At 46.8% G+C, this 142,714-nt stretch overlaps 2 protein-coding genes, 1 long non-coding RNA gene and 4 pseudogenes across 3 annotated transcripts; 3 read left to right on the forward strand and 4 right to left on the reverse strand.

Annotated features, from left to right (window-relative positions):
- Nucleotides 1-4,876: 4,876 nt before the first annotated feature.
- Nucleotides 4,877-7,356, forward strand: LOC115897544 (annotated as a pseudogene).
- Nucleotides 7,357-10,267: 2,911 nt separating this feature from the next.
- On the reverse strand, nt 10,268-17,182 carry LOC115897501 (golgin subfamily A member 6-like protein 1). The gene is made up of 9 exons (XM_030930486.1): nt 17,132-17,182; nt 15,336-15,464; nt 14,190-14,240; nt 14,030-14,123; nt 13,828-13,934; nt 12,353-12,411; nt 11,882-12,023; nt 11,384-11,556; nt 10,268-11,341 (listed from the first exon to the last, which is right to left on the reverse strand). The coding sequence occupies exons 1-9, from the start codon at nt 17,180-17,182 to the stop codon at nt 10,459-10,461; spliced, it is 1,689 nt and encodes a 562-aa protein (XP_030786346.1). The 3' UTR covers nt 10,268-10,458.
- An 8,834-nt stretch (nt 17,183-26,016) lies between these two features.
- On the forward strand, nt 26,017-29,790 carry LOC115897474. The gene is made up of 3 exons (XR_004057250.1): nt 26,017-26,180; nt 26,811-26,913; nt 29,742-29,790. It is a non-coding gene; the product is annotated as an uncharacterized LOC115897474 (long non-coding RNA).
- Nucleotides 29,791-31,362: 1,572 nt separating this feature from the next.
- On the forward strand, nt 31,363-114,217 carry LOC115897545 (E3 ubiquitin-protein ligase HERC2-like). The gene is given in 58 exon segments (XM_030930799.1): nt 31,363-31,474; nt 33,357-33,442; nt 33,444-33,581; nt 33,855-33,878; nt 33,881-33,989; nt 34,097-34,149; nt 34,151-34,225; nt 34,318-34,513; nt 37,165-37,298; nt 37,846-38,019; nt 38,097-38,143; nt 38,145-38,225; nt 38,343-38,494; nt 39,100-39,295; nt 44,235-44,346; nt 49,386-49,467; nt 49,579-49,722; nt 51,433-51,523; nt 51,808-51,985; nt 52,167-52,248; nt 52,337-52,424; nt 52,426-52,505; nt 53,279-53,424; nt 54,312-54,537; nt 59,217-59,388; nt 60,277-60,460; nt 61,120-61,260; nt 65,881-66,072; nt 68,386-68,554; nt 69,081-69,135; nt 70,276-70,388; nt 70,527-70,714; nt 72,882-72,927; nt 73,091-73,198; nt 74,916-75,047; nt 75,485-75,643; nt 75,729-75,847; nt 76,761-76,886; nt 77,319-77,474; nt 77,863-77,978; nt 78,079-78,277; nt 84,659-84,873; nt 91,738-91,915; nt 92,488-92,649; nt 94,105-94,126; nt 94,129-94,192; nt 94,391-94,530; nt 99,924-100,108; nt 100,481-100,678; nt 103,064-103,147; nt 107,197-107,338; nt 107,456-107,625; nt 107,628-107,652; nt 108,785-108,897; nt 109,520-109,710; nt 110,636-110,741; nt 111,032-111,244; nt 112,592-114,217. Coding segments are annotated over 58 exon segments (7,647 nt in total). The 3' UTR covers nt 112,850-114,217.
- Nucleotides 114,218-123,177: 8,960 nt separating this feature from the next.
- Nucleotides 123,178-125,490, reverse strand: LOC104673985 (annotated as a pseudogene).
- Nucleotides 125,491-126,736: 1,246 nt separating this feature from the next.
- On the reverse strand, nt 126,737-129,864 carry LOC115897546 (annotated as a pseudogene).
- Nucleotides 129,865-133,044: 3,180 nt separating this feature from the next.
- LOC104674902 lies at nt 133,045-133,688 on the reverse strand (annotated as a pseudogene).
- Between the last annotated feature and the right edge of the window lie 9,026 nt (nt 133,689-142,714).

A 142,714-nucleotide genomic window follows, 5' to 3' on the forward strand; every position in this document is an offset into this window, starting at 1 on the left:
GTATTGGCCAGGCTGGTCTGGAACTCCTGACCTCAAGTGATCTGCCCACCTCAGCCTCTCAGAGTTACAGGCGTGAGCCACCATACTCAGCTGGTTGTTAGCATTTTGTATGTCATTAACAAAAAGAATGGCCTGAATTTATTGTGCACCTATTGTCTGGCAGTGTATTTATTTTTTTACACCAACTGTCTAATCTTCACAACAAATCTGCAAGTTAGGTGCTTAGTGAGTAGTACCAGTATTTTTTAAAAACTGAAATAAAATAGAAAATATCAGAGCAGGCCGGGCGCGGTGGCTCAAGCCTGTAATCCCAGCACTTTGGGAGGCCGAGACGGGCGGATCACGAGGTCAGGAGATCGAGACCATCCTGGCTAATACGGTGAAACTCTGTCTCTACTTAAAAATACAAAAAACTAGCCGGGCGACGAGGCGGGCTCCTGTAGTCCCAGCTACTCGGGAGGCTGAGGCAGGAGAATGGCGTAAACCCGGGAGGCGGAGCTTGCAGTGAGCTGAGATCCGGCCACTGCACTCCAGCCTGGGCGACAGAGCTAGACTCCGTCTCAAAAAAAAAAAAAAAAGAAAAAGAAAAAGAAAATATCAGAGCACATTACATCTAGAAAGCATTAGGTATTCTTTTTTTACAATTTAGTTTCAATTGTACATTTACGTATTTGTGTACCGGGTTGTAATCCACTTGGATTACATGGTAACAGTGAGTCCACAGAACTGGAGTATATATATTCATCTACTGGGAATGAGAGTCTTTGGACACTTCAGTGACATAGACTGCAGCGTAGCAGAAGACCATCTTAGGCTGAATTTTGCCCTCTACTGACTTATGATGTGTCAAATTTATGATCTTAAATAAGATGAAATAGTGTCACCTTAATTTTCTTGCTATCAAAGATTTCAGGTAAGGAGCATTTTTTTTGTTAGCTGATGCTCTGTGATACTAGATACTGTTTAAAGTGTTTTTCATTAAGATCTAACAACTTGTTTAAATATGTATTCATTTTGCTATTTCACATCTTTTATTAAATGATATATTTTTACAGGATTATGTTTAAACCTCATACATGTGTATAATTTTCCTTCCGAGAGGAATCTGGCTCTTAAATTCCTGTGTTTTGGGAAATCGGAAAGCAGTGTTATACATGAGAAAAAGGCCTTGCAGCCTTCTTCAGTTACTGAGTGAAAGGAGGTTTCTTCACATTTAGAGGCAGTTCTGCCTCCAATCCTTCAAAATTATACAACTGTCTTAAAAATCTGGTCTCAGAGGAAATCCTCATAATTTAAATACCCTCTTGATCTTTACTTGTTTTTCCCCAACATGTAGATATTTTCCTCAGGTGATAATCATTCAAGTAAAATACACATTAAAAGAGTACCGTGTGGTTATACGTTTAGTGAACTTATTACAAAATATAAGACAAAAATTGGGTACAGGTAGAGAAAAGTGCCTGCTTTAAGAAGTATGTGTTGTTTCCTTGTCACATTCAAACTGACCCCCTGTGAAATGCAGAGAATAGCATGTGATTCGGAATATGCCGCTTCCTTTAACTGTTACCAGTGAATACGAATCATTGTTTCTGTCAACCTGGGAAATCCCAAGATGGAACTGCTTCATTCATTGGGAAGGGACAGTCCAGTTGCAGGTTTTCTGCAGAAAAATGAGGCTGGAGGAATGCATCACGTCTGCATTGAGGTCTTTTAATTATTTTCATGCTTCGTATTTTAAATCTGTCTGTTACAAATGTCTTTTACTTTTTTTTTTTTTTGGAGATGGAGTCTCGCTCGCCAAGGCTGGAGTGCAGTGGCCCGATCTCAGCTCCCTGCAACCTCTGCCTCCTGAGTTCATGCCATTCTCCTGCCTCAGCCTCCCAAGTAGCTGGGATTACAGGTGTGCACCTCTATGCCCAGCTAATTTTTATATTTTTAGTAGAGACGGAGTGTCGCAGTATTGGCCAGGCTGGTCTCGAACTCCTGGCCTCAAGTGATCCTCCTACCTCGGCCTCCCAAAGTACTGGGAATACAGGCATGACCACCACGCCCGGCCTTTATTTACTTTATATATCTCACCTACTACTGCTGCAGTCTGCCAAAGAGAGGATGCGCTCAACCCTAACTTCTCCAAACCATCCCAAAGGGGAAGTTGGCTCCATGTCAACAGTGTTGTTTCTTTTAAAGACCATATGTCAACACACCAGATTATAGCAAAAGGATGTCGAGGGAGCAATATGAAAGCGAGCCTGAGAGTCCTGGAGAGAAGGTGGCAGAGCTGCCTTTTGAAGGTAGTCACTCCCTTAGACCCTGCTCTTCCTGCCTTGTTCCTCCAGTTGTCAGATTTGCTTTTGGGGCCCTCATGGGGCAGGAGGTGAGGCTGGACTGGGAGGGAGATGGAGAAGCTGCCAGAGGTTCTTTTGGATCTAGAATTGAGGCAGCAGTTCCAGCCAGGTCTGGAGGTGGGGGCTGCCCCCCAGTCCCCAAGGGAATGGTACTGATTCCAAAACGTGGCGAGAACTCCCTGGTCGGGAAAAGGAGGTGTTTGCTCCCTTGAATCACCTGAGGCTCAAAGGCCCAAGGGGGAGAATGAGGCCAGCCCACTCCCGCTCCATCCCCTCCCTTTAACCCTGAGCTGGTCAGCCTCCCAGACTCCAGTCCCTTTTCCTAAGTGCCCTCCCTACAAAGTCTGCACAGAGCCACGCTCCCTCGCACCAGCTCACCCTGTACTGTCTCATCTTTTAGCAACCCCATGGGTTTGAACTTGAGGTGATTCATTTTCCTAAAAGCCTCTTCGGGCTGAGGGAAGGCATGGGTGGCTCTGCGAGTTTTGAAGTGAGGGCTGCCTCTTCTCAGAGCTGCTGTGAGGGCTGGGGCCACCCTCCCAGGCGGTGTCTGTGGGCTGGGCAGCAGCTTTGCTGGCAGCCTGGGTCATCCCCACTGGTCTGGGAGGCTGGGGGGCACCAGCTCCTACTCCCGATAGGGCCAAGTCACCTTCCTTACCTAAGAGCTGTCTTGAAGAGTGGGCACAGAGGAGCCAGCAACCTGGGAGGTGTAGGCACCTGGGAGAACATCTGCACCTCAGTCGCAGAGAGAAGTCTCCAACACAGCTATTGTAGAGATGGGGAAACCAGGCTGAGAGGGAAGGGGCCTTGCCCAAATCACCAGGCCTGGAATGTTTTGAGCTTTGGGGGTGGATCTCCCAGGAAACGTGTTTTATGGCACCGCCGCCTCTGGTCAGCAACCCAGAGGTGTGGCGGGCCTGGACAGACAGCTTGACTGAGGGCCAGGATGGTGAAGTCAAACCTACCACTCAGGAAGGAGACCCAGACCTTCTCCAGAGTTGAAATGTGAGGACTGCCTTCTTTGGGCCTCAATTTCCCCACTTGAATTCCAAGGACCCTTCTAGCTCCTACACTCTGGGCCAAGCTTTTCCTCTGAGCCCCAGTCAGTCTAGAGGACCAGGGCTACATCTTCCTTGGACAGAGACCCACCATAGGGGCAGCAGGAGGTAGGGGTGCGGGTAGGCAAGGTTCCTGTAGGGAGGTGGAGCTGTCATCAGAGATGGTGTCCGCAGGCAGTGGGAGTATCGTGGCTCTACTACTACTTGCTGGGTGACCCTGTGTCATTTCTTTCCCCACTCTGGACCTCAGTTTCCCTATCTGTTCTATGGAGATGAGATGCCTGCCTACGTATTTGGGGACTTGGAAGTGTGTGGGGCAGTTGCAGTGTTTCTTAGGTGTGGTCCTGGGGCAGCCTACACCACCCCATAGAGATTTCCGGGCCCCACCCTAGGCTCACAGGACCAGAATCTCCGGGAATGAAGCCTGGGAACTTGCATTTACACGGGCATCCGGGTGATTCTGACATGATTGAAAACACACTAATAGTATGTGGCAAGTTCTTTATAAAAGGTAAATTCATAGCTGCCTTTTACTAAACATAAATCTCACCTTCCCTTCCTCAGTGAAGGACACACACCCCAGTTGAAAGTCACTGTGCCTTTCCAGATGCAGAATCTGACCTTTCCAGTAAGATTCTGTTAACTGTTGCTTTCTGTAGTTTGTATTCCAAAACAAGGGGAATAGCTTTCCATTTTTTCAATATAAATGTTGAAGTCAGATATGCTTTTTCAAACTGGACACACACTCACACAGTTTAGAATTTCAGCTATGGCTTCCTCTCAAATTATCAGCCCATTTCTGCCAGGCAGCAGTTTTTCCAGACAAGAGGTTGGTGGGGCCCCCTTCTCATCAGAATCACTAGATCATGACTGACCCCTAGAGGCAGCTTCTCTGCTTAACTGTCAGCCCATGGGCTGGGATGTGACCCCCAAAGCTGCAGCAGAAGCTTCCGCCCATCCTGGGCCCCCCTGTCATCTGTGGGGAAAGGCCTGTTCCTTGTCTTCTGAGCCCAGCCGGCCTCACAGGCATTCCGCAGATTGGAAAGTGGAAGCATGTGCTGTGCTTGGCCGGGCTCTCCTGCACCCCTTTTTGAGGTGAGGCGGAGTGCATTCCAGCCCCAGCATCCCTGTCATTTATTCCACCCCTCATCCCCACCCCCATACACACTCACAAGTACAAACACAGGCACAGTCACGGGCACACACCGCCCTGGACAGCACCATTTCCAGCCTCGGCAGGGCAGTCTCCTTACAGGGAAGTTAATGAGGCACTAAAAAAGGCTCAGGGGACAGGGAGAACCTCTGTCGAGAAGAGCCTCCTAGACTCGGTTCTGCCTCTGACTTGATGGGGATCCTTGAGAAAGTTGCTTTCCCTCTCTGGTCTCAGTTTCCTCAGCTGAGAAATGGGGGAGGGGGCCAAATGGTCTAAGGTTCTGGGAACCTCCAAGTCAGAGCCCTTAGCTGGTGGTCAAGATGAGGGAGAGGCCCTCAGGGTCAGCCGAATGCCTGAGAGGCAGGACAGGCTCAAGGGTGAGCAACCTGAGCACATCAGGTGGGCTCAAAACTGGCACATGAGCCCCACAGCCTGCAGAGCAGCCCTGGACTCACGAGCCCGCTCACAGCTGCCCGGTGGGATTTCAGAGATGTGGGGTCCAGCCTCTCCTACTATTGCAGGGCTGGGGTCTGGGAGCTGCAGATTCTGACCCCACAACTGCCTTAGACATGCCAGACACACCTATGAAATGAGCGGTCCGTTCAAATGGACACACTAAAGAAGGGCTGTGGGATGGACCCAGCTGTAGCCACGGCTACAGACAGGCTTCCAGGGTCCTCAAGCAGCTGGCCTCTGGGGTAGCAGCTCTGGGTATGGGAGGCAGGGCTCAGAATCTAGTCCAAGCCTCCACAGGAATCCCCTCTGGAGAGCCCGGGCACTCTGCAGGAGGGGCAGCAGGCAGCAGGTGCACCAGGAGCACGTTTCATAAGGTGCCCAATATTGCAACTGCTCAGATAGGCAGCGAGTTGGAACGTGGATGCAGTAGGCAGGGTGGCGGCTGCTCCCCACAGCCAGGAGTCCAGCCCAGCACCACCTGAGTCCACCTCAGTCCTGCTCAATTGGGTCATCCATGTTCTGGGCCCTCTGGCCCCACCCACAGAGGGAGGGCTTTGGGGCGACCAGGTGAGCTGGCCCTTGTGGGAGGATGTAACTGACTCCTGAGCCTGGCAAGCCAGGCAGCCCCTCGCCAGCATCCCCAACCCCACCTCTCCAGCCCCCTCATTCCCTGATCCTCCCATCCACTCCCCTGCCCCAGCAGTTTCCTCTGCTCACTCTCATCTCTTTTCCTGCTCCCAGGCTCGCCTGGTCACATGTTCTTCACTGTCCTCTGAGTCCCCCTCTTTCCAAGCAGCCTCCACTCTACTTGACACATTCTCCGTTAAGACACCACGGTACACAAGCTCAAGCCCCTGCACCTCACTTTTACTCCCAGACATGGGAGGGAGATGACATGAAGAACCAAACGCCACTTGGCAAAAGACATCTGGGGTATGCAGGGGGGCAGATCGGAGGCTGTGGAAGCTCCAGGAGCTCCCTGCAGGAGGCTGCATTTCAGCTGGTTATTGAATGTGGCTCTGAGCCGAGACCTCGACTTGAAGCTCCAGACCAGGAGCCAGCTGCCAGCAGGACCCTCCATTTGGTGTCTCGGAGAAACCTTGCACTCTGTAGGCCTGTTTCATAGGCAAATCACCATGTCAGACCCAGTTGTGCACCAAACCCACATTTGAGTCAGGGGCTCCTGCCCTGCACTGTGAGCACTCGGGATGAGCCAGTGTCAAGGGGGAAAGAGCTCTGAATGCCAAACCATGAGTTTCAACTCCACCTCCAACTCTGAGAGCTGTGGGCAGGGAAGAGCGCTAGTCCAGTGTGCTGTAGAAAGACCAGTCTGCCACTGTATGGCACATGGATGGCAGGGATAGAGTGCAGGTGGAGAGACCAGAAGGTGGACAGGGCGGGGGAGGCAGGGACATGGCTGTAGCCGTGGAGATGGGAGGACAGACAGGACTTGTTGGCCACTTGAATGAACCAAGGGAGGAGTCTGGAAGAGACACCCAGTTTTGTATCAGATGTGTGGAGCATGGAATGCTGTTCATTGATCGAGGGAGGAGGAGGAGGAAGAGGTGTGGCATGGGAGGAGGTAGCTGAGCTCTGTCATGAATGTCATTTGAAGTCCCCAGGGAGAGCCAGGCCTGCCAGCGCCTTCACTGCTTCAGCCGGCCCTCGGGGTGACTGTGCTCCCTGGCCCTCTCGGCTCCCACTTTGTAGCTGTCAGTTGCAGTGGGGGACAGCTGCTCAAGGATCCAGCATGTCTCTGTGTTTACCCAGGGGACTGCCACGTGGCCCATGCCAAGCATAAGCAGATGGACCACCTTCTGAACAAAACCCGTTACAACAACCTGATCTGCCCAGCCACCAGCTCTTCACAGCTCATCTCCATCGAGACGGAGCTCCCCCTGGCCCAGTGCATCAGTTGGTAGCTACAGAGGACACCTGTGGCTCAGGCTCAGGTGAAGAGGCAGCTCATGCCCAAGCCCCAGGCAATCAGTGTCCAGAGGAATGAAATGACTAGAGTTGACTTAGACTCACCAATGCATAGTGGGGAGGCTGGAGGAGGGTCCATGAGGTTTATAGGTGTCCAATATTTAATGAGGTCATGATTTTGTTAAAGAAGAAATGAGGGTGGGAGCGGGATCGCCAATGTCTAGGCAGCCAATGGCCCTGCATAGACTCTGCTCCGCGGAGTCTCCAGCACGACCATAAGCTTCTCCTCCTCATCCTCCCAGCCCCGCCCTACTCTCTCCCCCAGCTTGCTCAGCAGGTGACCTTACAGGCTTCCTACTTGTTGGAGGAAATAAGAACCCGACTGGGGGAACGGACGGGTACAGCGGCCCAGGTGTAGGGGCAGGACCCAGGGCAGTGCAGCCTCTACTGAGCCAGGAGGGTGAGGGTCTGGAGAGTGGGCATGGCTGCTGCAGGCATGGAAAGGAGGCACAGATGGCGGCACTCCCAGGGACCACCGTCAGGGTCTCCGTATGTGGATGTGTGCAGAGGTGGGTGCTGAGGGAGGAGGTGCAGGGAATTTCTCATCTTCTCTCCACTGCCTCTGAGTTGGAGATGTCAGAGGGAGCCGTGGCCCACTGTAAACTAACACAATGTCCCCACCCATAGGGTTAGAACCCCTCCCCTGGAGGCAGCTCTGAGGGGAGCAGTCACATATGGAGAATGCAGGGCGCTGTGTCCAGCCAGGGGAAGGAGGTCACCAAGAGCATTGACCCTTCTCTGGCCAGGTGGCTGCCTTCTGATACACCAGCCTCTCTCTCTAGCACAGTGGCCCCCACACACCCAGCCTGTCAAACCTACAGCCCTCAAGAAGGTTTTGGCCAAATTAATGAACAGCTCCCTCTCCCAGGAGGAAGCACAGTTGGAGGATGAGGAGGGCAGTAGAGTTGTGTATGCTCCACCCCCTCTCTCCACAGTGGGACCTGAAAGAAGGGGGCTTTCAGCCAGGCTCACCCAGGCTGGGGTCTGAGTGTCACTGTCCAGCTATTGGCTTCTTGTTTAATGGTGAGCCCAGCTGCTTCTGTGCAGCTGCCACCCTAGTGAGGGTGAACCAGCAGGCGAGTGACATTTCTGAAAGCTGGGGTATAAATATTAGGCTGTGGGCTGCTGGGCCAGGAAGGGGCATTTATTTTCAGAGTTTGTTTGTCCTTAGTGCTGGGTAAGGCAAGCAGGTTTGTCAAAGCAGTTCTTTTGGGGAGGCCAGAATCCTGTACCAATGTCCTCAGCACGTTCATCAGCTGCTGGGGGAGTGCCGGACAGGGTTAAAGCACAGGAGAACTTTCTGGATGATAGGAATGTTCTATATCTTCAAAGGAGGTGGGATACATGGGTAATGCATTTGTTAAAATTGATCAAAATATATACCAGATCTGTGCATTTCACTGAAGATAAATTATACCTCAAATTAAAAACATTTTTTAAAAGACAGACGGGCTGGATGCAGTGGCTCACGCCTGTAATCCCAGCACTTTGGGAGGCCGAGGTAGGTAGATCACCTGAGTCAGTAGCTCCAGACCAGCCTGGAAAACATGGTTAAATCCTGTCTCTATTAAAAATACAAAAATTAGCCAGGCATGGGGGCACAGGCCTGTAGTCCCAGCTACTTGGGAGGCTGAGGCAGGAGAATTGCTTGAACCCAGGAGGCAGAGGTTACAGTGAGCAGAGATCACGCCACTGCACTGGAGCCTGGGCAACAGAGCGAGACTCCATCTCAAAAGAAAAAAAAAAAAGAAGACAGATGAAGGTTTTCAACTTTCACTGAAGGCAGAGTAGCTTGTTATAGGTTAGCCTCCCCACAAAAGCAGTTACAGAAACTGGACAAAAATGTGCCCCCCACCAAAAACAACTGTTTGAAGGTAATTGGAGACCTCAGTCAGGACTTGAGTGACCAGGCCAAGGAGGTGACCTTGACAGTCTGTAGTGCTTTTCCGACATTTGGTGATTGGTTAACAGTAGAGGGCTAAGAGGCTAAGAAACTGAGTCTGAAGTGGTAGTTAAGAGGCTGGAGAGCCCAGCTGAATGTTTGGCACTCACAGGGCTGAAATGACCTAATGAGAATTTGGGTCCCAGTAAGGAGATGGGACCTTGGTGGGGACCCTAGAAGGGTCACCCCTAGGAGTCTAAATGAATAAAAAATAGACCAGCCGTCACAAAAACTAAAACCTGCTTTGAACCAGCTTAGTCCCAAACTAGATGAAGGTGATCTGCGCTTACTCCAATTGTGTGCCATGAGGTCAAAGTCAATACTCTCTGGAAGCAGATAAAAGTTTACTAGGAATGCCATAAAAGACAAGACTAAATGAGAACGAACAAGAAAAAAACCAATAGAAACATACATGTAAGGAAGATAAGGAAGAAACTTTTTTTTTTTTTTTTTTTTTTTTTTTTTTTGGAGAAGGAGTCTCGCTCTATCACCCAGGCTTGAGTGCAGTGGCACGATCTCAGCTCACTGCAACCTCTGCCTCCCAGGTTCGAGCGATTCTCCTGCCTCAGCCTCCCAAGTAGCTGGGATTACAGGCATGCGCCACCATGCCCGGCTAATTTTTGTATTGGCCAGGCTGGTCTGGAACTCCTGACCTCAGGTGGTCCATTCACCTCAGTCTCCCAAATTGCTGGGATTACTGGCATGAGCCACCGCGCCTGACCAGTATTTTGCCACAATTTAAAATAAATAATTTTTTTTTTTTCAGGTTTGTGCTCAGACTATATTCTAAATGGCGGCTGACTCTTCTCCTGGCCTTGCTGCTGGCTTTTAGATTGTTTTTGCCTTCTTGTCATCTGCTCGGTAGATGGCAGCTTTCAGATGCTCCTAAGGGGCCAGGAAAGAGAGTGAGAAGCCATAAAGGCTGCCAGGTCGTCCCCCTGAGGGCCCCACCCTCATCAACTCCCGCAACTGGGTCTCCTGCAACTATTGGTGGGCCATCTCGACCACCACTTTGCCCTGAGCTTCCTGCTGCTGCAGCTGGGCAGAGCCTCCTTCTCAGAGGCCAGCTGCTGATAGGCGGCCACGTACTGCTGCAGGTGACCCAGGTAACGGTCTCACTGCTGCTGCAGACTCTGAGGCTATTGGCTCTTCAACTCCACCTGCAGGATAGGCACCAGGGTAGGTAGTGTCTGGCTTCCAGATTCTGGGCCCATAAACAGGGTGGCAAGGGCACAGTGGGGCTCTGTTATCTGCCCAGGCCCCTGGCACCCGGCCCCTTCCTCCAGGCCTAAGTGACTGCCTCCCTTGCCTAGAGGCCCATGCCTCCCTCCCCAGCCTCAAATCTCACACCCTTCTTCCCACCATTTAAACTGTAGGCCACAGACTGGTGGAAAAGCAGAGGGAACCATCTGCTAAGTTATGGTGAGGTCGCTCTGTATGATCTCCAGGGTTTTGCAACCACCTCCGCCTGCTCCCCCAGAGCTCAGCCTTCCGCCCCAGCTCCCCCAGCCTCTCCTCCTATTCCTGCAGCCTCACCTCCTGCTCCTGCATCTTCTCCTGCTGCCACAGCCTCATTTCCTGCTCCCGCATCTTCTCCTCCTGCCTCTGCATCTTCTCCTCCTGCTCACACATCTTCTCCTCCTGCTCCCACATCTTCTCCTCCTGCTCCTGCATCATCTCCTCCTTCTCCCAGATCTTCTTCTCCTGCTCCCGTATCTTCTCCTCCTGCCTCCACATCTTCTCTTCCTGCTCCCGTAGCTTCTTCTCCTGCCTCCACATCTTCTCCTCCTGCTCCCGCATCTTCTTCTCCTTCTCCCACATCTTCTTCTCCTGCTCACACATCTCCTCCTCCTGCTCCCGCATCCTCTCCTCCTTCTCCCACAGCTTCTCCTCCTGCTCACACATCTTCTCCTCCTGCTCCCGTATCTTCTCCTCCTGGCTCCACATTTTCTCCTTCTGCCTCCGCATCTTCTCCTCCTGCTCCTGCCTCTTCTTCTCCTGCTCTCGTATATTCTCCTCCTGCTCGTGTATCTTCTCCTCCTGCTCCCGTATCTTCTCCTCCTGATTGTGCATATTCTCCTCCTGCTCCTGTATCTTCTCCTCCTGCTCCCGTATCTTCTGCTCCTGCTCCTGTATCTTCTCCTCCTGCCTCCACATCTTCTCCTCCTGCTCCCGCCTCTTCCCCTCCTTCTCCTGTATCTTCTCCTCCTGCTCATGCATCTTCTCCTCCTGCCTCCACATCTTCTCTTCCTGCTCCCGTATCTTCTGCTCCTGCTCCTGTATCTTCTCCTCCTGCCTCCACATCTTCTCCTCCTGCTCCTGCCTCTTCTTTTCCTGCTCCCGTATCTTCTCTTCCTGCTCATGTATCTTCTCCTCCTGCTCCCGTATCTTCTCCTCCTGCCTCCAAATCTTCTCCTCCTGCTCCTGCCTCTTCTTCTCCTGCTCCCGTATCTTCTCCTCCTGCTTCTGTATCTTCTCCTCCTGCCTCCACATCTTCTCTTCCTGTTGCTGGTACAGGCGGTTCCACAACTTGTTCTCTTCCACCTGGGCTTGGAGCTTTGCTGACACACTCTGAAGCTCCTTACCCAGGTGGTTAGCCTCCGCCTGCAGGTGCTGCTGGAATAGTGAAAGTGTTGGTTTGAACCTCAGAAGGAACAGACTCATGAGCTACCCATATAAATGTAATCTATAAAACAATGGTTTTCACCCATGATCCTTTAAAATATATATTTTTAAGCCCTAACTCTTGAGATTCTGATTCTCCAGGCAGGGCCCCACTTTGTAGATTTTTAGCACACTCTGGAGGATTCTATGGTGGGACCAGAACAAGGACCCCAATTTTCTAGCTCTTGACTGGAGCCTCCCCATACCCTGCATGATCCGTAGACCATGGTCCCAGCCGGACGGGGATCCTGCAACCCCCGGGGCTGCAGCCACTTGCCTGTGGCAGCAGGAGCTTGGCCCTCTCCAGCTTCCTTTCTAGCTCCTTTACGTTGAGCTGGATGTCAGACTTTTGAGTCTCTTGAAGTCGAAGTTTTTCTTCTAATTTGATATTTTTCTGCTTCAGCTCCTCATCGATTATGCTATGGCCAGAGACAGTAGAGAAAGGAATGAACGAAGAACAGAAAGGAACGCTTTGGTGATCAACCCTCTGCTTTCACCCCACAACCACAGAACCGTGGCATTGGAAGGGACCCCAGGAATTAAAAGTCCCAGGTGGCAGGCCAGAGAGAAGACATGAGTTGCCTGAGGCTACCCCGTGAGTCAGTGGCACAGCCGGCACTAGAGCTTCCCTGTGCACACGTGAAAACCTGTATGAGCCTCTCACCATGCCCACCTGTACCCCCACCTCCCAGCACACCCCCTACGCTAAGAGCCCCCAGACCTCCCATCCCACTTTCCCCCAACCTACGTGTTCCTGTACAGTTCCAGACTCAGGGCGTCCCTCTCCTTCGTTAACTCCTCGATGTACTGCAAATACAGAAGGGTGAAGTCAGGATAGAGCAGGCAGAGGAGCGGCTGGCCGACCAGGAACAGCAGCCACAGTGACTCCTCCACACACCACTCCCCACTCCCAGTCACACCTGACATGCTCTCAAGGCACTTCCAAGCCCACAGTGTCATTTGTTTTTCTTTTTTTGTTTTGTTTTGTTTCTTTCTTTCTTTCTTTTTTTTTTTTTCTTCAGGCAGAGTTTCACTCTTGTTGCCCTGACTGGAGCGCAGTGGCGCAATCTCAGCTCACCACAACCTCCGCCTCCCGGGTTCAAGCGATTCCTGCCTCAGCCTCCCAATTAGCTGGGATTACGGGCATGTGCCACCACAGCCGGCTAACTTTGTATTTTTAGTAGAGATGGGGTTTCTCCAGGTCAGCCAGTCTAGTCTTGAACTCCCGACCTCAGGTGATCCGCCCGCCTTGGCCTCCCAAAGTGCTGGCATTACAGGCATGAGCCAGAGCACCCGGCCCTCATTTGTTTTTCAAAGAACTCAGTAAAGGTGGAAGGGACAGGGAAAGAGACTGAATTCATGGCTGGCTAACAGGGGTCCAGAGACATCAGATAATATTGCTGTTGTTATTACTGTTATTACTACCACTGTTGGAACCTTTACTGAGTGCTTCACCAGGCACTGCGCTAACAATCCTATTTAATCCTCACAACCTCCACAGGAGACGGTTACCATTATTACCTCTATCGTGTAGATGAAAAACATGGGGTATTAAGGGTTAAGTGCTTGCCTAAGATCACTTAGAGCTGGGGTTTCAACACCCAGGTATATCTGATTCTCTAAGCCCATTCTTTCACTGGGGGTAGGGGCACAGGTAAGAAGGAGGACATTAATCCTTTGTTGACATTTTGAAAGGATGATACGTTCGAATAGTCCAAAACTCAGAAAGTACAGAAGGGAAATATCTCCCCCCAACACTGTTCCTCTCTCCTGAGATGTTTATGAATCCTTACAAACATGTTTATTGTATATTACCATAATACATACACACACACACACACACACACACACACACACACACACACACAGGCTCCCTCTCTCAACACAAATAATAACATACTCAAGCTACTCTTCTGTACCTTTATGGTACAAGTACCCTAACCGCCACTTAGGACTTGGCCAAGGCCACAGCCAAGTATGGGCAGGGTGGGCACTTGGCCTGCGAGCTCTATGTCCAGTGCTCGCTCCCCACAGCACCCCCCAACTCACCCACAGCAGCCGACTCAGCCCCTGTCAGCCTCTAACCACCACACACAAAAGCAGCAAGAAATGGCCATGCTGTCTTCTGAGCAGGACACTCCATCCGACAGGAGGGACTTTTAGGCTCACCCCTCCATCTGTGAAGCCGCGCTCCCAGGGGACGGGGCAGGTGGTTGGACTCACCCTGTCTGCCTTCCTCTTCTGTGTAGTGATAGCAGAGAGGGCCCGCTCTAATTCTCCGGCAAAGTTCCATGAATCATGGAGACGGCACACCAGATCCCTGGTCTCTCCTGGAATGAGAGACATTCAGATGCGGCCCAAAGGACTCCCCGTAAAGGCCTGTCAAAGTGCCAGGTTTTAAGGTGACAGGGTGCCGGATTCCCACCTTGCAACTGCTGGACAGCATGCTGGCTGTAATAGAGTGCCGTCTGAAGCTCCGTTTTCTGAAATGTAAGGATTTGTGTGATATGAACCTGGGCCTTTGGGAGAAAAGACAAGCAAGTGCTGAAAGAGAAGCAAAGAAACCTTCTCCACCCTCCACTCACCTCTAGCTCCCTCCTTAGGGCATCCTGATGTTGGTGGCTTGCCTTCTTTTCCTACAGAAAGAGGAAGACAGAGCTCTTACCAGGGGGAGGCAGAGATGGCACAGCAAGAGACATGCCCCCAGAATGGCACCACTGCCCCAGGACAGGCCCACCCATGGGACCAGGTTATCAGGAACCCTGTGGGGATGGGGTGGAATCTGAAGGGTGAGCCTTCTTCCCCAGGCTGGGTGTGGGCAAGATGAGACTGGGGCCTCTACATCTGAGTGCCCTCCAAACCCAGCAGTCATGTCGTGAGTAAACAAAGAAATCACGTTACTTCTTCCAGCTGAGCTCGGTTCTGTTGTTTCTGTGGGGAAGAGTGAAAGGAAGGTGACTGAGGGTGGCCCCCTCGACTCTATTCCCCAGGCCAGGAAGCGGGTAGGCAGGGGCCAGGGATGGATTTTAAAGGTAAAGTTCTTAGACCCAATGGGAACACCAGCTGGTAAACTCTCCTCAGCTCCCAAAGAAAAAGGATTTGGGTCTTGGTTGGTTTTTGCCCAGAGCCACAGAACTGAAAGTCCGAAACTAGATTCTCTCGAACAGACGGTCACAGAAACCTTCAGAGACGGAGTGTGAGAAAAGCCCACCCTTCTGCCAGCTTGTGATTTAGAAAGGTGCATTCATTCAACAAACATTGACTGAGCACATACGGGCCAGGGACGGTTCTTCACAGTGCGGATATAGGACTGAAAAGGCAGACAGGAGCCCTTGGCCCCGAGGTTTCCATTCTAGTGGGCCTTTAACTCTCAGACTCTCAGAGCTAACAGAAACCTCTGATACTCTCTAACTCTACCTCAGGAAACGCAAGCCCGAGAAGGAAACTTTACAGCAGGCCGTGGACTAGGGATTAACATAAAAACAGCAATGACAAATCTCATTTAAACTTCACCAATGTAGGTCAAACCACACCACTCCTATTTTGTAGATGTGAAAAGAGAGGCCCAAAGAGCTCAAGGAATTTGCCCTAAATCATATCCCCAGCAGATGGAGAGGATTCAAACCCAGAATTCTTAACTAGTGCCTGGGAGATCTTCCACAATCTTAACAATTACCCTCCACCACCCCTTGGGCCCTCTGTCCCCAGGAGCCTGGCCAGCCAAGACTCACATCCTCAGGTGAGTGGCAACCACCAGAAGTGGTTGTCTCAGGGTTAGCGCCATTATTTATGTTCTTCTTTTTGGTGTCGCTTGCTCCTGTACCAACACGAGGGTTGGCCTGGGGATGAGCGTCTCTCAACTGTGGAAAGGAAGAGCAGTGATACTCATGAGAACTACAAGCTCCTACAGTCACATTCTGCTTTACGGTTTATACAAAATACTCTTATACACCATCTGATTTAATGCCACCAACAACTGTAGGAAGTGTTGTCACAATCACTTAGTGACTGAGAGGGATTGATAGCATGGCTAAACAAAAGGCAATAATGGAACTTAAACTCAAGTCTTCTGGCTCTGAGCTCTGGGATTTTGCCACAACTCAGCAGCTGCCAGGGACCAAAACCAGAGGCAGAGGTAGAAAAGCAAATATTAAGTAGGCAGGAACTGTACTCTAAACACTGTGTGGTTTAGAGTCATACATCCTCACATGTCTGTTAGTGTGAAGAACTGCACCACTACCTCTCAAAATTTGTATTAATGTATCCTAATGGCAGAAGGCAGCCTTTCTGTGAAATCTGGGAATTTAACAGAAAGAGGACAACCCAACCCTCATATCAGAGAGAAGTCTTATATATTCTTATAAATTTATCTGACTATCACCCCTAAGGACATTAATGTTTTGTCTCTCAGTAGACTCAAAGGAAACTGATGCTTCAGAAAGATACCCCATATTTATCCTGTGGCACTCAAAGTACCCCAGGTGGAGATGAGATGAGGAAGATTCAAGCTGTCAAGCTCAGTTTCCCAAGATCTGTTCCACAGAAGATAGGCAGATCTTACTCCAGAAACCACTGACTGAGGGGCACTCTTGTCCCAGAACAATTCAAATCTGAGGTGAAGAATTCAGAAACAATGTTTGAGTCTCTCTGGAGAGTAGAAGCCTGGGAGAAAACCAAACCAAACCCGTTCTCCTATTGCCACCCAGAGACACTGTCAATGTGTTGAGCTCATGGGGGAGGTGTCGGCTTTTCACACTGTCAGTGTCTGTATTAAGGAAGTAAGGCAGCCTGAAACCTCTCTCTCCTAGGTCCCACAGTCCCCAATCCCCTTCCAGCTGGAAACCTGTGCTACAACCAGAGGAACCAGAAATGGGCAAGAACACTTAGGGGACTGGGTCCTAAGACCAAAGACCGGTCTCGTGGCAGTAATGACAGTTCCTAGAGGGACTGTGACATCACTACATTCCACTCCTCAGTGGACTGGTGGGGAGGACACGTGAGTGCAGTGCCCAAGTTGCTGCTTTGAGATTGGGGGGCGGGGGTCACAGGATTGGGACCCAGGTCCTTGGAGATGCAAGCCCAAAGAGCCCAGGGAGGTCAGGCTTTGGGTGGTGGGAGGTGAGGGCCGAGTATGGAGCAAGGAGCCCCAGGAGTCAACTGTCCAAAGTGACCATGGGGCAACTAGTGAGGGCAGGTTCTGGGGCACCCAGGTCCTTGGAGACCTGAGCCCAAAGAGCCCGAGGAGGTCAGGTTTGGGGTAGCAGGAGGTAAGGGCAGAGTATGGAGTGGAAAGCCCTGGGAGTCACCAGCTCAAAGTCACCCTGGGGTGACTGGTGAGGGCAGGGGCAGGACTCACGAGGGGGTTGGGCTGGCTCACAAGATTTGGGTGTGGGGAGCCCAGAGGCACTGTGAGGGGGGGGGGGTCCCAGCCTGGTGTGCCTCAGCAGTGGCACAGACTCTGGCAGCAGCTTGACTGTCAGAGGGCGCCTCGGGGTGGGTTGGGGTGCCGCAACCTGGTGCGTTTTACCTTTTCCTTGGCCTTGGCCAATTTGATCTGTGGGGTTTCTTCGGACATCATGGGATGGGTAGGGCGGTGGGGTTGGGGCCACATCAGCACAATCCAGGCGAGGACAACTATACACCTCCAGTCACCTACCAGGTAGCTGTGTGACTGAGCCAGAGGAGGCGTAACCAGGGCCACACTAGAATGCAGAATAGGGGCGTGGCCTTAATGCTTCAAGCCTATTGGTCAATGAGAAAGATGCAAGGGAAAGGAGGCGTGGCCAGACAGCAGCCTGTCATGAAGGACCTGTGATGTCACAAGGAAAGCCACCCATGTAACTGCTGTCCCCGCCCACTCCAGGAGAGGGGTGGGGCTGGCTTTCACTTTAAAAACTTTAAAACTGTAATACCTCAATTGAGGTACAAATCCTATTAAAATGGAAATTTTATAGTGTGCTTGATGATTGATAAAGCAGACTATATTATCCAACATTCCACTAAGATAAATAATCACAATGATTTCTCCTTTTTGGAAAAAATTTTTCTTATTATCCTATATTATTGTTAAGGGTTTTTTGGTTTTTTTCAAACAAAAAACAAAAAACAAAATAAACAAAAACAAGAAACATGTCTAACATCTTTAAAAACACAAAGCTTTTGAGCCAGGCCTGGTGCCTCATGCCTGTAATCCCAGCACTTTGGGATGCTGGGGTGGGTGGATAACCTGAGTTCAGGAGTTCAAGACCAGCTTGGCCAACATGATGAAACCCTGTCTCTATTAAAAATACAAAACTAGCTGGGCATGGTGGCAGGTACCTGTAATCCCAGCTACTTGGGAGGCTGAGGCAGGAGAATCCCTTGAACCTGTGAGGTGGAGGTTGCAGTGAGCCAAAATTGTGCCACTACACTTCAGCCTGGGCTACAGAACAAGACTCTGTCTCTAAATACATACCTACATACACACATACACACACACACACACACACACACACACACACACACACGGAAAGCTTTCCATTTAATAAGCACTCAAAGTTCTTTACAAGTTTAAAACACATACAGGACCCTCTAAAGTAAGGCTAAATGCTAAGTGATGGGGGAGAGAAAAAGGACATAACTAACTCCCACTCTCATGAGATTAATCACTAAATCCTATTTTTCTAGAATCACCTGGCCTCTCTAAGCCCTGCAAATGAAACTGCATTTCTCACTCGATACTTGGCTATGACTTGCAATCATGAAAACCAAGAATTGTGTTCTGTCACTGTGTAGTGCTTGCTACCTGACTTTTTCATGATTTGCTCCATTACCTGTGTGCTTCTTATCCCAGACCAAACTAAGCTTTTTTCTAAAGTTCTACAATTTACAGTTAGTAGATAAGAGTGGTTCTCAAAAATATAGTCTCTGAACCAGGAGCACCTCAGAATGTCATAGATGTAAATTCTCAGGCCCCTCCCTAGACCTGATGAATCGGAAACTCTGGAGTAGGGACCAGCAATCCATGCTGCAATAAGCCCTCCAGGTGTTCGGGAACTGCTGGCACACAGCAGGTAGAAAAATGTGTTTCCTTCTGTAGGTCCAAAGCCAGGGATACTATATGTTCTGTCTCGATATGAAACAATGACATGCAATTAAAAGACATAAATCTCCTTCCTACTTCCACCCTCTAGCCAAAATGTTTTATTTTTATGAGTTCAAATGGAAAGCGAATGGCAATCAGAGATTTCGTCTAAAAAGTATGTTTACAAGTATCAGGTCTCATCCAGCCTGATCTCATCCAGTATCATTTATATCATCCTACATCTAATATTGTAGAAAAGGATCTTCACAATGTAAGACTCAGGCACACTAGGAGTTCTATGATAAAAGACCAACTAGATCTGAATGTCCAAACTTCCTAGAGAAGAAAAGTGGAATCACTTGATCTCCTGACCTCGTGATCTGCCCACCTTGGCCTCCCAAAGTGCTGGCATTCCAGGCATGAGCCACCGCGCCTGGCCTTATTTTGTTTCGAGGAGTGCCTTTTGGTAAGGGTGCCCAGGAGGACGATGGCTGTGGAGACGGGCAGGTGCCCTCCCTGCTGTGCAAGTGGCTGACGTCCTGGCCCTGGGCTCTGCCCAGGACTGCCATGTGCCCTTTTTGCAGTTGCCTTGGCAGTGGGTGAGCCCAGTTCTCTCCACCAGCTGAGGCCCAGGCTGCAGTGGCGCTGGCCAGAGAGAAAACAGAGTTAGCGGCCCGGGACCTGCGGCAATCCACAGCAGGAGTCAGAGCCTGACTTTCCTGTCTGGGGAGTGAAATGGTGGATCTCGTGGTGTTCAAGGATTCATCCAGCTCTGTTTTCCTGGGCCAAGGGTTTGTCCCAAGACCTGTGGCTGATGCCCTGGGCTCCAGCCTCTCTATCCAAGGGAGCAGGGCTGAGCAGAAGTCGGCCTCCGCATTCCTGGCTTTTCATCCCCATCCTGAGCTGCCTGTCTCTGGCTTCCCCATCAGTGCTGGTGCCCCTTGAGGAGAAGCCTCCCAGAGGAAGAGTTGGCCAAAAGGGGTGTTTATGTGTGACTTGGAAGGCAGAAGGAAAGAGACAGCAGTTGCTGTCTGGGGGTGGCCGTGGCTGTCCAGCGTTACTGGCCAGGTCAAGGTCCATTCTGCCTGTGCACAGCAAGTCCATCACTGTGACACGGGTTTTGCAAAAGATAAAAGATAGATTCACAAGACCGCTAAGTGAGGATGTGGGAGAACAGCGCTCAAATCTTGATCTCCCTGGAGATAAGGCTGAGGGCTATTTCTAGGTTAGGGAAGCGTGATGGTCTAAGATGTTGGGGGAGGTGATTGGCAGTGGGGAAAAATGAAGTAACAGGTTCATTTTGTGCAAGTGTCATCAGGCAGCTGGCTGAACTTGGTGGCTCATGCCTGTAATCCCAACACTTTGGGAGGCAAAGGCGGGCAGATCACCTGAGGTCAGGAGTGTGAGACCAGCCTAGCCAACATGGTGAAACCCTGTCTCTATTAAAAATACAAAAATTAGGCTGGACACGATGGCTCATGCCTGTAATCCCAGCACTTTGGGAGGCCGAGGCAGGTGGATCACGAGGTCAGGAGATTGAGACCATCCTGGCTAAAACGGTGAAACCCCGTCTCTACTAAAAAAAAAAAAAAATACAAAAAATTAGCCGGGCATGGTGGTGGGCACCTATAGTCCCAGCTACTCGGGAGGCTGAGGCAGGACAATGGTGCGAACCCACGAGACGGAGCTTGCAGTGAGCTGAGATCGCACCACTGCACTCCAGCCTGGGCAACAGAGCGAGACTCTGTCTCAGGAAAAAAAAAAAAAAAAAAATTAGCTGGGCGTGGTGGTGTGTACCTGTAATCCCAGCTACTCGGGAGGCTGAGGTGGGAGAAGTGCTTGAACTCAGGCAGCAGAGGTTGCAGTGAGCTGAGATCACGCCACTGCACTGGCAGCCTGGGCCACAGAGCAAGACCTTGTTGCAAAAAAAAAAAAAAAAAGTGTCATCAGGCTTCTTGGCATTTCATTGGACATAAGTACAGAAAATGGTGGCATTAGCATGATCTGAAGGTGGAGTGTTGGGCTCTGAAGGTGGAGTTTTGGACCCTCTGACGTCAAAATGGACCTTTTCTCAGGCACGTGCACAGGTCCAGTTAAAGGGTCAGTGGTCTCAACCGGTTTGAATTGGACAGGAGTTGGCCCAAGGTCCTGAAAGACAATGGAAGCACCATGGCCATGGTGACCTATGAATGTTATCTATAATGGAGCCAGTGAAGGTTGAGTTTCAGCGGTCAGTGTACCGTGGCCTTCGGGTTCATGGAAAAAGGAAAAAAACAATCATACGAAGCAAGCGGCCGAAAGCAAGCAGGGCAGGCTGCCCTGCACTGTGACCCGCTGTGGCCCCAAGTCCAGCACCAGTCACTTCATCGCAGACCCACAGATGGGGGCTCCACAAGGCACAGTGGCCCAGAGACCTCTCCAGGGCCTCGCCTTTGGAGGTCCTCCTTAGGTGGCTGGGCATGCTTCCGCTTCTCAGAGTGACTGATTGGTGACCTCCTCGCTGACGCTCCAGCAGCCTCCCCACACTTCCAGTTCCCAGCCCCTCCACAATCCTGTAAGGTCTAATTCCACAACAAATCCCTTAGCCTGTACTCACATGGTTCTGCTTCTTCCCTGACTGAATCCTGACACTTCCTTCAAGGTAGGCGTAAGCGGTGAGCGCTTTCTGGGCCCTGGGAATGCACCTGAACCAGGATGCCTCTCCCCAGGGGCCTTCCCTTCTTCAGCAGCTCTAGAGGGAGGCTTGCTTCCCTCAGCCCTTAGCAGAATGATTTGTTAAAAGGGTCACATCAGCCCCACACTAGCCCGAAAGGCCTCAGGGACGGGGCAGGGTCTTTGATCCCCATCTCTTAGGGTGGTGAGGAGGAAGCCACAATATGCTGGGTACCTGCTTGGTGCTAGATACTTCATCATTTTATCCTCACAAGAAGCTACTGCCCCAGCTTGCCGTGAAAAGCTGATAGGGAGGGAGGCTGCTGGAGCTGGAGTTTGACCCCACACTTGAACCCACGCTTACCAAGTACCAAAGCCCACAGGTCCCGTGACCTGCCCACCTGCCCACAGCTGCGGCAGGAGGTGGAGCAGGGATTTCTGCCCATGTCTGGCCTCTGCTGGGTCCTGAGGTCCTGGCTCCTGGGCCTTGCTGCTCTCTGCATCCCATGGCTCCCCCTAGGAGGAAGGAAGTCTTGGAAAGGATGCATTCAACTGTCCAGTCTCTATAATAATTATTATTTTATAGATATACATATATATATTATTGTTATATATATTCTCTGAGCACCATTCTGAATCTTTGTGTCCCACACACATTGTTTTCTCTCCCAATACCTTTCACTCCATTTTTCTGCCCAGAAATCCTAAGTGTCCTTTAAGTATCAGCTCGAATTGTATCTCTTGATGAAGCCTGTCCTGAGCACTCATAGAATTCATTCATCCTTCCAATGCACTCAAGACTTACCTCTGTAACAAGTGCATTTGGAATACACTGCTTATTGCTTCACCAAGTCTTATTAGGTGCTTCACTGATAGGCAATTAGGCGCGTACCTGTAATCCTAGCTACTCAGGAGGTTGAGGCAGGAGAATCGTTTGAACCTGGGAGGCAGAGGATGCAGTGAACCAAGATTGCACCACTGCACTCCAGCCTGGGCGACCAAGCCAGACTGTCCCAAAAAAAAAAAAAGCCTGGGTGCGGTGGCTCATGCCCATAATCTCAGCACTTTGGGAGGCCAAGGCGGGCTGATCACCTGAGGTCGGGAGTTCGAGACCAGCCTGTCCAACATGGAGAAACCCCATCCCTACTAAAAATACAAAATTAGCCAGGCGTGGTGGTGCATGACTGTAATCCCAGCTAGTTGGGAGGCTGAGGCAGGAGAATCGCTTGAACCCAGGAGGTGGAGGTTGCGGTGAGCTGAGTCACACCATTGCACTCCAGCCTGGGCAACAAGAGCGAAACTCCGTGTCAAACAACCAACCAACCGAACGAAAAACAAAACAAAAGAAAAAACACAGTGTAACAAGTTATTATAAAGTCACTGCCCAGGGACCAGCTTGCCTGTCCTGTGCCTCTCGAGGGAAGCTCCCGCCCACTGTTCTTCAGAGTTTTATATCTTAAGTACAGGAGTCAACAAACTAGGCCTATGCACCACATCTGGCACCCAGCCTTTATTTATTTATTTTTTGAGATGGAGTCTCTCTCTGTCCCCCAGGTTGCAGTGGAGTGGCACGATCTCTGCTCACTGCAACCTCCGCCTCCTGGGTTCAAGCAATTCTCCTGACTCAGCCTCCCGAGTAGCTGGGATTACAGGTGCATGCCACCACGCCTAGCTAATTTTTGTATTTTTGGTAGAGACGGGCGTTGGCCTCTCAAAGTGCTGGGATTACAGGCATGAGCCATGATGCCTGACCCAGCCTTTTTTAAAATGAAGGTTTTGGCCAGCACGGTGGCTCACGTCTGTAATCCCAGCACTTTGGGAGGCCAAGGCAGGCGGATAACCTAAGGTCAGGCGTTCGAACCCAGCCTGGCCAACAAGGTGAAACTCTGTCTCTACCAAAAACACAAAAATTAGCCAGGAGTGATGGCATGCACATGTAATGCCAGCTACTTGGGAGCCTGAGGCAGGAGAATCACTTGAACCCAGGAGGCGGAGGTTGCAGTGAGCCGAGATCACACGATTGCACTCCATCCAGCGTTGGCAAGAAGAGCGAAACTCCATCTCAAAATATAAAAAATAAAAAATGATGCCCTTTTTTGTCTCTCAACCCTTTTTTGTTTTTTTTTGTTTTTATTTTGAGACAGGGTCTCACTCTGTTAGCCAGGTTGGGGTGCAGGAGCCTGATCTTAGCTCACTGCAGCCTCGACCTCCCCAGCTCACATGATCCTCCCCCCTCAGCCTTCCAAATAGCTGGGACCACAGGTGGGCACCACCATGCCCGCCTAATTTTTGTATTTTTTGTAGAAATGGGATTATGCCATGTTGCCCAGGCTGATCTTGAACTTCAGGGCTCAAGTAGTCTCTCTGCCTCCACCTCCCGAAGTGTTGGGATTACAGGTGTGAGCCACCATGCCCAGCCCTGCTTTAAATTAAAGTGTATTTCACTTGGTATTAGTACAGCCACTTCGGCGGGTTTTTGCTTACTATTTAAATGTTGTATCTTTGTATCCTTTTTTTTTTTTTTTTGAGACGGGCTGGAGTGCAGTGGCCGGATCTCAGCTCACTGCAAGCTCCGCCTCCCGGGTTTTTACGCCATTCTCCTGCCTCAGCCTCCGGAGTAGCTGGGACTACAGGCGCCCGCCACCTCGCCCAGCTAGTTTTTTTTTTTTTTTTGGAATTTTTAGTAGAGACGGGGTTTCATCGTGTTAGCCAGGATGGTCTCGATCTCCTGACCTCGTGATCCGCCCGTCTCGGCCTCCCAAAGTGCTGGGATTACAGGCTTGAGCCACCGCGCCTGGCCCTATCTTTGTATCCTTTTACTTTCAATCTGTTCATTTTAATTTAAAATGTTCATCTTGTAGATAGTACATTGATGGATCATATTTTCTTTTTTAATCCTTTCAGCCAGTCGGCTTTTCTTTTTTTGTGAGACAGAGTTTTGCTCGTCACCCAGGCTGGAGTGCAATGGTGTGATCTCAGCTCACTGCAACCTCTGCCTCCTGGGTTCAAGCGATTCTACGGCCTCAGCCTCCTGAGTAGTTGGGATTATAGGCGCCTGAAACCATGCCTGGCTAATTTTCGTATTTTTAATAGAGACGGGGGTTTCTTCATGTTGGTCAGGCTGGTCTTGAACTCCTGACCTCAGGTGATCCACCACCTCAGCCTCCCAAAGTGCTGGGATTACAGGCATAAGCCACCGCACCCGGCCAAAGTGGTGGATTTTTTTTCTCAGAAAATCTATTCCATTCTTTTTCCAGAAACCAAGTTTATACAACTAAAATAAATATTTATACTCTAATTTTTTTGTTCAGAGGTCTTATTGAGTTTTAATAGAATTTCATCTTTACATGTTTAGAAAAATTAGAAAATATAGATAAAACATAACTAAGTAAATAACATCTTTTCCTTCTGTTCAAAGTTCATTACTATTAGCCAAGTGCAGTGGCTCACACTTATAATCCCAGCATTTTGGGAGATAGAGACGGATGGATCACTTGAGCCTAGGAGTTCGACACCAGCCTGGGCAACATGGCAAAACCCGGTCTCTACAAAAAATACAAAAATTAGCTAGGCGTGGTTGCTTGTGCCTGCAGTCCTAGCTACTGGCAAGGCTGAGGTTGAGAACCACCTGAACCCGGTAAGTCAAGGCTGCAGTGGTGCAGCCTCTGTCCCCCAGGCTGGAGTGCAGAGGTGCAATCTCGGCTCACTGCAATCTCCGCCTCCTAGGTTCAAGCAAACCTCCTGCCTCAGCCTCCCAAGTAGCCGGGATTACAGGCGCGCACCACCACACCAGGCTAATTTTTGTATTTTTAGTAGAAAAGGGGTCTCACCATGTTGGCCAGGCTGATCTTGAACTCCTGACCTCAAATAATCCACCTGCCTCGGCCTCCCAAAGTGCTGGGATTACAGGCGTGACCACCATGCCCTTTTTCCTTCTTAGAGGCAGGATCTCACTCTGTCGCCCAGGCTGGAGTGCAGTGGCATGATCTCAGCTCACTGTAGCATTGACCTCCCAGGCTGAGGCGATTCTCCTGCCTCAGCCTAGCGAGCAGCTGGGATCACAGGTGTGCACCACCACACCTGGCTAATTGTTAATTTTTTGTTTTTTTAGAGATGGGGTCTTGCTATGTTGCCCAGTCTGGCAACATGGGATCCTCCAACTCCTGGCTTTGAGGGATCCTCCCACTTCGGCCTCCCAAAGCCCTGAAAATTACAGACGTGAGCCACCCTGCCCAGCCTATATTGTTTCATAGTTCTTCAATTTCGTTTTGTGGTCGCTGGAGGTCTGTTTCCTTCTTGGATTCCCTGCACAGTGCTTTCACAGCTGCTCCACGTAACCTGCCCAAGACTTCTGCATTCAGTTGAACACACAGGAGAAAACTCTTCACTCCCCAGCCAACCACACAAAGATCCGTTCTCATCCCCAGGGCAGCTGGTCGCGCCACTCGACCCGCGCCCTGCATTGCTCCAGTTGGTGTGAGCGCGACCACCCGCCGCGTGATTAAGAGCGCTCGGGGCCGGGCAGTCTCCCGTGGGAGTGGGGGCGTGGGTGAGTGCGACGGAAATCCCGCCTTCCGGCGCCCGCGCTTGACCCTGGCCTCAGTGAGCTCCAAGTAGGAAGATAACCGGGATTGCAGGGAGCGGGAGAGTCGGGAGGACGGCGAAGCGCTCCTCTTCACCATTGGCTGCGCCCGCGGAGCAGCCTCATTGCGATTGGCCGTACGCGGGGGGTGCGCGGTAGTCCCGCATCCGCCCGCCCCTAGGGCAGTTAGAGGCGGCGGGGTGGTGGGCTGAGCCAGCGGCTGCCTGGAGGTCATGTCTGCACGCCGGCGGGGCTACGCGGCCCGGCCCTGCTTGTCAGGTCCTGGCCTGGGGCACGGGGGGGGGGGGGGGGGGGGGGGGGGGGGACGGCGGCGGAGGCGGTGCGGGCGCGGGGCTGGTGGGCGGCCGAGCCTGGGAGGCAGGCGTGGGCGCGGCGGCGGCACCGGGGCCTACGCGGATATCCTGCGGGGCGGTCTCGGGCCTCTCTCCATCTCTTAAGTGGTGGTGTCTGTGGGTTTTTCTGCAGGCGGATCCTTTTGAGTAATTTGTTTCACGGACACGCCGTGCTGTGGGGTAAAGCAGCAGTATGCTGCTTTCATTTGTCCGTTAAAACGGTGGGTTTCCTGTCGTGTGTGTGTACCTTTTGCATTTGAGGGCAGATGACATTGTGACTTGGCCTCCCGTGACCGTCCATTCTCAAGGTCTCGCCAGCGTGGTGCAGAAACCCGGCACACCGTGCTTACCTTGGAAGGAGGCTTTCCCTTCCCCACCTCCCTTTCCCCTCCATCTCTTCCCTGTTTCCCTCTCTCCCCCTCACTCCCGTCCCCCAGCTGTTCTCTCCCCTCTTGCTGTTCTCTCTCGCTCTCTTTTTTCTGCATTAAACATTTCGGGAGTGTCTTTGTAAATTATTAACAAGTGTTAGGTCTTAAACATGTGTGTTTACTTGCAGGCCTGAGAACTGGGAGGAGGCTGGAGAAAAGATGCCCTCTGAATCTTTCTGTTTGGCTGCCCAGGCTCGCCTTGACTCCAAATGGTTGAAAACAGATACACAGGTGGGATTTGACATGTCTTTTTCTTGGCGTGTTTCTGCTTCCATGTTTAAATTTCTCGTGTAAGGCTTTTCTATTTTAGGGTATGTAAGGGGAAGTTAGTTGTATCTTGCTATGTTAGAGGAGCAGGTTTATTTCCTATAATTTAAAATGTAGCAGTCTTGGCCGGGCGCGGTGGCTCACGCCTGTAATCCCAGCACTTCGGGAGGCGAGGCGGGTGGATCACGAGGTGAGGACATAGAGACCATCCTGGCTAACACGGTGAAACCCCGTCTCTACTAAAAATACAAAAAAATTAGCCGGGCGTAGTAGTGGGCGCCTGCAGTCCCAGCTACTCCGGAGGCAGAGGCAGGAGAATGGCGTGAACACGGGAGGCGGTGGAGCTTGCAGTGAGCCGAGATCTCACCACTGCACTGCAGCCTGGGCGACAGAGCGAGACTCCGTCTAAAAAAAAAAAAAGTAGCAGTCTTTATGGCTGTTTTTGTAGATTGTGCACGGCTGCCTTTTAATTAGTTTCTTGCAAGTGCACTACACTTGAGATCTATTAATAGGCAAAATTTTTTTCCTATTTATTATTACTGGATAAGAAATCTGCCACACTCCTAAGCCTACCATGGTGACTGTTATTTGTTACTGATAGTATTTGAGCTGTTTAGTTAACTGTGGAGGGGAAAATTGGAAAAGTCAGTTGCAGTAATTATGGCTGATAGAAACTCACTCATTTTATGAGGTCTTGTGTTTGTGTTTCTGGAGAGACAAGAGTTAGTTCAGTTGAGCTGTTTGTTTTGTATTTGTAACCAATACAAGGACTAAGGACAATTGTGTTGAAACTGAGGTCATGATGTTAGGATCTTGAGGGCTGAAGGTTCCAAATGAATGGTATATATAGAATTGTATCTGACTTGAAAGTTTCCCTTTCTGGACCTCTGAATGTTGAGGCTGACAGTGTCCATGTGACAGTGCCTTCCCTGACAGGACTCAGCAACCTTTTTTTTTTTTGCACGTGTCAATAATTCATTATACTTTTAAAACTTTTAACCTCTTCCTCCTAGTCCCCAAATACTGATTTGTTAATAAATTAAAACTTTCCCGAAGTGTTTTCTGTGAAAGAATAATTGCAAAAGATACTCAAAGAAAAGTTAAGTACATGGAAAAATCCAAAGTATATGTTTTATTCATTACATTTGATGAATTTTTTTGTTGTAGTTTTTTCCTCTCGAGACAGAGTCTTGCTCTGTCGCTCAGGCTGGAGTGCAGTGGCTTGATCCTGGCTCACTGCAACCTCTGCCTCAGCCTCCTGAGTAGCTGGGATTACAGGCGCCCTCCGCCTCGCCCAGCTAATTTTTTTTTTTTTTTTTTGAGGTGGAGTCTCGCTCTGTCGCCCAGGCTGGAGTGCAGTGGCACAATCTCAGCTCACTGCAAGCTCCGCCTCCCGGGTCCACGCCATTCTCCTGCCTCGGCCCCCCAAGTAGCTGGGACTATAGGCGCCTGCCACCACACATGGCTAATTTTTTGTATTTTTAGTAGAGACGGGGTTTCACCATGTTAGCCAGGATGGTCTCGATCTCCTGACCTCGTGATCCACCTGCCTCGGCCTCCCAAAGTGCTGGGAGCGTGAGCCACCGCGCCCGTCCCTAATTTTTGTATTTTTAGTAGAGACGGACTTTCACCATATTGGCCAGGGTGGTCTTGAACTCCTGACCTCGTGATCCGCCCACCTCGGCCTCCCAAAGTGCTAGGATTACAGACATGAGCTTCCACGCCTGGCCCATGTTTCATGATTTTTTTTGTCCTTTGTTCTTGTAAAAATCATGGTTAGAAAGCAGAGCATAATTGTTCTTTACATAGATCCCGACTGATTAAGGTTTTTAGGGAGATTTTTTTTGGCATTCAGTAAATGTTTTTATTTTTAGTGTGGAATGTGTGTTTTTTATTATTAGAAAATATTTGTAGATTTATACATATCAAATTCCATTCTCTTTTGTTTGAGACAGAATCTCACTGTGTTGTGCAGGATGGAATGCAGTGGTGCCATCTCGGCTCACTGCAGCCTCCGCCTCCCGAGTACAAATGATTCTCCTGCCTCAGCCTCCCAAGTAGCTGGGACTATAGGCGCTTGCCACCATGCCCGGCTAATTTTTGTATTTTTAGTGGAGATGGGATTTCACTATGTCGTCCAGGCTGGTCTTGAACTCTTGACCTGGTGATCCACCCACCTTGGCCTCCCAAAGTGCTGGGATGACAGGTGTGAACCGCCGTGCCTGGCCCCAAATTCTATTTTTCAGACTATGAATATTTTATTCTATTTTCTGAGACAGGGTCTTGCTCTGTTGGCCAAGCTGGAGTGCAGTGGTGCTATCTTGGTTCACTGCAACCTCTGCCTCCCAAGTTCAAGGGATTCTGCCTCAACCTCCCGAGTAGCTGGGATTACAGGTGTCCGCCACCACACCTGGCTAATTTTTTTTTTTTTTTGAGATGGAGTCTCGCTCTGTCGCCCAGGCTGAAGTGCAGTGGTGTGATCTTGGCTCACTGCAACTTCTGCCTCCCAGGTTCAAGCAATTCTCCTGCCTCAGCCTCCCAACATGCTGGGATTACAGGTGTGAGCCACCACGCCCAGCCCCTGGACCTAGATATTTTCTCATGACCCTTTCCAAAGCCTGATTTGCATCGATTAGTTATATGTGTGTGATAGGTTTTTCTAAAGTTTTTTTAGAAGTTACCTTTTTACTTTAGTATAAAAGTGCTTTGAATATGCTGAATGTTAAATACATGTTTGTTGAATTTCTTTGAAACTTTAATATTAATGAGAACTATTAACTTTTTTTTTTCAGATGCAGTCTCACCTTATCGCCTAGGCTGGAGTATAGTGGTGTGATCTCAGCTCACTGCAACCTCCGCCTTCCAGGTTCAAGCAATTCTCCTTCCTCAGCCTCCTGAGTAGCTGGCATTACAGGTACCTGCCATCACTAACCTCCACCTCCCAGGTTCAAGCGATTCTCTGCCTCAGCCTTCTGAGTAGCTGAGATTACAGGCGCACACCAGCACTCCCGGCTAATTTTTGACTTTGTAGTATAGACAGGGTTTCACCATGTTGGTCAGGCTGGTCTTGAACTCCTGACCTCGTGATCCGCCCACCTCGGCCTCCCAAAGTGCTGGGATTACAGGCGTGAGCCACATTTTTAGTAGAGATGCGGTATCACCATGTTGGCCAGGCTGGTCTCAAACTCCTGACCTCAAGTGATCCTCTCACCTCGGCCTCCCAAAGTGCTAGGATTACAGATAGGAGGTACTGCACCCAGCCTAATTTTGTATTTTTAGTAGAGACGGGGTTTTGCTGTGTTGGCCAGGCTAGTCTAGAACTCCTAGGTTCAAGTGATCCTCCTGCATTGACCTCTCAAAGTGCTGGGATTACAGGCGTGAGCCACCACACCTGGCCAATGGGAGGTCTTGCTTCCCTTCTCTCCAGCATTCTATAAGCAGTGTTTTTGGGCAATGTGTGTTCAGTTTTCTCTATATATACTTTGAACCCTACAGCAGTGAAAGGAAGAGTACACAAATATTGAAGCTGATGTGGTGTGGTCTTTGAGCTGGTGGTGCTAATTATTCTTGTTTTCATGGCCTTCAGTGACTTCATCCTGCTTTAGCTGTTGTAAAGTGTTCTAATTTATGCTCCTGAGAATAACACTTGAGGTGTACTTAGGGTTCTTGTCTGCTTCCTGGTGACTGTCGAAGCTTTTCATCTTCCAGAAGGGAGATGACCAGTGTTCCAGTGTACTGAGTTTAAAGAATTTTGCATTTTTTTATTTGTAAAATTGATAGCCAGATGTAGGGTAGGGGTGGCATGCTTTCTCTAAAGGGCCAGATAGTAAATATTTTAAGCTCTCAGTGGACCATATGGTCTCTGTCATAGCCAGGGGCCCTTGCAGCTGTAATGCCAAAGCAGCCACAGATAATACTACGTCTGTGGGCAGGGGAAGTTCATTCTGTAAACTTTATTTATGGACACCAAAAGATGAAGTTCACAGAATGTTTGCAAGTCACAAAATACTGTTTTTCTTTTGATTATTTTTGAATCATTAAAACATAAAATACGGTGGCCGGGCGTGGTAGCTCACACCTATAATCCCATCACTTTGGGAGGCCGAGGCAGGTGGATCACCTGAGGTCAGGAGTTTGAGACCAGCCTGGTCAACGCGGTGAAACCCCATGTCTACTAAAAATGCAAAAATTAGCTGGGCATGGTAACGGGCGCCTGTAATCCCAGTTACTTGGAAGGCTGAGGTAGGAGAATTGCTTGAACCCAGGAGATGGAGGTTATAATGAGCTGAGATCACGCCACTGCACTCCATCCTGGGTGACAAGAGCGAGACTCTGTCTCAAGAAAAAAAAGAAAAAAAGTGGGAGAGGAGGATTCAACACAGTTGATGATGATAAAAAAAAAAAATAGGGATAATGAGACTCAATCCGGTAGAAACAGCTGTGAGTGGCTGTCATTTGCCCCCATGGTCTGTTGCTGCAGAGGAAGCTAAAAAGTGTGCAGGAATGTCGACTCGTCTACCCTGTGGTAGTCTCACATATTGCAGCCTCTGCCTGATGGGCGCAGCATGGCTTTTGTCTCCCTACATACCCAGAAATTGCACAGAATGTGGATCAGCTGTCCTCTCACGGGACAGCATTCTATTTGAGGACTGCGTTTTTACCAGACCAGGCTTAAGTCACTTATATTTCAGGATGGCAACCTTTGTAACCACCTAAAATAGTAAGTGTCTTCCTGTCTCCTAAGATGGGTTTACATTTTTCTTCATGTAGTTGTGCATTTCCCATCTGTCTGTCTATCCGTCCGTGTGAGCAGCTTTTGTTGAGCAGTCGCCTGGTGCAGTTACCACGCTAGGTGTTCAGGGTGCAGGGATGGATAGGACACGCCTCCACTTTCAGCTGCTGCTTGTTGATGAGCCAGCATTCTAAGCAGGTCACGTTACAGGGTGGTGAGGGGTGAAATGGAGACATTCATACATGGTTCTGGGGGAAGAAAGGCTTCACATTGGCAGCAGTCCTGAAATTGCGTGAGGGGGCATTCTGGACAGAAAACAGGGGTGTCAAGGGCACTGCTGAGAGGAGCAGGGCTTTCCTGCTGCTTGTGAGAGTGGGTGTGGCAGAAGGCTGGTGGGGAAGGAGGATCTTGGTGCCCACACAGCCCCCTGTTTGGTGGACCTTTGTGCAGTGCTGGGTGCTGGGCTGCCTGTGGTGCCCTCTGAGGTGGCAGCTTCCCTCCTTCCTCCTCGAGGCTCGTTGCTTGCCAGAAGATGGGCTTTGCTTAAATTGGCAAGGAGGGCAGGGCTGGCGAGCTCCAGGGCAAAGGGTGCCATGGGCCCTGGCAGGTGGGTCCGATCCACAGGAGGGTCAGAGGCTTATCTTGGAGCAGTAAGGAGGGGCTGTCCTGTGCTTAAAGAGGGGGCCAGGGAGAGTCGGCACTGGATTTGTGTTTCAGAAGAACGCATGTGGTGGGTTGGGGAATGATCCTGAGTGCTCTAAAATCTAAGTGTCCAGTAAAAGAACACTAAGTGCATCCCCACTTTGATGGCTTGGATTTGGAGCAGTATTTGAGAACACAGATCGTTAATAGAGATCTGTAGTGGTGCACATACTAATTTTGTGTGTTTGTGCTGCTCCCTCAAGTTACCGTAGGCAGTTGTAATTAACATTCGCACTGGCTGATCCCATGCCTTGCACTACGCACAGGTCTCCTTTCCAGTCCATTAGCCCTCCCATCTCTAAGGATCTATCCTTCATTAAAGATTGTGTGTGTTAAATATTTTCTTCTTTTCATTCCTTTATAAGTGGTCTAGGAATACATAGCCTACCCTGAGGATGTAATTCTTTGTAGAAACCCTTCAGATGTGCGGTTCCCTGCCTGGATACTCAGCGTCTTGGTCTTATTCCCCATCTTAGCTCAGTTATTGCTTCCACAAGTCCCTTACTGACCCTCAGAACAGCAGTGGTCTGTCTTCCAGTCTCCCTGGTACCCCCACAGTCATCCATTGCACACAGTTTCGGACTTGAAATCCTGTGATTAGTTGTGTCAGCGGTGCCCTTTGCTGCCCTCCCTGTTACAATGTGCAACTCAGTCTTCACACGGTATCTGTGGAACCCGGCAGCTGCAGACTAAGCACAGTATCCAGTGAATGTTGGGCTGGGACTACGATCCTGAGTTCCAGTGCCATGCCTGAGGCGTGTGGAATCACCAGGAAGTGTGTTCACATAGATAGAGGAATTATAAGTCAACCTGTGTAAACATGTTAGGTGGAGCTCTTTCATATGAATGATGCTGAATTTCACCTTCTAAATTGAGTGATCAGTTGAGCATCTTTTCTTTTTTCTTTTTTTTAGTATTTATTTTGAGTTGTGCACTTGAGTTTCTCTTTCATGTTTGCGTGTGCATTTTCTAGAGTGGCTTCAGTCATCTATTTTCTCTGGAGGCTTGCAGACTAGCCAGATCCACTACAGCTCCAACGAGGAGAAAGATGACCACTGCAGAGAAAGATGAGGACTGTGCAGGGGGCACACCTGCCAGCAAATCTCGACTCTGCTCCCACAGACAGGCCCTGGGGGACCATTCCCAGGCATTTCTGCAAGCCATTGCAGACAATAACATTCAGGATCACAATGTGAAGGTGAGCTAGGCCTCCCCCGACTGCCACCTCAGTGCTCTGTTTATCTGAGGACTTTGACACAGGAATACTTATGTGCTCTTTGGTTAACATAGCACAGGCGTTGTTTCATGTATTATTTGGAGGGTTTTGAGGTGAGAACCTGATTCTGTTAACATGCTAGTGAGGCTTCAGAAGCATTACTGATTGCAAGTGCGTCAGAAGCTGTGGCATGTTTAAGATTTGTGAAGACTCTCTGGGCGGCCCTGAGGTTACCTCCAGCTGTTTCTGTTGCAGGACTTTTTGTGTCAAATAGAAAGGTGTACTGTAGGCAGTGCCATTTGACCACACCGATCACGTTTCCGCCTGAGCATCCCGTGGAAGAGGTCGGTCGCTTGCTGTTATGTTGCCTCTTAAAACATGAAGATTTAGGTATGGAGCTCAATATCTGTGTGCTTTAGCTACACTGCAGATTCCTCGACTAACCTGCAGTATATATTCATTCCTTCCCTGCCCTTCTTTTAAATGTCTTTTTACAGGTCATGTGGCATTATCTTTAGTTCATGCAGGTGCACTTGGTATTGAGCAAGTAAAAGCACAGAACGTTGCCTAAGTCAGTGGTGGATGTTTGTAGAGTTGTCTACCAAGCAAAATGTTCGCTCATTAAGGTGACAGATTTTAATTCTTCTTATTCTGTGCCTCGCAGACAGTGGCTGAAATATTTGTAGTTAAAGTTGTCTTTTCCTGGTTAACTTTGCAGACTCATCAAGAACAGGGCCGTTCTTACAAGGAGGTCTGCGCCCCTGTCATCGAGCGTTTGAGATTCCTCTTTAATGAATTGAGACCTGCTGTTTGTAATGACCTCTCTATAATGTCTAAGTTTAAATTGTTAAGTTCTTTGCCCCGTTGGAGGAGGATAGCTCAGAAGATAATTCCAGAACGAAGGAAAAAGAGAGGTAAGAATGCAAAAGGACAGAAGATACTGTTAAAGCGTGTGCTTCACCCTGCCTCGTTGGATCTGTGATTTCAGAGTGAAGTTTCTCTACTGTTGATTCCATGTGACGTTTCTACCTGCTGCCATCATTTTTATGTATAGTTATGATTAAATGCAGAAATCTCGCTTATTTTTCCAAGAGATCAATGAGGCAATTTAGGAATTGAGTGTGGTATGATTTGGTTACTAGTAAATTGATGTTGAAAACCTAAATAATCTTTACTAGATTGATGGGGACAAGGAAGTATTTTTATTTTATTAGTTGTCCTGGTAATGAGATATAATGGGAACATTTAAACTTACTGCCATTCTTCTAAAGAAATGTTTTTTGTTGGGAAATATTGAGTATTCTGATACATGGAGAATTAGAAAGGGAAGCTAAAAGAGTTACATTTTCCTGGAAGTGGCTATGTAAGGGTACAGAAAGGTCTTGTTGCATTAAATCCAAATTTGAGTAAAAATGCTTAGAAATTATAAAATAGTTTAGAATTTAGTCACTTGTGATTATAAATAAATGACAGAAATTTCTGATTATATTCTTTTTTTTTTCTTTTGAGACGCAGTCTTGCTCTGTCGCCAGGCTGGAGTGCAGTGGCACGATCTCAGCTCACTGCAACCTCCGCCTCCCAGGTTCAAGCGATTCCCCTGCCTTAGCCTTCCAAGTAGCTGGGATTATAGGCAAGTGCCACCACGCCCAGCTAATTTTTGTGTTTTAGTAGAGACAGGGTTTCACCATGTTGGCCGAGACGGTCTTGATCTCCTGACCTCATGATGTGCCTTCTTCGGCCTCCCAAAGTGTTGGCATTACAGGCGTGAGCCATCGCGCCCGGCCTCTGATCATATTCTTATGACTTATACTGATTTACTCTCAAACCTGCTTATTGAACAGTATTAATTACTGAGTTTCTGATGGGCATTTTGAACAATAAGCTTATGAAAGACTGAAGTGTTTTAGAAGCCATCTAAGTTAATTGTTCCTGAACAAACCCTACACCATAACAGCCTGTCTGCATCCAGTGAGTGCTCCGGATCAGGCAGTCACAGCAGTCACGCTGCTGCGGTTCCTTTAACCCAGGCACGCAGGAACTCGGCGCAGGCCCAGAGACAGGCCTGTCTCAGCATGAGGGAGAGAGACTCCACCATTTGCCATCTCGTATCCGTGGGTTCTGAGCCCACACTGTCACTTTTAGAGTTTCTTGTGGGTTTATAGATTTATTATGTGTTGTTTCAAGCTGTTTTCTTTCTTTTTTTTTTTTTGGAAATTAAGTAGCTTATAAAGATTAAGTGATTAATATTCCTGTTGCTGTGTCAGGGATCCCCGAGCCCTGTCTCAGGCTTGATGATTCACTAAAAGGACTCAGAAGAGCTGTTATACTCACAGCTGTGGTTTTTTACTGCAAAAAGGATACAGATTGAGATTAGCAAAGGGAAGGGTACATGGAGGGAAGTCCAGAGAAAACTAGGCACAAGCTTCTGGTGTTTCTCCCCACTGGCGTCGTTTGGCTGTGCTTCGCTCTCCCAGCAACAGTGTGTCACATCATGTGTGAAGAGTTGTTAACCAGGCCAGCGCACCTGAGCCTTGAGTCTAGAGTTTTTATTGGGGGCCAGTCACAAGCGCAGGCAGTGCACATGTGACTGAACTCAATTACTTAGACTCTGGTGCCTCAGCACAAAAACAGGTGGTCCCTCCAGAGTCACATCATTAGCATAATCTACCTGCCTGACTACTGCCACAAGGTCCTGGGTGTCAGGTATACCAAAAAACTTACCAGGCAGGATGTTCCAAGCACTCAGAGCTCAGCTCCTAGAAGAAGGACCAATCCCGAAGGGACAGACCTTCCTTGGGAATTTGCAGGGCTTGAGCAACCCCAGCCTGCTATGTTAGCTCTTTACTGCCCAGGTGTATTATCATGTTGCTTATTTTTTATATTATATGCTGAGGAGATTTAGACCAAAAATTTTAAAAGAGATAAAATATAGGGAGGAAATTCCACATATCACAATGAATTCAATTGATTTAGTTACACACTAACAACCACTGAACTGGACCAGGGTGGACAAGCCAGGAACTGTGGGCCAAATTCCACCTCTTGTTTGCTTTGTGTTGGCCAGGTACTAAGACCTTTTTTTTTTTTTTTTTTTTTTCAGTTTGAAATTGTTTTTTAAAAATTAGAAGAAGTATATTATTTTTGACACATGAAAATTACATGAAGTTAAAATTGTACCACCATAAATAAAGTGTTACGGGAGCACAGCCACACCTATGTTTTATTTGTGGTTACTTTTTGTGCTACAGCAGTAGAGTTGAGTATTTGCAATAGACTGCATGGCCTGAAAGACTCAAATGTTCACTCTCTGGCACTTGAGGAAGAGCTCACTGGCCGCTGGGCTTCCCCGGCTTCGGGGCTTCTCCCCTTGTCGCACTCTCAGTTTGTCTTTTTGTTCTGCCGTGGTGATCATTTCACTTTTGTGGTTTGAGCATTGCAATTTATAGTGTTGTTCACATGTTTATTTGAATGAAATATTTGTCCTTCATGCAAATCTAAATATTTCTTAATTTAAAATTATATTTAAGTGTATGATTTTTATAGAAAATGATGTTTTAAAATACAGTTCCTAAGAAGCCAGAATCTACGGATGATGAAAAAAATATTGGAAACGAAGAGAGTGATTTAGAAGAAGCTTGCATTTTGCCTCATAGTCCAATAAATGTGGACAAGAGACCCATTGCAATTAAATCACCCAAGGTGCAGTATTTTCTGTGATTCTGAGGTTAGCTGAATAGAGTCATAGCACGTAGCAAAGGAATCCCCAAGTCTTGTACCTCTGTACCTGAGCATCTGGAGGGAGGGACGGGTGGTTGTTAGAAATACAGCCCCAGGGATGCTTCATGAACTTGACTTATGATGTCCTGGTCAGAGCTGTAGCTGGAGAAGGGTTTCCTTTTATTTTTGGTACTAGATTGTGTCATTAATTATTCACCATTCATTCCTTAGCTATATTCTTTGTTCCAGAAACAGTGCTGGGCACTATGGTTATTAATATGAACCGTAACTTAATTTTGTATGCCAAGCTAGCCTGTTCCAACATATATTAGTATAGAGATTATAAATTCACTTATAAGTATATTTATGGCATAGTTTTAAAACCATGTATTAGTTACTAAATTTAACATATTTTAACCAATTTAAACCTGTGAGCATTATTTATTTATATTTTACTTGAATAACTTTTAGAGCACAGTTTAATATTAAATAGGATAGACTAATGATGAAAACTGTTTTCCTTTGTTAGGACAAATGGCAGCCGCTGTTGAATACTGTTACAGGTGTTCACAAATACAAGTGGTTGAAGCAGAATGTTCAGGGTCTTTATCCGCAGTCTCCCCTCCTCAGTACAATTGCTGAATTTGCCCTTAAAGAAGAGCCAGTGGATGTGGAAAAAATGAGAAAGTGCCTACTAAAACAGGTAAAATTTGAAGAGAAATGCTCCTGTGCATTGGGTAGTGTATATAACACTTAACTGTATGCATTGATATTTTGCAGTTGGAGAGAGCAGAGGTTCGCCTGGAAGGGATAGATACAATTTTAAAGCAAGAATTTCTTACTTCCATCTGTGCAGTACGTCATGTTTTGTGGATGGCAAAGACTTATTCCTGAGGGAATCGATATAGGGTAAAACGTTATCCTATTTTTTTCATAATTAAGGAAGCTGTGGCAACAAAATGTTGTTCTGTAGTAGTTAGAAGTCTGGCAGTGTCCCGAGTCAAATTCTTTATCTTTATTTGAAAGGGAACCTCTTACTGATTGTTTAAAGGATGTTGATTTGATCCCCCCTTTTAATCGGATGCTGCTGGAAGTCACCTTTGGCAAGCTGTATGCTTGGGCTGTTCAGAACATTCGAAATGTTTTGATGGATGCCAATGCCAAATTTAAAGAGCTTGGTGAGTCAACAATTGCATCAATGTTATTTTATATTTTGGCTTTACTTATGTGTTGTGGAAACTTGCAAATGCCAATTTTTGCTTTTGAGAAGACTTTAATAACTTTGTACTTTGTACTTATATTTCAGCTTTCTCAGATTTTAAACAAAACTTTAAAATTTAGCAGGAGACACAATGTTGAAGTACTCTAGTATAACATTTTTACATTTTGACATTTTTATGTGTATCACCACATACCCTAAAGTGTCTGTGTCCTATATTAATATTATTTCCTAGATAGTTTGAGCATCTACAGAGAGTTGATTGGATTGGTTTTGTGGATGAAAAGCGAGACATAACTTTCATATTTGAAATGGAAGGAATGGAATAGGGCACTGGGGTATTCGGAGAGCAACATGCCAAGTCCTGTAGACAGATGGAACGACCTGTGCTTGGAGTGCAGGGGATAGGCTCATCGTGCAGCATGACAGAGCTGCCCACTCTGTGGAAATCCACTGAAAAATAGTCAGATGTTTAAAGTAATCGCCAACGTTTTCTGCATTACGTTTATTCTTGTATCTCGTATCCATGCACAAGAAATGTAAGTAGGTGCCAATGCTTATTAGGTATCCAGCCGGTTCCCCTGCAAACCATTACCAATGAGAACCCGTCAGGACCGAGCCTGGGGACCATCCCACAAGCCTGCTTCCTCCTGGTGATGCTCAGCATGCTCACCCTGCAGCACGGCGCAAACAACCTCGACCTCCTGCTCAATTCCAGCACACTGGCCCTCACGCAGACGGCACTGCGCCTGATTGGTAGGTCTGCACCGGCTTGAGAGCCTTTGGGAAAACATCAAGATTTTGCTTTGATTCCTTTTTTTTTTTTTTTTTTAACTTTTTGTAAATTATGGTAAGATACAAATAGCAGAAAGTGTACCATTTTAACGTCGCAATTCAGCGGTATTAAATACATTCACACTTTTCTAGAGTCATCACCACCGTCTAGTTGTAGAATTTTTTCAGCACTATAAATGCACCCCATTTAGCAATCAGTCCTGATTCCCCTGCCCTCCAGCCTCTGGGAGTCACAAATCTGCTTTCTCTGTCTATGGATTTGCATATCCTGGATATTTTATATAAATGGAATCATACCAGTTGTGGCCTTTGTGTCTGGGTTATTTCATATCAGTACTTTATTTTTATTGCTGAAAAAGATTTCCTTGTATGAATATATAACATTTTGTTTATTCATTTATCTGTTGATGGACATTTGGGTTGGTTTTGCCTTTTGACTTTTGTGAATAGTGCTGCTAAGAACATTTATATACAAATACTTGTTTGAACACTTGTTTCTAGTTCTTTTGATTATACGCCTAGGACTGGAATTACAGGGTCATATGGTACAACTATGTATAACTTACTAAGAAACTACCAAACTTTTCCACAGTGTGATATCATTTTACATTCCCACCACCAGTGGACAGGATTCCGGGGTTCCAGGGTTCCAGTTTCTCTACTTCCCTGCCAACACCAACACTATTTTTTTGGGATTTCTTTTTTTTTTTTTTTTTTTTTTTTTGGATTAAGACCATCCTAGTGGGTGTGAAGTGGCATCTCATTGTGATTTTGATCTGCATTTCACTGATGATGAATGATATTGAGCTTCTTTACATGTTTGCGCTTGTTGGCCTTTGTATATCTTCTTTGGAGAAGTGTCTATTCAAGTCCCTTTCTCCTTATTTTTTATTTTATTTTTTTGAGACAGAGTCTCACTGTGTCGCCCAGGCTGGAGTGTAGTGGCACAATCTTGGCTCACTGCAACCTCTACCTCCCGGGTTCAAGTGATTCTCATGCCTCAGCCTCCCAAGTAGCTGGGATTATAGTCACACACCACCACACCTGGCTAATTTTTGTATTTTTAGTAGAGATGGGGTTTCGCCATGTTGGCCAGGCTGGTCTCGAACTCATGACCTCAGGTGATCTGCCCGCCTCGGCCTCCCAAAGTGCTGGGATTACAGGCCTGAGCCACTGCACCCAGCCCCTTTGTCCTTTTTAAATAGGGTTGTTTGTCATCTTTTGTTGTACCAATAAATGCACTATATAAGTGTACCAAACATTTAAAGAAGAATTAACACCGGTCCTCAGACTCTTTAAAAATTTTGTGTATCCTAGACCTTCACAGATCTGTAGACCTTTATCAGATATATAATTTGAGGATATTTTCTCCTGTTCTCTGGATTGTATTTCCTTTGATACAGAAGTTTTTTATTTTGATGAAGTTCAGTTTATCTGTTTTTCTTTTGTCATCTGTGCTTTTGATATCATATCCAAAAAGCCATTTCCAAATGCAAGATTGATGAAGATTATCCTCATGTTTTCTTCTGTAAGTTTTATAGTTTTAGCTCTTATATTTAGATCGTTGGTCCATTTTTAGGTAATTTTTTTTACACCGTGTGAGGTAAGAGTCTAACCTTTTTCTTTTGATTATCTGATTGTTTCCATACCACTTGTTGAGGACTGTTCTTCCCTGAAGTTCTCGGTACCCTTGGCAAAAATCAGTTGGCTGTAGGTATTTAGATTTACTTCTGGACTCTCAATTACATGATCACATTCTATATGTCGATAATTATGTGGGTACCACACTGTTTTGAACATCGTAGTTTTGTACTGTTTTAGCATTGAGAAGTGTGTTTTCTTTCTCAAGATTATTTTGGCTTCTTTGGGTCCCTTGCATTTTCATATGAACATCAAGGCTGGCTTTTCCATATCTGCAAAAAAGACCATTGGGATTTTTGCTAGGGACTGAATCTGTAGATTGTTTTGGGGAATAGTGCCATCTTAGCAATGTTAACATCCATTCTCTGAACGTGGAATGTCTTTCCATTTATTTCTGTCCTCTTTAATTTCTTTCAGCAATATTTTATTGTTTTACAGTTATCAGGGTAGTAATGGCCTCATAGAATGAACTAGGTAGTGTTCCCATGTATTCTGTTTTTAGAAGAGTTTGAGGTGTCAATTTTGCTTTAAATGTTTGGTAGAGTTGACCAGCTAAGCTTTTCTTTGTTGAAAGATATTTGATTACCGATTCAATATCTTCACTGGTTATGGGTCTTCTCAGGTTTTCTATTTCTTCTGGAGTCATTTCGGGTAATTTATGTTTCTAGGAATTTGTTCATTTTATCTAGGCTATTTTATTTGTTGGCATACAGTTGTTCACAGTGTTCTTTTACAATCTTTTTTATTTTTATGTTGGTAGTGCTGTCTCCACTTACATTTCTGATGTTAGTTATTTGAGGACAGAAATAAATGGAAAGTTAGAAAATTGGCTTTGGATTCTGTCCTGTTTTATTTCAGAAACTTTGTGTAGAAGTTGAAAAGAAAATAGTATCTATAACATTACCTTATCTAGAATATGTGTTATACTATATGCTATAGTTCAAACTGATTGCGTCTATAGATACTAATAGGGACAGTACCAGTTCACTTAAATAAGGAAGTCAGTGGGATTTTTAATAAAAGGATTATAGATTAGCATTTTCTTACTCAGTAGCTACTAAAATGAATTGGGCAAAATTTTTTGTATTTTTAGTAGAGACGGTTTCACCGTATTAGCCAGGATGGTCTTGATCTCCTGACCTTGTGATGCACCCACCTTGGCCTCCCAAAGTGCTGGGATTCCAGGCGTGAGCCACCGCACCTGGCCGTAAAATTATTAGTACATATATTGTATATGTGCAATAACCAAAAATGTTTTGAGCGTTACTTATTCATCAAATTTTTATGTAATTGAATATATTGTCAAAAGAAAAGCTAGGTATTTGATTGTAATGGTTTTTTTTTTTCTGGTAAGATCGTATTAATTAGCCAATAACTTCAGAATGAGTCAGTGGCCCAGGCAGTCTCCTACAGGCTGGCACCCAACTGGGATGTTCCCACATTGACCATGTACAGCTGGCCTCCACCCTGGCTGATTGATACTTACATGGTGCCAGACATTAAGTATCTTGAATATCAGTTCTGGTTTCCCATACATACATACATGTGTGTATGGGAAATATATATCTATTTTGAGATAGGATCTCACTCTGTCACCAGGCTGGAGTGCAGTGATATGATCTCAGTTCACTGCAATCTCTGCCTCCCAGGTTCAAGTGATTCTCCCACCTCAGTCTCCCAAGTAGCTGGGATTACAGGTGTGTGCTACCACACCTGGCTAATTTTTTGCTTTTTTTTTTTTTGTAGAGATGGGGTTTTACCATGTTGCCCAGGCTGGTCTCCCAATTCCTGGGCTCAAGGGATCTGTCCACCTCGGCCTCCCAAAATGCTAGGATTACAGGTGTGAGCTACCATGCCTGGCCCTCATACATATTTTTAAGTAAAAATGTGTCACAAGACATTTCAATATTTTGTGCATATGCTTGCTCACCTGTGCCTGGTATTAGATGAAAGAGTTTTTCACTTTTATTCCAAAATGTGAAATTTGGAACCCTGAAAGTAAATATTTATTAGTATATAATGTGTGAAAAAAGTGATACCTGTCTAGAAGCCAGTCTCTGGTGCCTTTGGGCATCTATCCTAGCTTATAGAAATAGAGCAAAAGCAAACAAAAAGGTGAAAACCCCAAATGCAGAAGAAGCAATTTCTCGGCACCAGGCATCAGACTATCAGCCAAGAAAATCTAACACTGGCCTGTATACTTTTTTGAAGTTGCAAGAATTGGAGCGTTTTGGATGCTGTAGATTAAACTTCTAACCTGCTGGGTGTGGTGGCTCCTACCTATAATCCCAGCACTTTAGGAGGCTGAGCAGGGAGGATCACTGGAGCCCAGGAGTTCAAGAGGAGCCTTGACGATATAGTCTCTACAAAAAATGCAAAAATTAGTTGGGCATGGTGGTGCATACCTATAGTCCCAGCTATTCGGGAGGCTGAGGTGGAAGGATTGCTTGAGCCTGGGAGGTTGAAGCTACAGTGAACTGGGATTATGCCACTGCATTCCAGCCTGAGTGACAGAGCATGACCCTGTCTCAAAAAAAACAAAAAATAAATAAACTCCTAACCTGTCGAGGGCAAGTCATTAAATAGATGAGCAAGGTGGAAGGAGCAAGTCCTCTAGGAAGGAAAGGAGACGAGAACTTTCAGCCCAGCTGGCCGATGATCGGGTGCTTCTGGCTGGTGTCCTGGGCAGAGGGTATAAAGGAAGAGAGAAGCATTAGGACATGTGTTTGTATTAAAGTACCTCCATGGTCATGTGGCCACATACTGTTTTATTTTCTGTGGGAAAATAATTGGCCAAACAGATGTCTAGATTTAGGGACACTGCTGCAAGGCCAGGCCCAGCGTTGCTCCTGGGGAGGTTTCTTGTGTCTCTGCAGTGCCATTTGTGGTAGCTGCGCATCTGTTTCCATGGCTTGGAATGATTCCCACATGTTCAAGTTGGTATTTAAGATGAAAGAGAATGTAGTGTATCATCGTTTTCCATCAAAAATAAGAGCTGAAATTAAGTGCTGGTATTAACAGGTAGCATGGTGGTATCTAGAAAATTTGACCCTCCAGAGCACTTACTCCTGTACATGCTTGAGGTTGTATTCTATTAAAGCAAAATTTTAAGAGTTTCTGAAAGTAACCATAAAATTTTGAATGCTTGAGGTTGCTTTTCTTTTTATTTTTTAAATGTTTTATGCTGAATAACCTCTATTTTCTTTCTTTTCTTTTCTTTTTTTTTTTTTTTTTTTTTTTTTTTTTTTTTTTTGTTTGGTTAGCCTCATTAGAAAGAAGTCTGCTGGGCTGGAATCGGCAGCTGCGATAAGAACCAAAGTGTTTGTGTGGGGTCTGAATGACAAGGACCAGCTGGGCGGGCTGAAAGGCTCCAAGGTACAGCCTGCTCCCTGGGACCCAGCAGGGCGGAGCACTGGGCAGCAGCCACACCTCGTGAAGTTTTTATAATAACTTTACGCTCTATATGTTGTACTGTTTCTTTACACGAACTAAAAGACATTACCAAATTACCCCTCAGAAGCGTCTCTCCTTGGAAAATTTCACTTTAGATATAATTGTCTTATTGCAGTCTTGTAAACTAGAAAATAAACTTTTGAAAAGATTTCACAAGTGCATAGACGAAAATTACAGACTATCAATAGATGTATCTTGCCTTCCCTACAATAAACATTTTTGACTATCATGAACAAAATAATGTGTAAAAAAGCCGTAGTGGCACACAGATGAGCAAGCTGTGGTCTCTGTCCTCCAGGTGCTTCGTGCCTGAGATTCTTCAGGGTAAAGTAGCTTGCACAGAGAGAGAAGGCTTTGTGAGCACAGAGAAACAAGCAGAATGCACATGTGTGTGCATACACACTTGCCTTATTCTTTGCAGGGTTTGTTGTGGGTGGAGAGCACCATGATTTCATTTACCTTGTCAGTAAACCATGAAGCATGTACGGGAAGCCGTGCTACAGCCTCTGTGTTCGCAACATCCTTCATCCCCTAGGTACTGGGATGAAAGGTTAATTTGTATTTTGAATTGCTTAGAAGAAAAAGACCATATTTTGAAAAAGAATAGGCGTAAGAAATGATGCATTTAAACTGGAGTTGAATTCGGCGTTCCTTATATTACTTAGTGTCTCCTGGCTGAGGAGCCACAAAGCAAATTCCTCTAAATTTTATTGCCCAGAGGCACTCTCTGTGTTCACATGAACTTAGGCTTCCTGTTACTTTCTGTGAGACATCGCATCATACATTTTCCTTATTGCCTGCCCTGTTGAGAAGCTGAGAAATAAAGTTAGAACTCATTCATTTGAACTCTTTCCTTTCAAGGTGCAATAATTTTTATCTGTATTGGAGCAGCCTTGAATTGGATTTGTGTTTCAATGCCCCTGAGCTTGGTTTGGGAAGCGGACAGTGGACAGTGAGCTGTGGGTGTCTCAGCTGTGGGAGTGCAGGGCTGTCCAGGGCTCCCTGAGGTGCAGGCCATTGGTGGGAGCCTATGACCTTGCTCACTGCCCTACATGGAGTTTTCACTTCAAGGACGGAGTCATCTTTCCACGGTTGTGATGAAAATCCTTTCTTCCACTGCAGTAGTGACTGTTTCACCCATGGAATCATAAAGGGTTTTTTAGACAAAGGGCCTTAGGAATTTTAAATTAAATTACATCCATCTTGGGCTGAGACGATGGGGTTTTCTAAGTCTCAGGATACAAAATTAATGTGCAAAAAAATCACAAGCATTCTTATATACCAGTAACAGACAAGCAGAGAGCCAAGTCAGGAATGAACTTCCATTCACAATTGCTTCAAAGAGAATAAAATACCTAGGAATCCAACTTACAAGGGATGTAAAGGACCTCTTCAAGGAGAACTACAAACCACTGCTCAGTGAAATAAAAGAGGACACAAACAAATGGAAGAACATACCATGCTCATGGATAGGAAGAATCAATATCGTGAAAATGGCCATACTGCCCAAGGTTATTTATAGATTCAATGCCATCCCCATCAAGCTACCAATGAGTTTCTTCACAGAATTGGAAAAAACTGCTTTAAAGTTCATATGGAACCAAAAAAGAGCCCGCATTGCCGAGACAATCCTAAGTCAAAAGGACAAAGCTGGAGGCGTCACGCTACCTGACTTCAAACTATACTACAAGGCTACAGTAACCAAAACAGCATGGTACTGGTACCAAAACAGAGCTATAGACCAATGGAACAGAACAGAGTCCTCAGAAATAATACCACACATCTACAGCCATCTGATCTTTGACAAACCTGAGAGAAACAAGAAATGGGGAAAGGATTCCCTATTTAATAAATGGTGCTGGGAAAATTGGCTAGCCATAAGTAGAAAGCTGAAACTGGATCCTTTCCTTACTCCTTATATGAAGATTAATTCAAGATGGATTAGAGACTTAAATGTTAGACCTAATACCATAAAAACCCTAGAAGAAAATCTAGGTAGTACCATTCAGGACATAGGCATGGGCAAGGACTTCATGTCTAAAACACCAAAAGCAACGGCAGCAAAAGCCAAAATTGACAAATGAGATCTAATTAAACTAAAGAGCTTCTGCACAGCAAAAGAAACTACCATCAGAGTGAACAGGCAACCTACAGAATGGGAGAAAATTTTTGCAATCTACTCATCTGACAAAGGGCTAATATCCAGAATCTACAAAGAACTCAAACAAATATACAAGAAAAAAACAACCCCATCCAAAAGTGGGGAAAGGATATGAACAGACATTTCTCAAAAGAAGACATTCATACAGCCAACAGACACATGAAAAAATGCTCATCATCACTCGCCATCAGAGGAATGCAAATCAAAACCACAATGAGATACCATCTCACACCAGCTAGAATGGCAATCATTAAAAAATCAGGAAACAACAGTTGTTGGAGAGGATGTGGAGAAATAGGAACACTTTTACACTGTTGGTGGGATTGTAAACTAGTTCAACCATTATGGAAAACAGTATGGCAATTCCTCAAGGATCTAGAACTAGATGTACCATATGACCCAGCCATCCCACTACTGGGTATATACCCAAAGGATTATAAATCATTCTACTACAAAGACACATGCACACGTGTGTTTATTGCGGCACTATTCACAATAGCAAAGACTTGGAATCAACCCAAATGTCCATCTGTGACAGACTGGATTAAGAAAATGTGGCACATATACACCATGGAATACTATGCAGCCATAAAAAAGGATGAGTTTGCGTCCTTTGTAGGGACATGGATGCAGCTGGAAACCATCATTCTTAGCAAACTATCACAAGAAGAGAAAACCAAACACCGCATGTTCTCACTCATAGGTGGGAACTGAACAATGAAATCACTTGGACTCGGGAAGGGGAACATCACACACCGGGGCCTATCATGGGCAGGGGGGAGGGGGGAGGGATTGCATTGGGGAGTTATACATGATATAAATGATGAATTGATGGGTGCTGACGAGTTGATGGGTGCAGCACACCAACATGGCACAAATATACATATGTAACAAGCCTGCACGTTATGCACATGTACCCTAGAACTTAAAAGTATAATAAAAAAAATATATCCATGTAAAAAAAAAATTACATCCATCTACAATGGGAAATTTAAGTATATAATTTCTTAGAGATGTCAGAGTCAGAATCAGAGAATGAGCAGGACATGACTTGAAATAAGGTATAGTCTACAGGTGTGTGTTTTTATCTTTATATTATATGCATAGTCATCCCTCAGTATCCATGGGGGATTTGTTCCGGGACTTCCTGTGGATACCAAGATCTGTGGATGCTCAAGTCCCTGATAGAAAACAGTGTAGTGTTTGCATATAACCTATGCACACCCTCCCAAATACTGTATATCATCTTCAGGTTACCCAGAATACCTAATACAATGTAAATGGTATGTCAATAGTTGTTATATTACATTGTTAAGGGAATAATGGCAACAAAAATATCTGTACATATTCAGTATAGGTACAATAAAAAATCTTTTCAGTCCATGGGTGGTTGAATTCATGGATATGGAACCTATGGATACAGAGGACCAACCGTATTTTATTTTTTACCTTCTATTATGGAAATGTTCAGATGTACCCAAATAGAGTGAATAACACGAACCCTTATGTCCCTGGTACCAGCTTCCGTAGTTACCAGCAGCTGCCTACGTTTTTCTGTCTCTGTCCTCTCATTCCCCCAACTGTGGTTTAAAGTAAATCACAGTGTATCATTTCATTTTTAAAACACTCTAGTGTGAATCTCCAAGGGATAAGCAACGCCTTTGGTTAATGTAACCATACATAGTAGTAGTACAGTCATGCGTTACTTAATGATGAGGATACATTCTGAGAAAGTTTTGGTAGGGTGATTTTGTCATTGTTGGAAAATGATAGAGTGTACTTAACACAAACGTAGATGGTGTAGCTTACTATGCACTCAAGCTATATGGTATAGCCTGTTGCTCCTCCTAGTACAGTTACAACATGTAACTGTACTGAATATGGTAGGCAGTTGTAACTCAATGGCATTTGTGTATTTAAACATAGAAAAGGTACAGTAAAAATACAGTGTAAAAGATTAAACATGGAACACCTGCATAGGGTACTTAACCATGAATAATGGAGTTTGCAGGACTGGAAGTTGCTCTGGGTGAGTCAGTGCACATTACTATAGACTTTAGAAGCACTATATGCTTTAGGCTACTCTATAAAAAATATTTTTCCTTCTTTAATAATAAATTATTTGTAACTTGTGAACTTTTCACTTTTTAAAAAACTTTTTGACTCTTATGATAATACTTAGCTTAAAACACAAACACAGCTCTGTGCAAAATGTTTTCTTTACATTCTTCTTTTTAAACTTTTTCGTTAAAAACTGAGACTTAAACACATACATTAGCTTACCTAGGATCATAGTGTTACTTCTCTTTCACCGCCACAAAGGAGCTAGCTGTCCTTTCCTGTGACGGCAGTGCTTTCTGGAATCCCTCCTGAAGTACCAGCTATAGGCTGTTTTACAGTTAGCTTAAAAAAAAAAAAAGTAGAAGGAATACACTCTAAAAGAATGATAGAAAGTATTGCATAGTGAATATATAGGCCAGTAGCAGTTGTCTGTTATCATTATGAGGTATTAGGAATTGTTGATATGTAGCTGGCAGCACAGAGGCTTGTTGACACAGCATCACCACAGACACATGAGGAACTGGTTGGACTGTGATGTTGTTATGGCCAGGACGCCACTAGGCAGTAAGGATTTTTCAGCTCTATTATGATCTACTGGGACTGTCATCGTATATGTAGCCTGTGGTTGAGTGAAATGTTATGCAGTGCATGACTGTAATTCCTTGTATCATATAATAAGGTAACATAATTTTAAACATGCAAGTAAAATTTTTTTTTCCTTAAAAATATTCTGTTCTAGATAAAGGTTCCTTCGTTCTCTGAGACACTGTCTGCTTTGAATGTGGTACAGGTGGCTGGTGGTTCTAAAAGTTTGTTTGCAGGTATGATTATTCTAATATTAAAAAATTTTTAAATTATGCTTGGCACCAAAAAACAGAAAAGTTTTTAATGTTGTGAAAAGTGAGTCCTCTCCTGGCTGTCGTTCCTTGCAGTGACTGTGGAAGGGAAGGTGTACGCCTGTGGAGAAGCCACGAATGGCCTGCTGGGGCTGGGCATTTCCAGCGGGACGGTGCCCATCCCACGGCAGACCACAGCTCTCAGCAGCTACGTGGTGAAGAAGGTGGCTGTTCACTCAGGTACAAACCAAGCACCAGCAGGCCTCTGTGGATCACCCTGTTGCTCCTGCTCCATTGTTAACCAAAGCCCTAATTGGTGTCCTTACATTCTTTCTTAAGTTTTTACTTAGTAGGAATAAAAATTGGATAATGTAAATCTCTAGGTGGTCTAGAATTTAGTTATTGCTGCCAAATCAAGTTCTTTGCCTAAAAGCAGGCTGTTTTTCTGAAAAAGAGTCTATAACTTACTTCAGATTCCCAAAAGTATCTATGAACCCAAGTAATGAGAAAGATCCTTTAAAAAAAAAACAGACCACTCTTTCAGTGTAGGGAGTGTTTATTTTGGAAACACTGTGCTAGGCCTCTGAGGAACGGAACTGAATTAGACACTAAGTTCTAATTCAGTTCATACCTTTGCTGAACAGGGCTCAGTGTCACCCGCGTAACAGGAAATCCAAATGATAGTGGCTTAAGCAATGCAGAGTTTTACTTTTCTCGTTTGTAAAAGTCCAGAGGTGGGGTCAGAGTCCATCCAGCAGGGCTGTGTCTATGAGGAGTGCTGGTCCTTTGTGTCCCCCTTTGTGGGAAGATAGTCTTAGACTAGCTCTGGCCTGCAGAGTCCAGGGCCAGGCCTGGCAGAAGAGGCAAGCGCCACACAGTGTGCCCTCCTACCCATGCAGCCGTCTCTCCAGAGCCCCTCCGAAGCCCCACTCATTTCACTCACCATCTCCTGGGGGTAGAGGAGGCTGGGAAGTGGTGCTTAGCTGAGCACATTAACATGGGGGTTCTGGGCCGGGCGCGGTGGCTCAAGCCTGTAATCCCAGCACTTTGGGAGGCCGAGACGGGTGGATCACGAGGTCAGGAGTTCGAGACCATCCTGGCTAACATGGTGAAACCCCGTCTCTACTAAAAATACAAAAAACTAGCCGGGCGAGGTGGCGGGCGCCTGTAGTCCCAGCTCCTCCGGAGGCTGAGGCAGGAGAATGGCGTAAACTCAGGAGGCGGAGCTTGCAGTGAGCTGAGATCCGGCCACTGCACTCCAGCCTGGGCGACAGAGCGAGACTCCGTCTCAAAAAAAAAAAAAAAAAAAAAAAAAAAAAAAAAAAAAAACATGGGGGTTCTGTTGGTAAGGAAGGGAGAATGAGCGCTGGGGGATTACAAACACGGTCTGCTGTGATGTTCTCAAAGCCCAGGAGGTGGCAGGAACTCACTGTGTAGGAGTGGTCATGCCTTTAATCCTGAGGCAGGTTGTATGGACTTTGAGAACATTCCATGCTGGGGAAAAAGCATCAGTTGGCGTGTTTTGGGAAGAGTGAGTATAATGCTAATGCAAATGATTGAATAATTTCACTGTTGAGGTACAGTTCTCAAAAGCTTAAATTGACACTATTTTTACGTTTTGTCTAATCACAAATTATTTTTACTTTTTTCATCTAAATTTTGATTTTTCATATATTTAACATAATAGGAACCCTATTAATAATCAGTATTATTTTGCCTCTTTGCAAATTCTTTCTAGAGTTAAATTTGTAGTTTAGTAAAAATTCACTTATTTGACACATATGTCCCAGAAAGCTTTCCTGCTAACTCCGCTGTTGATCCTGTTGAGTTACTCATTTATTCAGCTCACACTCATTGAGTGTGTGCTACATGCCAGGCAAAATAGGGAGCTATGCTGTGGGCTCTCAGTACCTCGCCCTTCGGCAATCCGCACATCTGTGCATGTTGCAGGTGACCGGCACGCCACGGCTTTAACTGTCGATGGAGAAGTGTTTTCGTGGGGCGAAGGTGACGACGGAAAACTTGGACACTTCAGCAGAATGTAAGGGTACTTTCTTTAGTCTCATTTGCTAATAAGAAACTGTTATGGATACTCTTGAAAGGTATTTTGCAGAAAATTAGACTAGATTATGGAAATGGATCTTAAACAATTTTTTTTTTTAACACGGTTGTTTGTGTTTTGGTCTCATCGGTTCTGCTTTAAGGTTTGATAGTTGATCTGTGTATCTTGTGTTGACTACATATGGATCAGTATAGATGTCTTTTTTCCTTCGTCTCTAAGAAGGGACGGATTGACTGTAGGGAGCTGATTTCTTCTTGTTGTAGGAACTGTGACAAGCCAAGGCTGATCGAGGCCCTGAAAACCAAGCCAATCCAGGATATCGCCTGTGGGAGCTCCCACAGCGTGGCCCTCACATCCAGTGGAGAACTGTACACCTGGGGCCTCGGCGAGTATGGCCGGCTGGGACATGGGGATAATACGACCCAGCTAAAGCCCAAAATGGTGATTATACGCATTTTTGTTGCTTACAGAAAGCTTACCATCTGAAGATTTCAAGAGAAACTAAGCTTCGAATCTAGGAAAGTTCATAAAGATGTGTGCATGGTTGGCTTTGTCTTTGGGAAATTCACTTGCTTTCTCCGTGCCTGTGCTTGATTCTGTTTTTAAATTTGTAATTGAGTAGGTGAAAGTCGTTCTCGGTCACAGAGTAATCCAGGTTGCATGTGGGAGTAGAGACGCACAGACCCTGGCTCTGACCGATGAAGGTGAGTGCCTGGCATGATTCTGTGCTCCTGGGTGGGTAAGAATGATATGAAACGTTGGCCTGAAGTATATGTATATTCTTAAACCTAGGTTTGGTATTTTCCTGGGGTGATGGTGACTTTGGAAAATTGGGCCGAGGCGGAAGTGAAGGCTGTAACATTCCCCAGAACATTGAGAGACAATGGACAGGGGGTGTGCCAGATTGAGTGTGGAGCTCAGTTCTCCCTGGCGCTCACCAAGTCTGGAGTGGTGTGGACATGGTACGTAAACATCCTCCCTGTCATAGTGTGCGCGCTTGTGCAGGTGCATGCAGGGAACCTGGGCCTCACCCCAGGCCAACCCCGGCGTGATTGTGACCTGTCAGATTGTTGTTACTTATGCATGCATCTTTGTCCTTTAAAGGATATTGAGTTGGGATTAGTGACAATAGTACAAGAAGAAATTTCCCATTGTAACTGGGTCATTTTGAAAATACTAGAAAAATTTTAGGCCACTTACCTTTCCTGTTTGGGTGAGATTTATAGGAAAGATTTCTTCTGCTGAAGCCTAAGGATAAAATGAGAGCAAAATAACCTTCTGAATCCTTTGATCCTGAAAAAGTTAACATGTATTTCTTGTAAAAGCTTATTTTATTAATGTGCAAAAGAGCAGGTGCCCAGACTGGCCTTGAATGGTGTGTCAGGCCTTAGTGCCAGTGTCATGACCAGAGGCAGCTTGAGAAAGGTGTATACCAGATAGGACTTTGGATAGGTGTTTGCAGTAGTGTGTCTTATTTTCAGTCTCTTTATATGAAAACTTACAACAGTAACTTAAATATCGTAAAACATGTGTTAAAGTATTAAGGTTTTTCCCAGCTGACTTAATAAGTTAATTTGAATTAATGGTGTATGATTTTGAATGTAAGTTCAGAGACCCTGAGTACCGTGTGTGCTGTCATTGAGCTGGCTGCGAAAGATGTGAGACTGAGTGTTTTCTTGTGTAGCATTGTCAGACCATAACGTATTGTAACACTCCACCATTGGCCTTCTCCCCGGGGAAAGGGGGATTACTTCAGGTTGGGCCATGGCTCTGACGTGCACGTGCGGAAACCGCAAGTGGTGGAAGGGCTGAGAGGGAAGAAGATCGTGCATGTGGCTGTCGGGGCCCTGCACTGCCTGGCGGTCACGGACTCGGGGCAGGTAAGGCTGCAGGTGGCCTGGGGGTGGCGTGCCATCCTGACTTGGGGGACTTGGGGGTCACGACATGGTGCTCGTCCTGTTGAAGTCGCAGCTGTTGATGAAATCAGCCGAGTCTTAACTGCTTGAAGAACCATGAGGGCAGGACGCGTCCCTTTTGCCCACTGGTGTATCTGCCTGCTCGGGGTTGGGGGGCGGGGTCCTCAGAAAAGGCACGTTCCCATTCTGAAGTCTGTGTGAAAAGTGTGTGGAAAGATTGTTATTCTTGAAGATGCTCCTACAGCAAGGTATTAGCAAGACTTTCCTTTAGAGAATTGCTAACTGGCGAGGAGGGATCCATGCCTCATTTTAGAGACAGAGCTACTGCCTGACAAGTGTTACTGTATCTTCTGCTTGTAGGAGCATATGCTATGACTGGCTTGTGGATATTCACTTTTAAATTTTATTTATGAAAGCAAAATTACCATTACTGTTTTTGAGTCAAAATGAATTATACTTTATAGTTCTACAAGGCCAAGAAGAACTTACTTGAAAAATGAGCATATTGTTTTTGGTCATTTTTCTTTGCAAAATACAAGGGAAAAAAATTATTGCACTTAGTTGAAGAGAGGAGCTTCTGTGTGTCTTGCAACAAAACAGAATTGGATTAATATTAAGAAAATACTCCTTTTATAGGTATTATCCAGCGTTTTCATGGTTAGATTTTCTTCAGAGTTGTCGTACACTGATGCCATTTTGTAAGATCGTGAAATGGTTTGTTTTCACCTTTAAGAACTCAATTCTTTCAATTACCGTGGCATACACGTTAAGCATTTTGAAGTAAAAATTACATTAAAGAAAATGTCCTGAAATGTTGAAAAATTATAAGTATTTTCCCCCCTCGTAAACAGGTGTATGCTTGGGGTGACAATGACCATGGCCAGCAGGGCAATGGCACGACCACGGTTAACAGGAAGCCCACACTCGTGCAAGGCTTAGAAGGCCAGAAGATCACACGCGTGGCTTGTGGGTCGTCCCACAGTGTGGCGTGGACAACCGTGGATGTGGCCACGCCCTCTGTCCACGAGCCCGTCCTCTTCCAGACTGCAAGAGACGCTTTAGGTGCTTCCTATTTAGGTAACACAGATTTGTGTCTTCTCTGAGATTTTTCTGTAGATTACAGCAACCTTACAGATTTATTTAATTGTGCCAACGCATTAGAGGTTGTAGTGCTGTGTTAACTGCATTATGAATCTAAAGACACAGAAGAATTGTGGTGTGCTCTCATGCGATTTATCCATGCTGGAATGAAAATTGTAGAAGAAAGTATGTTGCTGATTCTTGTATTTATGATCAGGTAAACTCACAGTGCTGTACTTGTGTGTAAACAGGACTCCAAATAACTGCCTGAGAGATACAGGCACTGTAGTGGGCTCTTTCGTATTTTTTAACAGCTTTATTCAGTTATTATTGACATATAATAAACTGCATCTATTTTAAGTATACATTTTGATCAACTTTGAAATATGTGTGATCCATGAAAGCATCACCACAATCAAAGATAATGAACTCATACACTACTCTAGCGTTTCTCTCTGGCCCTTTGTACCCATCTCCCTTTTGCTTTTAACTCCCCTTCTCCTTCCTGCCATATGCAGCAACTTAATTTCTGTCACTATAGATCAGTTTGCATGTTTTCTTTTTGTTGTTGTTGTTTGGTTGGGTTTTTGTTTGTTTGTAGACGGGGTCTCACTCTGTCGCCTAGGCTGGAGTGCAGTGGCATGATCTTGGCTCACTGCAGCTCCCACCTCAGCCTCCTGAATAGCTGGGACTACAGGCACATGTCACCATGCCAGGCTAATTTTTGTTTGTTTGTTTGGTGGAGACAGGGTTTTGCCATGTTGCTCAGGTTGGTCTTGAACCCCTGAGCTCAAGTGATCCTCCCACCTCGGCCTCCCAAAGTGCTGGGATTATAGGCAGGAGCCACCGTGGCAGGCCAGTTTGCATGTTTTACAGCTTACTATAAATGGAATCATACAGCATATAATCTTTTTAAAATTCTTGCTTTTTCCACTCAGCATAATAATTTTGAGATTCACTTATGTTGCATGTATCAGTAGTTTATTCTTTTTAAATTGTTGAATAGCATCTTAAGATAAATAAATGCAATTTGCTGTTGATGAATGTTTGGGCTATTTCCAGTTTTTGACTATATAAGTGAAATTGCTAATGGACATTTCCATACAAGTTTGTGTGTGGACATCCACTTGAAATTCTCTTGGGTAAACTGCTAGGAGAAGAGTGGTTGGATCATATAGTAGGTGTATGTCTAGCTTCTTAAGATCGCTACATACTGTTTTGCAAAGTGGATGTTCCAGAGGTCCACATCCTCCACATTTTTGTCAACCCTTGATATGTTCAGTCTTTTAGTTATACTGATAGATGTATGGTGGTATCTCATTGTGGTTTTAATTTGTATTTCCCTAGTAACTAATGATCTCAAGCATCTTGCTTATTTACGAACCAGATACCTTTTTTGGTCAGTGTCGGTTCAAGTCTTTTCCCATATTTCAATAGGTCGATCGTTTTCTTACTGAGTTTGAGAGTTCCTTATATATTCTGGGTTACAAGTCCTTTGCCTAATACATAATTTGCTAATATTTTCTGTCAATGTGACTTGTCATTTTATTCTCTTCATAGGTGAATCTTAAAGGTTAGAAGTTTTTAATTTTGATGAAGCCTAGTTTATTCATTTTATTCTTTTGTAGAGCGTACTTTTGATGTTGTGTCTACAAAACCTTTGCCTCGCTCAAGATTATAAAGATTCTCTTTCTGTGTTCTGTTATAGAAGTTTTACAGTTTTAGATATGTGTATCTATGACCAGTTGATTAAATTTTATATATGGTGGGAGGTTCAGATTGAAAGGCTTTTTTTGGCTTGATTGTCCAGTAGTTTCAGTTGTATTTATTTAAAAACTTTGCTTTTCCTACTGAATTGCCTTTTGCCTTTGTCAGAAATCAGTTGTCTATGGATGTATGGATCTATTTCTGAACTCTCAGTACTGTTTTTATTTGTGGATTTTGGTGGCAATGCCACATTGTCTTGATTACTACAGCTTTATAAAAGACCTGAACTCAATTTGCAACAGTTCTTTAGCTTTGTTCTTTTTCAAATATATTTTGGCTGTTGTAGTCCCTTTGCATTTCCATATAACTTAAAATGAGCTTGTCTTTTTTTTTTTTTTTTTTTTTTTTGAGACAGAGTCTCACTCTGTCGCCCAGGCTAGAGTGCAGTGGCGCAATCTCGGCTCACTGCAGGCTCCGCCTCCCAGGTTCACGCCATTCTCCTGCCTCAGCCTCCAGAGTAGCTGGGACTACAGGCGCCCGCCACCACGCCCGGCTAATTTTTTGTATTTTTAGTAGAGATGGGGTTTCACAGTGTTAGCCAGGATGGTCTCGATCTCCTGACCTTGTGAGCCACCGCGCCCAGCCGAGCTTGTCAGTTTTTATAAAACTGCTTGCTTGGGGTTTTGCTGTGAATCGCATTCATTCTGTAAGTCAATGTGGAAAGGATGGATTCACAGTATTCAGTCTTCTAACCCATGAACACAGTGTTTCTCTTTGTTAGGTGTTTAGTTTCCCTCAGCAATGTTTTCTAGTCCCAATGTTGTATAGGTCTTGCATATCTTTTGTTAGATTATCTCTAAGAATTTCAGATTATTAAATGGTCTTTTAAAAATATCATTTTTTTCTGCTGTATGGGAATATTCACATTGCTCCTTGCTAGCATGTAGAAATAAATACAATTGCTTTTTTTTTTTTTTAAGTGAACCTCATCTTGTCATACAAATATTTTGTTTTTTTTCCCTTATCTCTCAGGAGGGGACATTTAGGCTCTAGCAGCATCTGCTTTTATGAATAACTGGAATGTGATCTTCTGGCTGTGTTAGTTACTGACTCTGGCTGTGTTAGTTACTGACTGTATGAACTGGGGCAAGTGACTTCGCCTTCCTGTGCTGTCTTGTTTTCTGGGGCAGATGAAGATAAGGCTTGACTCTTGTCTTCTCCTTTCTGGTTCATATTAGTATTTTCTTAATGTATAGCTCTTTTCATGTCACATTATTTGTATAACTTTTGAGTTTGGCTTTTTCCACTCAGCCTAATCCTCTGGAGATTGATCCAAGTTGTTACATATTACATAGTTTGTTCAGTATTCCATCAAATACTCAACCATTGAAGGACGTTTGGATTATTTCTAGGTTTTGGCTAATACAAATAAAACTGCCATGTCATTAATATACAGGTGAATGTGAAAATTCACTTTATGTGAAAATAAGTTCTTATTTCTTTGACATAAATGCCCAAGAGTGTGATTGCTGGTCATATGGTAATTGTTTAGTTTGATAAGAAACTGCCAAGCTGTTTTCTGGAATGGCTGTACCATTTTATAATCTCATAAGCAGTGGAGGATGATCCAGTTTTCCCCATATCCTCACTATCTTTTTAAAATGTAGCCATACTGGTAGATAGGTCATTGTATCTCATTGTGATTTGAATTTATATTTTCCTCATGGCTAATTATGTTAACCATGTTTTCATGTGCTTGTTTCCTGTCCGTATCTCCTCTGTGGTAAAATACGTCTTCATGCCCTTTTCTAATTGGCTGTTTTTTCTGTTGAGTGTAGAGAGTTCATTATGTATTCTAGATATTTCTAGTCCTTTGGCAGATGTGTGTTATGCAAATGTTTTCTCCTGGTCTCTAGCTTGTTTTTTCAGTTCCTTTCATAAAACAAAAGTGTTTAATTTTGATGAAGTCTAATTCATCAGTTTTTTCTTTTGTAGGTCATACTTTTGGTGTCGTCTATTTTGGCCTAGTGCTAGATCCTAAAGACCGTCTCCTATTTTTTTCTAAAAGATTTATAGTTTTATATTTTCTACTTAAGTCATGATCCATTTGGATTTAATTTTGCATAAGGTGTAGACTTAGGCTGAAGTTTGGGTTTTTTGCCCACAGACGTCCAGTTGCTCCACCACCACGTGCTGAAAGGCTGTCCTGCCTCTGCTGAGTTGCTTTTGCACATTTGTCAACAGTCAGTGAGGCATATTTGTGTGGTTCTGTTTCTGGGTTCGCTGTTTATTGCCTAGATTCTTATGCCAGTACCACACAGTTTTAGTTATGGTATTAAAACAACTTTTGAGGTTGGGTAGACTCGTTCCTCCTCCTTATTTTTCTATTTCTATTCTTGTTCCTTTGCCTTTCCATATACATTTTAGAATAATCTTGACAAAAACTCTTGCGGGAATTCTGGTAGGAATTGCATTAAATCTGTGTATCAATTTGGATGAGTTGACATAGACGCATGTCCCAGCTCCACCTGGCTCCCTCCCCTTGCGGAGACCTGGGAGTTTGCAGGGAAGTGAACCTGATGAGACTTTATTGGTGAACATCTTCTCTCTTTGTTGTTTTGTATTCTTTTTTGTCTTGCCTTACCAGGCTAAGAAAACACAGGTAGTTATTGTAGCATTTTCATAGCTTATATGTATATAACATAAACGTTTGTAAGTGCATTTTATACAAGCATCTACATCTTTTTGCAGTTACAGTGAAATTTTGCTGAAAATAGCTTCTTTATCAAAGTATGGATAAGTGGTGTTCTTATTCTGAAGGCCTGTGAATGAGCCTAATAGGTGCTCTGTGAAATAGCAAAATGTAGATTGCAGTGTGTTTTGGAACTAACCTGTAAGATCAGATTTTATAGAAATAGAGGAAACTGTGATCTTAAAAACAAAATGCACATTTTATTTTTCCCTTATAGGCGTGCCTTCAGATGCCGATTCTTCTGCTGCCAGTAATAAAATAAGTGGTGCAAGTAATTCTAAGCCGAATCGCCCTTCTCTTGCCAAGATTCTCTTGTCACTGGATGGAAATCTGGCCAAACAGCAGGCCTTATCGCATATTCTTACAGCATTGCAAATCATGTATGCCAGGTAGGCTTCTGTGCTAATTTTTGAAATTCTGCAATTATGTGAGCTTTGGGTTTTTGTGATATTTTTTCTTTTCGTTGATCAGATGTCTCCAAGAATGTCGTATTATTGTCTTTAAATGCTGTGTGTTGTAAGTCACATGTTCTTTGATGGTGATTGATCATATCTTTGTGTGTGTTTTAATGGGCATTGAAATATGAATTAGAAAACTAACTTGAACATTTTCACTATTCTTTTTGACCAGTAGACTCTAACAATTAATATTTGGGGGAAGAAAAGAAGAATTAGGTGATACTAATTTATAGTGATGTCTGAGACAACTTAGCATCCCCTTGGCTCACTTAAGAAGGCTGAGTTTTGCCAATGCAGCATTTTGCAGTATTTTTCTGCTGCTTTCCCACAGCCTAGATAAGTTGCCCATCTACTAATGTATCACACCTATGGACCTGATGGGTGTATTGACATAGGAAAATTAGTTTCAGAACAAAAACAGTCATTCAGTAGAGGCCATTGAGTCCTAGCTGCCCAGTATGTGGCTTTCAGTAAACACAAAATTGCCTGCTGGTCAATTATCCAGCCCTCTCAGCCTCTCACAGCATCCCAAGAGGATTTCTCAGGGAGAGCCAGAATCTCATTCTGGTCTGGTTTTTATGTTTGGCATTTTTTCACCTGCCATTACTCTGGTTTTTCAAATAAATAAAATCCAAAGTAAACATTTTAGCTATTAGCCCAAGGATACAGGTAATAATGTTTGGTTTCCAAAACTCTTTTACATGTATTCAATAAAAATGAGGAAATGCCTCAGTGTGCGTGCTAGTCCTGCCTCGCCACTTCCTGTGGTGCTGTGAAGAAGGGGCAGCTCACCACAGGCCGGGCTTTGTGTCCTGACAGAGATGCCGTTGTCGGAGCCCTGATGCCGGCTGCCATGATTGTCCCGGAGGAATGCCCCTCGTTCTCCTCCGCGGCCCCTTCCGACACGTCTGCCATGGCTAGTCCCATGAATGGAGAAGAATGCATGCTGGCTGTTGATATGGAAGACAGACTGAGTCCAAATCCATGGCAAGAAAAGAGAGAGGTAAAAGCAACCTTAGATCAGAAGGTAAAAGCGAATCGTAAAGCAACGTTAGATCAGAAGGTAAAAGGTGGCTACTTTGTGTCTAGGAAAGTCTCATTCTGTCATTTAGTTTAGGCTGTTTCTGTGCCTCCCGCTTTGATTTTTGGCGTTCCTTAGAAGAATATTCTCTGTAAAGGAGCTTTTAAAGTGCTTAAGTGGAATTAGATTTCTTTTTTAAAAAAATCTAATTCAAAAAATCTTTAAAAATTTTTTTTTTTTTAAATCTAATTCAAAAAATCATTGAGTACAAGTTCACAGTCCTTTATCTGCAATTCTGAAACCTTAAAGTTCTGATAGTCAAGAATTTTAGTGACTTATTTTGGGGGAAAAAACCAACTTGAAGATAACGTGAACTCATTTTAGTCTGGTTCATGGATCTGCTGTGAATATTAATAGTTTTCTTGAAACTATGAGTGTACTTGACTTTGCACAACTGTCCTAGGCCCAACTGGGGGTGGTAGTGGCTATGTCAGGTAGGCAGCATGTTACCTCTGTAAACTCTGGAACATTCTAAACAGCCCAAGTAGTTTTAGGTAAAGCATTTGGGACTTGCGTAGGAAATACGTTATGTTGTTGAGTTTTTCCCCTTAAACATCCCCTACTGTGCACTCTTCGACTAGATTGCTTCCTCTGAGGACGCGGTGACCCCCTCTGCAGTGACTCCATCGGCCCCCTCAGCCTCCGCTCGGCCATTTATCCCAGTGACGGATGACCTGGGAGCCGCAAGCATCATTGCAGAAACCATGACCAAAACCAAAGAGGTGAAGAGGCATTCTTCTTTAACTTTGTATTGTGAAATAATCTTAAATGTACACAGAAGTAGAAATAGTACTTAGGAGCGGAACACAGTTGATTCCTATCCCATTCACCTGGGCTTTCCACTTGTTAGCATCTTTGAAGCATTTGTGGGAATGTTGCAGGACACAGTCCCTGTCACTGCTTACTGCTTCCACGTATATTCCTTGAGTATCAGGACTACAGCTTGATCCAGGATTACTTTCAAACCCACAGACATATTTGGATTTTGCTCATCATCCCAATAGTATCCTTATAGGTCTAGCACCCAACCTAGGAGTGCACACTGCCTCTTTAGTCTTCAGTGTGGAACAGTCCTTCGTTTTGACAGACACCACAGGACTGGTGCAGAATTCTTCTCAGTGCCTCCGCTGGGACTCAGGTGTTGTTGATTTGCTGCATCATTGGTTAGATAGCGCAGGAGTGGTGCAGAATTCTTCTCAGTGCCGCCACTGGGACTCAGGTGTTGATTTGCTGCATCATTGGTGAGATAGCGCAGGAGTGGTGCAAAATTCTTCTCAGTGCCTCCACTGGGACTCGGGCATTTCTGATTTTGCTGCATTATTGGTGAGATCGCTTATCACTTGGTTAAGGGTCTCTGCCAAGTTTCTCCACTGGAAATCAGTAAGTGTGTTTAGTACTCATGGGGAGACACTTTTGAGATTATGCCAATGTCTTGTTCCTCATTATACTTTTACCTCCCAGTTTTTAGCATCTTAAAGATTCTAGCTGAATCCATTAGTACCGTGGTGGTTGTCACATTTTCATGTTTCACATTTATTTTTACTTCTGGTTGTAATTGTTGCCATTTTTTTGCAAGAGAAGGCTTTCCCTTCTCATCCGTCTGTCTTCTACGTACCTACCTACCTGCCTACCTTTCTATCTGTCTGTTTATATTGTGTAGATTCAGGAGTTCCTGTTTTAGTTAAATAGTGACATTCATTACTGTCATTATTTGACACCCAAATTGTCCCAGACTTGGTCATTGGGACTCAGTCAATGGGACTCCTGTGGACTGGTCATTGGGACTCCTGTGGACTGGTCATTGGGACCTGGTTATTGGGACTCACGTGGACTGGTCATTGGAACCGGATTGGTCATTGGGACTCCCTTGGACTGATCACTGGGACTCGGTCACTGGGACTCCCATGGACTGGTCATTGGGACTCAGTCACTGGGACTCCTGTGGACTGGTCATTGGGACCTGGTTATTGGGACTCGCGTGGACTGGTCATTGGGAACCCTGTGGACTGGTTCCATTGTCTGATGTGTCCCCGTAATTCTTAGGGGTCTTGCTTCATTTCTGGCACAACAGTGTGCTCGAGACTCATCTTTCACCTACCCTGCCCCTGCCTGGAATCAGCCATTTCTCCAGGAAGCCATGGTTCCTGCTAGTGGCTTGTAGGAGTTGGAAACCAAGATCTGGGTGCTTGCTAAGCCGACTGTTACTGAGTGTCTTTGGTTAGGCCCTCTCAGCAAATAAATCTATACACACGAGCATTGATTTATCCTTCTGCATTTATCTATATAATAAAAACTATTAACAGCCCACATCAATACTTTTAATTCCAGTCCAGTACCGCAGGGCTTATTCCTACTCTCCCTCTTTCCATATTTTTTTGGTGTATAATGCTTTTATATGTTGCTAGATTTGGTTTGCTGCTATTTTGTTGAAGATTTTTACATCTGTATTCATAAGGGATACGGCTCTGTAGTTTTCTTGTGATGTCTTTGCTTTGGGTATTATGGCAATATTGGCTTCATAGATTGGAGGGTGTTCCTTTCTCTTCTGTTTTTTGGAAGAGTTGGTGAAGGACTGGGGTTAATTCTTGAAATGGTAGAATTGTATCTGCTCTTCTGGCATATTCCCATCATTCTTTGAGTATTTCCTTTTTGGCACAACACAAAATTCCAGGTTCAACAAGATGTTTTAGGCTCCAACATAGGAATCAGTTGTTTCTCTGACAAGTCCTAATTCTTTCTGGTGGAGAAGGGCATTTAGAGGTCAAGATCTGGGCCTTTCGTGTGCTTGTTGCTGTTTGGGTGACAGAGCTAGAGAATGAATATGTGTGCGTGTAACATAATAGATACATACATCAGTTTTTTGTTTTGTTTTGTTTTAGACAGGGTCTTGTTCTGTTGGCCAGGCTGGAGTACAGTGGCGCAATCTTGGCTCACTGCAGCCTCAACCTTCTGGTCTTAAGCCATCCTCAGCCTCCCAGGTAGCTGGAACTATAAGCATGCACCACCACACCTGGCTAATTTTTGTATTTTTTTCTTTTTTTTTTTTTTAGAGATAGGGTTTCGCCATGTTGCCCAGGGTGGTCTTGGGCTGGGCTCGAGTGATCTGCTTGCCTCATCCTCTCAAAGTGCTGGGATTATAGGCATGAGCTACCGTGTTTGGCCCACATCAGTATTTATGTTGTTATAAATTTACGTATATGGAAAACCACCGGTTCACACCAATATGATTGATTCTAATCCAACTGGGATTCATTCTAGTTTTCACCCTTTCTGTATTTATAACTTTCTTCTCTGACAGTGGGAAACCTGGCTTCTGTCATCAGCAGGCTGTTTACTTACAGTTCAGTCCCCTTAGATAATCAACCTCCGATCTTGGCTGTCCCCCACTCCGTGGTGGGCACCCTTTTTCCTCTGTACAGCCTCTGGCACTCCACGGTCACCCTACGTGACCTCTGACCCCCCCCACCTCCATGTTGACCCAGAGTGTGGCACCTTCCTCACTTGGCCTGGCCCTCCCTCTCCAACCCCCCATGTGTGGATGCCCTCCCCAGCCTGCCAGCCCCTGCTCATGTGTGCTCCCTTGCCAGCCTTCTCACCTTGGGAATAAACACTTTATTTTTAATTACATTTGGAACCCTTGATTTATTATGCTGTTACTGCTGGCAGAAAATATGTCCTACGGAAATTATTGATAACCATCCATGGTAAAAAGAAAGACTCTATTTATGAATTAGGTGCTTGGAATCAACTTCTCATTTTTGGCAGTCTCCTGGTTTGAGGGTTTAATGCAGCACTTATTCGAGGAAGGCAACATTTTTGTTTTTAGGTAAAAGGATAATATGATTTCTTTCCCCCCAATTTGTTTATGAGACATAGGCATTATCCACGTTGTAACCCTGTATTTCTATTATTTCAGTTTTGGCTTGACTCATGAATTTAAGGCAAAGCAATTTTAATATTAGTATTAAGCTATAATTCAGATTTTAGGATATGCCGCTCGTGATTTTCTTCCTTGGCAATTCTTCTAGACATATTTTCTTTGTGTGTGTGCGTGTTTTTAAGACACCCTCATTAAAAAAAATGGTAGGTACATTTCAATCTCAAGACTAAAGATATTCTTGTTGATATGTTTCACTGAACGCTTTGGCTGTCCTTCAGTGAGTTATGTTCTGGAATGTCATCATTTATAATGAATTTCACTTACTCCTTGGGTCTCCATGCAGAGGCAGGAGCAAGGTCTTGTTTCCCTAAAGGGAGAAGAACCTTGTTCCTAAATCAGAGTGGTGTGATTTCCAGGGACCCTGGTTGGGTCATGTTCCCCTAAGGGGAACATGTGGGGCTGTCCTTCCCCCAGCTTGTTTATGTTTGTGGAAAGAGTCACACTGGATTTGCTGAGGTCCAGAAAGCAGGAGAGAAAAGAGGCACGTCCCTGGCTCTTGTTCTTCCTCTGGGGAGCCAGACTGTGCCTGGGGGATGAGAAGGGGTTGACATACTCCTGCTCGGCACAGCGGTTCCCATGCTGGGTCAGAAGCGGTGGGAGTCCCTGGCTCTGACAAGGGCCTTTCCACTTTCCACAAGTTCTGTCCCGATGCTGCCCTCCAGGAGGCTCCTGTGTGCCGACAAGCCGGGGTGGGGGTGGGGGGGCGCGGCCATCCTGGGCAAGGCACCTCCGTGGGGTGGGAGCTGGGGGTGCAGTGATGCTGCGAATTGGCTCATAGCAAACAAGGAGAGGAGGTGAAGGATCAAGATGCAGTATGTTTAGGGTAACAGGGCAGGAATGGGAAGTACACGAGTGTTAATGAGAAGACTTTTATGTGTGATGTTTTCAGTGAACCCAAGGAGAGAGAGACTATGGAGAGCATGTTACATTTACATGCCAGTGAGTCATTTGAAATAAGATTCCAGGAAAGAATTATGGAGAGGATCTAGACAAAATATATACAATTATAGAATACAAATGTAGTTTATAAACAATTCCAAGCATACCTTATGGGTAGATTATACAGGATGCAGCTTCATTCCAAAACTCCCCCTGTAGTATCTGCCTGTGCTCCAAACTTGGACCCCGTAATAAATTGTCATTTCTTTGTAGCTTAAGTCATCCCTTTTTGATAAATGCTATTGGTAATACAACAGTTCATTGGTCTTGAAAACATAGTACATGGCTTGGTGGAGATTTTAGGGGCCGTCATTTCTTAATCTGTTTTCTTAAGGTTGTAAACACCTTCAAGTTTCTTACTCGTTGGTATTCATGTGTTCTCTGAGTTTGTGGGTAAACTGGTGACTCTTTATCTCTTAACATATCATTCCTCATGTTAATTGTTGGATGTCATTTGACTTAGGATGTTGAAGGCCAAAATAAAGCAGCAGGTCTGGAGCCTCAGGCCTTGGATGAGTTCACCAGTCTGCTGATTGCGGATGACACCCGTGTGGTGGTGGACCTGCTCAAGCTGTCGGTGTGCAGCCGGGCCGGGGACAGGGGCAGGGACGTGCTGTCTGCGGTGCTTTCCAGTATGGGGACTGCCTACCTGCAGGTGAGTCTCAGGGAGGGCGGGGCCGTCTGACCCTACCTCCTCCACATGGGGCCAACCTCCTCTCCAAGGGAGAGCAGCTGTAGATCGCCTGTGATCTTGTGCTGGATTTCATCCTAGTAGACAGCAGGTTAGGAGCACTCCTTTAGAACAAAACGTTTTAGCATTTACCCCAGTGACATCCTTTACCTGTTTTTTGTTGTTTATTTTTTTGAGACGGAGTCTTGCTCTGTTGCCCAGGCTGGAGTGCAGTGGCGCCATCTCGGCTCACTGCAAGCTCCACCTCCCAGGTTCACGCCATTCTCCTGCCTCAGCCTCCCGAGTAGCTGAGACTACAGGCGCCCGCCACCACGCCCCGCTAATTTTTTTTGTATTTTTAGTAGAGACGGGGTTTCACCGTGTTAGCCAGGATGGTCTGGATCTCCTGACCTCTTGATCCACCTGCCTCGGCCTCCCAAAGTGCTGGGATTACAGGCATGAGCAATCGCGCCTGCCCCTTTACTTGTTTTACAACTGATTTGTGCATCTTTTTTTTTTTTTTTTTTTTTGAGACGGGGTCTTACTCTGTCACCCAGGCTGGAGTGCAGTGGCGCGATCTCAGCTCACTGCAACCTCCGCCTCCCAGGTTCACGCCATTCTCCTGCCTCAGCCTCCTGAGTAGCTGGGACTACAGGCGCCCACCACCACACATGGCTAGCTTTTTTGTATTTTTTGTATTTTTAGTAGAGACAGGGTTTCACGGTGTTAGCCAGGATGGTCTCAATCTCCTGACCTTGTGTTCTGCCTGCCTCGGCCTCCCAAAGTGCTGGGATTACGGGTGTGAGTCACCGCGCCCGGCCTGATTTGTGCATCTTTTTAAAAATGATTTGTCAGAGTTCTTTAAGTCCCTTTTCTATCGTATGTCTTACAGTTTCCACCCCAGTTTATCTTTTGTTATTGGTTTGATATTTTTTTGCCATGTAGAAATTTTTAATTATTACATGATCAGATCTGTCAGTTTTTTTCATTTATGCCTTCTGAGTTTTGTATTATGCTGAAAAAAAAAAATGCTTGCTTATGTGACATTGTTTTAAATAAATTCTTCCAAATTTTCTTCTAAGTTTTTTGAAACAGTCTCCTTCACCAGGGCTGGAGTGAGGTGGTGTGATCTTGGCCTCCCGGGATCACCTCTGCCTCCCGGGATCAAGTGATTCTTGTGCCTCAGTTCCCCGAGTAACTGGGATTACAGGCGTGCTTCGACGCCTGGCTAATTTTTGTATTTTTAGTTGAGACAGGGTTTCACCATGTTGGCCCAGCTGGTCTCCAACTGCTAACCTCAAGTGGTCCACCCACCTCAGCCTTCCAAAGTGTTGGGATTACAGGCATGAGCCACCACACCCGGCCTTCTTCTAAGTTTTTTATGATTTCATGTATTGAATGATGTAAGAATAAAATAGGGATCCAACTTTATTTTTTTCCTAGATGGTAATTCCGGTGGTCTTTGGTAGCGTCCAGGCAGTCTAAACACGGTGACCTTGGTTTTTTGTAGGTTGCCATTCTTCACTTGGGATCTGCCCTGGATTCTTTTGAGTTCATACTGATACTTAAAAATGTTTTTCTTTTATTTATTTTGTATATTTTATTTATGTATTTATTTGTTTAGAGACAGAATCTTGCTCTGTCACCCAGGCTGGAGTGCAGTAGTGCAGTTATAGCTCACTGTAGCCTCGAATTCCCAGGCTCAAGTGATCCTCCTGCCTTAGCCTCCTGAGTAGCTAGGAGTACAGTCGCATGCCACCTCGCCTGGCTAATTAATGTGCTGATTCCTTCTACTCAAATTCAAAAGTACAAGGTCTGTACTTCTTCTGTTGCATCTGCCTCTCTTTTCTTCCATATCAAATCCTGGTTCCAAGATAGTGTTTGATGAAATATCTCCTGATTTTTCATTTGCTTTACGTAACCACATTGCATATATGACAGACTTAGGATATAATTTCAATACTGCCAACATCAGTATAATTACTGAAATTCTTAAAAATCTTAGAATATGCCCTAATTTCCTCAAATTTATTAAAATAATTATACTGCATCTACAAGAGCATAATAGCTGTTACATACCATACTTTCTTTCAGTCTTCAAGTCTTAGTTTTACTGACTGGTCCTTGTGGGGTCTGAAGTGCACTCTACTGAATTCCTCATTAGCCCCTGAGATCAGACTTGTCCACGAGAGTTTTTGTCCTTTGAATTTGAAAGGTAGTTTTTCTGGGTATTAAAACCTTGGGTCACATCTTTTTCCTCTGTGAAAATGTGAAAATGATAACGTCTTTTCCCCTTAGAAGTCACGTGTGTTTTCAGTAATTTTACTAGAATGTACGTTCATGTGGCTATTCTCGGTGATGTTCCTGGTTAGAAGCCGCGTGTTTTTCTCGGTAATTCTACTAGAACATACGTTCGTGTGGCCGTTCTCGGCAGTGTTCTTGGTTGGAAGCTGCACGTGTTTTCTTGGTAATTCTACTAGAATGTATGTTCATGTGGCCATTCTTGGCAATGTTCTCAGTTAGAAGCCACATGTGTTTTCTCGGTAATTCTACTAGAACGTACATTCATGTGACTGTTCTTGGCGATGTTCCTGGTTAGAAGCCACGTGTGTTTTCTCGGTAATTCTACTAGAATGTGCGTTCATGTGGCCGTTCTTGGCGATGTTCTCAGAAGTTGCGTGTGTTTTCTCAGTAATTTTACTAGAATGTGCGTTCGTGTGGCCGTTTTGGTGAAAAGCCGCTTGTGTTTTCTTGTTAATTTTACTAGAATGTGCATTCGTGTGGCCATTGTCAGCGATGTTCTTGGTTAGCAGCCGCATGTGCTTTCTTGGTAATTTTACTAGAGTGTGTGTTTGTGTGGCCATTCTCAGCGATGTTCTCGGTTAGAAGCCGCGTGTGTTTTCTTGGTAATTTTACTAGAATGTGCATTCTTGTGGCCGTTCTGTACTAGAATGGGTGTTGGTGTGACCATTCTTGGTGATGTTCTTGGTTAGAAGTCGCAGTGGCTGTTCTCAGCGATGTTCTTGAGAAATCGCGTGTGCTTTTTCGGTAATTTTACTAGAATGCGTTCATGTGGCCGTTCTCGGCAATGTTCCCGGTTAGAAGTTGCATGTGCTTTTTCGGTAATTTTACTAGAATGCGTTCATGTGGCCGTTCTCGGCAACGTTCCCGGTTAGAAGTTGCATGTGGTTTTTTGGTAATTTTACTAGAATGTGTGTTCATGTGGCCGTTCTCAGCAACGTTCCCGGTTAGAAGTTGCATGTGCTTTTTCGGTAATTTTACTAGAATGCGTTCATGTGGCCGTTCTCAGCAACGTTCCCGGTTAGAAGTTGCATGTGGTTTTTTGGTAATTTTACTAGAATGTGCGTTCATGTGGCCGTTCTCGGCAACGTTCCCGGTTAGAAGTTGCATGTGGTTTTTTGGTAATTTTACTAGAATGTGCGTTCATGTGGCCGTTCTCGGCAACGTTCCCGGTTAGAAGTTGCATGTGGTTTTTTGGTAATTTTACTAGAATGTGCGTTCATGTGGCCGTTCTCGGCAACGTTCCCGGTTAGAAGTTGCATGTGCTTTTTCGGTAATTTTACTAGAATGCGTTCATGTGGCCGTTCTCGGCAACGTTCCCGGTTAGAAGTTGCATGTGGTTTTTTGGTAATTTTACTAGAATGTGTGTTCATGTGGCCGTTCTCGGCAACGTTCCCGGTTAGAAGTTGCATGTGGTTTTTTGGTAATTTTACTAGAATGTGTGTTCATGTGGCCGTTCTCGGCAACGTTCCCAGTTAGAAGTTGCATGTGGTTTTTTGGTAATTTTACTAGAATGTGTGTTCATGTGGCCGTTCTCGGCAACGTTCCCGGTTAGAAGTTGCCTGTGTTTTTTTGGTAATTTTACTAGAATGTGCATTTGTGTGACCATTCTCGGCAATGTTCCCAGTTAGAAGTTGTGTGTGTTTTTTCAGTAATTTTAGGAGAATGTGCATTCGTGTGGCTGTTCTCGGTGACGTTCCCAGTTGGCCGTTCTCGGTGATGTTCCCGGTTAGAAGTTGCGTGTGTTTTTTTGGTAATTTTACTAGAATGTGTGTTCGTGTGGCTGTGTGTTTTTTCAGTAATTTTACTAGAATATGCATTTGTGTGGCCATTCTCGGTGATGTTCCCAGTTAGAAGTCACGTGAGTTTTTTCGATAATTTTACTAGAATGTGCGTTTGTCGCATGTTCTCGGTGATGTTCCGGGTGAGAAGCCGCATGTGTTTTCTCGGTGACCTTCCCGGAGTGTGCGCCCGCGGGGCCGTTCTTGGTGATGTTCCCGGTGAGAAGCCGCGTGTGTTTTCTTGGTGATTTTTCCAGAGTGCGCACCTGCAGGGCCGTTCTCAGTGATGTTCTCCGTGAGAAGCCCGGTGATGTTCTCGGTGAGAAGCTGAGTGTGTTTTCTCAGTGTTTTTACTAGAATGTGTGTCCGCGCGGCTGTTCTCAGGGATGTTCTCGGTGAGAAGCCGCGTGTGTTTTCTTGGTGATTTTACTAGAATGTGCATCCGTGCAGCCGTTCTCGGTGATGTTCTCGGTAAGAAGCCGCGTGTTTTCTCGGTGATTTTACTAGAATGTGCATCCGTGCAGCCGTTCTCGGTGATGTTCTCGGTGAGAAGCCGCTTGTGTTTTCTAGGTGATTTTTCTAGAATGTGTGTCCATGCAGCCGTTCTTGGTGTTCTCTGTGAGAAGCCGCGTGCGTTTTTTCAGTGATTTTACTAGAACGTGCCTTTGCGAGGCCGTTCTCAGTGATGTTCTCGGGTGAGTGGTGCTCCTTTAGTCTGTCATCCCAAGTCTGTTTTGTAGGACATTCTCTTGAATTGCAATCTGCAGTGTTTGTTCTGTAACACTGCAGATTGTTCTGTTTGTTCTGCAGTGTTTGTTCTTGGTCCCTAGAAAACTATCCATGCATTGGATGGTTCATGCCTTTTAGAGTTAATGTTGGTTACTTTCTCTTTCAAGTACCTTTTACCTCTGTTTCTTTTTAAACAATTTTCTCCTTTTTTCCTATTTGTCTTAAGGTAACATCTGCTGTATTTATTTGATTTTACACTCTGTTTTAGTCTCCATTGGAATGTAGTTTTGTATTCATTGTAATTCTGTCTTCAGCTTTATTTAATTTTTTGGTTTTCCTGTCTGATTTATGTGGTTCTTTCATGTCTTGTATCATTTTTCTAATTTCACTCCATTTGTTTTGAAATGATCAGGATTGATGTGTTTAGTGGGCATATCTTTCTGGCCTGCTTTTATTGCCTATAGGGATGTTATTTTGTTCCTTATTCTCACTTTTTTTTTTTCTGGAGACAGAGTCTTGCTCTGACACCCAGGCTGCAGTGCAGTGGCATGATTCTGACTCATTGCAGCCTTGACCTCCCAGGCCCAAGCCATCCTTCCCCATCAGCCTTCTGAAAAGCTGGGACTACAGGCTTGTGCCACCACGCATGGTTAACTTATTGTTATTTTTTGTGGAGACGAGTCTCTCTGTGTTGCCCAGTCTTGTCTCAAACTCCTGGGCTCAAACGATTCTCCCAGCTGGGCCTCCCAAAGTGTTGAGAATTACAGATGTGAGCCATCGTGCCCAGACTATTCCCTTTTTCTTACAATAACTTTTTATTGTATTTGGTCTTATACTTTTATCTTGCTCATTTTTATGTGAAATCATTTTTCTTGAACTTTTAGAATGAGGTGAGATTCAGAAAAGCTTTGTCACTTTGTCTCCCAGGTTGGGGTACAGTGGTACGATCTTGGCTCACTATAGCCCCAACCTCTGGACTCAGGTGATCCCCCTTCCTTAGCCTCCTGAGTAACTGGGACTATAGGCCGTGTCCAGCTAATTTTAAAAATTTTATGTAGAGAAAGGATTTCACCATGTTGTCTAGGCCTGTCTTGAACTCCTGAGCTCAAGCAAGCTGGCTGCCTTGGTCTCCCAAAGTGCTGGGATTACAGGCATGTACCACTACATCTGGCCCAGAAAAGCGTTTTTAAACTTTCAGTATTAGTTCATGATAGAAACTTAAAGAACAAAGGATATTCCTGGTCAACATTTGTCTAGACGAAAAGACGAAAATCTTGTGACCCTTTTTCTCTTCTGTTTCTCTCTCGCTTTATATCCAGTCCACCAACAAATCCTGTTTTCTCTGCTTTTTAAAATATATTCCAAATTCAACCATTTCTCCCTAACTGTAGACATTCTGGGCTAGAGCACCGTGAGGTCTCACCCGGTTTATCATCCCAGCAATCACATCCTAGCTGCCTCCCCGTATTCCTGCTTCCACTCCCCACCTCCTGTGGTCTCCCCAGAATCAGCCCCCAACAGAGCATCCAGAGATAGTATCTTAAAACCAGTCCGAGCCTCTCAACCCTGTAACCGTGGGAGAGGACCTGAGCCCCTGCCCCACATCCTTCCTTCTTCCTTCCTTCCCCGCCTACCTCTTGCCTGGCCCCTCACTGCCATCCTCTGCTAGACCTTAAAGATCTTCCAGCCTGAAGGAAAACTCTTGTGCCTCTGCTCACACACCTCTCACACCAGACGTGCAGGTTCTCCACACCAAGCGATTCTCCAGATCTCTGGACACGCCAGGAGTTGAGGTGCTCCTCACTCGCCAGGTGACCCACAACTGCCGTCTGACTGGGCTGCACTTTGGGCATTCCCGCAGCCCCTGGTCAGTGTGAGCTTCGCTGTAAAGCGAAGTGGGGAGTGGTCGGGGAGTGAAAAGTCTGCCCAGGAGTGACAGCACAAAACAGATTGGCCAAGTGGAAGTGTTTTCTGGCCCTCCAGCCCAAGGACATGATCTTCAGTGGGGATGAGCTGGGGAAAGGGGCGGGTAGTCTGAGATGCTTGTCTTTGAGGCCAGTTCTTTCTGACTTTCTGCTATTCATTCACTGTTAAACGTGGTTTTAGTTTCACTGTTTCTCCTTGGTGCACTGTTTCTACTTTGGGTGCTGATCTGAAGTGGTTGCTATGTTTTGTGTTCTCCTGTCCTCCAGGTGCAGAAGGACTCAGGGTGGAATTTGACCAGCAGTGCTCCACGGAGAGGCGCCATGACCCTCTCACAATCATGGACGGCGTCAACAGGATCGTCTCCGTGCGGTCAGGTAAGGACAGGAGGTTGAGCCAGGATTGTCTCCGTGCGGTCAGGTAAGGACAGGAGGTTGAGCCAGGATTGTCTCCGTGCGGTCAGGTAAGGACAGGAGGTTGAGCCAGGATTGTCTCCGTGCGGTCAGGTAAGGACAGGAGGTTGAGCCAGGATTGTCTCCGTGCGGTCAGGTAAGGACAGGAGGTTGAGCCAGGATTGTCTCTGTGCGGTCAGGTAAGGACAGGAGGTTGAGCCAGGATTGTCTCTGTGCGGTCAGGTAAGGACAGGAGGTTGAGCCAGGATTGTCTCTGTGCAGTCAGGTAAGGATAGGAGGTTGAGCAGGGCATCATCTGCCCACCTGTGTCTCCGTAGACACAAACCTTCACATTTGTAGGACAGAATGCTGCTACTGTATCCTCATGGAAGTCTTGAGGGAGGGACAAAACGCTATTCAGCTGTGAAACACAGTAGGTTTGCTTGCCTCTTCCCCATACTTTTAAATACAGTAATTATCTGTGATATGTGCACCATATCCCTGTCGGATGGGCTCTACCTCACCAGACAGTTGCAGAAGGTGCTGGAGATGTATGGGGTGCCAGGGCTTGTGCGAGGTCGTGGTTGGCATACTACGGAGCTTCTTCAAGGGGTTTGTTTCTTACTAGCTACAGTGAGGGCATGGCCATGTGTGGAGTGACTTCTGTATGTAGATGGAGGCAGCCACGTGTCTGGCTTGTCTCTGCTACTAGGCTCCATGAGGCCAGCGGGCACAGATGAGGACATCTGGGGGGGTTTGTGAAATGTTCTTTTACCGAGTATTTTAGAATTGGCAGTGCAGGGGTGTGTTTGCACCTTTTAAGACCTCTTTATCCTTCATCTCAAGTGTTTCCTGTAAAGGGCCAGGTAATGCAGCCTCTGTCATAACAACATGCAGACTGGATGCCAGTGAATGGGCATGGCTGTGTCCCAGGAAAGCTTTATTCACACGGCATTACTTACTTAGGTAAAGCTTTGCATGAAGTGGTCTGGTCCCGGTGGGCGTGGGTTTTTCTGGTGCTTTGACAGATGTCTGCCAGTGTAGTTCTCAGTAGTGTTGTTGGATATGACAGTTTTTCTGCGTCCAGCAGAAAGTCCTTATGGGCCATCCCTGAGCTGCTGCCAGATGGTCCTTCTGAAGCAGAAATCTAGCGGGGTTCTCTTGGCCTTCTGAGATGCTGTAATGCACCACCGCTCCTGTCCACAGCAGCCAGACCCTATGCTCCCTCGAGGGCGGCCTCCTCTGGGCCATGCTGAACCACACACGTGGGCCCTTTGTTGGGACAGCTAGGGTTCTTCCTTCTGCTGCCTGGCCACCTGGTTGTATCAGAGCTTTCCCGGGGAACATCCCCATGGCCCCTGGCCTGGTGTGTGCTGGAGACCCGGAGGCCACTCACTGTATCCTGGCTGTGTGGGGTCATTTCCCCACTGGGTGGTGGCTTCTGCCAGGGCAGTGCCTTCCGCCTGCCCTCAGTTTGCTGGGTACCTGGTACAGGGGCTGAATGAGTGTTTGCTGAAGAATGGTATGTATTAAAATGTGAATCCCAAGAGTAATGTGTCCCTGTGCACTTCAGCTTGGGAGAGCGTGGACTGGAGGAACTAGCTCTTCGCACGTGGCGGAAATCCTTCTGCTTTGTGTCTAAGGTTTGTGTTGATTGGATGGTGGGGTGAAGCTAACTCCGGGGTGCGCTTTCCTCCTCCAGGCCGAGAGTGGTCTGACTGGTCCAGCGAGCTGCGCATCCCGGGGGATGAGTTAAAGTGGAAGTTCATCAGCGATGGTCTGTGAAATGGCTGGGGCTGGCGCTTCACCGTCTATCCCATCATGCCAGCTGCTGGTAAGGGAGGGGCTTCTGGCGATCAAGGTTAGATGACTGGCTGTGGATTGTTTATGGAGCAACACGGACACGTGCACATTTCCACGTAGTGCCTGACGGCCTGCCTTCTGCTGTGTTGGAGTGAGTGCTCCCACAGGCCCCACTGAGGCGTGGAACAGAACACAGAGAACTATCCCAGCTGTCCAGCTGTTAGGCTCACACTCCTCCTCACCTGGTGTGGAAGGAGTTGTTGCTGGTGCAGTTCTCAAGGCTTTTGGTTTATAGTGGAAGAGTGAGTGTGAAGAGCGAGGCTCACCGACTCGCGGCGGCATGCGTGGGCACACCAGCTGTTGCCTTCTGGTGGGTGGGGCTGAGTGGAGCCGCCCTTGTTCGTTGGCTTCTTATGGGGTGGCCCCTAGCTTGTGAAACACGGGGATGTTCACAGTGCTCATTCACAGGCCCTAAGGAACTCCTCTCGGACCACTGCGTCCTCTCCTGCCCATCCATGGACTTGGTGACGTGTCTGTTAGACTTCCGACTCAACCTTGCCTCCAACAGAAGCATCGTCCCTCGCCTTGCGGCCTCGCTGGCGGCGTGTGCACAGCTGAGTGCCCTAGGTAAATGGCACTGTTACAGTTACACCTGTCTTCCTACTTGGAAGAAACCGTCAGACTTCTGATACTTTCTCTCTGCTCATTTCAGCTGCCAGTCACAGAATGTGGGCCCTTCAGAGGTTGGGGAAGCTGCTTACAACTGAATTTGGGCAGTCAATTAACATAAATAGGCTGCTTGGAGAAAATGATGGGGAAACAAGAGCTTTGGTATGGAGCATTCTAGTACAATTTCTAGATTTGTGACCCTTGGGGAATAAAATGTTGCTTTCGTAGTCTAAACCTCTAAATCATTGAGAAGAGTTGGGGAATTTCACATAAGGAAAAGGAGGCCTTGGGCCGGGCGCAGTGGCTCACGCCTGTAATCCCAGCACTTTGGGAGGCCGAGGCGGGCGGATCACGAGGTCAGGAGATTGAGACCATCCTGGCTAACACGGTGAAAACCTGTCTCTACTAAAAATACAAAAAATTAGCCGGGCGTAGTGGCGGGCGCCTGTAATCCCAGCTACTCGGGAGGCTGAGGCAAGAGAATGGCGTGAACCCAGGAGGTGGAGGTTGGAGTGAGCCGTGATGGTGCCACTGCACTCCAGCCTGGGTGACACAGCAAGATTCCATCTCAAAAAAAAAAAAAAAGAAAAAGAATAAGGAGGCCTTGGTCTCATCCAGACTTTGCGCAGTTGCAGTGTATGCTGAGTTCAGATTGGACTTTGATTTTGTGAAAATCTGTGGACAGCTGTGAACACAGGATTATGTTGATTGGACTTTACAATGAGGCTAACTGACGGCCTCCCCTGTATTTTGCTGACTAAAGTAGTCCCTTTTGATCCTACCCAGGGGAGGAGACAGGCAGCATTTGTGGGCCAGAGAGGGACTGTTTCTCTGGAAGCGGATGTACTGAAATCAATGTAAACAAACATTCTGAGATGTGTCTTCAAACTCCTCTTTTTTATTTTAGTGTTTATGTTCTTTTAGCTTTTTTCCTACTTGAGAATTTCGATAAGCTTTTTTTGTTATTTAGAAGAAATAGTACCAATATAATAAAACTTTTGATCATAGAAACAAATGGTCACCCTCCCCTGCAGCCTGGATTCCTGTGATGGAATACTGTTCTGTTGTTTCTTAGAGTTTTACAGGTAGTGCTCTTGCTGCTTTGGTGAAAGGTCTTCCAGAAGCTTTGCAGAGGCAGTTTGAATATGAAGATCCAATTGTGAGGGGTGGCAAATAGCTGCTCCACAGCACGTTCTTTAAGGTAATGTTTGACTTATTTTTTAAAGTGACAATAGAGCTATTTGACTGAAAGAGCCACTGAGAGCTGTCATGTGCAGTGTGTGTGTTTTAGGCCTCTGAGGGCAGCTGTAGGTATTGCTGAAGTCAAATGTGAAAAAATCTCAAGAAATGATCGTGTAATCTAAACCCTTAAACCATAAGCCTGTCACCATTAGCATGCCTTGAGATGCACAGGTGTTCTTGTCACTTAATGACAGGCAACAAGAGTTGTTCTATGGCAGGTGGCTAGGAACGGTCAGAGATCTGTCTCCACATCACTGATGGTGGCCGTATCCTCGCTGTGCCCATGGCAGTCATCCTGGAATAGGAGGTCCTGCAGAAGGAGTCACAGAAACCTTGGCCTGTTCACTGCATTTCTGAGTGTCCCTGTGTTTGTCATTTTCGATGCTTGCAGGTACTGGTAGCTCTTGCTTGTGACCTGGAGCTGGACACTCTCCCTTGCTGTGCCGAGACACACAAGTGGGCGTGGTTCCAGAGGTACTGCATGGCCTCCCGCGTTGCTGTGGCCCTTGACAAAAGAACACCGTTGCCCCGTCTGTTTCTTGAAGAGGTATTGCATGATGTTTTGGAGTCACTTTTGGGATGCAAAAACATTCTTTGGCTATAGTGTAAAAAGATGCCAATATTATGAGACAGAAAAATTTCGCTTGCCAAGGAATGTCAAAGAAAATAACACATAGGTGAAAGTGAGTGAACTGTCACTGTGAATTTCAGTTAAAGTTTATTTTTAGTAAAATACAGATAGATTGATACTGTCTAGACATTATTAATATGTTAGACTTGATGCAGTCATTATTGGCTTTGCCCACGAGCCGTAACATTGCAGTGTTGCTCTTCCCTCAGATTTTGAGGCAGGGATTCTTTCTGTCTTTCCTTAGTATTTATCTATTTTGTTGAGATGAGTGTTTGATTTGTAACATCATAATAATTTTGTTTAGGTGGCTAAGAAAATTCGTGAATTAATGGCAGAGAGCGAAAACATGGATGTTCTGCATGAGAGCCACGACATTTTTAAAAGAGAACAAGATGAGCAGCTCGTGCAGTGGATGAACAGGTTATTCTCTTAGAAACAAGCAGTGATGTCGATCGAGAGCGCGAGAGGCCGTGTGCGTTTTTCTTTCCCATGGCAAATGCTCACTTGATATTTGTTGTAGGTGACCAGATGACTGGACTGTCTCTGCTGGTGGCAGTGGAACAATTTATGGATGGGGACATAATCATAGGGGCCAACTTGGGGGCATTGAAGGTGCAAAAGTCAAAGTTGCCACTCCCTATGAAGCCCTCGCAACTCTCAGACCCGTGCAGTTAATCGGAGGGGAGCAGACCCTCTTTGCTGTGACGGCTGATGGGAAGGTAAGGGCGCTTTTTCTGTGTCACAGGGTCATTGAGCCTGAGACAGTTGTGGCTAAAGGTGTGTGTGGTTCTTAGCACATGCAAGGATCCGTACTCAGGATTGATGGTACTGTGGTATGCAGGAAGCAGCTAGAGTTCTAAGATATTTTTGTATAATCTTTAAATTAAAAAAAAATTTTTTTTGAGACAGAGTTTTGCTCTTGTTGCCTAGGCTGGAGTGCAATGATACGGTCTTGTCTCACTGCAACCTCTGCCTCCCGGGTTCAAGCAATTCTCCTGCCTCAGCCTCCCGAGTAGCTGGGATGACAGGCGCCCGCCACCACTCCTGGCTAACTTTTGTATTTTTAGTAGAGACAGGATTTCACCATGTTGATCAGGCTGGTCTCGAACTCCTGACCTCAGATGATCCGCCCGCCTTGGCCTCCCAAAGTGCTGGGATTACAGGCGTGAGAGCCACCACACCTGGCCAATTTTTTTTTTAGTTTTGAAAATACGTCATGTATACAAAAGTATTACAATTTTTGTTTGTGTATCACTCATTAGAAGTATTTCTTGTTTGCTATTGTAAATACTATCTTTTAAAAAATTTATTGCTGCTGGCCTGGTGCAGTGGCTCACGCCTGTAATCCCAAGGCAGGTGGATCACCTGATGTCAGGTGTTCGAGACCAGCCTGGCCAACATGGGGAAACCCCGTCTCTACTAAAAATACAAAAATAAGCCCGGCTCGGTGACACGTGCCTATAATCCCAGCTACTTGGGAGGCTGAGGCAGGAGAATCACTCGAACATGGGTGGCAGAGGTTGCAGTAAGCTGAGATCATGCCACTGTACTCCAGCCTTGGCGACAGAGCAAGACTCCGTCCGCCGCCCCCCCACCCCCCCCCCCAAAAAAGATTGCCACTGATACATAGAAATATTGGGTGTTTATATATTGACTTTATGTTTGGTGACCTACTTGACTCTCCATTCTAGTGTATCTGAAGATTTCTCGTATCTTCTTTATAGAGTGCCACAGTCTCTAAGTGAATTCTGTCCCTTTCTTTCTAGCGTACCTCTCGTTTGTTTTTCCCATTTGTGTGGGAGAAATGGAGCTCATGGTGCGGGCTGGGGTTGCGGTGTGATGCTGGGTAGGAGTGGGCGGAGGCTCCTGCCTTGATCCAGACTGGAGCGGGCGCAGATGGAGTGTTCCCAGGCTTCCAGTGGGGTTTGAGTAGAAGCCCTTCATCAGAATAGGCATGTTTCCTTCTGTTTCTATTCATCAGTGGACACTGATTTCTGTTCAACACTCTTTCTGTATGTTTTGAAATGTTCTTTCATAGATGTTTTCTTTTCTTTTTTTTTTGGAGACAGAATCTCACTCTGTCGCCCAGGCTGGAGTGTAGTGGCACAGTCTCAACTCACTGCAACCTCCGCCTCCTGGGTTCAAGCGATTCTCCTACCTCAGCCTCCCAAGTAGCTGGGACAACAGGCGCCTACCACCACGCCTGGCTAACTTTTTTTTTTTTGTATTTTTAGTAGAGATGGGGTTTCACCATGTTGGCCAGGTTGGTCTTGAACTCCTGACCTTGTGATCTGCCCACCTCAGCCTCCCAAAGTGCTGGGATTACAGGCATGAACCACCGCTCCTGGCCTATGTTTTTTCTAATGGATTAGTATAGTCAGTTGGATTAATTGGTTTTCTCATATTAAAGAAACTTGCATTCTTTGGATAAATCCAGTTTGGTCAGGATCTGTATCTGGCTTGTGTTTGTGATTGTTTTGTTTAGATTTTTGGGAGATCCTATTCATGAGTGAGATACTCTCATGTAATGTTCTGTCTCACACACATTTATCATTGCATAGTTTCTCTGGGTCAGGACTCTGGAGGCAGCATAGCTTCATCCTCCAGCTCGGAATCTCAGTAGGCTGCAGTCGTCTTGAGGCTGTCCGAGTCCGAGCAAGGATTCAGTCCCTCTTAGACCTTTGGGCTGAGGCCTTAGGCCCTCATGAGCTATTGGCAGAGCCTCCCCTCACTCAGTCCGTTGCCACGTGTCCATAGAGGGTCTCACAGAGTGGCAGCTGACTCTGTCAGCAAGGGCAAGGGAGGCGCAGGAGGGAGCACCAGCAAGAGAGAGTGGAGCGAGACAGAGCCACAGTCCTGTGTAACTGAATCACAGAGGTGACACTCCATCATTCTTGCCCTGTTCTGTACATCAGAAGCAGGTCATTAAGTCCAGCTCACACTCAGGGAGAGGGAGCTGTAGGCATACTTGGAGGTATGCAGGCTTGTTTCTAAACCAACACAATAAAGCAAGTGTCTTCACAAAGCAAGTCACAAATTTCTTGGTTTCCCAGTGGATATAAAAGTATGTGTATACTATAGTCTATTAAGTCACATCTTCAGACTCCACTTCTAATTCTAGTTCTCTTGCTGTTTCCACCACATCTGAGGTCACTTATTCCACTTGTCTTGAACCCCTCAAGATCATTCATGAGGGTTGGAATCCACTTCTTCCAAATCCCTGTTAATGCTGATATTTTCACCTCCTCCGGTGAATCACAAATGTTCGTACTGGCATTTATAATGGTGATGGCTTTCCAGAAGGTTTTCAATTTAGTTTGTCCACATCCATTAGAGGAATCACTGTCTATAGCAGCTATAGCCTTATGAAATGTATTTCTTAAATAACAAGATTTGAAAGTTGAAATTACTCCTTGATCCATGTGGCTGCAGAAAAGATGATGTGTTAGCAGGCATGAAAACAACTTTAATCTCTTTGTACATGTTCATCAGAGCTCTTGGGTGACCAGGTACATTGTCAATCTTTTTTTCTGAGCAGTAGGCCTCAATAGTGGGCCTAAAATATTCAGTGAACCATGCTGTAAACAAATGTGCTGACTCCAGATTTTGTTCTGTTTCTGGAGCACAGTCAGAGCGGAGTTAGCATAATTCTTAAGGGCCCTAAGATTTTCAGAATGGTCAATGAGCATTGACTTCAACAAATTCAGCTAATACAGTCACCAGCTGCATTAGCCCCTAACAAAAGATTGGAAGCTTTGAAGGCAAACATTGACTTCTCTGTAGCTATGAACGTCCTAGATGGCGTCTTCTTCCGATAGACAGTTCCATCTACGCTGAAAGCCTGTTATTTAGTGTAGCCACCTTCATCTCCGATCTTGGCTAGATCTTCTGGGTAACTTGCTGCAGCTTCTACATCAGCACTTGCTACTTTACCTTGCACTTTTATGTTATGGAGATGGCGTCTTTCATTAAATTTAGGAACCAATCTCTGCTACCTTCAGACTTTCTTTCTGCAGCCGTCTCACCTCTCTTAGCCTTCGTGGAATTGAAGAGAGTTAGGCTGGATTAGGCTTTGGCCTAAGGGAACGTCGTGTCTGTTTTGATCGTCTGTCTATGCCAGTCAAACGTTCTCTATATCTGCAATAAGACTGTTTGGCATTCTAATCATTTGTGTGTTAATTGTGCTTCGAGAACAACTTCTTGGGTAACTGGCGTGAGAGGCCCAGCTTACAGCCCGTCTTGGCTTTCAACGTGCCTTCCTCACTAATCTTAATCATTTCTGGCTTTTGACTTAAATGAGAAATATGCAACTCTTCCTTTCACTTGAACTCTTAGAGGCCACTGTAGGGTTATTAAGTGGCCTAATTTCTATATAAGTTGGGTCTCAGGGACACAATAGGGAGGTCTGAGGAGAGGGGAGGTCTGAGGAGAGGGAGAGGGGAGGTCTGAGGAGATGGGAGGTCTGAGGAGAGGGAGAGGTCTGAGGAGAGGGGAGGTCTGAGGAGAGGGGAGGTGGGAGAACAGCTGTTGGCGGAGCAGTCAGAACATACACAACATTCACCGTTTAAGTTCACTGTCTTCTATGGGTATGGTTTGTGGTGCCTCAAAACAAGTACAACAGTAACATCAAACATTAGTGATCACAGATCATCATAACAGATAAAATAATAATGAAAAAGTTTAAAATATTGCAAGAATTTTCAAAACGTGACATAGACAGTAAGTCAGCACGTGCTGGTGGAAGAATGGCACCGAGAGACTTGATCAGTGTAGGGTTGCCACAGACCTTCAATTTGTAAACAACAGTATCTGGAGGTACAGTAAAGCGAGGCACAGTCAAATGGGGTGTGCCTGTACACAGGAGCGCGCATATTTGGAAGCAGGGATCACTGTGAACCGTGTCAGAGGCAGACTGCTAGCACAGGTGTCGACGTGGTCTAGCCTCACAAAAAGGTTTGAAATATAGTTCCTCTTTGTTAATTCTCAGGAGAATTCTGTTTCTTTTTGTTGCTTCTCTGGTTATTTTAACATGTAGTTAAAAACCTCAAGTTAATTAGTATTTCTCCCCTCCTCCCAGTCAGTGACTCCTTGTTACCCAGTGTTTGGGTTCTAACCTATTCCCTCTGCCATAGACATTATTGTTGTTTTGGTTGTTTTACATGGACCGTAGTTTTTTTAGAGTTAGCCAAATGTTGCACATCTTTGCTTACTGTTATTTCTTACCATCATTTGTTACGTCTCAGATCTTACAAAATCATTTCCTTCTCCTTTATTGTATCTTTTTCAGTTTACTTAAGTGAAATTATTTTGTTGGTTAATTCTGATTGTTTGTTTCAAAATATCTTTATTTTGTCTTTTTTCTAGGGTAGGGGTTGGTAAGCACTTTCTGTAAAGGGTACAATAGTATTTTCAGCTTTGGGTCATGTGGTCTCTCTTGCAACTTCAAAAGCAGCCCTGGACATATTATAAATGAGTGGTTGTGGCTGTGTTCCAGTAAAACTTCATTTACAGAAAGAAATGATGGGCCTCGGCCCGGCGCGGTGGCTCAAGCCTGTAATCCCAGCACTTTGGGAGGCCGAGACGGGCGGATCACGAGGTCAGGAGATCGAGACCATCCTGGCTAACATGGTGAAAACCCGTCTCTACTAAAAAAAATACAAAAACTAGCCGGGCGAGGTGACGGGCGCCTGTAGTCCCAGCTACTCGGGAGGCTGAGGCAGGAGAATGGCGTAAACCCGGGAGGCGGAGCTTGCAGTGAGCTGAGATCCGGCCACTGCACTCCAGTCCGGGCGACAGAGCAAGACTCCGCCTCAAAAAAAAAAAAAAAAGAAATGATGGGCCTCATTTGGCCCATGGGCCATAATTTGCCAGTAGTTATGAATTCTCAGGGGCAAGCCTCTGTCTCCCTGTCAGAGCTGAGGCTGAGAAGGTCAGCTTTCTCTGTTGTTATTTCTTTCTTTTTTTTTTTTTTTTGAGACGGAGTCTCGCTCTGTCGCCCAGGCTGGAGTGCAGTGGCTGGATCTCAGCTCACTGCAAGCTCTGCCCCCCGGGTTTACGCCATTCTCCTGCCTTAGCCTCCCAAGTAGCTGGGACTAAAGGCGTCCGCCACCTCGCCCGGCTAGCTTTTTGTGTTTTTTTTAGTAGAGACGGGGTTTCACCGTATTAGCCAGGATGGTCTCGATCTCCTGACCTCGTGATCCGCCCGTCTCGGCCTCCCAAAGTGCTGGGATTACAGGCTTGAGCCACCGCACCCGGCCTGTTGTTCTTATTTCTTATTCACAGTCACTGAGGGGCAACCCTTTGGAGCCCCGCTTTCTGCAGGAAGTCCTTGGAGGCGCGCCGCATTTCCATGCACCCGAGAGCCTTACACCCTCCCCACCGAAGCTGGCTTTGGGGGCGGAGGTTGTTTATCCACCTGAGTTTGGGTTTCACTTCCTGCGTTGGCCCTTGTGGCTTCCTTGCTATTATGTCAGTGCAGCAGCATGTTCGAAAGATGTCTGAAACAGCATGGAACAGCATTTAAATTTTTATCAGGAGGGATGTTTGCCTTCATTTGGAAAACGGCAGTCTGATTGCATGTGTGTGTGTTTTTACATTAATCCTGTTTTTTAAAATTAATCATAGATGTTTTGTGTCCTAAAACATTCCCACTTAGATTTAAAAAAGAAGAAAAGGTGTTTTTTTCCCGTGTGGTTTATATGCTGCCCTGCTGAAATATTAAAATGTGTTTGTGTTCTTTTATGGATATGTTTTTGTGGCTGTTATTGTCAGAGATTTGCATATAGTAGATAATTAAATTGTTTTTTGCTTTTCTTGGTGTTAATTGTAGTTGGTATTCTGCACAAAAATGGAAGAGCTTCCAGGAAGAAGACCTTATTTTCACAATACGTTTTCTGAATTTGGAATTTCTAATAGTCATGTTTTTATTTCATTTCTAGAACTTTGGTAGAGCATGTATAAACTCATAAACTTACATTCCTGAGATTTTTAACTTTAAATTTTATTTCTATGTGATAAAAATGTCTAAAGCATGGATTTATGAATTACTAAATTTGGGGGATATTGAGATTGGAAACTGATGTTGCTTTTTCTTCTCTTAGCTGTATGCCACTGGGTATGGTGCAGGTGGCAGACTAGTCATTGGAGGGACAGAGTCGGTGTCTACCCCAACATTGCTTGAATCCATTCAGCATGTGTTTATTAAGAAAGTAGCTGTGAACTCAGGAGGAAAGCACTGCCTTGCCCTGTCTTCAGAAGGAGAAGTTTACTCTTGGGGTGAGGCAGAAGATGGGAAGCTGGGGCATAGCAACAGAAGGTATGATGTGAAGACGTTATTTCAACCTTCTATTTGTCTTTGTTTGTTTGTCTTGATGCTGCTGCAATTTATTGGCTCTTTGTTTTCCAAGGTAACATTTACAGCAATCTGCTCAAACTAAATAATGTGAATGACTCATTTGGCAGAAATAGTGTTACGTTCCAGTATGAAGGCTTACCCATATGACTCCTCTGTGGAGAGGAAAAGTCAATTCTGAGTTTTTGACAAGTCCTAAGTCAGCATTTTTTTTTGTCCTTCTCCCTTAAATCATCCACTGAATCACGTTTGGCATTTTGTGTAACATGCGTGGTACTAGAACTGCACATACAGAGAAAATGGCAGGGGTGAGGAAGAAAGAACACAGCATTGACACCATTTTTTAAACAAACAAACCAAACTCACAAGTTTTAAAAAAATTAATGAGAACTACCAAACAGATTGCAGTAACAGGGGCCTTCCTATCCTAGGAATAACTGAAACACCACATAAAATATATTAAACTGGTCCGGTGTGGTGGCTCATGCCTGTTATCCCAGCACTTTGGGAAGCTGAGGTGGGCAGGTTGCTTGAACTCAGGAGTTCAAGACCAGCCTAGGCAACATGACAAAACCCCATTTCTACGAAAAATAGAAAAAACATTAGCCAAATGTGTGGCGCACACCTATAGTCCCAGCTACTCGGGAAGTGGAGGTTACAGTGAGCTGAGATTGTGCCACTGCATTGCAGCCTGGGTGACAGAGTGAGATCCTGTCTTAAAAAATAAAATAAACAACAGTCCCAAAGACATTGAATATCAGGCAACAAAATACAGTGTTCCCTGAATCATGGGAAACAAGGAGAGTTCTCAGGGATGATGGTTAATGGTACAAAAATATAGTTAGATAGAATGAATAAGATCAAGTATGATACCACAACAGGTGACTATAGGCAACAATAACTTCTTGTATGTTTTAAAGTAACTAAATTATAATTGGATTGTTTGTGACACAGGAAAAGATAAATGCTTGAGGTGATGGATAACCCATTTACCCTGATATGTTACACACTGTATGCCTGAATCAAAATATTTCATATACCCTGTAAATATATACATCTATGTACCCATAAAAATTAAAAATTAAAATGTTTTTTAAATGAAAAATTAAAAACAAGGCAAGTTCTAAAAATTGTCCAATGCACTTCCTGTAGAAAGTTTCCAGGCTGTGACACAGGAAAGAGAACACCAGGCAGATTTTGGCAGACTCCCTTAGTATAGAGGAGATAGAACTGGAAGTCCAGGGAGGTCAAGACATACAGAGTCTACAGAGTACCAGAGTGGAGAGAGCTGCACAGAGAGGACTGTGGAGACCTGCAGAGCCTAATACGGCACTCACAGCTGTGAGGTTGAGGAACAGACCGCCCAAAGGGATGAGAAAGAATAGTCCCCCAGAGCTCACATGGCAGGGAGACGGAGCTAGATCCCCAAACCTCACAGCTTACAGGGCAACGATTAAAGTACTAAGAATGATGTTACCCAGTATTGGTGAAAAATTAGCCACAAACAAATTGTTGCTATCATCCCACCAACAAAGCTTAAAAGCAAGACCTGAAAGGATTAAACTACTTATAAGTAACTTATCACAGAGATCAAAGCTCAAGAATATTTTTATAAATACAAACATGAACCACCCAATAAGGTAAATTTCACAGTTTCCTGCATCCAATAAAAAATTACCAACATGCAGGGGAGCAGGAAAATACAGCTTACGTGAGAAGAAAAGTCATCAGTTGAAACTGACTCAGAAATGGTATCAGTGGTAGAATTACTAGATAAGAACTTTATTAAAATAGTTATTTTAACCATATGCCATATCTTCAGGAAGCTAGAAGAGAACTTGAATGTGTTAGATAAAGCCTGGAAGATATTTAAATGCCCAAATCAAAGTTCTAAAGATGAAAAATACATTGGATGGGATTAATGGCAGATTAGACACTGCAGGAAAAAAAGATCAGTGAACTTGAAGACATAATGAAAGAAACTATCCAGAGTGAAGCAGAAAGAAGACTGTACGAATGAACAGAACATCAGAGAGGTGAGCTGTAGGACAACCTCAGATGTCCTAATATATGCATAATGAGAGCCACCAAAGGAGGGGAACATGCGGGGTTTTGAAGAAATAATGGCTAAAAAATTTCCAAATTTGTTGAAAACGATAAATCCACTGATTCAAGATGTTTAAAGAACCCTAAGCAAAAGAAACATGAAGAAAACTACACGAAGGTGAATGGCTCAAGACCGGAGATAAAGAGAAAAATGTTTTAAAAGCAGCTGGGGTGAGGATGGGCCGGGGTGGGGGGGGCGGGGGGGCGGGGTTGACCAAACAAGTTACAAGAAGAAAGATAAGCCTAGCTGCAGATGTCTCTTAGGAATCATGCAAGCTAGAAGACAGTGGGTTTTCTATAAGTAAAAATTATTGCCAACGTTTTTTTTTTTTTTAACTCAGCAGAAATATTTTTTCAAGAATGAAGTTCAAATAGAGTTGTTTACATAAACAAAAACTGAAAGAACCACAGACCTGCACAACCAAAACCTTAAAAGAATTTCTTTAAATAGGAAGGTTATACCAGATGGAATCATGAATCTATCAAAGGAATGAAGAAATGTTAATGTCATGACGTTTTTCCTTACCATACAGATCTTTGAAAGAGATAATTGAGTATGTCAGGCACATAATACAAATAAATTAAGGTGTTTAAAACCTACACAGAAGTTAATTGTAACACAAAGCCTGGGGGAAGAAGTGGAAGTAGACTTGGGGAGTTCTTACACAGCTGCAGTATAGGACTTCAGAGTAGACTGTGATAAGTTAGAAATGTAGTCTACACACCCCCAAAGCAATCACTGAAATAACACAGGAGTTTTTATCTGATGAACCAACAAAGAAGTTGAAGTGAAGTCATAAAACATAATCAGTTCATCCAAAAGAAAGCAAGAAGAAAATGGGAACAAAGAACAGATAAATAAGCAAGATACAGATTTAAACCTAACACGCAGACACATTTTTTTTAGAGCTGGAATCTTCTTTTGTCACCCAGGCTGGAGTGCAGTGGCATGATCATGACTCACTGCAGCCTTGAATTCCTGGGCTCAAGCAATCCTCCTGTCTCAGCCTCCTGAGTAGCTAGGACTCCAGGTTCGTGCTGCCACGCCCAGCTAATTTATTTTTATTTTTTGTAGAGGTGAGGTCTTGCTGTGTTGCCCAGGCTGGTCTCAAACTCCTAGCCTCAAGCAGTCCTCCTGTCTTGGTCTCCCAAAGCACTGGAATTATAGGTGTGAGCCACCGCACCCCAGCTGCCAAATATGTTAATAATCACATCAAATGTAAATGATTCAAACAGCCCAGTTAAAAGTTGGAAGTTGTTAGAATGGATATAAGAGCAAGATCAAACCATACGCTGCCTTCAGGGGTCCCACTTTAAACACAGACACGTAAATAGGCTAAAAGCGAAAGGACAGGGAGATACGTAGGATGCTAATGTGCATCAAAAGAAAGCTGGAATGCCTGTGTTAATGTCATACAAAGTAGAATTCATAGCAAACAATATTGACAGAGAAAGAATAGTATCCAGATGATGCAGTGGATAGTTCATCAAGAGGACATAATATCTTAAACCTTTGCACCCTTCAGAATAGATCTTCCGGATACATGAAATTAAAATAAAACTGCATGGAGAAATAGACAAATCCACAGTTGTAACTAGAGATTCAAATACCCCTTCTTCAATAATTGATAGAAACAAGTACATAAAAACAATTGATAGAAGATTTGAACAGCTGTCTCAACTAACTTGACCTAACTGACATTTTTTAGAACACTCTGCTGGACAAACTACATTCTTTTCAAGTGCATGAGGAATACCTACCAATATAGATCATGATTTGGGCCATAAAACAAATCTTACACCTCAGAAAGATTCAAGTTATGTACAATCTGTTCTCTGTCCGCAGGGAAATTAAATTAGAAATTAATAACAGATCCCTGGAAAACCTCCAGTGTTTTGAAAGTAAAACATTTCTAAATAACTGATGGATCAAAGAATGAATCAGAAAGTAAATTACGAATAATTTTGGAGAGTGAAAAATGAAAACAGTGTACCAAAATGTGGGGGATCCAGCAAAAGCAGAACTTAGAAGGAAATTTATTGCATGAAATGCCTATTTTAAAAAAGAAAAGTGGTCTCAGAACTATGACCTTAGTATCCATCTTAGAAAACAACAATAAGGATGGATACAATCCAAAGTAAACACAGGAAAGAGAAGGAGTAAGAAAGAGCAGAGCAGAATCCATAACATAGAAAACGGAAACACAATAGAGATAAAGGAAACAAAAACCAGTTCTTTGAGAAGATCAATATAATTGTTAAAATCTCTATCTAGACTCATCAAGAAAAAAGGAGATTACAGATTTTAGAAATATTAGGAATAGAGAAGTTTTCCTGACCCCAGGGTATACAGATACTAAAAAATAATTAAGCATAATGTACAACTTAATGCTAACAAATTTGACTTTTTAGATGAAATGGACAAGTTCCTTAAAGGACACATACTCTTCACAGCTCACTCAAGAAAAAATAGATGACTTGAGTAGAATAGTGATGTGTCTAAGAAATTGAATTTCCTGCAAACAAATGTCTGGGACCAGATGACTGGTGATTTCTAACAGACATGCAGCTAACAGATAACAATTCTTCATAAACTTTTTCAGAACATTGGCAGAGGGAATTCTCAACTCGTTTTTTTGAGGATAGCTTTACTCTGATTATCAAAGTCAGACTCAGCCATTCCTAGGAAAATACAGACCAATATCCTTCATGAACGTAGATGTAAAAGTTTTTAATGTTTTAGAATATTGAATTAAGTAATATATAGTGTGGCCAAGTGAGATATTTTTGCCAGAAATCACAAGTTTGGTTTAACATTAGAAAAATCAATCAATGTAAAAAAGAAAACTATATGATCATCTTTATAAAGAGGAGGAAAAAAGTAATTTGGCAAACTCCAACATCCATTTCTGTAAAAACTCTGAGTAGTCTAGGAGTAAAAGATCTCTTCCTTTACCTGATAAAGGGCATCTCTGTTAACCTAGAGCTTAGATTGTAGTTAACGGCAACAGATGGAAGGCTTTCCCCGAGCTCAGGATCAAGGCAAGGATGTCTGCTATCACCACTTCTCTTCAACAGTGTACAGCAGGTTAAGTAAGTGCAGTACAGCAGTGCAAAGAAATAAAAGGCATCTAGATTGAAAAGAGAATTAAAACTGTCTTTTTTGCAGAAAACATTGTTTATGCGGAGAACTTGATGGTGTTTACAAAAAGTTACTAGAACTGATAAGTGAGGCTAGCAGTGTTGAGGGGTAGAAGATCAATAAATAAAAGTTTCTTATATGTCTATACATATACATATATGTAACCAGAAAGTGAAATTTTAAAATACCATTTACCCTCTTCCCAGAATTGAAAAACTAAGGGATAAATCTGACCCAAAAATGTGAATGACCTGTAGACAGAAGACTACAAAGTATTGCTCAGATAATTTTTAACAGACCTGAAGTCATGAGGGGGCATGCTGTGTTCATGGAGCAGAAGAGTCCGTATTGTTAATTTGCTGGTTATCCTCAAATCTGTAGATTCAACACCTTCTCAATCAAGCTTTCTTTAGAAATTGATAAGCCAAACATAAAACGTATGGAGATGCAAATGGCTTAGAATAGTCCAATCAACTCTGAAAACGAGGAAAAGGTCGGAAAACTTGCACTACCTGACTTAAGCCTCATTTTATAGCTGCAGTAAACAATGTGGTTTGGTGCTGGCGTAAAGAGAGAGGCAGATACATCAGTGGAGCAGAATAGAGAATCCAGAAACTGGCAGGCAGTACTGACGAGTGTGGAAAAATGAAACTGGACTTCTCACAATTTCTAGTGCACAGTTTATAAGAGTGCACAGCCAATTGATGGGAGAAAATACACTCTTTTCAACAAGTGATTTTGAATAATTGGTTAGCCTATGGCAAGAAATGAACTTAAATTCGTACTTTACACCATATCCCAATATTAATTCAAAATGAACCAAAGTCATGAATGTAAAACATAAAACTAAAAAATTCTAGAAGAAAACATGAGAAAATTTTTGTGATTTTAGGTCAGAAAAGATTTTTAGATTGAACTCCAAAAGCATGATTCATGAAAGGAAGATATAACTTGGACTTTATAAAAATTACAAACTGTTCTTTGAAAGACACTATGAAGAGACTGAAGCCATGAGCTGGCAAAGGGTATTCACAATCATATAATCTGACTAAGGTCTGATAGCCAAAATAGATAAAGAGGTTCTTTCAAAACTTAATAAGAAAACAAAAAGTTTGTTATCAGTAGTCACTGTGTTATAGACTAGTGACATGCATATGTTAAAACTCCTTAATGAATTGTTAATTCATAGTAGGGGTGAGGTGCAAACTTTCTTTATAGGGCCAGAAGGTAACTATTTTAGGAGTTGCGTATGATTCTTTTTTTTTTTTTTTAAACCCTTTAAAATGTAAAACCTGTTCTCAGCTCATAGACCTTTGAAAAATGGGCTGTGCTTCGAACTTGGCCCAGAATGCGTGGTCACTTTCCAGCCTCTGAGTCAGAACTGGGGAAGCCCTGCCCTCTGGCCTTGTACTGGAGGGAGGTAGGACGTGGTGACCTTTTGAGTTCAGGTCTGAATGATTCTTCTTGATTGATTTAGCAATTAACTGATTAGGAAGGTGTAGATTGAGAGGTATTTAATACGCTGAAAAATATTTAAGAAGAAAAATGTATTTCCGTTATATTTGGTGACTTTTTTGCAGTCCGTGTGACCGGCCTTGTGTCATTGAGTCTCTGAGAGAAATTGAAGTGGTCGATGTTGCTGCTGGTGGAGCCCACAGTGCCTGTGTCACAGCAGCCGGGGACCTCTACACGTGGGGCAAAGGCTGCTATGGCCGGCTGGGGCACAGCGACAGCGAGGACCAGCTGAAGCCGAAGCTGGTGAGGAGGCGCCATGTGCAGAGGCCGGGGGCTGCACGCTCCTCACTGCTGCTGTCAGATGGGGGCGGTTTGCCACCGTCGCTATGATTTTAAAATTCCAAAGTATTTGCTGTTCTAGATATTTTTGGTTTTAGGGTTGTTGATCATAGCCCCATTTACAAGTAGAAGTTCTTTCTGGTGGAAATAAAAACCATCTTGGTACGTATTTCTTCCATGAGTCATTTAAACATCCTTTTCTTTGTAGTGGTAAATATTGCTTGGCGTCTAGAAAAATGCTTTGGCTTCGAGAAGGCCCACTGTATTTTGGGTGCCAGAAGTGAATAAACAGCCTTCATGGTGATGTAGGGTTGGCTCATCAAAGGCACTAATACCTCCTCCTATCGTTTAGATGCGTGTAGTTCAAATAGATGAAGGTGCTTTCTCTTTTGTCTTATAGGATTTTAGAAATCATCTCTTTGTAAAGTCTTAAAACAGGTACCCCCATAAAAAAAGAATGGCAATGTTGTGAAGCCATTCCTGTGGCAAGCCTTCTTGTGTTATGCTCGGCCAACCCAAGTCCCTTTTCTCTGAAGGTGGAGGCGCTGCAGGGCCACCATGTGGTAGACATCGCCTGTGGCAGCAGAGACGCCCAGACCCTCTGCCTCACAGACGACGACACTGTCTGGTCCTGGGGGGACCGGGACTACGGGAAGCTTGGCCGAGGAGGCAGCGATGGCTGTAAAGTGCCAATGAAGGTACTTCCCATTCTTGCCCTGCCCAGTGCTCTCCCAGCTCACCCCAGTCAGGGGTCCCCAGGGGCCCTCTGGGAAAACACGGCCTCAGAGCCCCCATTACTGACCCTCTGTGTGCACTTTAACCTCCTCTTTACCTTCTTTCTAGTAAATATAGTGGGTAATTGGCTAGAAAGTGTGTGGAGGGCCTAGAGGAAACAAGGTGTTTTATGTGCTGTGTGCGATCTTTTGAGAAGTGGATGGGATCATCCGGGCACTGCGGAGCCCCCCGGTTTATTTAGCACGTAGGCTCACACTCTCTCAGTTCACAGTGGTGTGGAGTTGCCACGGCTCGTGCCTGGGGGGTGCCAGTGCTTGCTAAAGGGACTGCATCTGGGTTAGCCAGGGCCACCTCAGGTGGGTGTCCTGTGAGGAGCGAGAGCAGGGCCTGCACAGCGCCCAAGTCCTGCAGCCCTGGTGGGGTCGGCGGCTCTGCTCCACACAAGCCTGGTGACTCCAGGTAATTTTTTAGCTTTGCCAGAATGTCCTTTGTTCTTATGAATGGGTGGCTGGTACGTGGTTCAGGTCCTGCACATGCTGCTCAGTGACATCAGTGTGTGCACCACACTGCCGTGTAGCCCAGGCGCTCTGCTGGGTACTTGGGAGCCTGGTGCTATGAACCTGTCTCTGCCCAGCCTCCTCTCTCGTGGGGCTGTGGAGTTGCAGGTGTGGCACAGGTGCCTCTGGGGCAGACCCTCACCAGTGGCATGCGTCAGAGGCCCCTTCTTCCGGGAAAGAGCCTGGGCTTTGCACTTTCAAGGGTGAGGATGCTAGGCATCAGAGGGGCTGGAGCAGGATGTCCCGAGGCCATTGTGGTAGGGCCAGACACCAGGGGAGAGCTCATTAAGAGAATGAAGTCAGTTTTAATTTGAGTTTAGAATTGAATATGAGAACTTACGTATGAGAGCAATCACAGAGGCCATGAGGAGCAGCTTGCAGGATAAGGAAAAGTATTGACTGGCAAGTGTGCAGTGTGGAGGGTGGGTGGGGCCCAGTGCTCTTGGCCATCCCTCCGCTTGCCTGCTGCTCCTTCCCCGTGGGCCTCTGGTCTGAGAGGGCTGGGACAGGTGAGGAGAGACACAGGGACTGCTGGATTATGGTGCTGCTGCATGGAGAAGCACGGTTGGGGGAGGCCATGCTGGGGAGAGTCTTGAAGGCCTCACCTGCAAAGCTTCCCCTTCCGATGCCATGTGCTGGGTCCCGCCGGGCCACAGTGTGCCAGTGGGCATGTTGTCAGTCACGGTCCCCCTTGCTTTCTGGGAGTGCTGAGATTAAGTGGAATATGATTTTCAGTTGCACTAATTATTCATCATAGGTACAAGTTTTCAGAATTCCTATTAGATTTAGTTAAATCTCAGTGTGGTTATAGCAGTCAGCAGGGACCTTGATGCTGTCTGATTGAACTTTTTCCCCTTCTAGATTGATTCTCTTACCGGTCTTGGAGTAAAGTGGAATGTGGATCCCAGTTTTCTATTGCCCTTACCAAATCTGGAGCTGTTTATACCTGGTATGCAAAATTCTGTTTAAACCCACTAAAACCAGATTTTAATTGGGGTGTGTGCACCACCTTTTCATGGATGGGAATGTGTACCTTCTGCAGCAGGCTATGGTTGTGTCCTGAAGAGCAGAGGCTGCCCAGGAGGCTGGGCAGGGTGGTCAATGAGATGACCTTGCTCCATAATTTCTATGCTTCCTTCATGTGCAGGGGCAAAGGCGATTATCACAGGTTGGGCCATGGATCAGATGACCATGTTCAAAGGCCTCAGCAGGTCCAAGGGTTGTAGGGAAAGAAAGTCATCGCCATTGCCACTGGCTTCCTGCACTGTGTGTGCTGCACAGAGGACGGTAGGTGGGGGCTGGGCGCCGCAGGACTGAAGCCTGTGAATCTAAGAGGACTGCTTGAGCATAAATGACATGCACAGCCTTAAAAGGGGGCACAGACCTGTCATCGCAGCACTTTGGGAGGCTGAGGCGGGCAGATCACGAGGTCAAGAGATCGAGACCAGCCTGGCCTACATAGTGAAACTCCATCTCTACTAAAAATACAAAAATTAGCTGGGCATAGTGGTGCGTGCCTGTAATCTCAGCTACTCAAGAGGCTGAGGCAGGAGAACTGCTTGAACCCGGGAGGTGGAGGTTGCAGTGAGCCAAGGTCGTGCCATTGCACTCCAGCCTGGCAACAGAGCAAGACTCTGTCTCAAAAAAAAAAAAAAAAAAAAGGAGGCAAAGGCTGGGGCTTATACCATGTCCTGAGAGTCTTATCTGCAGTCAGCAAGGCTTTGGCCCTGTCCTCTTCAGCCCCTGCTGTTAAACCTGTGAAAGAGTTCTACTTATTACTGGGCTGTGCAGAACAGAGCTAGCAGCCAGCCTGAGACGTGTCCTTAGACAGACCTGCTGCAGGCTTGGCCCTATGCTGGTGTCTGGGAACCTGGGTTTTGGGAAGACTACCGTGTTCCCTGGGTGGTAAGTATGGTTCACTGTGCCTGAACTGTCTGTACAAGTGATGTGGTTTGTGCTGAAACCTGCTTTCCTTGGTCTGGAACTTGTTACACGCCAGGAAGGGGGTGCCTGTGTGATCAGCCCCGATGGAAACCCTGGGCCTGGAGTCTGTACCCAGCTTCCCGGCAGACGGCACTTGACACGGCTCAGTGCTGGGGCAGTTAAGCTTGTCCTGTGTGGCTCCTATGGGAGAGGACTCTGGAAGCTTGCTCCTGGTTCCCCCTCTGCTTTGCCGCAGGTCCCCATCCCGGTGCTGGTCTTGCTGTGTGTCCTCTTGCCGTGATACGCTGTAACTCTGAGCAGCAGTGTATGCTGAGTCTTGTAAGTTGTGCTGGAGAATCACAAGTGTGGGGTTGGTCCGGGGAACTCCGACACAATGGCGAAAGGGACTTCTCAGGTCGAATGAAGTTTGTGAATCCGCTGACCTGATATGGAGATTATTCTGGATTATTTAGTGAACCCAGTGGAATTACACAGACCTTTTGATCAGAAAAGAAGGCACAAGAGTCAGTCAGAGATGTGACTGAAGAGGTAGTAGAAAGATTTTCAAAGTCTGAGAGCTCTCTACCCTCTGTTGCTGGCTTTCGTGGAGGAACAGGGTGGGGGAATGGGGTGGCCCCTGGAAGCTGAGAATAGCTCAGCCAGCAAGGAACTTGGACCTCAGTCCCACAGAGAACCGAGCTGTGTCTGAATGAGCAAGGAAACTCTCTCCCCGGGGCCTCTGGGAAGGGAGACCCACGCGGGACTTCTGACCTGCAGAGCAAAAGGATCCTAAGTGTGTGTTGTTTAAGCCAGCCGGGCGGTGGGGATGTGTTATGGCAGTGGTGGAAAATGTGGGTGCCATCTTTCACTAACATGGCTGTCCCGCCAACTATGCTCCTTGTTAAAGCCTTTGGTGAGTTATGTAAGCACGCACCCTTTAATCATTTCACTGTCCTGTGACACTCCCTCAGTGCCTGGCATCATCCTTTCACTTCCTCAGTCTTCCTGGGCCTCTGGCAACTTGACACCAGTTATTTTGTAGCACGTTCTTCAGTCTGGGTTTTTTCCGGTGTTTCTGCCGTAGATTCGGGTTGTGTGTCTTTGATCGTCACAGTTCATCCTTGCAGGTGACCTGCAGTTTGTCTCCTTTCTGATGGTGCTCACTACAGTCGCTTGGTTCATTGCTGTCTGCCGTGCTTTTCACCGTGGACATTGTTTATAATTAACAAGGATTTGGTAGGGACACCTGAATCTACTGAAATATTCCTTTCTTATGCAGCTTTGAATTAATTCATGTATTTGTTTTATCTGAGTGGGAATCATGGATCCTAATGTATTCATTGGAGTGTAGAGTCTTTTCCTGTTTATTTTGATGCTCTAGTTGTGCTCTGTTTGTCTGGCTCTGCCCCCTTGTTGTGTGTCTCCGTTGTCTGGGAGAACTCCCTGCTCTGGCAGAAGAACATCAGCCGCCTCTTGTTCCCGCCATGCCCCACGCCTCGACCTGGCCATTTCTCCAAGGAGCCTGGCGTCTGTGGAGGAGAATGGCCTTGAGCAGACAAGGTCTGGATGATGGGTGAGCTCATTGCTATTGAGGCGTCACCGCTCCCCAGGCCTCCTCCGTGGGCAAGGCCAGGGACTGGTAGTGTAAACAATACCCCGTCACCGCTCCCCAGGCCTCCTCCGTGGGCCAGGCCAGGGACTGGTAGTGTGAACAATACCCCGGTTTATGTTTGATGTTTCCTCCTGGATCTGCATGTGTGTTGAAAGCTATGAGTTCCCACCAGTATCCCCAGGTCCAGTTCGGATCCACAGGGTTCATTCCAGTTTTCTCTTGGCAGCCGTGCAGCTCCTTGCTCTTCTGGCAGTTTGGCCCCCCGGCCCCATGCATAACCAGCGTCTCATCCTCCGGTGCGTGGCTCCTCCCCTCACATTGGGGGTCTTGGCTAACTTCGGACCTAGCACCTGGGTGGAAGCCCTCGTCACTCTTGCGGACTCATTCCCTATGCCCGGCTGCGTCTGCAGAGACGCCCTCCTCACCTGGTGTGTGCGACACCCGCCTCGTGGCTTTAGGAGCAACCTGCGGGGAGCAGGCAGAGGCAGGAGACAAGCACAGGGGAGCAGGCAGGGGCAGGAGACAAGCACAGGGGAGCAGGCAGGGGCAGGAGACAAGCACAGGGGAGCAGGCAGGGGCAGGAGACAAGCACAGGGGATCAGGCAGGACAGGAGACAAGCACAGGGGAGCAGGCAGGAGCAGGAGACAAGCACAGGGGAGCAGGCAGGGGCAGGAGACAAGCACAGGGGAGCAGGCAGGACAGGAGACAAGCACAGGGGAGCAGGCAGAGGCAGGAGACAAGCACAGGGGAGCAGGCAGGACAGGAGACAAGCACAGGGGAGCAGGCAGGAACAGGAGACAAGCACACTGCCCTTGATCACGCAGGCATCACACTTTCCAGACACCCGAGGAGCTAGATTTGACAAGGCTAATGGTGTCTCCAGAGAACGTGAGCCTTGTTTCCATCCTGGTCACCAGGACCTTGCCTGAGAATATTTTCCGGTGGTATTTCTTGGCTGAGGTCTAACACGGTGCACTGAAAAGTGTGATGATTCTCGTGAATGGTGAATCTTACGTTTAGGGTATGAACAGAAACTGCATGTTCTTTTTGTATGTTATTTTTTAAGTTTATTTTTATTTCAACAAGTTTTTGGGGAACAGGTGGTGTTTGGTTACATGAGTAAGTTCTTTAGAGGTGATTTCTGAGATGTGGTGCACCCATCGCCCAGGCAGTGTACACAGTACCCAATGTGTAGTCTTTTATGCCTCACTCCTCTCCTGCCTTTCCCACGAGTCCCCAAAGTCCGTCCATTATGTCATTCTTAAGCCACTGCATCCTCATAGCATGAGAACATATGGCTTGGTTTTCCGTTCCTGAGTTACTTTACTTAGAACAATGGTCTCCAGTCCCATGCAGGTTGCTGTGAATGCCATCGTTTCGTTCCTTTTTATGGCTAGCAGTGTTCCGTGGTGTATATACACCACGTTTTCTTATCCACTCATTGATTGATGGGCTTTGGAGCTGGTTCCTTGTTTACGTAACTGCAAATTGTGCTGCTATAAACATGCGTGTGCAAGTACTTTTTCAAATAGTGACTTATTTTATTTTATTTTATTTTATTTTATTTATTTATTTATTTTTGAGACGGAGTCTCACTCTGTCGCCGGGGCTGGAGTGCAGTGGCCGGATCTCAGCTCACTGCAAGCTCCGCCTCCCGGGTTCACGCCATTCTCCTGCCTCAGCCTCCCGAGTAGCTGGGACTACAGGCGCCCGCCACCTCGCCCGGCTAGTTTTTTGTATTTTTTAGTAGAGACGGGGTTTCACAGTGTTAGCCAGGATGGTCTCGATCTCCTGACCTTGTGATCCGCCCGTCTCGGCCTCCCAAAGTGCTGGGATTACAGGCTTGAGCCACCGCGCCCGGCCTGACTTCTTTTATTCTGGGTAGATACCTAGTGGTGGGATTGCTGGATCAAATGGTAGATCTACTTTTAGTTCTTGGAGGAATCTCCACACTTTTCCACAGTGGAGCATGGAAGATGCTTTCCATCACAGCGCATGTTCACAGAGAGCTTGCTTCTGGTTTTTATCCCCTCCAGAGGGAAAATCTCAATGGGTTGTACTGGTTTCTGTTCCCACCAGCAGTGTAAGTGTTCCCTTTTCACCACATCCGTGCCAACATCTATTATTTGTTTGTTTATTTATTTTATTACGGCCATTCTTGCAGGAGTGAGGTGGTATCACATTGTGGTTTTGATTTTAAAAACATGGATTTTAAGCTGGATCACGAGGTCAGGAGTTCGAGACCAGCCTGACTAACATGGTGAAACCCCATCTCTACTAAAAACACAAAAATTGACTGGGGCATGGTGGCGCGCACCTGTAATCCCAGCACTTTGAGAGACCGAGGCAGGCGGATCATGAGGTCACAAGTTCAAGACCAGCCTGAGCAACATGGTGAAACCCCATCTCTACTAAAAATACAAAAATTTAGCTGGGCATGTTGGCATGCACCTGTAAGCCTAGCTACTGAGGAGGCTGAGGCAAGAGAATCACTCAAACCCGGGAGGCGGAGATTGCAGTGAGCCAAGATCACACCACTGCATTCCAGCCTGGGCGACAGAGTGAGACTTCGTCACAGTGGTTCATGCCTGTAATCTCAGCACTTTGGGAGATGAGGTGGGAGGATCACTTGAGCTGGGGAGGTTGAGGCTGCAGTGAACCGTGATCATGCCAGTTTGCTCCAGCCTGGGCAACAGAGTGAGACCCTGTCTCAAAAGAAAGTATGAAATAAATCAAACAGACTTTTCCTCTTCTGTTTCACATGCAAGAGCAATTTGGGATGTTAGGGATATTGCTATCTGTTCTGATATTATTCCGATGGAGAACTGCTGCCGTTCATGCCTAGTCCTGAGAACTAACACTGTTGGAGGCTTTAGACCAGAGTCCTGTGCCTCTTACTAGAAGAGGCCTGGTGGCCAGCACGAGCTGTGGAGAGTCCTGGGAAGTATGCTCGCCTCTTAGGATGTGTAATTAGTGTGCATTCACATTTAGGTCATACGTAAAGCAGACATTCATGTCTAGGTCAGATGTAAAGTTGACAACTAGGTCAACACCCGGCTGAAGGGCAGGGAGCATTGGTTCTGTATGTGATGGGAAGACATTGTCAGCCATGCATTTGTTGGCCCTAGTATGCACTTCATTCAGGTGAGGTTTATACATGGGGCGACGATGAGGGACAACTGGGAGATGGAACCACCAATGCCATCCAGAGCCCTCGGTTGGTAGCTGCCCTTCAGGGTAAGAAGGTCAACCGTGTGGCCTGTGGCTCAGCACATACCCTCGCCTGGTCGACCAGCAAGCCCGCCAGCCCTAGCAAACTCCCAGCACAGGTGAGTCCGGACAGGCTGGGTGGGTCGGGGGCGAGCAAAGTGTGCTCCTGTCGCATGCTGCATCCTGTCATTGTGTGTTTACAGAGGCTTCTCGGTGAAAATAATTTAGGCTCAGTAAATGTTAACCGAGCAGTGTATTTACGAGCCTCGATATTTGGCTGGTTGTGGTGGCTCATGCCTGTAATCTCAACACTTTGGGAGGCCGAGTTGGACGGATTGCCTGAACTCAGGAGTTTGGGACGAGCCTGGACAACATAGCAAAACCCTGTCTCTACAAAATTAGCTGTTTTCAGAATCCTTAATGGATGTCACACTGTGGCCCCCCCCGTGCCTTTGGTGCCTGAGGGGCTGAAGGCCGTTTCTGTGTTCCAGGTCCCCATGGAGTACAATCACCTGCAGGAGATCCCCATCATCGCACTGAGGAACTGCCTGCTGCTGCTGCACCACCTCTCCGAGCTCTTCTGTCCCTGCATCCCCATGTTCGACCTGGAAGGCTCGCTCGACGAAACTGGACTTGGGCCTTCTGTTGGGTTCGACACCCTGCGAGGAATTCTGATATCCCAGGGAAAGGTGTTCAAGTGGCAGTCTTTGCTCTAGGGGAAACTAGTGTCTTCAGTACATTGTAACCCAACAGAATTCCTGTCCTGGGAATAGAACACATAGAATACGGCTCATTCAGCAAATGTTCATGGAGTGCCTCCTGCATGCCAGGCTCTGTTCTGGGTACTTTATATCAATAAGAAAGCAGACAAAAATTTCCTCCCTTTTGGAGTTTATATTAAAAACAAACAGTATGGTGCTTCCTCTCTGCTTCGTAATCTCTGCCTCTCACCGCTCCAGAAGGATGAGGTGGGCCTTCATAAACTAAGCCTTTGTTCCTGCGGTCCTCCTCTGCCTGCCTGGCCTTGTGGCATTATGGCAAGTTCCACTGACACAGGAAGGCAGGCGATTGGACTGTTTCTCTCGGGATGTCCAGCAGAGGGGGCCAGGAGTCACAGATTGCTTAGCTTGAAGGTCCATGCCTTCTACAGCAATGTGTAGAGATTGCCGGCCAAGTGAGAATTAACAGGGGGTGGTAAGTAATACAGTCATGAGTGAGGGCATCTGAAAGTCACCAGGCAGCTTTTGACCTATAGATGTTGCTAATAATTGGAGCTTTCTAGAGGTTGGGTTAGTTTCTGGCAAGCAGCTTGACAAGATGATCTCGAAGGGGCTAATGATCCTACATTAGTAGGGGCATCTCTGCGTAGGGAAAAGCTTCAGAATTGGATTGAGGAACACTAATCCTGATTGTGATTCTGTGATGTGTTTTGTCAAATATCATGGCCCATTCTTAGTGATTTATTAATAACATTGAGATGTTTTGGAGTCCTGTCCCAGCAGGTTACTTTTTAAAGACTGGTTTTGTTTCCACTTGCCTAGAACGATTTCTGCTGAACAGGACTGGGGCATTCATTTTACTTTCATGTGTGCCTGAGGGTAGAGGTGGTGAGGCTTGTGTTTAATGGAAAGATCTTCTCTCTGATGAGAGAGGCAGAAGAAATCGTGGGCAGGTAAAATGGATAGGAAGTGTAATTTCAATTACTATTCAATCATAAAAAGTAGCAAACTATTAATTTTACCTTCTTTTTTTTAATCCTTCAAAGTTGTGATGATAATAGGCAGTGCAGAGGTAAAAAACCTTTCTTTGCAGGGAGAAAAATGGTGAGAGGCAGGGCACGTCCCACCTGGCCCTGTGCGAGCGTTGTGCGGCTGTGAGCAGGGCATGGGTGGGAGCTGGTGTGTGGTAGGGGAGTGGTGGGCAGCAGCGTCTGGCACCTGCTGAGGTTGCAGAAGGTCAGGGGAGTGTGAGGGCATCTGAAAGGGACCTCTGGTCAGGGACTGTGCAGGCAGCCACGGTTCTGGTCCTGGGTGTGGTGAGGATCGGCCTCAGAGAGTGGGTGTTACTACTCCCGGTCCAGAGCACCAAAAGGGACTCTCCAGGAAGGTGGGCGGGCCGGCGACTGGGAGGAGAGGGGAGTGCTCCTGTGGAGGGGAAGCTGCCCTGGGGTCCAGGCAGGGCCCGTGGGAGCAGGATGAGTCTGGGCTGTGCAAGAGGCGTGGGGCTGAGGTGCCTCCAGGATGCCCGTTCCAGGTCTCCTCTGGCGCTTGGGGCCCTCACCTCCTGCCTTGGAGCAGCTTGGAGTTCTTAGCCTTTGAACTGGGCAAGGGCTCAGCCTCCACTGAGGGACCCTTGCGCTCCCACAGCCCACCCCTAACTGAAAGAACGCACAATTGGCCACTTGGCCAAGAGAGCTGAGACCCCTGCTGACCTGTCTCCTCCCTTTCCATTGTCACGGCTGCTTGCTACATCCTGCACCCTTTCCCCATGGGCATGGCCGACCTGCTCCCTCCTGGGGAAAGGCTGGGTCCTCACTGTGGCGCTCATGTTTGGCCACGCCCTGCTATCTTCACCCCGGGCACTCCCAATTTCTTTCAGTGTGATCACAGCCAGGACCTCTGGTTGGCTCCACGGCGCTCCCTGGCCCTGTGGCTGCTGTGTGGCAGTCAATGGTTTAACATCAGTCCCTGCCGCTGGTGGACTTGTTTGGCAGGGAAATCTTGACTTTGAGACCTGAGTCAGAGCAGGTGCTCGCCAGGCCCAGCCCTCCCTGTTCTGCGCCCTGCATGTGCTGAGCTCTTCCAGCCGCTGGCACACTGGTGGGTGGAGGTAGTTTCCTGAGGGACCTGCCTCTTGCCTGGCCATTGGCACTGCCTGCCCTGACTTCTGTCCCTGTGCGCTTCAATGCCAACCTGGTCCCCTGCACCCTCGCAGCTTGAGAAAAGGGAGCTGGCAGTTTTCTGTTCTTTAAGGTCTTCTTCAAATCAGATCTTAAACAAAACTATGTCATGATTTCTCCAGGAGTGATGCTTTCTGTATCAGATTCTAAATTTTGTCTGTTTGATGTGTTTTAGGAGTCAGCTTTCCGAAAAGTAGTGCAAGCAACCATGGTGTGCGATCGTCAGCATGGTCCCGTCGTGGAGCTGAACCGCATCCAGGTAGCGCATGGAGAGACATGTCCTGTGCTTTTCTTGTAGCCTGACAGCCTTAGAAGTGATGCTTTCGTGGGTGCCTGGGCCGGGACGAGAGCGCTGGTAGCCTGCCATCCCGTGCACCCCAACTTTAAAGAGCAGGCGCCACCTTCCTTTTTGTGGGCTTCTTATATGTGATGTGCTGGGCCTTCCAGGAATGTCAGTGTGTTTCTTTATATAGAAGTAATGATTTATCTCAGATAGTCCAAAAGCACAAACACAGGTCAGCAAGAATGGGGAAAATAAAATCAGCCCTCTTCCCACTGCATGATGATAACCGCTGCTGTTACATTGGGAGGTGTGTGTCTGTTTGTTACAGCCCAAACAGGATCACTGCCTTTTAAAATTTGCTGCGCTCCTCCCTGCCATGGAATAGGGCTGTGGGGCTGCTTGTGTTTGGCAGCTGCCTGCAGCCTGCTCCTCTCTTGCAGGGGTGTGTCCTGGTTTACTCTGTTAGATTTCTCTGATGGTGCTAGGGGGCCATGCCCACTTTTCTGTGGTACAGGCAGGGCTATCTGGGTGTGTCTTCGGTCGCCCCTTTTGTTAAGTTCTGAGAAGTGGAGTGGGTCACAGGCCCAGTGATAGTTTGATGATACATCCGATTATAGGTTATAACAGTTCATGCTCCCACTGTCCTCACACCCTCCCCCCACTGGTAGTTTCCTTTGCCAGTGTCATAGGCCAGAGTTACTAATATGTCTCATGGGTAGTAGTCAAAGAAACGACTAGTAGACCGTTTGTAAGTTTATACTGCTTCAAGTCTATATAAACTCGCAGTTACAAAGAGGAGCCTCAGCCCCTGATGATGATAGCGTGCAGAACTTGACATTTAATGCTCAGATGAAACTGGCCTCGCCTCTTGGATCAGACACAGAGAGCCACGAAGAACAAATTCTTTGTTCCTGTACCTTTGTATTAGCACATGATTTTTACCCTGATGTTGATTACATGACTAGGAATTGTTTCAGAGTTATATTTGGGGGCATGTTGAATTAAAACACCAGACTCTTGTCCTTTGTTGGACAGCTCATGTGACCACATTGATGGAACTGGTCTCTTCACTGACGTCAGAGTGTTTAATGCTAAACTGTATGTCAGTCATGTCCTCAAATAAATAGTTTGTTTAACTAGGTTCATAAAAAAGCTTTTATTTCCCTACGTTGGATGATCGCTTCAGTTTGCTGTGCATCATAAACATTACAGCTTGTAAGAAAGGCCAGCCGATGGCTTCTGCATCGTCTAACCCCAGCGATTGAATACATCTCAGCTTGCATCTCAAAACCGCACGCAGGCGTTTTGGGCCAGGGGCTCTCAGGGTGGGTGTTCAAGCCCCCTCTTCAAGCCTGGGGGTGCTCTGAGCATCAGCGAAGCTTTGGTAAACTAGGATGCAGGTTAGGCACCCTTATTTCTGTCTTTGTATTATCTGAAATTTTTGAGAAGTCATTACATGCTGAATGCCTCTTTCCTACGCATCTTGCTATCCCCAGCTTGTGTTACAAAAATGCTCAGTATGCAATTGAAAAAACAAACTGGGTAAATGGCAAACAAATTTATATTAGTCCTTCTGGCCGGGCGTGGTGGCTCATGCCTGTAATCCCAGCACTTTGGGAGGCTGATGTGGATGGATTGCTTGAGCCTAGGAGTTTGAGACCAGCCTGGGCAACACGGTGAAACCCCGTCTCTACAAAAAGTACAAAAATTAGCCTGGTGTGGTGGTGGGTGCCTGTAGTCCCAGCTATTCAGGAGGCTGAGGCAGGGGGATCGCTTGAGCCTGGGAGGCAGAGGTTGTAGTGAGCCGAGATCATACCGGTGTATTCCATTCTGGGTGACAGAGCTAGACACTGTCTCAAAGCAAACAAAAAACAACTTAACATCAGGCCTTTTTTTTTTGAGACAGAGTCTCGCTCTGTCGCCCAGGCTAGAGTGCAGTGCAGTGGCACGATCTTGGTTCACTGCAACCTCCACCTCCCGGGCTCAAGCGATTCTCCTGCCTCAGCCTCCCAAAAAGCTTAGATTACAGGTGTGCGCCACCATGCCCGGCTAATTTTTTTTTGTATTTTTAGTAGAGACAGGGTTTCATCGTGTTGGCCAGGCTGGTCCCGAACTCCTGACCTCAGGTGATCCACTCGCCTTAGCCTCCCAAAGTGCTGGTATTATAGGTGTGAGCCGCCACGCCCAGCATCAGGCCTTCCTAAGAATCAGATAAACACCCTTCAGCCTAGTGTGCAATGTGGATTGACGTCTGGGGGCTGCTGTGGCTCAGCCACGGCCCCGGGTGCCATAGGTGGCTCCTTCCCGTTCAGGGTAGCATGCCCTTCCCGAAGAGAGGAAATTTTCTACAAATGTGGAAATAGAAGTGATTTTCTGCCCAAAAATGAACAAGGAGAAAAACATTCTATAAATTCAAGGTGTGCACAGGACACCAGCACAGAGCCAGGAAGGCTGCACAGGCGCCTCCATCCCGCCACCCCACGGCTGTGACGACGCGCTCAGGGGCACCCCTCCCAAGGGGATGCCGTGGGAGGGGCTCTCACAGCTGTCTGTGGAAAGTTTCGGAGACGCCAGAACACAGATCATCTTACTGGAGGGTTTTGTTTGTTGGGAGTTTTATTTAGTTTTATAGCAGGATCTGAACGTCAGTACATAAAAACTTTTTTACACTTAAAAATTTATTACAGAATTATTACATGCACATTTCTGAAAATTTAAGGACTTCAGATTAAAGACAGTTAAAATCATCTGTGTTTCTATTGAGCAGAGAAAGTGCTGTCCCACAGGAGCCTGTCTCCTTCCAGGATCATGGCTGCTGTTTTCTGCAGCCTCTGAGCATAGACAGCCTCTACTAGTGGGTGCTGTCACGGAGAAGAGGCAGCCCCGTGGGCTTTGGGGAGCTGGGTGCACCTGTCCTCTCACACGGCCGCCGTGACACAGGACACGTCCTGTTCTTTTCTTGTAGCCCAGTCTCCTCTGGGCATGATGGAGCCTTAAAAAGCTGCTGTGAGTTTCCAGGAACTCACATCTGTGAACACCTAGCCAAGTGTGTGGCATGCAGACAAGTTCATTCTATAGGCAGCTGTGGCTTCTGTCTTTCTTCTTGTATTTTTAGTCTTGGTTATGGCAGCCTGTGCTGTAAGTTGTTTAAACTCAACTTTATGTGAGCTAAAGATAAAGAGAGCTTCACTGGAGGAGTCATCAAAATACATTCTCAGGACCATTTTTTCTTCAATTTTTCTTTTTGACATGCTTCCAGACTGGGCTTCTCAGATGATTCTGACCCACAGCCTCGGCCACCCGCCCTCCGATGCCCCGAGGTCCTGCTGTGGCAGGGGCCCTAGGGCTCCTGCCTTGATGTCTTTGGGAATTGGAGTCCCCTGAGCTTTTGGAAATCGTAGCTTAGGATGAGAAGGATGGGTAGCAAGAGTGACTGCCTGTGTTGGGGAGGCTGAGTGGCCCCAAGGCTTGGAAGTGGGATGGGTGGAAGTGGATGGGTGGAAGTAGATATGGGAAAGGGCTGGCCCTGGCCGAGGTACTCACTGTATCTGCTTCAGTCTCAGGGGCATTGGGTTGAATCTTTGAGTGCTGGGAGTCTGTTCTGGCCTACTGGGAGAGCTGCTTTTGGAGTTCCTGGTGTCTTATTTCCCGAGGTCATGGCAAGATGGTGAAGTGGCGGCAGCGCATAGGGTGTGAGAATGGTCCGTGCCAAGGTGATGCTGCTAGGCCGCAGCTGTAGACGTGGTGGTAGTGTGTGTCATGTTGGAAGGTGTGTTCGTTCAGACACACTAGTCCTAGGGGCTGCTGGGCATATCACTGGCGACATGCCCAATGGGGTGAGGGCAGCAGTCTCGGGTGTTCAGAGTCGAGCGCCCTGGATGGCGGGGTCTGCAAGCAGGTGCGTGACCAGGGAGGGGCCCATGCACAGTGCCTCCTCCTCATGCACTCGCCAGCTCCGCGTGTCCCCGGCTGTGTGTTTCCTGCTGCGGCAGCAGCCTCACGCTTGCTTGCTTCCTCCTCTCCAGGTCAAACGATCAAGGAGCAAAGGTGGGCTGGCCGGCCCCGACGGCACCAAGTCTGTCTTTGGGCAGATGTGTGCTAAGATGAGCTCCTTTGGTCCCGACAGCCTCCTCCTTCCTCACCGTGTCTGGAAAGTCAAGTTTGTGGGTGAGAACTTGCTGGGCGCCCTGGAGCACCTGTGTCCCCGGCAGTGGTCGCCTGAGCCCACGGGGAGCACAGAGGCCACATGGTGCGGGAGCATTGGTGGCTGCTTCTCCCCTGCAGGTGAATCTGTGGATGACTGTGGGGGTGGCTACAGTGAGTCCATAGCTGAGATCTGTGAGGAGCTGCAGAACGGACTCACACCCCTGCTGATCGTGACCCCCAACGGGAGGGATGAATCTGGGGCCAACCGAGACTGCTACCTGCTCAGCCCGGCCGCCAGAGCACCTGTGCACACAGCAGCATGTTCCGCTTCCTGGGTGAGCTTCTCAGCCGCTTGAACTGTGTTGCTGTGCCCTGTGCCTGCTCTTGAGTTAAAGTGTACTGTCTCTTTGAGGAGTGACAGTAGATATCTTGAATATCTGCTTTTAGTTTTTGAGACTAAAAACTAATAAAATGTTACCAATAAAAATGACTTTTAGAGCCAGGCACAGGTGGCTCACGCCTATAAGCCTAGCCCTTTGGGAGGCTGAGGCTGGTGGATTGCCTGAGGTCAGGAGTTCGAGACCAGCCTGACGAGTATGGTGAAACCTCGTGTCTACTAAAAATAAAAAAAAAAAAATTAGCTGGCTGTGGTGGCATGCACCTGTAGTCCCAGCTACTCAGGAGGGTGAGGCAGGAGAATTGCTTAAACCCAGGAGGCAGAGGTTGCAGTGAGCTGAGATCGCACCACTGCACTCCAGCCTGGGCGACACTCTGTATCCAAAAAAAGAAAAGACTTCATGTTGATCGTGCATTTCACCAACATTATGGAAGCGAACAAGGTGTGCTGTTGACTTCTGTGCCTAGCATTGAGGGCCTGATGGTGGTGGACCATTGGAAGCTCTGTGCACAGTTACAGGCACTGGCAGAGCCAGCGGGCCCTGGCCACGTGCTGAGGACTGGAGACTGCCTTGAGCACTCAAAAAATGTGAGATTCTGTTTCTGCATCTTCAATGTTTATCTGAGACTTGGGATCAGAGGGGGTTGAGGTCTTCACCATTGGCCAGTCCCTCCCTCCTGTCCCACTGAGGGTGTGCAGAGTGTCCTCGGCTCTGCGTCCCACCACAGCCAGCACCTCCTGGGCAGGGCTGTAGCTCCCTGGAGGACACTCCCGTGGGGAAGTTCCAGCTCTTTGCTGTCAGAAGAAGAATTGGCCTCTGTGTGGCTTAAACTAGTGTGTGTGCAGAAGGGGTGTGAAGAGTTAGAGGCTTACAGGCACAAAAGGAAATGATAGATGTAGAGGAGGACAGATGGTCTTGAGGAAGGGCCTAGACCTATGATTTGGGTGTTACGACTTCAGAAGGTTCTGAGGCCTCAGTGTGGAGCTGCTGCCAGTGGCGTGTGTGAGTGAGTGGGAAGTTTTGTCATCCTTTTCAAGTGTCCTCTGTCACTTGTGTCCTGAATGATCAGGTGTGCTGCTGGGCATTGCCATCCGAACCGGGAGTCCCCTAAGCCTCAACATCGCTGAACCTGTCTGGAAGCAGCTGGCTGGGATGAGCAGCTGGCTGGGATCGCGGACCTCAGTGAGGTAACTCCTTGGGGCGGCAGGCGGGGCCTCTGGGGTCTTGTTAACAGGCACAGTCTGTTCTGCAGATCTGGTCAGGCTGTGAACTCTGGCCTAACTCGGTGCCCAGGTGATGCAGAGGCTCCTGGCTGTGGGCCATCTTTGAGTAGCAAAAAAAAATAGACCATCTACTTTCTGGTGTTTTGTAACATACACTGTCTTGTCAGATAAGGAAGCTCACTGCCTCCCCTGTGAAGAAGCTGAGCTTTTGGGAAGCCGGGGGGCCGCGAGTCAGGCTTGCACAGGAGGCTCTGTCCTGGGGCGACCACAGCCAGCTCATCCCTCATGGCTGTGTCGTGCCTTGGCTGCAGGGCGGGAATCCTTGCTAGCCAGTTGCTGTAACTTTCTCAGTGGTTAGTTTGAAGCACTTGACTGAACTGTGAATTCTTTGTTCAGCTCCTTGGGTGAAGTACTCTTTCGTTGCTCCTCTTCTGTCTTGGTGTGTGCTGTGTACTTGCAGCCTCAAGATGCACTTGAGGCTGACCCCAGCTCCTGCTTGACAGAGTGTGCTGGGTGGACTGGGATCTGGGGTGGAGACGAGCCCTGAGTCGACACATGGGCTTTCTTTTTCTCCTTAAAAGGTTGATAAAGATTTTATTCCTGGACTCATGTACATCCGAGACAAAGAAGCCACCTCAGAGGAGTTTGAGGCCATGAGCCTGCCCTTCACGGTGCCGAGCGCCAGCAGCCAGGACGTCCAGCTGAGCTCCAAGCACACGCACATCACCCTGGACAACCGCGCGGAGTATGTGCGGCTGGCGATAAACTACAGGTTGGTGGTCATCTGTCTCTGTCGCATTGACACAGATAGCAAAAGTAGCAGAAAATGGTTGCGTGGACATGTGTGTTTTTCAGGAGTGTCATCCACAGTACAGTAATGGATTTGGCTGCAACTATTGCTGATCTGTGGGTATGAAGCTTATTTTGTGATCAGGGTCGGTGTTTATTACTCCTAGCTCTAACCAGAATACCAAGATCAACAAAATCCACCCATTTGGGTCACTGCACCTGAAGAGGCCCTAGTTTTTGCCCCTGTGTGCTTTCTTTGTTGGCTTCCCTGGGACAGGGCTGTGTCTGGGGCTGTCTCAACCCCCTCCAGGCTGTTAGAGTGACACAGAGCAGCCTTTGCCAGGTGTCCAGGTGTGACTATGCACAGGCCTTTGGGCGCCGTGATTCAGGCTTGGCCGGTCATTACCACCACCCACAGTTTCCACTGCTTGTCCCATGTCCCCTGGAAGCACCTGAGAGTGTCTGGATGAGGCCCCATGTGGTGGGTGTGCCCTGTAGGCTCTGGTGGGGGTGGTCCTGGCAGGTGTCCTGGGTGGTGCTGTCCCCATATCGTGTCTGCCGTGGGTCAGCATGGCGTCTCGGGCCTGTGGTGGGTGCACGTGTCTTTCCCCTCTTGGTGCTGGCTTCTCCTGGGGTATCCAGTGGATACTGAGAGTGGTGGCTTGGGGTGTGTGTAGCGGTGGGTGGTCATTAGGCTGGCTGTACCCCATCTCCCGGACGAGATGAGCCGAGTGTCGAGAGAAGTTCGGCAGTGCTGAGCTGCTAAGCATGCTCATGCCATCTGGAGCTGGTGCTGTCCTCCCAGCTGGGAAGTGTGCGGCCGCAGTGCTGCGTGCCAAGGATTGGTGTGAGCAGAACAAAGTCAGTGTCACCGAAGACAGAAGTGTAAAGTGAGCTTTTTCTTCCAGACTCCATGAATTTGATGAGCAGGTGGCTGCTGTTCGGGAAGGGATGGCCCGCGTTGTGCCTGTCCCCCTCCTCTCACTGTTCACCGGCTACGAGCTGGAGACGACGGTATGCTGACCCCCAGGTGGGGCTGCCCTGTAGCTGCCTTTTGCCTGCTGACTCACAAATCAGTGACCGTAGTTCAGAGTCAGAGCCTTGCCCTGTGTGTTGACTGAAGGGAGTGCACTCTGAGCGCGTCCCTCCACCCGCCCGCAGGAGGCTGTATGCGGGCCCACCCGGAGCCCCCAGACCTTTCCCTGCCCCAAACAGGCCTTGGTGTAGAGAGGGAGCGTGATGGAGTCTTGTGGAAATGCCAGGGTGGGAAGCATCACATGGCCCTGACAGACATCCTCCTGCAGGTGTGTGGCAGCCCTGACATCCCCCTGCATCTTCTCAAGTCGGTAGCCACCTACAAAGGCATCGAGCCTTCCGCGTCGCTGATCCAGTGGTTCTGGGAGGTGATGGAGTCCTTCTCCAACACAGAGCACTCTCTCTTCCTTCGCTTCGTCTGGGGCCGGACAAGGCTGCCCAGGACCATTGCCGACTTCCGGGACCGAGACTTCGTCATCCAGGTAGGCTCCTGGCTGGGCTTGGTAGCCCTGGGCTGATGTCGGCCAGTGGTGGCCAGGTCCTCACCCACAGTCCTGCAGCACATGGAAAAATGGGCCTCTTGTGTCTTCACAGAAATGAAAATGGAAAACATCCAACTTCTCTGATGTGAAGGCTCAGAATGTTATGATTATGTGTTTTGGGTACAATTACCTGTTTTTTTTTTTGTTTTTTTTTTTTTTTTTTTTTGAGACGGAGTCTCGCTCTGTCACCCAGGCTGGAGTGCAGTGATGGGATCTCAGCTGACTGCAAGCTCCGCCTCCCGGGTTTATGCCATTCTCCTGCCTCAGCCTCCCGAGTAGCTGGGACTACAGGCGCCCGCCACCTCGCCCGGCTAGTTTTTTGTATTTTTTAGTAGAGACGGGGTTTCACCATGTAGGCGAGGATGGTCTCGATCTGACCTCATGATCCGCCTGCCTCGGCCTCCCAACGTGCTGGGATTACAGGCTTGAGCCACCGCGCCTGGCCTTATTACCTGTTTTTTAAAAATGTATCTGGCCATCCCCAGAATACACCACTGCTGTGTCAGCCCACTCTAGATTTCAAACACACGCAAAGCACGCACTCAGTTGTCTGGTCGAATTAGGTGAGTCACTAAGTAACATGCTACATGCTGAGAAAAATGAGGCTGCTCGTAGGAGTGAGAACAAGGGTTTTGCTTTGGGTTCCAACTCTGTGGGCCAGTGGTCAGAAACAAGCTCGACGGACCTGCTGGGTCACTGAGAGCCTAATGCCCCCGCTCTCTGTTGGGACCGTAACAGCAGTGCCTGGGTGGATGGATCGATAGGGTCCACTTTTCCCAGCATGTGCCCAGCAGAGCCTGACCTGCGTCTCTACCAGGGTTAGAAAAGTGGCCGTCTTTCAGGGTCATCTTGGAGAGTATGCATAGTTTTTTATCTTAGAAGGTCAGTAATTCTTAGTTTTTGTCCATAATTCTTGCTGTTTCTTAGTATCTTAATCTGTAGTGGTCAAAGTTGGGCTGGTAGACTCGTGAGGAGCTCTCCCATGGTCACGTGCCTGGCCCTCCGCCTGCCAGGCCTCCCTGGGCCCACAGGGGTGCTGTGGTCCTGGGGCCCTGTTCCCGGGATGACCATAGAGAGCCGTCGTCTCCATAGTGAGGTGCTGTTTCTTACTCCAGGTTCTAGGAATTAGTTGCACCTTGTTACTCCTAAAGTTGGTTGGATTATGTTTTCTGCTGTTTTGTTCTTAGCAAAATACATGGTTTTGTGAGCACGAAGAGCCTAATGAGTACAGTAAAGTAGACTGCAGCCATGTTCAGTTTCTGATCACGTCATATTTCTGCTCAACAGGTGTTGGATAAATACAACCCTCCAGACCACTTCCTCCCTGAGTCCTACACCTGTTTCTTCTTGCTGAAGCTGCCCAGGTATTCCTGCAAGCAGGTGCTGGAGGAGAAGCTCAAGTACCCCATCCACTTCTGCAAGTCCATAGACACGGAAGACTAGTCTCGCATCGCGCTTACAGGAGAGCCGGCCACGGAGGACAGCAGCGATGATTCAGATAACGAGGATGTCGACTCCTTTGCTTCAGACTCTACGCAAGATTAACAGGACACTAAGATGACCCAGTAAAGGAACCGACACCCCCAACCCGTTCCACACAGGCAGTTCATTCCCCTTCCCCGCCTGGGTTCACGACAACGCCTGAACCGCCATGCCCTGCCCTGCCCTGTCGGGGTCCCTGGAGCAGGCCGGCTGACCGAGGGCGACCGCGGTCCCGAGAGGGCTCCGGCCGCAGCAGGCTCCCACCTCGGGGCGCCGCGACGGTGCCTGGATCTGGAGAGACGCGCTCTCCGCCTCCTCCCACCCAAGCCTCGCACAGTAACAGGCCGGGCCGGGCCAGTTGCGGGAGAAAGGGGCGGGGAACCGGGACCTCTGGGGACAGGTGCCTCTTTGTCCCGGACTCCGGGTGCCCCCGTCAGGCCCGGGAGGCCGCTGCTGGGCGCCTCACCTTGATGTTGCGGTGGAGCGTGAGCGGCAGCGGCTCCTGGTTCTCCTGGAAGACAGACGCTCAGTTTGGCCTTGAACCCTGACAGGGACATCTTCTCCTCATCTCCGGCGGGAGGGGCCTCTCCAGAGCCACTGGTATGGTCGCGACCACCAGGCAGGGCAGCCCGGCGGAGCTCTCACGGCTCTGCGACCCTCCTGTGAGCACGGCTGGAAAATGGCAGGGGGCACCGCGGACTTGGCGGGAGCCCTGTGGGGGCGCTGCTCCCTCGGTTCCCTCTGCTCCTTTCGGATTCCACCCACGGAGGGCGGGCGCCTGTCAAGCCACAGCGTAAAGGGCAACAGCACCGCCGCCCCCGCTACCGCCCGGGAAAGGGCTGCCCCTGCCCCGCCCCCGCTTCTGTCCCCCTCCCCCCTCAACCTGGCGCCCCGCGCGCCCTCCCGGTGTGCTCGCTCCCGGTGCTCCTCCCCCCCCACTCCCTTGACCCCGCACCTTCCTGCCAACCCAGTTGGGCCCTTCCTCACACTCGCCGACTGGGCGGCACAACCACCAACGCGGGCGCGCGTGTGTGTGTGTGTGCGCGCGTGTCTCCCAAACGGGGTGGCTCACGCATGTAATCCCAGCACTTCGGGAAGCCAAGGCGGGCGAATCACGAGGTCACCAGATGCGACCATCCTGGCTAACCCGACGACTGGGCGGCACAACCACCAACTCTGTGTGTGTGTGTGTGTGTGTGTCTGGCACAGCCACCAACTGTGTGTGTGTATCCGGCACAACCACCAACTCTATATGTGTGTGTCTGGCACAGCTACCAACTGTGTGTGTGTCCAGCACAACCACCAACTCTGAATATGTGTATCCAGCACAACCACCAACTGTGTGTGTGTGTTTGTGTATCCAAGGGTGGGGGTGGGTCACGCCTGTAATCCAAGCACTTTGGGAGGCCAAGGTGGGCGGATCACGGAGGTCAGGAGATAAGACCATCCTGGCTAACATGGTGAAGCCCTGTCTGGACTGAAAATAACAAAAAATCGGCCGGGCATGGTGGTGGCGCCGGTAGTCCCTGAGCTACTCCTGAGGCTGAGGCAGGAGAATGGCCTGAACCCAGGAGGCGGAGCTTGCAGTGAGTGGAGGTTGCCTCCAGACTGAGCGACAGAGCAAGACTGGGTCTCAAAAAAACAAAATTAAAATAAAAACTCAAAGGATCACTAGTGGCTATTATCAGCAACTATGTATAAAGAAATAGGAAAACCTACTAAAAATGGACAGATTTCCAGACACATCCAGCCTACCAAGATTGAACCATGATGAAATCCAAAACCTGAACAGACCAGTAACAAAAAATGGGATCTAAGCGGTGATAAAAAATCTCCCAGTAAAGAAAAGCCTAGGACCTAATGATTCACTGCTGAATTCCAGCAAACATTTAAAGAAGAACTAATACCAACCTTACCCAAATGATTCCAAAAATAGAAGAGGGAATACTTCCAGATTCCACAAGGCTAGCATTACCCTGATACCAAAACCAAAGATACATCCAAAAAAGAAAACTACAGGCCAATATCACTGATAAATATTGATGCAAAAAATCCTCAACAAAATATTAGCTAATTGAATTCAACAACACGTTAAAGTCGGGGTGCAGTGTCCCAGGTTCACTCAACCCTTCCCGTTTTCCTCTCTGTGTGTGTCTACTTTGCCGTGTACCCTGGTGGCAGTGGTGGTGGCAATGTTGGTGCGTGGGCCTCCCAGGACAAGGGGAAAGTGAGTATGCCCTCTTTTTGCCTCCTGCCAGGCATCTGCAGCCTGGCACAAGCTCTGGCCGGGTCTTCAGGCAAGGGACCTGGAGATGTTATTTTCCGATTTCTGGATTGGCAACTTGAGGCAAATTCTGGGTACTAGAGTCAGAACGAAGACGAGACTGAATCGGGGGAATCTGGGGTCCTGAGAGGCAGAGACTTGAAACCGTGTAGATCGTGTGGGGAGCTGGGTGTGTGTTCAGGCCAGTTGCTTCTCTCTGCCTCAATGTTCCAGGTACCCTTGGAGGCTCTGAGTGCCTAGGGATTCCTGGAGCCTGGCTGCATGACCTGGCCACCCTGATGCCCTTGTGTTCTCCATGACAGGACAGCAAAGCTGAGGAGAATGGCTCCGACAGCTTCATGCACTCCATGGACCCACAGTTGGAGCGGCAAATGGAAACCACCCAGAACCTGGTGGACTCCTACATGGCCATTGTCAACAAGACCGTGTGGGACCTCATGGTTGGTGTCATGCCCAAGACCATCATGCACGTCATGGTCAATAATGTGCATGCACCGCCTCTTAGGGGCAGGGGGCTCCTGTGGCACTGGGGATGCAGGTGGCCATGTTGGTCTGGGGGAGATGCCGACCAGCCCTATGGGACCAGGTCCGGGGAAGCAGGCACGGTCCAGACCAGAGCTGTCTCAGAAATATAGTGTGGGACTGAGGACAGTGGCCCGTGTTTGTAATCCCAGCACTTTGGGAGGCCAAGGCAGGAGGATAGCTTGAGCCCAGGAGTTCGAGACCAGCCTGGGCAACATAGTGAGACTTGGTCTCTACACAAAAATTTTTAAAAATAGCTGGGCTTGGTGGTGGCACGTGCCTATAGTCCTAGCTACTCGACAGGCTGACATTGGAGGATCACTTTGAGCCCAAGAGGTTGAGGCTACAGTGAGCGGTGATCTCACCCACTGCACTCCAGCCTAGTGACAGAGTGAGATCCTATCTCCAAAAAACATTTTTTAAAAACAGTGCATAGGATTCCTGGTGGCATGATAGGTCCTGGGTCCCCTGCCAGATCTGTGACCTTGGACAGGTGACTTTTCCTCTGGACCACAGTTTCGCCATCTGAGTGAGAAAAGGGCGGTGGGAAGGCAGATCTTTGAGTCTAAGTGGTGTAGAAGCCACATCTGAAAAGCCATACTCGGGGCTCCAAGTCCAGCACACAGTCCCAGCAGGACCCGGCAGGAGGCCAGGGTAGCACAGGCATCAGGTCCCAACCTCCTTCCCTCTTTGCCCACTCTCAGACCAAGGAGTTCATCTTCTCAGAGATGCTCTCCAACCTGTGGGAAGCAGAACACTCTGATGGAGGAGTTAGCAGAGCAGGCACAGTTGCGTGACAAGAGGTTGCGTATGCACCACGTACTGAAGGATGCGCTCAGCATCGTCGGCGACATCAACACGACCACCGTCAGCACGCCCACGGGAGCCCGTGGACAACTCCTGGCTGCAGGTGCAGAGAGTCCTTGCCACACACAGGTACCAGGTCTGGCCCTCATGGCCCCAAAGCCCCCCAGTCCCCATGGCTGAGCCTGGGGGCTCTTGGAACAGGCTCCGTGCCCAAGCTGGCAGACGTGGGTGCTCTCTGGAGCCGTCAGGCAGTTCATGGTTTATGGTGTAAGGGCTGAGAGCTGGGAGGGGGTTGTGTGTGGGGCTGTACTCTGAGGCGGCCAGAGACCTAGAAATGTCATTCTGGGCACGCTGTACCTGTTGTGCAGTCTGAGTCATGCTGCCAGGGCAGGGCATCCAGCTCCCAGCCTGGGAGTGCTGAGAGTCAAATCCACTGCAGAGGAGGGGTGAGTCAGGGTCCCACCTCCCCTATCTGTCGGCAATCCAGTGGTGATCCAGGATAAAACCTTGAGAGTCCCATACACACGGTCAACCCACAACACACCTCACAGGCCAGGTGGGGACACACGGCCCTTTCCCTCCCTCCCAGCTATCATCATAGCTGCCAGTGTGTGACTGAAGGCAGGGTCCCTGGTTCCTGCTGAAGCACTATCGCCAGCCAGCAGGCTCACACACCTTGGCCTGTTGCTCCTAGAGGTCGCCTCTGCTATTCAGCCAAGGGGACCACAGTGCCTGGTGTCCCGGCTGAGCTCTGCTCAGCAAGCCCACCTACCTCCCCTGCCATGGACTCTCCTTCTGCTTTTCCCAGCAGGAAGGGCCCAGCCTCACCTATGCAACCTGCAACCCCCAACAAGCTGAGGCTCCCCTCTTAAGACTTATAAGTCTGTAGCCAGTGGCATCCAGCTGCCTGCCCTCCCTGCCTCCCCCAGGGTCCCTTCAGAGGGTCCTGGGCTTTCTGACCACCCAGAGGGTTCTCTGGTGATCACTCCAGCCACCCATCCCTTTTAGCTTCATCATCCTGGTTCAAGCAGTGTTCTTTCTCTATCAGACCTAGTGACTGTTGCATTGGGATCCCCAAGGCGAGAGGTGGCCCCGGACCAGTGGGTTGGAAAACAGGGTGACCAGAGAAGAGGGAAGCCCGAGGGGGGCGAGCGTTGGTCTTAACAGAGGGTACAGTGCCTGGGTGCCGTGGACGAGGCCAGCGTGTATGGGGTGGGGAGGGCCGCCGCAACCCCAGGCACTACCTGTGAAGCTCTGGCTCCTTCCTCCATCTTCGTCCCCTTTCCCTTCCAGCCCCTCTTTTCCAGGAACCTTGCCACACCCACACCTGTGCCCTCCCCTCCCTGACCCTCCCACAGCTGCTGTGGCACAGCTGTGCTCTGCACTTGCCTCACCAGCTCTCTGCTCGCTTTTCTCTCTCCTGTTTTCTCTCTGCTTTCTCTCCAACTGCCAGCCGATCGGGTCCGGCAAGCCCATCCCGTCCTGAGAGCCCCAGGCCCTCCTTCAACCTCTAAACAGATCCCTCCTCTTCTCGGAGACCTTCCTTTCCAAGCCTGCCTGGGAGGCTGTTCTGTGACTTGACAGTGGCTCCCTCAGCCCCAAAGCCAGCCCCCTTCATCTGTGACTTGGTCTGTTGTAGTGGTGAGCTGACACCTCCAGATGTGACCATTGCTGAAAACTTGTGCCCCTCTCTGTGGTATGCCCCTGCCCTGTTCTATAAATATCTATAAATACATACACACACACACACACACACACACACACACACTCCTACACGTGGCCAACTGCCTCGCCTCTAGCGCTGGGAATCAGTCACCGTGCTGTCCTTCTGGAGTCCTGTGTCCCAACAAGAGAAAGCTGTCCCCTGACATTGCCCCTCCAAAGTGCAGCCCCTCCAGTGAGCCTCCCTGTCATGCCCGGCCTACGGACAGACAGCCCCCGCCATACCTCCCTCCTCCCACCGAGCATGGGAGTGCTGTGCAGGCAGCTGTGTGGCCTGTCTCTACCAGTCCTGCTGTCCCTCGGCTGAGAATCAAACCCATTTCTGGATGGCGGGGAAATGTGTCCTCTGCTGGCTGTGTTGTCTGTGGAGCTCAGGGGATGGGAAAGGCCAAGCCATTTCTAGGGTGCTGTTGGGAGCGGAGAAAAGGCCATACCCTTTCCAAGGGGCACTTTATCTGGAAAGCCCCTGGAGCTTCGCTGGCTCTTATCCTGTGAAGCTGGCTCTGGCCACCAGGGGGCAGGGCCATGAACTCAGCCTGGAGGGAGCCTGCTGGGCAGCTGGCACTCTGGAGGAACAGACAGAAGAGGCTACCAGGTGCAGACAGGAGAGGGAGGCAAGGGGACGGAACGGAAGACGCCTGGGCTGGGTGGAAGTCAGTGCCCTTAGGTGCTGGTACCTGTCTTCCCAGCCACCGCTAGATCAGGCTTCTGAGCCTGCTGGCTGTTGGGGCTGGACTGCGCCCCATAGGCGCCATGGCAGTCCCCGTGGAATCCCCCAGGCGCCACCAGGCAGCATACAGGTAACAAGCCTGGAAGGTCCCCAACAGCCTCGCTGGACATGCTGAAGAGGCTCTGAGGCTCCTCGTTCAGTGGCACAAATTCCAGGACCCAGTGAGGGAAAGGGGAACACACCAGGCCAAGGAGTATGGCTAAATCCGTTTATTCCAAAATAAAAAGCAAAATAAACAGGAGTCGCGTCACCAGAGAGCCACGACCCCATCCCCGCCTCCTTCTTCTGTCCTATGCTAGCAATAAATAAGTTTCCTAGCCACAAATAATTATTAGAACCTCCTCCCCATGTGCCAGCTCCAACTACCGCTAGATACGATACAGAGGCGGCCCTACCCTCTGGAATATACAAAACGCTACACAGACACAATACCCTGGGGAAGAAGGGCCACCCCAGCAGCCCTTGTCCTCCCTGGTCCACAGTTAGCCCCACTGTCCTGCCTCAGCTGCCTCTGTGAATAAGAAGATGGGAGCCCCCCTGAGGGAAGAGTTGCTATGGTGAGAGAAAGGAGGCTGTCAGGCCTCCTCCAGACAAACCAACTCCAGCAGCCTCTGGCTCTTAAATAACAATCATCAGCATCCAGAAATGTAAGGACTCAGCCCTGGTCAAGGTGGCAAAGGGTCTGTTTGTCTTTACCCATTAGAGGTCTTGTCTTGCTACCCTAATTGTAAAGGGGTGACTGGGAAGAGGTGTTAGGGACATGGTGGCGGTGGAGACTCCAGCCCCGCTTCTCCAGGCTTTGCTGACAGGGGCTTGCCTTTAATTTTTATTTTTATCCCATGACTTTTTTAAATCCCATAACTTCTTTTTCATCATTTTTTTGCAACTTTTCATGAGACTTTTTTCTACTTCTTTGCCACAGGTTTTTTGCCACAATTTTTTACATTTTTTTATCCCATAACTTTTTCACCCCATAACTTTTTTAATCCCATAACTTTATTTTGTGTTCTTTTAATAAACACGTGCATAGTTTTATTACAAGTTTGTAAAAATGAAACAGATTATCTCATGCCAAGCATGCCCAGCATTTGCACAGTATCAATACCTTTAATACCACAGTTTTCAAGACTTGCAAAATAAAATTTTAAGGCAAAAACAGCACTTCACAACAATTTAAGAATTTATTACATTACAGTAGCATGACACCAGCAGACAATAATGCCACGTTAGGCAAAAGTCTTTCAGTATTTCCTTATACATTCTGTTTACAAGAATTCATAAATTGGTAAAATTCATTCTAAGAAAACTTGGCAAATAAAGCTTTGGACTGGAATTGGCATTTCTTTCTCTACTTTTCCTTCCCACCGTTTCTTTCTTTTAAACTACAGTATTCATATTTTAAAATGTTTTAACTTATTTCAGAACATTGATAGCAGTTACATTTTTTAATAGTTGTATTATTTTAAAATGACTAAGATTAAGTTTTAGAGAAACTATATTATGGATAGGGCTGATTGATTTACATTTTCAAATTTTCTAAAAATCAGCTTTGGTATTAGAGCTGATTTTTGTTTTCATATCTGGAAAACCTATCAGGTTTAATCAAATACTTTCAAAATGATTACTATATATTGCAATCTTTAAATAGGTGTTTTGATTCTTCCTAAGGAAATTGAAATTTAGTCAGTTGAACTCACATTTTAACATTCTATGTTTCTGATGAACTCTAACCTTCCAATGTTGCCTTCTAAGCAAATCGAAAGGTGCCTTACACTGAATGAGGAAGAGCACAAATACTTGGCTGAATGAGGTATCGCAAAAGACTGCGTGCACTTTGAAGAAAGACTTAATAACATTGCCATTCTTTTTAGCTTTTTCTTAAATATATGACAAATACCTACACAAAGAGTGGAATTTCAGTTAATACAGTAAATTTATTTTCCAGACGGACATTCAGCTGAAATACGCCGGCGTGTGATTTAACCCATCGGCACCTGATGAACACAGTATGGTCAGATTGGTCACAGATGCTAAACACTGAAGGTCATGCCCAGTCACTGATGTTTATCAAGGTAAAAGTGAAGTGATTTCAACGACAAAAGTACCTTCGAAATAATTTATCCATGTATTAGGTAAACCCAGTTTCAGAATGATAAAGAAAAAAAATTACACAAAATAATGTGGCCAATTCACAGTGGTCCAATTTCTAGCCTGAGGGTTTAAAATGGACTTAAAGTAACTGTCTTTAAACTGAACTCAAAGAATGCAAAAGCGGGAAGTTCAGAAAATAAAAGGCAAGAACAGGACTTTAAGTGCATTTTAAACCCATGGGCTAGAAATTGTACCACTGTTAATTAATCGTGTTATTTGGTCTAACATTTTTTCTTTATTATTCTGAAACTGGGCTTATCTAATACATTGATAAAATCATACAATTTGGAAGAGTCAGTTGAAGTCACAAGGACCCGATATTTGCTCTTTCAGTGAATGCGGCAAATCTGTTATTCCATCGGTAAAATCGTATTTTGGTCTCCTGTTAATGTCATATTTATAAAAGTGTCATGACGATGCCAAATGCTGAAAATGGAGATGGTCTCGTAACTAGAAATCCCCACCCCAGGAAGCACACGTACACATCTCCCTACATGCTAGTACTGTGATGTGTTTTGGAACACAGACATTAGAACCTCATGAAGTTTTAACTGTTGAGTCTTTCCCAAGCATCATCAAGTTATGATTTAGGCAATGTGTGACTGAAATTCATTCATTCATCGTGCATAGCCACAATCACATAAATATTGCACAAAATACGTCCCTAACTGAAACCAAGAGGTACAAAAGCATATTTCACTCTTCGTAAAGAGGTTTGTGAGGAAATACCACTCTGTGATCGTGCAGACACGTTTCCTGATAATACAATGACATTCACAAACAGTAGATTGCACTGCGGTTTCTAAACATTTTAAGTTTCATAAACTTCTCCTTGATTTTCAAAGATAGTATAATACTGTCTACTAAAACTCCTTTTGTTTCAACTAAGTACTTCTGCATATATTAGTTTATGATAATGTTTGTTATTATTTTTGAAAGTGTTTTCCATTCAAGGAAAAGAAGTAAATTCCTATGTCAGAGTAACCAAGGTGGTTGAAGAATAGGTACTAGCCAGAGAGGTCTAGATGGTAAAATCAGTCTTTAAGCCTCAAAGAATCTCGGTGAACAGAAAGGAAAGCCAGGCGTCACACAGCTTTCCTTCACTCTAAATCATTCTTGACTAGAGCCTCTATGCCTGTTCCAGAGACATTAAACTCTTAAAGGATTTCTTATGATGCGTACTAAATACATTAAGAAGAATGCCAGCCAGCGCCCTTTTGTGTACTGGGTGCTATAGTCATGTGATTAAAACAGGTAACATGAACTCTAACTTCAAAATGTATTCCAGATACCAATGCTCTAAGCTAGGAAAGGTTTTCCACATCCACAGTCAATGATGGGAGCCTTTCATTCCTCAGAAATAATCCCTTTTTAGGTCATGGAAAAAGAGTACAACTGCTGCAGCTCGTGATGCAATATCTTCATGAGCCCAGCGCGCACACAAATCCTAAGGGAACTACCATAGTACAGCGCTCATTCCTGGCACCGGAACCAATGAAACACACTCTGTCCCGCACACACCTGCCGGAGCAGGCCACTGTCCTCTTCTGCGAGATTTAAAAAGCTCCCCCAAAACGTTATTACTCCCATCACCAGTACACAGAAAATGGGGGAAAGGCTGTTTCCAGTTCTCGGCCTTTAAACAACTCTAAATATCAGTACTCACGGTGGCATATATTACAAAGTAATCAACAGTGCACACTTAGGAGCAAACCACATATTGAGCTAATGAAGAGCTCACTGTGATTAAGATTGGATCAAATAATAGTAAAACATAAGCAAATTTTATCTGAATTCTGTCATGAATATGCATGCTACGATAACATTAAAAAAGCATGACAGCCTATTCCAAACGGTAAGAACAGTTTTGTGCAAACAGTGGGTCTTTGGGTGTTTGAACTCCCACCACGTAAGGGCAAACTCGATATGCATGCTAATGACCTACAATTATGAAAATAAAGAAAAATGCTAAAGGATGCCAGAGTGAACCTCAGTGAAGGCCACAGAGACCCACGCTCTTTTAAATTTTTACAAATAAACTATAAATTAGAAGCACAAATAATCATGAGTGGCTCTAACATTCAAATGAAGTAAATGGATTGTGTAGGAGATTAACTCCATAACTTTGTTTCTTTTTCAAAAATTTCTTGACCAGCTCTTTGATGATGGTGATGTTTATCTCCTCCTTCTCCGCAGCCAAGCCCTGCAAAAGAATGGCACAGAGCGGTTGCTGCTCAAGCCTGGGTGCTCCTGCACGATGGGCTGTGCAGTAGGGTTGTCGTTGGGAGAACCCTCCTTGGACTCTCCTTGCGCAGGCTCGGCGCTGTCGGTGAGGCTCACCTCACAAAGATCTTTGGAGAGAGGGAGGTGGGGATCTGAGCACAGTGGGAGCGCCCCCTGCTCCTGCCTGCCCGCCCTGCATGAGGGCTCTACTCACCACTATGCTGGTCGACAGCCCCAAGCTCCTGGGGGGGGTGGGGCTCCTGGACTGGGTTCATGAGCAGGGTTCTGGGCAGCGGCCAGGAATTTGCTGTGCTTGTTGTTGCGGTCAGCACAAGCCACAACCGCATCTCCTGCAGCGCCAGCAGCTTCACCTGGAGGGAGGGATGCTCAGGTGTCACGCTGCTGCCGGCACCCACCCTCACGCCCACCCCCACCCCCGCAGAGATGTCGCACACCCTACCTTCATCTCCTCCCTGTGCTGGACCAGCCTGATGATGTCCTCCTCCCATTGCTGCATCTTCGGCACTGTCCCCTGCCTCTGTTATGAGGTGACGAACATTCCTGCGGGAGGACAGCGCTCAGACGCTGGAGCCCCTCCGAAGGCCCTGCAGCTCCCCCTGACATGTCCTGGCCTCCCACTCACTGATGGCATCTCTCCCTCCAGTAATGGATGAATCGCAGTTCCTGTTTCTTCACCAGCTCACTCAGGACCGCCGTCTTCTCCCGATGGTCCATAATGCCACTCCGGAGCCAAAATAATGGGGTCACATCTCGGCAGCAACCTGCCCTCAGGTAGCATTTTCAAGTCATGGCGAAGCTGGAGGTGAGTCCTGGCATGGGCCAGCTTCCCTATGACTTCCTCAGGGCCCGGTGGGTCTCCCCACTCACAGACTCGCCCCCAGTCCCTGGGGCTGGGACCGCTGCCTCTGGCTCCTTCTGGGCCGAGGCCACCCAGTGAGCCAGGCGCTGGCAGCACACCCTCTGCTCTTTCACCTGCTCTCATAACCGTGCCTGCTCCTCCTGGGCACTGGCTCCAGTGGAGCTGAAAAATGCCACCTGAGGGCAAGACGTGCACATTCGTATAGGGGCATACACAGAACAAATGGGGCAGAAAGGTGGAGCGCAGCCCCTTCCCTTGGGGCCTCAGAGAGTGCACCTGTTGCTCACAGGGGAAATGGTGTCTGACCACTGGCTCTCGGAAGGGGTGAGGGTGCAGAGAAATCAGAAGGCAGGGAAAGTAAGAGCATAAAGGGGTTTTCGAGGGACCAGAGAGGAAGATGGCAAAATAGGTGCAGGGGGAGTCAGGCTCACCATGGCCTCCTAGCTGTCCAGGTCCTCCTCCTCACTGTCCAGATGTCCTCTTCCATCTCCTGTGGGGGGTGGCCAGAGGGCTCCTCAGACAACCCAACAAGGCAGGTACTGTGGGCCCAACTCTGCCCCCACCCTCACTATGTAACCCTGAGCCAGCCCTTCCCAGAGAGGAATGAGCTGCTCTTCTTTATTTTTCCTTTTAAGAACCAAGATCTTGCTATACCGCCCAGGCACAGTCCTACTACCGGTCGGTGCAGGAGTTCTGACCTGCTCCGTTTCTGACCTGGGCCAGTTCAGCCATCCTTAGGCAACTTGGTGGCCCCCCGCTCCCAGGAGGTCACCATATTGATGCCGAACTTAGTGCAGGCACCCAGTCAGCATAATGACCAGCTGTTCTAAAGGTCTCTTCCAACTCCTCAATCCTGTGCTGCTCACAGTCCCCCCTTCCTCCTGGGGCTCTCTCCTCTTCCTCTGAGTGGTCTCCCGTACCTTCCCCAGGGAGAGCCATGAGGCACAGCTGGGCCGTTAGCTGCTGATTCTGCTGGCTGGCAGCCTCCAGGTGTTCCTAAGGGGCCAGGAAGGAGTGAAAAGGCACGGAGTTTGCCAGGCCGTCCCCCTCATGGCCCTGTCCTCAGCAGCTCCCTCCCCTGGATCTCCTGCAACTTTTGGCGGGCCATCTCGGCCACCACTTTGCCCCAAGTTTCCTGCTGCTGCTGCAGCTGGTTCATTAGCTGGGTCTGCTGCGGCAACTCTCTGTGCAGCACCTCCTTCTCAGAGGTCAGCTGCTGATAGGCAGCCACCTGCTGCTGATAGGTGGCCATGTACTGCTGCAGGTGACCCAGGTAACAGTCTGGCTGCTGCTGCAGACTGAGCCTCTTGGCTCTTCAGCTCCACCTGTAGGAAGACCCTGGGTATGAGGGCACATGGCGGCTGGCTTCCAGATTCTGGGCCCATTAATAGGGTAGCGAGGGCACTGTGGGCTCTGTTGCCTGCCCAGGCCCCTAGCCCCTTACTCCAGGCCTAAGTGACTGTCTCCCTTTCCTAGAACCCCATGCCTCCTTCCCCAGCCTCAAATCTCATACCCTTTTCTCACCATTTAAACTGTAGGCCACAGACTGGTGGAAAAGCAGTGGGAGCCAACCACTATGTGCTAAGTGTGCTACATGCCTAATGGTTTCCATGTATTATCTCATTTAATCCTCAGCACCTCTGTAAGGAAAATGCTAACTTCCTTTTGAAGTTAAAGAAACAGAGATGGCCGGGCGCGGTGGCTCATGCCTGTAATCCCAGGACTTTGGGAAGCCGAGGCGGGCAGATCATGAGGTCAGGAGATCAAGACCATCCTGGCTAACACAGTGAAACCCAGTCTCTACTAAAAAATACAAAAACGTAGCCAGGCATGGTGGCAGGTGCCTGTAGTCCCAGTTACTCGGGAGGCTGAGGCAGGAGAATGATGTGAACCCAGGAGGTGGATCTTGCAGTGAGCTGAGATTGCACCACTGTACTCCAGCCTGGGCAACAGAGTGAGACTCCATCTCAAAAAGAGAAACAGAGACTTAGAGATGCAAAGTACTGGAATGGTGACCAGTGGAACCAAGGCTGGAATCCAGTTTTAATCTAAGGAGCCTTTTTGTTTTGTTTTGAGACAGAGTGTCACTCTGTGGCCCAGGCTGGAGTGCAGTGGTGCAATCTCAGCTCATTGCAACCTCCACCTCCTGGGCTCAGGCGATTCCCATGCCTCAGCCTCCTGAGTAGGTGGGATTATAGGCATGCTCCACCATGTCCAGCTAATTTTTTTTTTTTTTTGTAATTTTAGTAGAGATGAGGTTTTACCATGTTGGCCAGGCTGATCTCAAACTCCCGACCTCAAGAGATTCTCCTGCCTCAGCCTCCCAAAGTGGAGGGATTATAGGCCTGAGCCACCGTGCCTGGCATTAAGGAGCCTCTTATACCACTGTGTCTTCCCCTATGATTGGGGGGCTCCATGCCTCTAGCTGGGATGATGATTTCCAGACCTGGGAGGAGCCCAGGGCTACCCACCTCTAAAAGTCAGAAGGCAGGAAGGAAGAAACAGTCACAAGACTGCCCTGGAGGGTGCTGGGGTCACCTGCCCCCTGGCTGCAGCTGCCTCTGGCCTGGCACCTCCCCTCCCCAGAGGCTGGTGACCGCTTCCCAGCCCTTCTTGCTGGGGGGTTACAATCTACTTCACCTTGCCCAGCTTCTCCAGTAGCTCCTCTGCTTGCTGCTCCACCTGCAGTGCACTCTTGTTCTCGTTGTTCTGGACAGAGAGAAGCAATCAGCAGCCACCCACTGCAGCTGGAGACCCCAGAACTTGGTGTCTGCCTCCCATGGCACCGGGAAGGGTGGAGGCAGGTTAGAAAAATCATCCCCTCTCTCCCACAGCCACCAGAGCAGGGCTCTGGCTCACAGGTGCCTTTAGAAGTAACATGTCACGTGAGGGCTACACTGCCCCATTTTACAAGTTGGGAAACAAAGGCCTGGAGGACTAGGGAGGAGGGCAGGCTCCCCAGGTGGGGCAACGCACCAGCTCCTCGACGCCGCTCTGTGGCTCGGCCAGCTGCTGAAGCCTCTCCTCCTGCTCCCGAAGCCTCTCCTCCTGCTCCCGAAGCCTCTCCTTTTGTGCCTGGTTCAGGAGACTTACGTGCTGATGGTTTTCCACCTGGGCCTGGAGCTCTGCTGACACTCTCTCTAGTTCCTTCCTCAGGTGCTGCAGCTCCTCCTCAGGGGGCACTGCTGGGGGCTCCGGGGGCAGGGGTTCAGCTGAGAAAGGAAGCAGACAATAAGGGCCTCTGGATTCTCAAAAACAAAAACAAAACAAAACAAACCACAACAACAAAAAAACCCCTCCTCTTGGTGCACAGCTCCTCTCAGGCTCCCCAAACTTGGCCTCACTGCTAATGATTCCTCGCACCCGGATGGTAGCCAATCTTCCAAACCACTTTCAGATGGAGAGCACTGTGGGTGACTGACAATGGGCCCCCTTTGCTGATGGGGACACTCAGGCTCACAGAGATGACAAGATTTGCCATCTCCCGGCACAGACCTCTTTCCCTCTACCTCAAAGCCCTTCCATCCACCCACCTCCCTGGGGCATTCTAAGCCCCCCCACAGCCCTCTGATGCCAGGCCTGCTCCCAGGTCACGCCAGCCCCATCTTACCCATCTGGTTTTTGAGTTTGGACAAGCGCCTCTCCAGCTTCTCTACCAGACGCATATTATGCTGCTTTTCCTTCTTCAAGGTGCAAACCTGCCCAAAGCGTAGGGATAAAGGGCCCTGGAGAGAGGGGCTGTTGCCTGGACAGGCTGCCGTCTCCCTCTCTGCCCCCACCTCCACAAAGCCCAGACCCATGACCACCTCTGGCTGTACTATTCCCATGTTAACAGATGCTTAGAAAGATCCAGTGACCGATCTAAGGTGGGGGGGGCTGAAGGGTCAGATCTCACCTCCTGCCACATTTTTCTCATCCTCTGCTGCCACCGGGCCCTCTCTCCTTTTAGACGTTGAGCATATTCATCTCTCTCTAGCTGGACTTGTTTAAGTGAATCCTCCATCTGCAAGAATGGGCACAGAAGTTAGGAAGGGCTGTCACTGGTCCTCACCTGCTCCTGGCCACCTGGGGTCATCTTCCTTCCCTCCCTCCCTCTGTAAAACCTCACCTGTGTCAGCTGTGCTTTCAGCAGTGCCTGCTCCCGTATGGACCGCTCTAACTTCCACTCCATACGTGCTTTCCTGTGGCTCGAGGACTGGATGGTGAAGAGTGAGAAGTTTCTATATAGGGAACCTGGGCCATTCCATACAGTGCCCCTTAAACAAGCTAGGGCTAGGCTCAATATACAACTCGGTCAGTAAAGATCGAGGCATTTCCAAGTCTGTGGTCTGGTTTTTAAAAGAACTCAGTCAAGTTGGAAGGGACAGGGAAAGAGATCGAATTTACAGCTGGCTAACAGAGGCCCAGAGAGATCAGATAATATTGCTATTGTTACTACTGTTATTATTACCACTGTCTGAACCTTTATGGAGTGCGTCACCAGGTACCATGCTAGCAATCCCCTTTAATTCTCGCAACCACCACAGGAGACAGTTACTATGATTCCCTCTATTGTGTACATGAAAAATCATGGAGTATTTGAGGTGAAGCGCTTGCCTAACATCACTTAGGCAGAGCTGGGATTTGAACACCCAGGTCTATCCAATTCTCTAAGCCTATTTTTCTTGCTGGGGATGGGGGCACAGATAGGAAGGGGAAAATTAATCTTTTGTTTACTTTCTGAAAGGATGATACATTCGCATAGTTCAAAACTCAGAAGGTACAGAAGGGAAGTATCTCCCAGCCACCCTGTTGCTCTCTCCTGAGTTTTCTATGAACCTTGCAGACATGTTTTCTGTATATTATCATAGTATGTAAACACACACACACACACAGAGGTTTCCTCTCTCTACAGAAATGGTAACATACTAAAGGTACTCTTCTGTACCTTCACGAGTAAAGTACCCAATATCCCACCTAGGGCTTGGCTAAGACCCCAGTCAGGTAAGGGCAGGGGAGGCACTTGGCCTCCAAGTTCTGTGTCCAGTGCTCTCTCCCCACCGCAACCCCCAACCCAACCACAGCAGCTGACTCAGCCCCAGGCTGCCTCTAACAACCAGACACAAAAGCAGTGAGAAATGGCCATGCTGCCTTCTGGGCAGGACACTCCATCCTGTAGAAGGGACCTGTAGGCTCACTCCTCCATCTGCGAAGCTGGACTCCCAGGGGATGGGGCAGGTGGTCAGACTCACTCTGTCCTCCTTCTTCTGTGTGGCGGTGATAGCAGAGAGAGCCCACTCTAACTCTCCTTTACGCTGCAATGAATGTTGCAGGCGGCCAGCCAGATCCTTGGACTCCTCTGTAATGAGAGAGTTGAAATTGGGGCCCAAAGGACTCCCCCTAAAGACCTGTCAAAGTGCCAGGCTGAAGGATGACAGGGTGCCCAGATTCCCACCTTCTAAGTATCTGAGAGAGCGTTTCATGTGATACAGGTCCGTACTTAGTTTCCCCTTCTGTATATTCAATCTCTGGACTCGAACCTTTGGGAGAAAAGCCAAGCAAGTGCTGAAAGAGAAGGAAAGAAACATTCTCCGGAGGACAGGAGAAAACTTCACACCCTCCACTCACCTCTAGCTCCCTTTCAGCTTTCTGTTTCTCATTGTTTGCCTTCTTTTCCTATAGGAAGAGGAAGACAGAGCTCTTACCAGAGGGAGGCAGAGATGGCACAGCAAGAGACATGCCCCAGAATGTCATCAGTGCCCCAGGACAGGCCCACCCATGGCGTCAGGTTATCAGGGACCCTGTGGGAGTGGGGTGGAATCTGAGGGGTGAGCCTTCTTCCCCAGGCTGGGAGTGGGCGAGACGAGACTGGGGCCTCTACATCTGAGTGCCCCCCAAACCCAGCGGTCATGTCGCGAGGAAAGAAGGAAATCATGTTACTTCTTCCAGCTGATGTTCCACTTGTTTCTTCTCTTGTTTCTGTGGGGAGAGTCAAAGGAAGGTGACGGAGGGCGGCCCCCTCAACTCTATTCCCCAGGCCAGGAAGCAGTAGGCAGGGCCCAGGAATGGATTTTAAAGGCAAAGTTCTCAGACATAATGGCAACACGAACTGGTCAACTCTCCTCAAGCTCCCAAGGACAGAGGATTTGGGTCTTTGTTGGTTTTCACTCACAGCCACAGAACTCGAAGTCTGAATGTGGAATCTCTTGAGAGGACAGTAACATAAACGTCTAGAGATGGAGTTTGAGAAAGGCCCCCCCTTCTGCCCGCTTGTGATTTAGAAAAGTGCGTTCATTCAGTAAACATTTACTGAGCACGAATGGGCCAGGAACGGTTCTTCACAGCAGATATAGGACAGAAAATGACAGACAGGAGCCCTTGGCCCTGAGGTTTCCATTCTAGGGGCCCTTTAAGTCTCGGACTCTCAGAGCTAACAGACACCTTTGATACTCACTACCTCCTCTGGAAACGTGAGCCCAAAAAGCAGAGGCGGCTTGTCTAGAATCAAAGAGCAAATTAGGGACTGAGTCACGGCAGAAATACGGGCCCCCTGACAACCAGTCAGGCTTGCACTCCCCCGAGAGGCAACAACCCCAGGGTGTGTGTAGCAAGGACTAGAGCAGGGGTGTGTGGAGAGGAGAGAGTCGGCAAAGAGGGCAGCAAAAGAACAGCCACGCTGCGTGCTCTGGGGTCCCTCCAGGTGAGGTCTGGGTGCCCCTGCTCCCTATTTGCCCTTGGCACCAGGGGCCCCCAGTCCCTTTCTTCAGGGCCCCAAGGGGAAACTGGAGCCCAGGATTGTCAGCGTGGAATCAGGGGACCCCACTGGACTCTTACCAAAGATTTGATGGTGTTCTTCAATAGACTGATTTTGACCGGCCTTGAGTCCAGGGCTGCTGCTAGTTCTTGGGACGGGCTCTGAGGCGCATGTAGAGAAGAGGTGGTGGAGGAGGAGTTGGGGGAGTGGTAGGGAGAACAATCATTAGGGCTGGGGTGTGTGTGGGCTATCTCAGCTGGCAGGGGGCACCCAGTCCCCGCTGTAGGAGGAGGGTGGAGGGCTGGCCTGCAGGGTCACTGCACCTCCGCTCAGAGCCTTTTACCTCCAGATCCTTGAGGGGTGCGGATGACGTAGGGCCCTCTCCGTCGATACCTGTTGCTGACTACAAGAGATGAGAGTGCACATGGAGATGTTCTGTCCCTCAGTGTCTAAGCCCTCTGACTTCCTTTCTTCCCCATCAACTGGCAACATTTTCTTTTCTGCCTATCTTAGAACCTTTGTCCCATAACTCCTTTGTGCCAACTTCTCTCATGGTTCTTATCTCCCCACCATCCCACCCTGGGGCCCTTTCAGTGACTCCTGATGGCAAGTGGCTGTTCTCATTGTCCTGGCTTCCCCTTGAGACTGGGGATGAGGAAAATCAAACAGCAATGACCACATCCTGGTGTCCTGGGTGTTTACAGCAGGCCATGTACTAGGAATTAACATAAAACAATAACAAATCTCATTTAAACCTCACAAATGGAAGTCAAACAATAATACCACCTCTATTATACAGATGTGCAAAGAGAGGCCCAAAGAGCTCAAGCAACTCACCCTAAATTATATCCCTGGCAGATGGAGAGGCAGGATTCAAACCCAGAATTCTTAACCAGTACCCAACAGTCTATTCACAATCTTAACAATTACCCTCTACTGCCCCTTGGGCCCCCTGTCCCCAGGAGCCTGGTCAGCCAAGACTCACATCCCCAGGTGAGTGGCAACCACCAGAAGTGGCTGTCTCAGGGACACTGCCATTTGTTTTCCTGTTCTTCTTCACTCCTGCTGGACCACCAGGGCTGTTTCTCTGCCAATATTCTTTTAACTGTGGGAAAGAAGAGCAGTAATCCTCATGAGAACCATCAGCCCCTACAGCCACATCCTCCTTTACAGTTTTTACAAAATACTCTTATACACCGTCTGATTTAATGACACCAACAACTGTACAAGGTGTTGTCACCATCATTTAGTGACTGAGAGGGATTGATATCATGGCTAGAAAAAAAAAGAAAAAGAAAAAGAAAAAGGTGATACTGGAACTTCGAAACTCAGTCTTCTGACTCCAAGCTCTGGGGTTTTGCCAAAAATCAGCAGCTGCCAGGGACCAAAACCAGAGGCAGAAGTAGAAAAGTAAACATTAGGTAGGCAGGAACTGCATGGTTTAGAGTCATACATCCTCACACATCTGTTAGTGTCAAGAAGTGCACCAGTACCTCTCAAACTTCTATATCGATGTGTCCTCCTGTCAGAAGGCAGCCTTTCTGTTAAATCTGGGAATTCATCAGAAAGAGGACAACCCAAGCCTCATTTCAGAGAGAAGTCCGGTATACTCTCAGAAGCCTATGTGACTGTCATCCTTAAGTACATTAATGGTTTTTCTCCTTATCTCAAGAGAATCAAGGGAAACCGATGCTTCAGAAAGATGTCCCACATTTATCCCGTGGCACTCAACGTTCCCCAGGTCGAGATAATATGAGGAAGAGTCAAGCTGTCAAGTTCAGTTTCCCAAGATCTATTCCACAGAAGATGAGCAAATCTCACTTCAGAGACCACTGACTGAAGGGTAGTCTGGTCCCAGAACCATGGAGAAATAGAATATGAGGTGGAGAACTCAGAAAAAAAAAAATGTTAAAATCTCTCTGGAAAGTAGAAGCCTTGGAGAAAACCAAACGAAACCCATTCTCTCATTGTCACCCAGAGATACTGTCAATGTTTTGAGCTCACAGGGGAAGTGTAGGCTTTTCCCCCATCAATGTCTATGTTAAAGGAGTGAGGCAGCCTGGAACCCCTTGCTCCTAGGTCCCATGGTCTCCATTCCCCTTCCAGCTGCAAATTTGCGCTATGACCAGAGGAAGAAGAAATGGGGTGACAACACTTAGGGCACTGGGTCATAAGATCAAAGGCCGGTCTTCCAGTAGTGACAGTTCTAGGCAGATTGTGACATCACTACATTCCACTCCTCCTGATTGGGCGGTGGGGGGGGCACATCAGCAAAATGTCCGAGTCCCACTCCACTATGGGGGAGGGAAACACAGGGTTGGGACCCAGGTCCTTGGAGACACCAGCACAAAGAGCCCAGGGAGTTTGACCTTGAGGCAGCAGGAGGGGAGGACAGAGTCTGCAGTAGGGAGCCCCAGGAATCACCAGCCCAAAGTCACCCAGGGACAACAGGCAAGGGTGGGGCCTAGGGCTGGGGGACCCAGGTGCTTGGAAACGTGAGCCCAAAGAACCCAGGGAGGTCAAGTTTGGGTAGGCAGGAGGTGAGGGCCCAGTAATGGAGCGGGAAGTCCCAGGGGTCACACACCCAAAGTCACCCTGGGGTGATTGGTGAGGGTAGGGACTGGGCTGCTTGCTGAAGGGGCAGGGCTGATTGACAAGACTTCGGTGGGGGCAGCCCAGAGGTGCCAGGGTTGGGGGGCCCAGTTTGGTGTGCCTCAGGAGTGATATCGACTCTGGCAGTCGTCTTGTTGTTGAAAGGGATCTGTGGCTAGGTTGGGGAGCCATGACCTGGTGCATATTTACCTTTTTCTTGGTTAAGGCCAATTTAGTCTGTCGAGTTTCTTCTGCCATCGCAAGGTGGGGAGGGAAGCGGGATTGGGGCCACATCAGCAAAATCCCAGCGAGCACTGATCAACACCTCCAGTCACCTACCAGGCAGCTGAGCAACTGAACCAGAGGAGGCGTAACCAGGGCTCCAGTAGAATGCAGAAAAGGGGCGTGGCCTTAATGCTCCAAGCCCATTGGTCAGTGAGAAAGATGAAAGGGAATTGGGGCGTGGCCAGGCAGCAGTGTGTCCAGAGGGACCTGTGGCTCACAAGGAAAGCTGCCCATGCAACCACTGTCCCCACTCACTCAGGGAAGGGGCCGGCTTTTGTTTTAAAAGCTTTAAAACTTTTTTTTTAAAAAGTGTGTATACTTTATATGTGTGTGTGTCTGTGTGTGTGTATGTGTTCCTCCAGAGCTGTCTTCATTATCCAGCTTCTATGCAAGGTCTTTGATTTTGATCTGTATTTTTCATCTTCAAATACAGTACAAAAATTACCAGTGTTGCCTTAACTGAGATACAAAGCCTATAAAAATGGAAAATCTATAGCATGCTTGATGGTTAATGAAGCAGACTATATTATCCAACGTTCCAATAAGATAAGATAATCACAATGATTTCTCTTTTTTGGAAAAACATTTCTTTTATTGTCTTACGTTATTGTTACGATTTTTTTTTTTTTCTTAAACAAGAAACAAGTCTAATATCTGTAAAAACACAAAGCTTTTGTGCTGGGTGCGGTGGTTCACGCCTGTAATCCCAGCACTTTGGGAGGCTGATGCGGGTGGATCACGATGTCAGGAAATCGAGACCATTCTGGCTAACATGGTGAAACTCTGTCTCTATTAAAAATACAAAAAATTAGCCAGGCGTGGTGGCAGGCACCTGTAGTCCCAACTACTTGGGAGGCAGAGGCAGGAGAATGGCATGAACCCGGGAGGCAGAGCTTGCAGTGAGCCAAGATCACACCACTGCACAGCAGCCTGGGCTACAGAGAGAGACTCTATCTCAAAAAAACAAAAGAAGAACTTCTTTTTCTCTCACTTTCTAATATAATTTTAATATCTCCTCCTGGGATTCCACTAAGATTTATTTTAGACCTTATTCTGATCTCCCTCTCCCCCTCAACCCCACCAACTTCTGCTCTATCATCTATCCTCAGGTTTCTCTGTGTAACATACTGACTTACTTTTTGGAGAGAATTGTCTAACCAATTAATTCTTCCAGTGTCAAATCCATCCACTGAATTTCTTATTTCAACAATTACATTTTTTATTTCCTTATTTCATTTTATTCTGGGACAGAGTCTCACTCTGTCACCCAGGCTGGACTGCAGTGGTACAAACCTGCAGCCACGGACTCCTGAACTCAAGTGATCCTCCCACCTCAGCCTCCTGAGTAGCTGGGACTACAGGCAGGTGCCCCACACCCAGCTAATTGTTTTGTTTTTTGGTGGTGGTGAGGTATTTTTTTGTAGAAACAAGTTCTCACCGTGTTGCCCAGGCTTGTCTCCAACTCCTGGGCTCATGCCATGCTCCCACCTCAGCCTCCCAAAAAGTGCTGGGATTACAGGTGTGAGCCACCCTACCCAGCTATATATTTTATTTCTGTAAGTTCTATTTCTTCCATTTTCCTTTCAGGTCTTCCTCGTCATTCCTGGTGGTCTTACTGCTTCCTCAATTTTATGAGTGAACTTTTTTACATATATTAGACTTCACATGTAACTGTTTTCTCATAATTCTAATATTTGAAATCTGTATTCTGTATCTGGTAATTCCGAAACCTATAGTCTTTGGGAAACATATTATTCATTGTTTCTGATAATTCTCAAGTATGTTGGGTTGACTACTTGAATGCTATGATTTCACTGAATTCATAGTTGCCTGCTTTTAATCTTTGGGAATCCTACAGGCTTAAGTTAGAGATAATTTCCTACAAAAAGTATCTGTGTCTGCTTTTGATGAGAGCTGTGGAGACAACTAACATAAGCCCACTTTACCACCAAGCGTAATCCTGACATTCTCTTGAATGCTCTTGGAGAATCTCAGGATTACACAAGGTTCACAAATTTGGCTCCCCAACCTTGCTCATTGATACACAGAAGACTAGACTGCTTAGTATTGTTGGTGACTCCCTTCCTCCTACCCTGGAAAAAACAAAACAGATCTCTCATCTGAATGTGATCACAGACTAGGAAATTCTGAAGGTGAATAACTGGAGGCTGTGGGCAGCAGGGAAAGACAGGTGTCTTTCCTGACCACAGAAATAAGTCAGAACCTGCCCTAAAGGCTGCGTGCTCCAGGATTTCACTATTTAGTTCTACTACCAGTCCCTCCATAAGCGTGAACAGAAGCTTGTTAGAGCACCATGTGGCCTTTAAACCACAAACTCTTGCTAAAAGTCATGCTCATGGTAAAAAAACCTATGGCTTTGGAAGGCTTTCTCAGTAATGTCCTGGAATTAAGGTTACAGCCCATGTTTCATGTTAGCTGAACAGAAAACCAGCCTGAACAACATCCTTCTGCCCCGTGGCTTGCTCTCAGCTCCTCTTGGTTGGGCCTTGGGCAGCCAGACTGTCTGGTTTTAATCCTTGCTCTGCCACCTGTGACCTTGGATAAGTTATCGACCTTGAGTTACTTCATCCACAAGATGCAGATATTAGTAATAACCTCTTTTTAAGTTCTTAAGAGGATTGAAAGAGTAAATAAAAAGTAAAAATTAAGAAGACTTGGTAAGCATAGGCACGGGGGGGAAAAATGTAAAAATAAATAAATAAACAAATAAGTAAATAAAAAGACTAGTGCCTAGCATGTAAAAGTTCATCAGGAATTAATTCTATAATATGAACTCAACTTTGCAAAACTTCAAAGTACATATAACTTTTAACTTACTAGGGTATACATACCAATAATAAATTTACAACTGGAGATATGTTTGTCTACAGTAAATATAACAAAGACTAAACAAGCAGATACTAAATCATTAAGCGATTATCAGTTAGTATCTTTAATTTTTTTATACTTCTATATTTTCTATAGATCATCTTTGTCACAAGAACACAAGAAGAAAACCAAATGAAAATGAAATGAATTCTCTCAAAAAGAATTAAGAAGAAGGTGCACAAAGTAATATAAAATATATCTTATGGTTTATATAAAATTCTTAATAAAAGTACCTTCTTTGCTCCAAGCTGCACTCTGGCTTTGCCTTTGAGTCAGGTGGCATTTCTTTGCATGCTGACCGGTTCTATTGAGTAGGCACTGCTTCAGCCCTACAGGAAGAACAAAACATCTCTGGAACACAGCGGCATTCCTGATTCCCACTTGAGAAGGCCTAACAAGATGGCATATACCTCAACAGCAGCAGATCAGTGTTAAAACGTCTGGAGACAAGGGGAAAAAGTAAAATTGGACCGCAATTGTAATTTGAGAAAACCCGGCCCCCCGTTACTGCCCAGGCCCAACCTCTTCCTCTGCCAGCCTATATAAGGCATTGCACTGCCACCATTAAACGAGACTTGATCAGACTATTTGTCTTGTCTCCATTTCTCGTGTTTTCTTGTCTCCTCCATTCCCACTCCCCCTTCCAGGGCCCGTTCGACTGTCCTGCAGGTTGGGACACCTGGCGCCTGAACAGGGACCTGGACACGGGGGAAAAAGTGAGGAAGAAGGCAATAAAGTCGGCCAAAAGTAAAAGTGGAAGAAATTCCTCCGGACGTTGCAGGAACCTGCCGCGTTGGAACCAGAGGTAAGTAACAGTGTCTGATTATGGGACAAGAATTAAGCCAGCATCAAATTTATGTAGGTCAATTAAAAGAGGCTGTAAAAACACGAGGAGTAAAGGTTAAAAGTAATGATTTATTTAAATTTTTTGATTTTGTAACAGATACCTGCCCTTGGTTTCCACAAGAGGGAACCATTGACATAAAAAGGTGGCGTAGGGTGGGAGATTGTTTTCAGGATTACTATAGTACTTTTGGACCAGAAAAGGTTCCGATAACAGCATTTTCTTATTGGAATCTGATCAAAGATATAATAGATAAAAAGGAAAAAGAAAAAGATCCTGAGGTAATGGCGGTGGTTACTCAGACTGAGGAAATATTAAGAGGCAGCTCCCAAACCGACCTCAAAAAATCCATACCTAATAAAGAAATAGACCTTATATTGCTACAAAGCAACAAGGAAGAGGCTGGGGTCCCCTCAATAACAAATATAGAAACATCAGGCCGGGCGCGGTGGCTCAAGCCTGTAATCCCAGCACTTTGGGAGGCCGAGACAGGCGGATCACAAGGTCAGGAGATCGAGACCATCCTGGCTAACACTGTGAAACCCCGTCTCTACTAAAAAATACAAAAAATTAGCCAGGTGAGGTGGCGGGCGCTTGTAGTCCCAGCTACTTGGGAGGCTGAGGCAGGAGAATGGCGTAAACCCGGGAGGCAGAGCTTGCAGTGAGCTGAGATCCGGCCACTGCACTCCAGACCGGGCGACAGAGTGAGACTCCGTCTCAAAAAAAAAAAAAAAAAAAAAGAAACATCAAATAAGGAAAAGGCAAAAAAATACCCAGTTTTACCTACAACTAATGAAAAAAGTAAAAATAACCTTAACCCTTCAGAAGTAAACTGGGATAATTTAGAGGAAGAGGCAGCAAAATATCATAATTCTGACTGGCCACAAACTCTTACTTAACCCCCTCCCTAAAATAAGGCTTCTGCCCCCGCAGTTATGGCAGTAATAGACCCAAAAGAGGAGCTTAGAGAAAAAATTGCACAGCTTGAAGAGCAAATAAAGCTCGAAGAACTACATCAGTCTTTAATCACTAGATTGCAGAAATTAAGGACAGGAAGTGAGAGCGTTCAATACCCTAAAGGAATAGAGAAACCCTCTCACCCTCAGAGACCCGGACAGCATGTCCCAAAAGAAAGGTCGCTTGGTAGTAGGGATAGGGAGGATTCCTCTCCTCGAGACGTTTTTCCAGTAACGGAAACTACAGATGTGCAGGGCCGAGCCTGGAGACACCACAATGGGTTTGAATTTACTGTAATAAAAGAACTAAAAACTGCTGTCTCGCAATACGGAGCTACTGCCCCGTACACCCTGGCCATAGTCGAATCTGTGGCTGAAAATTGGCTCACTCCCATAGATTGGAATACCTTAAAGTAGTTCTTTCCGGAGGCGACCATCTGATTTGGAAGTCAGAATTTTATGAAAATTGTAGAGATACGGCCAAGAGAAACCAACAAGCCGGAAATGGTTGGGATTTTGATATGCTAACTGGCTCAGGTAATTACACAGAAACCAATGCTCAGATGCAGTACGATCCTGGACTGTTTTCTCAAATCCAAGCAGCGGCTACCAAAGCCTGGAGAAAACTCCCTGTTAAGGGGGATCCAGGAGCCTCGCTCACGGGGTCAAACAAGGACCTGATGAGCTCTTTGCAGACTTTGTACACAGACTTTTAACCATGGCCAGCAGAATATTTGGAAATGCCGAGGCAGGGGTGGATTATGTAAAACAGCTAGCTTACGAAAACGCTAACCCGGCTTGTCAGGCAGCAATCAGACCTTATAGAAAGAAAACAGACTTAACAGGCTACATCCGCTTCTGTTCAGACATAGGGCCCTCATATCAACGGGGTTTGGCTGTGGCTGCTGCCTTTAGTGGACAAACCGTAAAAGACTTCCTCGCCAGTAAAAATAAGAATAGCAAGGGGTGCTTCAAGTGTGGAAAAATGGGACACTTCGCTAGGGATTGTAAGGGAGAACTAGCTAAGACCTTAGAGGCAAAAGCTCCAGGCCTCTGCCCTAGGTGTAAAAGAGGAAAACATTGGTCCAACGAATGTAAATCTAAAACTGACAAGGAAATCCCCTAACACCTCAACAGGGAAACGGATTGAGGGGCCAGCCCCAGGCCCCGAAACAAGCTTATGGGGCGGTCAGTTTTGTACCAACCAACAACAATCCGTTTCACAGCTTAGTAGAGCAACCCCAGGAAGCGCAGGATTGGACCTCTGTTCCACCTCCCACACAGTATTAACCCCTGAAATGGGACCCCAAGCCCTAAGTACGGGTATATATGGACCCCTACCCTTAAACATGTTTGGATTAATCCTAGGGAGAAGCAGCGTCACCATGAGAGGCCTACAGGTCTTTCCGGGAATAGTTGATAGTGATTATATAGGAGAAATCAAAATCATGGCCAAGGCTATTGACAACATCATCATTCCTCAAGGGGATAGAATAGCACAGTTACTCCTGTTACCATTGCTAAAAACAGCTAATAAAGTCCAACCGCCCCTAAGGGGAAAGGGAGGATTCGGATCCTCAGACATCTACTGGGTACAGCCCATTACTAATCAAAAACCCTCTCTCACCTTATGGCTAGACGGAAAGTTGTTTACAGGACTGATAGACACAGGGGCCGATGTAACAATTATTAAACAGCAAGATTGGCCCTCCAGTTGGCCCACTTCAGAGACCTTAACAAATTTACGAGGGATCGGGCAAAGTAATAACCCTAGATAAAGTTCCAAATATCTCACCTGGAGAGATCAAGAAAGTAATTCCGGTCTCATTAAGCCATTTGTTATCCCTGATTTGCCTGTTAACCTTTGGGGTAGAGATCTTCTCTCCCAAATGAGGGTCATGATGTGTAGTCCAAATGATATAGTCACTGCACAAATGTTGGCTCAGGGCTACCACCCTGGGAAAGGGTTAGGAAAAAGAGAAGATGGCATTTTACAGCCAATCCCAGTCCTAGGAAAATTGGATAAAAGGGGGCTTGGAAATTTTTGACTATGGCCATTGACATGCCTGCACCCCAAAAATTTGCTGATCCAATCACTTGGAAGTCAGATGAACCCGTTTGGGTTCATCAATGGCCACTAACCAATGAGAAGCTTGCCGCTGCCCAACAGTTAGTGCAGGAACAATTAGAGGCAGGACACATTACAGAAAGCAACTCTCCTTGGAACACCCCCATATTTGTCATAAATAAGAAATCCGGAAAGTGGAGACTCTTACAAGATTTAAGAGCAGTAAATGCTACTATGGTCCTTATGGGCACCTTACAGCCAGGGCTACCTTCTCCAGTTGCAATCCCTCAAAGATATTTTAAAATTATCATAGACCTTAAAGATTGCTTTTTTACAATTCCCCTTCATCCTACTGACCAAAAACGATTCGCCTTTAGCTTACCATCTATAAATTTTAAAGAACCAATGAAGCGATACCAATGGAAAGTGTTACCTCAAAGTATGGCCAGCAGTCCCACCTTGTGTCAAAAATATGTGGCTACAGCCATACACTCAGTTAGAGAGACATGGAAACAAATATACATTATACATTACATGGATGATATCCTCATAGCAGGAAAAATGGGAGAACAAGTTTTACAGTGTTTTGCTCAACTCAAACAAAAACTAACCACAGCAGGGTTACAAATAGCTCCAGAAAAAATACAACTACAAGACCCTTACACATATTTAGGTTTTCAAATAAATGGACCTAAAATTACTAATCAAAAGGCAGTTATCCGTAAAGATAAGTTACAAACCCTCAATGATTTCCAAAAGCTCCTTGGAGACATAAATTGGCTTCGACCCTACTTAAAACTCACCACGGGAGACTTAAAACCTTTATTCGACACCCTGAGAGGTGATCCCAACCCTAAGTCCCTTAGGTCGTTATCAAAAGAAGCTCTTTTATCACTTAATAAAGTAGAGGCGGCCATTGCTGAGCAATTTGTTACTAACATAGACTATTCACAGCCATTAACCTTTTTAATATTTAACACAACACTGACACTTACTGGTTTATTCTGGCAAAATAACCCTATTATGTGGGTCCATTTGCCTTCATCTCCCAAAAAGGTATTACTCCCCTATTATGATGCCATAGCAGATTTAATCATCTTAGGTAGAGACAATAGCAAAAAATATTTTGGAATTGAACCCGCTACGATCATACAACCTATTCTAAGCCGCAAATCCATTGGCTAATGCAAAACACTGAAACGTGGCCGATTGCTTGCGCCTCTTATGCTGGTAACTTAGATAACCATTACCCGCCAAATAAGCTTATCCAATTTTGTAAACTACATGCTTTTGTCTTCCCTCATGTCATCAGTAAAACACTTTTAGACAATGCCTTATTAGTATTCACTGATGGGTCATCCACAAGAACTGCTACATATACCTTTGCTGACACCACTGTTAAATTCAAAACCAGTCATACCTCGGCTCAGCTAGTAGAATTGCAGGCCCTAATCGCGGTGCTGTCAGCCTTCCCTGATCAGGCTCTTAATATTTATACTGACAGTGCATACTTAGCTCACTCAATACCTTTACTTGAGACCGTAGCACAAATCAAACATGTGTCAGACACAGCCAAGTTATTTTTACAATGCCAACAATTAATACATGACAGATCAACTCCTTTCTTTCTTGGACACATTAGAGCTCATTTAGGATTACCAGGACATCTATCCCAGGGCAACCAACTGGCTGATACGGCAACCAAGACGGTAGCCATAGCTACAAATACAAACCTAGCCCAAGCACAGGCTACTCATGCCTTACACCATCTTAATGCTCAAACTTTGAGACTGATGTTTAAAATAACTAGAGAACAAGCAAGACAAATAGTTAAACAATGTCAGACCTGTATAACATACCTGCCAGTCCCTCATTTAGGAATTAACCCAAGAGGACTAGTTCCCAACATGATCTGGCAAATGGATGTCACCCATTATTCAGAATTCAGTAACTTAAAATACGTCCATGTATGTATAGATACATTTAGTGGATTTATACTAGCCACCTTACAAACAGAAGCTACCAAACATGTCATAGCTTATTTACTACACTGTTTTTCCATAGTTGGAAAGCCTAAGCAACTAAAAACAGACAGTGGTCCTGGCTATACATCCAAAGCCTTCCAAGACTTCTGTCTTAAATTACAAATAAAACACATTACTGGAATTCCATATAACCCTCAAGGACAAGGAATAGTTGAAAGAGCTCACCTATCCTTAAAAACCACCATTGACAAAATAAA

This window comes from Rhinopithecus roxellana, chromosome 5 (assembly GCF_007565055.1).
Source record: "Rhinopithecus roxellana isolate Shanxi Qingling chromosome 5, ASM756505v1, whole genome shotgun sequence".
Classification (NCBI taxonomy): Eukaryota; Metazoa; Chordata; class Mammalia; order Primates; family Cercopithecidae; genus Rhinopithecus; species Rhinopithecus roxellana.

Coding starts and splice junctions, on each gene's coding strand:
- LOC115897501 (XM_030930486.1), bottom strand. CDS start 17,182: ATGATGTCCGAAGAAACCCCACAGATCAAATTGGCCAAGGCCAAGGAA. Junction 13,935..14,029: donor TGCTGTCCAGCAGTTGCAAG/GTGGGAATCCGG, acceptor CTCTCATTCCAG/GAGAGACCAGGGATCTGGTG. Junction 12,024..12,352: donor CTGGAACTGTACAGGAACAC/GTAGGTTGGGGG, acceptor CTCTGGCCATAG/CATAATCGATGAGGAGCTGA.